The sequence below is a fragment of the Brienomyrus brachyistius genome, chromosome 6, assembly GCF_023856365.1.
Source record: "Brienomyrus brachyistius isolate T26 chromosome 6, BBRACH_0.4, whole genome shotgun sequence".
NCBI classification, from domain to species: domain Eukaryota; kingdom Metazoa; phylum Chordata; class Actinopteri; order Osteoglossiformes; family Mormyridae; genus Brienomyrus; species Brienomyrus brachyistius.
The window spans coordinates 10031969-10146514 of record NC_064538.1 but is presented as its reverse complement, the minus strand read 5'-3'; the positions used below and the strand labels follow the sequence as shown (position 1 = coordinate 10146514).

Here is a 114546-nt window from a genome sequence, read left to right as displayed (position 1 = left end):
CCTTGCCAGAAGTTACAGCAAAAACCAGGCAGAGAAGAGCGAGATGACCTGAAACTTTCGGGGAGTGTTTCACATGCTGGGCCATCAACCAAACTTGCCTGAGGGCACAAGGGAATAAACCTGATGTAGTTCACAGGCAGCAGAGACAGATGCTTACGTCGAGATGTATAAAAACGAAACTTGACGTACCGCTACGCACATTCTCACTGCAGCTCCGGCGTACGCACGTTTCTGTTCGGTTTTGTAGAGAGATGGTACCCAGTGGCAAATCATTGCTACTGTGGTTTCCCTTTTTAAATTCACAATCATGACGCTGAATTTATCCAATACACCGATATTAATTGTATGTTGTTTACAAATGTACGGCACCTGATTTTTAATCAATTTGTAAAAATAAAACGGTGCAGAAAATGACCGAACTATTACAACTACCATGGCAGCTCTTGCGTTATTGGAAGACATAGCTTATGGAAGAATTAGAAGAGAGCGCGTATTCAGTGATCATAGTGATTTCTTAGCCCATGATGATGACTGGCTTTTAAGTCGATTCAGATTTCCAAGAGCAATCCTTTTGGAGCTGTGTGCTGAACTGGGGCCAGCATTACAAAAGCAGATGATGAAGAATTGCGCTATACCTGTTCCTTTACAAGTTCTGTCCACTCTCGGGTTCTTAGCCACACGTGCTTTTCAGAGAGAACTTGCGGATCGATCGGGTATTTCTTAGTCAACAATAAGTCGCGCCATGCCAGCTGTATGGGACGGCATAATCCGCTTGTCACCCAGATATTTAAAATGTTCTTACACTGTGGTTGAACAGGCAAACGTAAAAGCGCAATTTGCAGCGATGTCCGGTTTTCCCAACGTAATCGTAGCCGTCGACTGCACGCACATTGCTATAAAGGCACTTTCAGAGAACGAATTTGCTTATGTACATAGAAAGCACTTTCACTCTATTAATGTGCAAATTATGTGTGATTCAAACGTGTCCCATTAATACATAGGCGTCGCCGCCATTAAATCTAAAATGCCAGCTAAATGAAAAACTATGTGAATAAAATTAGCAATATATTATCTACAAGAACATATATCGAAATGCCAGTGATGGACAAAAATACATCAAAATGTATTCTGATACATTTGCAATTGTATCAGAATACACTGCAAAACACAGCTATCAACAAAGTATCAAAATAAACTGCAGTATTTTGTATTTTATATACAAATACAAAAATACATTTCACATACTTCTATATCAACCAGTTCATTCACAAGCACACTCAGTACGTTTACATGCACACTAATAAAATCGAATTATTGTGTTAGTCCGTACTTTTAAAGTACATGTAAACTTGTTAGTGTGACCAAAATCATACAAAATCAAAATTCTCAAAGTCGGACCAAGAAACCCAGAGTCGATTTATTCCTGCAAGTTCAATCAACTTGAACTGGCCTAGGCGCTCTGCGCATGCACCACAGTTCCAACCCCGCCCCCCAGGCTTTGACCCGGAAGTAACAGAAGAACTGTGGTTTAACCACAGTTACACAGAATAGTTTTATCGTTGCTGTGACAATCATAATCATTTTCATCCTTTTATGTTTCATAAATACCCCAATATTTATTACAACAAAATCATATTGCAATAGAGATGCTCTACTTTTGAACTTACAAACTTTCAGACATTTGAACGAAGAGGACTGTAAGTCCAAATTGTGTTCATTGGGGTCCTGTTTCCTGTCCGCAACATCAAATTTTTTTCTATGCACTAATACCGCTAATCCCGCCGTGCAGCAGCGTAGCGTGTGTACTCCCAGCATCCTAGTCCATTGTATTTGCGTATACCCTTAAAATGATGTTGAATAATGACTTACGAACATTTCAAGTTCTAACTTTGCTTGGTGGTTGATGGGTGCCCACGAGGTGACACTCCTCTGGTCATGGATGACTTGTGATGACAATGTGACCGCTGGCCCTGACAAACCTGGCTATAAGGATTGTGTCAGTCCCCATGGGTCTGGAGACCAGGGTGAGAGTGGCGCCATGTTCCTTGATTTTGCAAAAGGTCAGGGGCTGCAGGTCACTGGACCTTGGGTCCAATTCCCTGAGCCGCATCGTTGGACTTGGTACTCCAGTACTTGTGGTGTGGCAAAGGCGATCGGTCACGTCCTCATGGGCAGACGCTGGAGGCTCCTGCAGAACTGCAGGGTCTACAGAAGTGCCCAGTATGTGAATTATGACCACAGACTTATTGTTGCTACTCTGAAGATTCAGCTTAGATCCAGTAGGCTACCATCATACCAGAACGAGGCTGGAGTTGGCCAGACTCCAAGATCAAGCTGTTTCTGATGAGTTTGATGCAGTTTGTTTGAGGAATTTGCAGACTTGGGTGTGACTGCCGACTCTAATGTGATGTGAGAGACCTTCCATGATAAGACCCTGAAGGTTGCTGAGGGTTGTGTTGGTGTTGCCAGTGTTCCCAGAAGGAGGTGTTTCATTTTGCATTGCACACTGAATATTATTGAAAGGAGTCGCAGTGCATGACTTGGTGGCACCTCCAGTCTGTACCGGGAACTGAGGAGAGTGGCTGCGAGGGCACTGAGGACAGATGAGGAGGCGTTTGTTAGATGAATCTGTGAGCAGGTGACACATCATCTGTGGTCTAGCGACCCACATCCTGCTTACAAAGGAATTGAAGCATTGCAACCATATGAATCTGTTCCTTGGAGACTTGCGGTCAAGGCAGGTATTGGAACGGTCCTTACGGATGACACTGCAGTTGTGACCCGCTGGGCCGGCTACTTTGAACAGTTGTTTAAAGCTGACCCTCCAGCTAGGACGTTGGACATCTCTGGGTCCATGGTTCTTGAGGCTGATCCTCACTGAGATTGCATGGGTGGTGAATGAGTTGGGGGTTGGGATATCCGGGTCAATAAATTGATTCCCCTCTCGTGCATGTATACTGAGCAAAGGACAATAGTCCTATTAAACGGCATAGTCGAGCTGTAACCACAGCTCATCTTAGCTGTGCATGTAAACATACTGACTGACTCAAATGGCCAAGCATAACAGCAACATTTTTTCCCTGCTTAACGAGAGACAACATAAATGTAAAACCAAACAAAAGATCAAATTTTCTGAAGTGTTGAATATATCCCAGCTACTTATGTGTCAATCAAATGAAAAAAATAATAAAGGCTTGAATGGAGCTTGCAAGGCTTTTGGTTTGACACAAGTCATTAAGTATCGGCTCTAATAACCATTCAATAAAATGTCAGAAATACAAATTTTATATACTTGTATCAGAAATACTGCCCATTCCTGCCGGATGCTGTATTTGCTTCTTGCCATGACCACATCATCCTTATGTACACTGATCAGCAATAACATTAAAACCGCCTGCTTAATATTGCGTATGTCCCTGTCATTCTGCCAAAACAACTCTAACCCATCGATGCTTGACTTCTGAAGGTGTCCTGTGGTATCTGGCACCAAGAAGTTAGCAGCAAATCCTTTAATCCTGTAAACTGCAAGGTGGGTCCTCCATAGGTCAGACTTGTTTGTCTAGCACATCCCACAGTTGCTCGATAGGATTGATATCTGGGGAATTTGGAGGGCAAGTGAACACTGTGAACTCTTTTTCATGTTCCTCAAACCATTCCTGAATATTTTTTGTAGTGCGGCAGAATGCATTATCCTGCTTAAAGAGGCCACTGCCATTGGGGAATACCGTTGCTGAAGGAGTATAGTTGGTCTACAGCAATGTATATTATGTAGGTGATACATGTCAAAGTAAGAACTGACTGTTCACTTGCCCAGTATATAATGACACCCTTGACAGGTGCCATTGTAACGAGATGATTGAGAAAATGCTATTCACTTCACTTCTCAGTGGTTTCAATGTATGGCTCCACCCATCTGTTCATTATCTGCCACTAATCCAAGGAAAGGTAGTGGGGTTCCACCAAGTGGAGTTGTCCAGGTAGCATCCTACATAGATACCTGAACCACTTAAACAAATATAAAAATAGGTAAGGGTAGGAATGTAGATCTACCAGTAAATCAACAGCTCAGTCTTCCAGCTCTAGTTCCTCCAATGATGACATTCCAGTGGGATTCAGGATGTCTTTGAAATACTCTTTCCACTGCTTGACTAAATCCTCATTTGAGGTCAACAGATCTCAATCCATGCTGTAATTAGCATGGGTAAAGCACTGTTTCCCCTTCTTAAATCACCTGACAGTTTGCCAGAATCTCTTCGAGGCCGAATAAAAACCCATTTTCCATGAGATTTTGCTTCAGTAACCACCAAAGCTCCATTCTGCTTGGCCTACCGGTATCTGTTAGCTGCTCCGGGAATCCCACAAGTTAATCAAGCTCAGAAGGCCTCCTTCTTCAGTCTGGCAGCTCTCTCTACTGCTTTTGTCCACCATCGGGTTTGGGGATTGCCACCGTGACAGACACCAACCACCTTATGGCCACAGCTCCACATAGCTACTTCTGCATTGGAGTCCCAGAACATGGACCCATTCTGGCTCAATGTCCCCTGACTCCCTCGGGATGCAGGATAAGTTGTGTCAGAGGTGCAAGTTGCAGATTTCCCAGACAGGGGTCTCCACCAGATGCTCCTAGTGCATACAGGCCCTGTTCAGGGCTCTAACAGTGACGTGAGGCCATCATGACTATTTCTAATAACAGATATTCACAATATATTCTAAGGCACTTTATTAAAATAATAATAATAATAATAGCTGATTTGTAAAATGATGCAAAATGCAGCACGGATCTGGACAATTTTAAGCCTGCTGGCTCACAGAAATGCTATTTAGACTCCCAGTGTTGGAGCACCATTTCTGGAAGACTGACTCCCAGCAATGAAGCAGCGAGTCCCAGTGCTGAAACTCTGAGTCTGACCTGAAGTACTAACTCGTTGCATATGCACAGGAACCTTACAGTTTGTCAATATGTTCTGACTAAGACAGTGACAGCTGGAGCAATATATACCTATACACCGCTGACCACCCACACATAAAGCAAATAATGTTTACTATCTAGTGAAATCAATGCTTGTCAAGGTCTGAGGTATATTGGACGGTAAGCTAACATTCAGTATTCGTAGTTGAAATATAGTAATATGTTCACACATTTCATTTCTGATGATGTGCCATTTTTGTGCCATTATGAAACAGTACTTTTTAACTTATAAAAAAAAAAACTGATTTTCAGTTCACTCATATTTACACTAAAGTAATTTAAATAGTTGTCAGTTGAAAGCCCTCTGGCATCCCCACTCCTGTACCGACACAGTTGCTGTTATCGACATGCTGGACACATCTGGTTTCAGTCTAGTTGTTGTTTTTAACAGTGTTGCACAATGTTCAGCTTAGGTATGGAATTTCCAAATGAACTCCCGTTTCTTCCCCACGTCCCTGGTGGCCATAAACTGCCATCAGCAATGTTACGATGTATGTGCAGACACACGCCTAGTCACACGCTAAGAACATTGCGGGTCACTTTTTGTGTTAGTGTCCTGGGATGAAGCCACTGGGGTTAGACTCTGGGTCAGCATCACCCTTTCTGCAAATGCATTTATACAGGTTTTACTTGAAATGGCTAATTTTCATGTTTTGGTCAGATTCGTTTGTAATCATATACTCAGTACTGATTGTCCTTCTCAGGACCAGCCCCTGCCCTGCCCTGTTTGTCACTCCTTTCCCATTGTTTTAGCCCTGAGTTTTTAAGTGCTAGTGGTCCTCACTTGTGTCTTCTTGTTTCCAGCCTCAGTGATTAGTTAGTTGTTATGGTCTGCACCTGCCCCACATGTAGCCCTTGTTATGAGTGTATATATGCGCTAACCCTAACCCCACTCCTTTATCGGTCATTGTGGATGTAGATGTGCTGCAGGCCTTGACCCCATTTGATGTTACTTATGTTCTGTGTCCAGCGATTGTTCGGTTTTACTTTTCCTTAGGTGTTTAGCTCTTGTTCCTTTTGTTTTATCCACCCTGCTTCTGGTTTTGAGCCCTCGTGGTCCTTCAGGTTTTCTGCTTCCCCGTGAGTCTTTGTAAAGTCCCCCTTTGAGGGTAGAAGCTACGCACACACCGTTCCTCCATCTGCTCATCGCGGTGCCTAGACGCCCCCTAGTATCACCATTTATCAGCTTTATCTGCTTTCACAGCTGCTGCTCTGACCTCACGTCTTCAAATCAGAATCGGGATCTTTTATTCGAGAGACGTACAAGGAATTTCTTTTGGTGCAGGTGGTGTCATGGCTTGAGCAAATTAAACATATGAATAAAAATCTAAGTATAAAAATATAAAAACGATAAATAAAATCAGGCAAAAAATAGGCCTTTTTCAGAACCTGGTCAATGGTATAGATAAATAAAGAAATAAATGAATGAATGAATAAATGTAATGTGTAAACAGCCTGGGCATGGTGCAAACAAGTCTGTAAGGGTATGAAACGTATACAGTGGGTAGTTAAATTATGGAACAGTTTCTTATGGGTGCTTATTTAGATGGGAAGAAGCTGTTAAGGTGACTCTTTGTGCTCAGGGCTGTTATTCTCTGACTGCTAGGATGGGAGACGCTGGAAAAGGGAGGGGCCAGGATGCAGGGGGTCAGACATTTTTTTTGGCTCTGTCCCTCATCCTAAATGAGCACAGGACTTCAAGTGGAGGGAGCTGACAGCCAACGATCTTCTCCACACATCACACAGGCAGGCAGACAGGTGTTGCAAGATGACTGGTTGTGGGGGGGGGGGGCATATTCCTTTTTTTCCTCAAATCTTGCGTAAAAGTTGTTTAGCTGGTTTGGCAGTGAAGGTTCTGCTTCAGTGATTGGCAGCTTTGGCAGCTTGAAAATTGATGGTGTGAATTCCCTTCCATGTGGAAGAAGAGTCATTAGTAGAAAAATATTCCTATAGATTGTCCATGTATTTGTGTACCACAGACTGCCTTATTGAGAGCATGCTTGGTCTTTCTGTATTCTTCTCTGTTGCCATTCCTATGGGCCTCTTCTTTGCTGAAGCGTTGTCTCCCCAACTCAGCTGTAAATCAAGGTTTGTCTTTATTGTATTTATATATGGACTTTGTTGAAATACATGCCTCTTCACAAAGCTGATGTAGGAGGTGATCGCTTCGGCTTAATCAGCCAGGTTGCTGTTGGTGGATTTAAATATTTCCCGGTCAGTGGAGTCTGAATAGGCGTTCAGAGCCTCTGTGGCTGCAGTGGACCACGTTTTCACCGGTTCCATTTTGGGTTTTGTAGCTTCGAGCTTCTGTATGTAAGAGGGGATGAGGTGGATTAGCGAGTAGCCCGAGTTGCCCACATCCGTTTCCTACAGGTAGTACATCCCATCTGGCGCGGGAGCTGCAGGCAGAGGCGGCTGCACGGGCGCTGGGTGACGTGGGTCAGGATGAGTAGCTCAGATAAGGGAACGCAGACAGCGGGATGGTTTACCATTGCTCACACTTCTGAACCTACTAACTAGCTTTTTCTTTGTTGGGCTGAAAGTGACTTTTTCAGTGGGGGCCCAGACCCAGCTGTCACGTTCCGGTGAGCGCGGGTAATGCGCACAGGCTGGAAGCGGGCAAGGCAGGCAGAAAACGGGGATTTATTTGGGTACGGGGACCCGGAAACATCAGACGTAGACTAACATCAATGACAGACCAGGAACTGAGGTAAGACGCGGACTGAAATAGACCAAACAACAGGGTAGAGCTGGGTACAATCAGGGAAGCACACGTGCATAATCAGGGGGGCGTGGCACACACCAGGACCGTACGAGCCGGGCGTGACACCAACAAAGCCACCATTGAACACACACTGCTGTAAATTTACGGACATCAGTTCACAATGATTGAGACTCTGGGAAGAAACCAACACAAACACATGAAGAAACTAGGAATGCAGAAATAGAAACTGAACCCCAACTTTGATTATGTGAAACTAAACCATGCTGCCCCTCCCTCTTTACAAAAATTATCCTCAGAAACATTACCAGATAATATCTGAATAATTTCTCAGCCCATTCCACTTTCCATCTTCCTCTGCATCACATAAATTTTTTTGTCAAAAATAACAATACAATTTGCCACTGTTAATAATCCACTTTGCTGTCACAGCCCTCAAAACCAATGAAATACAAACATATTTTCTGTCGTAACTTTGCCCCCCAGAGATGTTCTTAGTCGTACACACTGTTCCTTTTCACCATGACCCCTTCCATTAGATACGGCTCTGGGCAAGCGCAGGTCCAGGAGGTTAATAGGAAAGTGTCACTCAGTGTAGGATGTTCTGTACCCTCGCGGAGGATAAATATTTTACTACTTACACTCCCACAAATGGACATTCCTTATAGTGAAAAAGGTGTCATGCTAGATAATAAACGGACATTAATAGCGTAGTTCAAGCACTAGCTGCTTTAGCCACTATCCTAATAACAATAACCTTTGGTATTACAAAACTGCAAACACCTGCTGGTCCTGCTTTATCACTCTACAGGTATTCAAATTGCAGTAATCCTTCAGCGTGGGCCAGTGCCCTTTTGTTTCATGGTGTGGGCAGGAGGTCAGCCACAGTGGGAGAACAAAGCCATAAAGGAGCGTTTGTAGAAAGCAGATCTGTCACCAAATGATTCAGCAAAGCAGTATTCACATTAACATATTTTCCAGCATGTAAACATTTCAGACTGGGCGGGCAGACTGGGGTGGGGCAGTTTGACTGGTCCTAGTAGGTTTTGCATGAACGTTGGATATTGAAAAAGAGACAAATGAGGCACTTTCATATATTCAGGCAGTGCCCCCCCCCCACCACCCCCTAAAAAAAAAACAAAAAAAAACCTACTCAAGGATTCTCGAAACTGTTCACGAAAGTCACAGTTACATAAGTAATTAATGATGTTTTCTGTCAGCGTCTGTACCATCCTACCCTGCCCTTTTACCCCATTACCCGGACCACCGCATAGCTCAATGGGTTGAGCGTGCAGCCCTGAGACTAAAAACTCACCGGGCATGAGGTTGAGTGAGTGGATTTATGTAGGTATATATGAGTGGTTATAAACTTAGTGTTTGTTAGGTTCCCTGGTTCCTGGTCTTGTTAATTGAAAGTTATGTCACCTGTGTTTTGTTGTTCCATGGCCCAGTCGATTAGTCACCTTTGTTCATTTCCTCATCCATTCGTTGTGTGACGCTTCTATGTTATGTTGCTCCAAGACACATTGGACCTGCACAGTGTGAACTGAAGCCATTCCTGCCAGCCTGCTGGACTTGGTGATGTCATCGAGTGAGGAAGGTGGGCGCTTCTGTAGACTCTGACCGCCCTCGGCTGGGAGGAGGTGTATTGCAATTTAGAAACCCAGCTGGCCCATAAGCGCTGCCAGCTGCAGGAAGCGAAAGCTGCAGATCAGGACCATGCACAGGTGTCAGGTAACAGCAGACCTCCACAAGCACCTGTGTTGCAGTGTAGGAGCAACTGTGCGGGGCTACCTGACCCTGCAAGCAAGAGGCCCTGTGGCAGGATCAGCCTGCAACACAACATCATAATAATTGTCACTTTATTTCCTCCATGGGGAAACTGTTTTTATGCCACCCTCAGCTTGCTCTTTGTAGAGTAAGTTGTTTGTGAAAGGCAGCCACCTGTAGTGGTGCCCAGGGAACAGGGGGTTAAGGGCCTTGCTCAAGGACCTACTGATCTGCTGAGGCTGGGTTTGAACCTGCGACCTTCTGATTACAGGCACACAGGCTTAGCCCACAGAGCCACACACTGCCCCCCAAAATCAGGGCCCCACTACAAGGGGCAGAAAGAAGGTCTGGGGCCGGGAGAAGGCAGCACAGCCGGCAGTCGCTAGCTGCTCTGTGCACTGGCTGTCCCCAGAGAAGGGGGCCTGGCAGTGTATGTCAATGAGTGTGGTGTTCCTTACGTGTCCATAGCTTTGTGTAAATCTCCCACCATATGTGTACCTTGCAATTTGGCGTCTGACCTCTTTGTGTTTCTGCTATTGGGTTGGGTTCAGTGCTCATTGGGTGCCTGTTATAGAGCTTATAAGGGCTGTAATAAGAGTGCATTCTTCCTGGCAAGCAAGTCTCCTTGTCCTTTGCTGCTCTTGCAGTGTCTTCGGTCTGCCCGGTGCTACACTATTCCATGATTAAGGAATGACAGGGAATGACAAACCAAATGCACAGATGGTTGCTACTGAATTTTGTCAAAAAAAGTTAAAACAAACATAAAGTAAAACTGCATTCAAATAAAATGCTATTGTATATGTATATATATATATACACACACACACACAATTATGCTATTATATAGTGTAGATGCTTTGAGCAAATGTTTCTATATCCTCAAAACCAAAGGCATGAATGTGCCCATGCATGTTCTGCATGGAAATGTATTCTAAAATATTTTTTCCTTTCTTGTTCTCTTTGTTTTTAGCTTGACAGACAGGCACCTGGGGGAAGGGTAGAGGTTGTTTTGATGGAGTTGATGACATTTATGGGAGTATTCTTTACAAACCGCCTGTCCGAAAAATGAGAAAAAATGTAGGATATGTTATTTTTATTGATCAAGACTGCATATATCCATCAGCCTCTTAATCTCACGCAGCAAGTGATAAATGTTAAGAAGCGTTAATGTCACTCAGCACTATTACTGAAAGCAGCTCAGATACTCATGAATCCAGTTTCCCTGCATGCTTCAGAAAACCCAGTACATGAGGAAACATTTAGTGGGGGGTGGGGGAGCTCAGAAAGCTGGGACCAAATAGTCACTGTGCTCAAATGGGCACTAGTTGTAGCTCCAGGGGCACTGCACACTGGCTAGGGATCCAGGGGCCTGCAACCGGAACCATCGTTGGAACCTCCAGGGAAGCAGCTGGAACGGGCACCACACAAACATCTGAGGGCACAGCCGAAGCCGCCGGGTTTGGAGGCATGGAGGGCGATGCAGGGGCAGCCTGGTCCGGGATCACAGGAACAGGAACCATGGGGCCCTGAGCAGGAACTGGAACCACAGGGAACAAAGTATAAACTGGAGCCACTGGGGGCAAAGCAGGAACTGGAGCCACGGGGGACAGAGCAGGAATTGGAGCCACGGAGAATGAAGCAAGGACTGGAACCGCGGAGCACGAAGCTGTAGTCGCCGAAACAGGAACCCGAGGCGGTGTTGCAGGAACCATCGGGCCAGGAACCATGGAGGTTGGTGCAGGGGCTGTTGGGCCAGAAACCTTAGATGATGGCGTAGCAGGAGCCATGGGCGGCACAGGGACCACAGGGGGCACTGCAGGATTCGTCGGCACCGGCATCTCAAGGGGTGTTGCAGGAACCACTGGCACAGGAACCTCGGGGAGCGCTGCAGACACTGCCGGCACGGGATCCACGGGAGGTGCGGCTTCTCCTGCTGTCCTCAAGTGGAGCAGCTTCCTCAGAGTCTTCTCTGTCCTCAACCAGCTGCTGTAGTGGGGACACTGGAGTGATAGCAGCAAACTCTCCCGGCAGCTGTTCCAGGAACATGGCAGTCCCTGGGGAGTTTCGCACTGCTGGAACCCCCATTATCCGCCAGTACAGACCCTGGAGGGTAAAAAAAACCATCTGGCCAGGGTCTCAGGTGTAGGTGGAGGCAAAGCTGCAGGCAGAGGTAAAGCTGGCGAACAAGCAGGCAGACGGACGGGCTGCCCCTCAGCTGCCCCAAGTTAGCTCGCACCTCCTCCATGAGGTGCGAGCTACCGGGTGAGGATATCCTCTACAGGATCTCCCTCAACCTGACAGTGAAGGCTCGAGCCACGGGTTCCCTTTTCACCTCGGGCTGGGTGAGCCAGGATATTACCTCGTCAATTAATTAGAGATATTCTGCTTCGGTTAGGCGAGGCATCTTCTGTGCGAGTCCAGTCATTCTGTCGTGCATGAAGGTGCCCGGAGCGCAGATAGAAGAGCAGGACGCAAGGAATCGGGGAAGACGGGGTTTAATTAAAGCGAAGGCAAATAACATTCAGACAGACAATACAATGACCGGATTGGGGAAACAAACTGAAATGCGGGCTAAATACACAGGACAAATGGCAACAATCAAAAACAGCTGGTAAACACAGGGATTCCACACGGGGTTGGCACACGGAAGGAGTGGACAAGCGGGGCATGACAGCTATTTCTTTTCACTTCACTTCCGCGTGTCTTCAGAGTAAACACCGGTGCTTGTCAACCATTCAGCAAAGTTGATTGCCGTATGATCCACCCAGTAGTTCTTAGTCGAGCAAAAAGAACCTATTCGTACACAATACATCAGCGGGAACAGTTTACATTTTCAGCAGATTAGGATACAGTAAAGATGAAATCTAGCTTTTTTTTAGCTGTCATTAATGCATAATTTAGTTACGTTTTTGTTTTAGTTGTCATTCAAAAAACCCTTTGTCAGACCATATTTTTGTCAACATTTTTGTCAACAAAATTAACACTTGGAGGCAATAACAGGTATCACGAACAGGTGTGTGCAATGGTCTCCATGGAAACTGTACAATTTTGCTGCCGTAAAATATGTTTCAATGCAGTAAATTCCTTAATGTTTTCCCGTAACTAAGGAAACTTTTTAAGGGAATCTGCACAGCATCCTTAAATAAATCCCTCAGCTATGGAGGAATTAAAAAAAAACCTAATAAAACAGAAATCAAGGCTGGGAGGTACAACAATAAAACAACAAATAACAACAATAAACAAAAGATACAACTAACAAATACAGGGCTTTCCAGTGTCATGCATTGAGCGTCACAGTCACCCTTTTCAGTCTTTTGTCACGCACTCCCATCACACATGTTTCTGGAATGTCACTCTTGCCTGTCTTCAAAGCTTGAGAGCCCTGCAAATACATAGCAACAAAAAAAAAAAACAGACAGGGAAACTGCACGATAAACAACATCACTGACAGACCTGGAGAAACAGACTTGAACGTGGACTGAAATATGTAAGACAGGCCCGAAATAACAGGAATCAGGTGATTACAATCGGGGCAGCACACGCGGTTAATGAGGGGGTGTGGCACACACGAGGATCGGACGAGCTGGGCGTGACAGGAACACGTGTGGAACAAACCAAAAATATCAAAGTGGAACAGCAAGAAACAGGTTGAATAAATACAGTTAATGTGCACAGGAACTAGGGAACAGTGACAAAAACTGAAGGCTAAGAACACTAGAAAAAAAACTAGGAACAAGTACAAGCAGAATATAGTTAACCCAGGCATGAACAGGGAAGACCAAAAAGAGGAACACAAAGCAAAGAAAACAATACCAAACACTAAGGAAAATAAAGCTAATATGAATTAGCCAGAGGGTCAAACTCATGACTGAAGGGGATCAGCCTCAGAACCACACGCTCAAACCCTTCAGCTATGTGGTAGCCCAGGGAACGGGGAAACACAATAGGGAGTAGGGCTACAAGACAAAGGGAGAGAGAAACAAGTTGACCAGCGACGCCTGCTGGCCAACAAGGGACAAAACATGTAGGGCAGGGACGGACGGGCACGGACCCTGACAATACTTACCAATCAGGGTGAGTGGCAGGAATGCTGTCGGAAAATCTGACGGATTCGGGGGTAGGGGGGTATTGCACCAGTGGGTTGATTACCCAAATCTAAAAGGTTTAATTTAAACATGTTAGTAACTAGTCAGCTAGTTACCAGGTTTAATAGGTGTGCTTGAGAATGGAAATCCGCAAACTGTGCTGGATCCCAGCCTGGCCTATACCTTACTCTACCACGGAGGCTAAAGTTAGTCTTGAATAGTTGCGTACATCTCCTTTAATTGTGTTTTCTCCATGTCTTCACAATTTGTCTATCACTCTAACAGAGTATCAAAGACACGGGAGATGTGATACTAGTCTAGTATCCTTGCACCATTTTCTTCTTCTGTTACACTACTTTGTACTGGTTCGCTTGACAGTGAAACAATCAGTACCAGTAGATTCCAGTGTGAAAACAAAGCTTGGCAGCGTTAAGTATCAAAGTAGGAATAGACCATTATATGTCTTCATGGAGCCCTTAAAATGTTATGTAGCCACATTATGGCTACAGGTCAAGCCAAATATGGAAGGCAAAGTGAAATAATACATTTACATGGCTATAATCGCTGTAACGTCTAATATCTTCATAGTGAAAGAAGATCGATTTAATAATTATGTAGCCTTTTTTGATGGGATGCAAATCTTTTAATTGTAGAGACTGATCTAATGCAGTTCACTTTTCTTTATTCCCATTTATTATGTAATCATTGTATAGAATATGATCATTGTATAGCATCCAGCTCTGTGTTCTCTAAACCTATTCTTGGCACTGGATCATGAATAATAATATTTCGTGAAAAAGTATGCATTTAACATGTAACATGTAACATTGTAGCATAGAGTGTGGTTTCCAGGAACTAATGTTACTGTAACTATGAACATATTTGCATATAAGACTCAAGGCCAACGTCACTGGTATCTCACCTACAGTGACGCCATTTTTCTGCAGGTAAAACATGCTTAGGGGAGTAAGTAGGTGTCTTTATGGTGCATAGACAGTGTGATTTTCACATTTCATTGTTTATACTGTATAACGGACTGGAAATCTGGGACAGGGACCAAGGACAATGCCACCCTGTACTGGATAAGTAGTTCTAAAAGATGGACGGATAGTTCCATCAGAAAACACTGGGAACCAATGATCATTCCATGGAACGTTTTAAGCGTGTACCTGCACAGCTCATTTTCGACGTTATGTCGATTCCTTCTTTCTAACTGCTACCAAACGTAGCCTTTGACTGTAGCAGGGCTACAGCACCCCCTACCTACTCCATAAGGAAGATTTCTACCTTCTTTCAAGTGTATAACAATGGTTGTTGAAGCATTCAGTGTTTGAACAGAAACGGTAATGAGGTTTGAAAATCAGATATTTGTTATATTGGTCCCAATTATTGTAAACATTTTTGTAATCATTTATCATAAATATAATAACGTTTAATTTCATAGAGAATCATAACGTTCATCCATCCATCCATCCATTTTCCAAACCGCTTATCCTACTGGGTTGCGGGGGTCCGGAGCCTATCCCAGAAGCAATGGGCACGAGGCAGGGAACAACCCAGGATGGGGGGTCAGCCCGTCGCAGGGCACACTATAAACACCATATGCACACCTACGGGCAATTTAGCAACTCCAATTAGCCTCAGCATGTTTTTGGACTGTGGGGGGAAACCGGAGTACCCAGAGGAAACCCCACGACGACATGGGGAGAACATGCAAACTCCACACACATGTGACCCAGGCGGAGACTTGAACCCGATGTTTGGTGTTAATGGATTGATTTCACAAACTTAAAGTTACATAAGTTCCAAAGTCAGTATTCATTTATTATATGACCTGAGTTTGGTGTCTGCAAAACAGATGTCTGTTATAGTTGTTTTTTTTTAAATTATTCAATTTGTTTGAAGGTATAGTTCTCTGACACTCTGAGGGGGATTGCTATACAAACATATCCGATGGTATGGCAGGGACAGTGTCACATATCCGATGGTATGGCAGGGACAGTGTCACATATCCGATGGTATGGCAGGGACAGTGTCACATATCCGATGGTATGGCAGGGACAGTGTCACATATCCGATGGTATGGCAGGGACAGTGTCACGTCGGGGCAGGGGAAGATAGGCCTGAATGCAGGCTGCAAGTGAGCCCCCTCAGCGGGGTGTTTATTGGGAGAAACAGGCAGGGAAAACTCATGCAAACAGAGAACAATGACCGAGAACAGATCACAAGACTGGGAGACATTTTTATACATAATTAACAGAGGCAGCTGTGGCTGGTTATCAAGAGGGCAGGAACATGTCAAGCAAACTGGGGTAGGGGACCCAAAGGGTCGGACGAGAGGATGGACACGTGGGACCAGGACACAGGGCAGGACGAGGGACGCTGGACAGGGTCAGATACCAAATGCACAGACTCAGGACAAGAGACTTAGGGAGACAAAACGTCTATTCTAAAACAGGACTGGGTCTCTACACTGAAGAAGATGATGGCAGACAACATAGGGGACTATACAGCAGAGATGAGGGCTTGAGTTTGCGTTGGATTCTAGTCACTCTTAAACTGACTTCCGACTTGCAACCTGTTATTTTTTGAATCGGACTTGTTGATACCGACTCCGCACCAATAACAGTCTTTAAGGCTCTTTTGATATTTCCACACATGCGAAGCGATGAGGGTACAACACACCCCACATTGTAAAGGCGTTAGACACATCATGATGTGCGGCTGTGCACAGAGCATAGGAACTGGAGCCAGAGAAGCGTGACACCAGGCGGTATCAACAAACAACATGTGTTTTGTTTTGCCTCTAGTTCAAATTGCAGACCCTATATCACAAAACAAGGGATGTTCCAAGTGTTACTCTAAGTGTTATTTTACATTAGCATTGCTCTGCTTAGAAACAGACACTGCTTAACCTGTGTCGTAAACTATACTGCTAAAAAACACTTTTTAATCAGAGTATAGCTTCAGGTCAGTTAAACTTCTGGGATATTGATCTGGTCAGTTAAGTAGCAGAGGGGGCTGTTAATCAGTTTCATCTGCTTTGGTGTTAACGAAATTAACAACAGGTGAACTAGAGGGGCAACAATGAGACGACCCCCGGAACAGGAATGGTTTAACAGGTGGGGGCCACTGGCATTTTTCCCTCCTCATCATTTCTGACTGGTCTTTCACTAGTTTTGTATTTGGCGACAGTCAGTGTCACTAATAGTGGCATGAGGTGATATTTGGACCCTACAGAGGTGGCACAGGTAGTCCAACTCCTCCAGGAAGCTGCTACAGTTCCTACAATCCCTGCATCTTTGAGTTTTAGCAAAAGCCGTTTAGGGGGGACAACAACAAAGACCTTCTGGAAATCTAAGTAGATCACATCATAGGCCTTTTTTGTGATCAATTTTTCTTGTAGCTTCCTCAAAGAACTCAAGTAGATTAGTTAAACAGGATCTACCTCTCCTAAATCCATGTTGGCTATCCCTCAGAATATTATTTGAATTCAGGTAATCTACCATTTTCATTGGGATTATAGTTTACAAGTTAAATTGATTGGCCTATAGTTTGCAGGATTACTTCTATCCCCTGTTTTGAATATGGGCATTGTATTAGCATGCTGGTATTATATGGTATAAGCCTAATGAATTATGAGACAAGCAGTTTCCAAAGTGATGATTCCCATTTATTCACATGAGTTACAAATAGAAAAAAAACAAGTAGACAGTTACATTTTTGATAAATAGTAATGTCAAACGGGAACCACGTTGGAGACTTGAGATTAGACTCGGACTTGGTTGCCACTTGCTCAGTGAGGGTGAACCCAGAGGAGGATCCATTAGAGGACCTGGAATGGGACCCCTCTGGTCTGGCCCTCAGTCCTGGTCCATGGACCCTGGTTCCTGCTCCGACCTGGAACCACTAACCATTGACCCACCACATTGCCCAGTCACCTAAAATAAAATATGAATATTGCAGGATTTGGACGCATACCTAACATTTTGAAACACCAATATAATATCATTATAAACAGTTTCTAATGCAAATGAATTTACTACAGCTTGAGGTACTGATGGGCTTGGTGTAGGGTTAACCCCCCCTGGTGACTTCATGGTTAAAAACTTTGCTTAAAGTGCCCTAAAGTGGTGAAAATGACAGCACTTGCTGCCCCCACGTGGAAGAAAAATATTGAGTGCCATCTAAGGTATCCTTTTATGTGAGATACTACAATAATGTGTAGTTATAATGGTCGAAACAGTCCTATGTGGACCCTTCCAATGGAAAAAGGAGCTGTTTTGAAGTGCCCTCTGTGCTACCCCAACATGATTAAGTGTCTCTTTGTGTTGCATTGTGCTAAGTCTGCTGCATTTGATAATAAAAGACAAAGTTAAGTATTGCCAAGGATGCCACAATAAAGTTTAAAATACTTATTTCCATCTTTATTCATGCTGGTGAATAAACTTACATCTGTTACATCTTAAATCTGACAGAGGTGGTGTACGTCGTCAAACAGCCTGGCCCTTCAAACAGCCTGCATCCACCACTGCTATCGTGTTCCCCTAAAATGGTGATTTGGCAGCTCTAGTTAGAAATTCCTTCAGAAGGATTTCGTGGAAATTATGTTATTATGGTGGTGACCTGCAAAACCGGTAGCAGTCAAGTGGCGAAAGTACTGAGCACATGTTTGTGTAACAAAAGAACTAGTTAAACACGTCACTTAAGGCACTGTTCCAATGCGGTCTGCTTTGCAAGAATCCTCCTTTACATACTGCCTGGACTGTGATTGGTTGAGAGGGCTAAGATAATATCAACAGGCAGGCACTGTCAACATTAGCAGGTGGTGTCACCTGTTCTGTTCCTCGAAGGCCATGGAGGAGTACCACCAACCAGAGGTGCAGCTGCCGATGGCTGGCCAGAACAGCGGCACACATGCCCCGGTAACCGGATCCCAAGAAAGAGGCCAGTGGGGCAGCAAGATGGAGTATATCCTAGCAGTAGCAGGAAACATCATTGGCTTGAGTAACGTTTGGAGATTCCCGTACCTCTGCTACAAGAATGGGGGAGGTGAGTACAAGCTGTATAGAGAATGGGCGTGCCTCTCAGTCTTTCCAGGAACACAGTAAGCCAGCATTCAACTTCAAACTCACATAACAGGAAGTTGAAATGAATAGCATCAGTTTTTCAACCTTTCACTGCTGGGGTTGTTTTTACCCTGAATCATAAATTAATTGATTATGTTCCCAGTTTTTATGTGACAGAACTGTGTTATACAGTCCATGTGTGGGGATAACCCCCCTCCCCTGGACAGACTAGGTTAGACCGATACTCAAACTATTGTGCTATTCTTAGCAGGTGTGCCCCTCAGTGGCAGGTTATGTCCAGTAAGGGACAGAGGAATGTGACAGAACAAGCCTCCAGTTTCACCTGGCTAACAACTGCAATTACCACAATATTAAAAATGCCGCAGGTTCTGTTTCAAAATAAAAGTGACTGAAAGTAGATGAAACAAACCTTTTAGCCAAACTGAATTGACGGTTGCCTTTTAATGTTATGAATTTTTATTTCTATGAATTTAAGAGATGTAAAGTATAAGTAAATTTTAAGAAGAAATTTAAAAGTCTTACTTGGTTCTTCCAATGAAATTGCCACGTGAATCTGATAGAAACTGATAATTGTTAGAAATTAATGTAAAAAGAGGCATGGGATCCTGGAGTGGAAATAATAAAACAAAACTAAAACCATGTAACGTAAAAGTAAAATAAATAGGTAAAGCAACAACGGGAACATACTGACCATCAGTTTTGTTAATTATTTGATCATTATTTAACATAGCAGCCCCATTGTCATTAAAAAGGTCAAAGAGATCATTGTTAAATTCACACATTAAAAAATGTGGCTTTCCAGCACTGTTCTCACATTCCAGCTATTAATGTGCAGTTGTCCCCCGATCAGCATTCAATCAACATGCATTCTCATTAATGGCTGTGGCCTCAAAAATTACAACAAAAAATAAAATTCATGTCTTAACGCCAGATGTAGCAGCTGCTGTTTTATAAAACGTGCAGGCAGGCGGTAGGTAGAGAGGAGGCAGGCGGTAGGTAGAGAGGAGGCAGGCGGTAGGTAGAGAACAGGCAGGCGGTAGGTAGAGAGCAGGCAGGCGGTAGGTAGAGAGCAGACAGGCGGTAGGTAGAGAGGAGGCAGGCGGTAGATAATGCTGCCAGACTGCAAAGACACTGCACTGCACAGCACTGCCTAATTTTTCATATTGTGTTTTAATAATCCCCATCGCCTTTAAGTGTTTAAAATGTGAAATTTAAACTAAAAAGTTAGAAGAGGGTAAAGTCTTCTTTGTTATACAAAATGAAAAATTCTTTTTTCTAAAATAAATCATCTTTAAATAAAAAACTTCTTAAAATTCACATGCCACTACACATGATACATGTTTGGGGAACCAAATCCCCCAACACTTATACAAAAGCCCCTCTGCTTGCAGTACGTGTTCTCCTGGCAAAAAGGGAGTCAGCAATGTGAATGTCAGTTTTGAGGTAAACTGAAAAAAAATTATCTTCAAAAGAAATCGTTGCAATTTTTCTTAATATTATCTGTTCAGACCATCATTGTTGAACAGAAACACACATTATACTTTTGTGTTTGGGCATTAATGATTTTCATTTTATGGTTTCATATTACAAATTTCTAATTTCAAATTTACAGTGCTGCAACTATATACACGAAGAGGAAAGTCTTTGCCCGTTTTCTTGCAAGAATTTTTTGTTGCTTAGTCAAAAAAGTACAATTGCAAACAATTACAACATTAGGCTTAGCTTAAAGTCAAACATGGGCTTAAGATCAAACGCATTTCTTAAATGGGCTAATTTCTCAAAGTCGGAGACTCAGATGAGCTGGACACAGGTTGCGTCAGCAAGTAGACCTCAGGGGATAATAATCAGGAATACATGAGGAGTAGCAACAGGAGATGGCAATATTGGTGGGTTTCTGAGAGATTCAAATCAAGTAGTTGTGCCAAGTTAAATGGTCTTAAGGTAGTTAATTTAGGCAAATAAGATGAAAACAAATGGAGTGGATTTCAAACACCCTTTACTTCACAATCTTGTTGTCACTTTGGATCGAAATTCTATTATCGGTGCTATTCGTCAGGTGAGTTAGTGCAGTTACCACTTACAGTATGATTGCTACACTCTCTCAAATGTCAAAGTGCCCCGACTCACCTGGGACAGCCAAGTAGTGAGAAAATGTGCCAGTTGCACAATACCGATCCCCCGATTTGGAATAAGAAGTGTTGCCCTTTCTTCTCCCTATTAATGATTGTCATCAACATTGCAGCACAAGGAAGCAGAACACATCACCTGCCAAACTATATGATGTCACAGTGATCATAATTACGGAAGCTGTCCGTGCCGCAGGTTACTGTAAAGTCTGTTGACTAGGGTATGTTCACAGACTCTTCATCATATCTGGATGAATATGCATCAATCGTCATAGAACTGATTAACATTCACACTGCAGGCGGTATTCCCATGAATATACCCCTCACATTTTCCAACTAGTTTGTGTCGGTCACTATTGAAATCCATAGTTTCATGAAGACTCAAACTGTAGCCTATCAGCGGGGATACCGGTAACTGTACAAGAAATGTTTGTACAAATCTGAAATAATAAAATAGAACAAAGTAGAATATTTGACGACATAGTATAACCGCATTTGGAAAGCGTCAAATGTGGCAAGAATTCCCATCCTCACAGAGCACAAACCTCAATCATATTTAAAACAACTTCTCACCCCTAGAACCTAAATGCATTTCATGCTGACTTAGTTCCCCCTTGTTTACAAAAGCACTGCAACCATTACGGTTCCAAAAAATAACAAAATCGACTGTCTGAATGACCCCCTGACTCACCCTCATTCCCAGGAAGTTCTTTAAATGATTCCTGAATGTCCGGCTCCCGTTTATGGATTATAGTCATTCAGAAAGTGGGAATCAGCGCCTCCATATGCAGCTGGATTCTGGATGTTCTGAATGACAAACCCAAGACATTCAGGTGGACAACGAAAACCCCTCCACCCTGATCTTCAATACAAACACCCTGTTAGTGTAGTGAGCTCCTTGTTATAGTCCATGTTCACACATTAATGTGTGGCTATAAGTTTGCTGATATTTTCAGAGCTATGGGCCTGATCACCAACAATAATGAATCAGTCTATGCCGAGGAATGTTTACCCATAAACAAAGTACTACATTCTAGATGTGCAACACTGTGCATCTGAAAAAGTTGGAACATTTGATGCACATTTCTTAATTGTGGATTAATTTCTCACCTCATGAAATGCACTGTAGTATTTTGACTATAGTTAATGTATGATATTTGGAAATGAAGTTACCATGCTTTTCTCCCCAGGGGCATTCTTCATCCCATACGTTCTGTTCCTGTTCACCTGTGGCATCCCCCTCTTCCTGCTGGAGACCGCCCTGGGCCAGTACACCAGCCAAGGGGGCATCACCTGCTGGAGAAAGATCTGCCCTCTCTTTGAGGGTAAGTATGAAGTCATGTTACACTTGCTGCTGAGATATAGTCAGAAGATGAATCAGAAAATGAAGTCAAGCAAAATAACAAAATATGAGACAGTGATTCAATCATCCTTTTCACCTTTTCTGTCTTGCTTCTCAGGAGTGGGATACGCAGGTCAGGTTGTTGTGTTGTACACCAGTATTTACTACATCGTCATCCTGGCCTGGGCCTTGCTATACCTTGTCTTCTCCTTCAGCTCTGAGCTCCCCTGGGCCACATGTCATAACTACTGGAACACAGGTGAAGAGGCTCTCATCGGGCTTGACTGTATTTGCAGATCTTAAGAACACCACGCAGTTTGTCTTAGAACAGAACCATTGACCACAACTCTGTCTCCAAAATGTTTCAGAATCCTGTGTTCCACTGAGCCACAATATCACTGACCAGATGCTGGACAAAGCCACCTCCCCCGTGGTGGAATTCTGGGAGTAAGTATTCAGACAGAACCCCAGAGCATGATGGGAATAAATCAGAGTGTTAAGCGTTTCATGTGCCATTGTAAAGCTCAGAATGATACTTTAAGAAATTCATATAAAGCTATCCAATGCTCCATCAGGAGGAGGGTGCTAGGGTTGTCTTCAGGGATAGGAGAGATGGGCACTGTGCGGTGGGACCTATCTCTGTGTCTCCTGGTCTGCTGGATCATCTGTTATTTCTGCGTCTGGAAGGGTGTGAGGTCTACTGGAAAGGTGAGGGATCGCCCTCCCCCCCACTCTGACACTTTACCCTGAATTCCACCTGGATGGCTTACATTTACAGATGAGCTTCTGCTTCTAGGTGGTGTACTTCACAGCCACCTTCCCCTACGTCATGCTGGCAGTGCTGCTGGTTCGGGGACTCACACTTCCTGGAGCAAAGGATGGCGTTTTGTTCTATCTGTACCCTGATCCCACTCGACTCGCCGATCCTCAGGTACTGTTAACTCTCATAACGACTCTTGCATTTATTTCATTGCACCCGGTGAACAAAAAAGCATTTTGAATGCTGTAGGTGAATTCACCATCTTCACTTTAAAATATCTGGTAATGCATTATATTTCTGGTTACTGAAAAGAAGAAGACACACGAAGCATAAAAATAAGACTTGGATTCCTGGGATATGTCTGATACAGCCCATTATCTCAATCATCCTGCAAGCCAGGAAGAGCATTTTTGGTTTTTCCCTCCAAATTAAGCTTTGTTAGTGCTGACCTTATCGAAATCCCTTGTTTCAGGTATGGGTGGATGCAGGGACACAGATTTTGTACTCTTATGGCGTCTGCACAGGCTGTCTAATGGCTCTAGGCAGTTACAACAAGTATAGCAACAACTGCTACAAGTGAGTGTGAAAAAAGGATCAGCGGCTTCCAGAATTCACCCTTAGGAGCAGCTGAATGCTATATAATACGACTACACTGGATGTTGTGCACTGGATGTAGTGCACTGGATGCAGCTCTTAAAGCTGATGACTGAACAGAGTATCCTTCATTGCAGAGATTGCATGTATCTCTGCCTGCTGAACAGTGGCACCAGTTTTATTGCCGGCTTTGCCATCTTCTCGGTTCTGGGCTACATGGCCCACGAACAGGGCGTGGACATCTCTGTGGTGGCGGAGTCAGGTAAGCAGGAACCTCAATTTTGAAGACTACACATCAAAAGCCAGCATATGTTGAGCTATTTCTACCACAGGTCCTGGCTTGGCGTTCATCGCGTACCCCCGTGCAGTGGCCAAGATGCCTGTGCCCCAGCTGTGGGCCGTCTTCTTCTTCATCATGCTCATCGTGCTGGGTCTGGATACTGAGGTAAGGTCGCCACCTTCTGGTTGGGAGTCAAAACTACAGGAATGAGAATGACCAGGATGTCTGACCGATATTGCAATGCTTCTCTTCTGGAAGTTTGTATGCCACGAGTCTTTGGTCACCGCCATCTCAGACATGTACCCCAACTTCTTCCAATTTGGCCACCGGCGCAAGATTCTCCTCCTCATCCTCAGTGTGGGATCCTTCTTCATCGGCCTGGTCATGATTACGGAAGTAAGACATAGAGACGGAGCGGTTAATATATTTTGTATTAGTGCACTTTCATGCATATTATTAACATCATTAGCATTTTCCGCTTTTAAGGTATTAAGGGGAAAAATTTCAGTTTTGGGAAAAATTAGGAGTAACAATACATGTCTGGGAGTGCATATTAATTAAAAGATAAATTAGTAATGATAATAATGGTATGAATTCAAAATTCAATTTTAAAAGTGCTTTAAATCAACATTTTTTTTTATTTCAATGTTCTTGATTAACCAATTTTAACCTCCTCCCCCCCCCGCCAGGGTGGACTTTATGTGTTCCAGCTGTTTGATTACTATGCCTGCAGTGGGATGACCCTACTGGTCTTCGCTATCCTGGAGTCAGTCTGTATTGGTTGGGTGTACGGTAAGCAATGGGCCCGATGCGGCATCTCGTCAGGGGTTAACAATAACTGACTAAAACTTTAAGAACACAAGACACTTGTCTACTCATTTTCCACACCGTGATTAACCACCGCAGTCTCACAGCGAGCCTGAATCCTCTGTGCAGGCGGCTCCCGTATGCATGACAACATTGCAGACATGATTGGCTACCGGCCTTGGCCCTTTGTGCGCTACGGTTGGATCTACTTAACCCCACTGGTGTGCATGGTGAGTACGTTCATGCCTCCTGCTGGTGCTGGAGACACTAAAGTGCTGGAAGGAAAACAACAGATGTTACATGGCATAGAAATCTTTACTGCTACTGTGACCTCATCCTTGTATTACTGCTTTTTGTTTTTAATAACCGTATTGAAACAAAGCTTTATAATATACCACTGGCATAAATAACAATAGATTTCACATTTTTAGTTTTTTGTCAGTGTTACTATGTAGTGCCTGTTTGATTTAGATTACTTTAGACTCTAAAGTAATTACATGAAACTGAAGAACAGTAAATGGCACCTGGTTTTATCTAACTGCAAGAAAACCTAGTGGAAGAAGGCTGCTTGCATATTGATAGTTAATAATGTGAAGGACCCTCTGCAGTTGTCATGGTGGTGTTTGGCACCTGATGTATTCTCGTTTCCATCCCTCTCCCTCAGGGCACCTTCATCTTCTCCCTGTTTAAGTACACCCCCCTCATGCTCAACAACATCTATGAGTACCCCTGGTGGGGCTATGCTATTGGCGGCTTCTTCACCCTCTCCTCCACACTCCTGGTGCCACTCTGGATGATCTACGCCATGGCCGTCACTCCAGGGAGCATTTGGCAGGTGCGTGAGGTGGATGGTCAGTGCAAACCTTAATGATGGTGGCGAGTGGCTTGGCAAACCAGTGCTGTAACCAGTGCTCCCTGCCTGTAATCAGAAAGCCACTGGTTCAAGCCCTGACCCTTCAGCACACCTAATCCCCAGCTCCTGGGGCAGCAGAAGCTGTACTCATTCTTGTGTAAATGCAAAATAAAGGATTTAATTTCAGATTTAGTTTAATTATTAATAATGCTATTGTCACTGTGTAACGCTGAATGGCAAGCAGCTAGAAAAAATCCAGAAAAGTCATTAGATATAAACCAATACTTCAGAGTCTTCTAGATTTTGGTATAGTATAGTCGGTGAGATAAACGATGTGCCACAATTCATTGATAAACAAATATGAGATCAATATTTAACTTGTTATTCATAACTTGTTCCTTCAGTAATTCACAGAGGTTTTCAAAATGAATAGATATAGTAACAAATATAGTAATTGCGGTCAATTCATTAATGTTGAATTAACATGAGATCAGTATATAACTAAAACTTAGTTTGTGGTTAACAAGTAATAGCATACTATTATATTATTTGTGTGTTACCTAGATTTTTATTATCTAAAGGGGAAATCTTCCTACTCCTGATATTTGAACCTCATTAATGAGCCATATTAGGTGTTCAGACAGATCGCAGTGTTTTATGTCCTTAGTTTTTCCTCTATTTTATTTCTAAAGATCCATTTACAAACTGGTAATAAACCAGTCAGATGAGCCTTAGTCTGACCTGGGCTCTGCTGCCTGCTCCGTTCCTCCCGTCTTCCCTTTCTCTGCTACAGAGGGTTCGGACACTGTGCACCCCCGCAGATGACCTGCCACGTCCCGGCTCACAAAAGAATAGCTCAGCCGCGTTTGAGAGTTTCACGGAGCTGTGCACCCTCCGTCCCAGCCGGACGCCCTCTGTCCACGCTTCTGAACGGGGGCCCTTTTAACCTGAAGAGTGTGAGGCCAGTGGGCAAAGTCTACAGCTGCTGCACTGTAAAGACGCCAAACTTCGAGTTTTTGTTCATACGATATGATTGCCTCTGGTTGAACATTTATTTGATACTGCATTTTTATCTATGAATGTAAATATATTTTTCATATGAACTGCGTGTATATTTATGTATATTTGGCTGCCCCAAATGTGTCAAGACTGTAAAGCAAATTTGCATCGCGAGGCATAAGTTTATCACAAGATTAGTCTGACAGAACGTCCACTTCGCAATGCTAGCTCGGCGATCATTTAGCACTTAGCAATCGTTTAACGTGACTCCGTAAGCAGCAGTTGCTTAGCACTATGACCAAAAATGAAAATGACCATAGAGTACTGAAAAGCGATTAAAATGTAAATCTAGTGGGTATTGATAATGGACGGCTAGAGGGATGCTGCTTATCTTATTATTATTGCTTACCTTTAGCTAATAGCAGGTGACTTGTCTTGCTGTGAAGGTGCTTGACATGGGCGTCGTCTGGTCCGATCACTCGAGGCTATAGCCCTGAGTACATTAAGCCGAGCCCGGGCTATTTTAGCCCCCATGTCAATTTTCCTTCAAAAACAAAAAAAGTCAAGCCCCAGGTAAGCTTGACTTAGCCGCTGATCTTTTCAATACCTAGAAATGCACCTGGGGCTTGATTAGGCTTTCAAACATTATTCACAATTATAAGACTGAGACCCATAATTCTACATTGCTCATCGTACCATTATGTTTCCCGACAGACTGCAGATTGTTGAATTCAAAGCGAAAGGTTGAATGACATGTGCTGCCAGAATGCAGGTCAAGCTGAAAATAGGAGGCTAAGCCGTCATTCAGCAGTTAGAGTCAAAAGGAGCAAGTTTATATGCATCTACCTTCCCTATATAACATGCACATAGCAAAGACATATGGCAAAGTTTTCAAAAAAACTAAAAATGGAGAATTATGTCTGAATCGAGTGCCTGAATTGGATATGGAAGCTTTCTCTGCCTTGACTGCGTGATGCATAATCGTGTTCAAAGCCAGCAGGTAGGATCCCAGCCACCAGGACCCCCATCACCATCAGACACGTCGCCTACATCTCATGCTTCTGGGTGGAGGCATGGTCACGCGGAGACGCTGTAGCCTGCAGATGAAGAGCAAGAAGGCGGATGAAGTGTTCCGTTCCCTAATCCTTTCTCCATATCTGCCTACAAGAACCTACTTTCTTGAAAGTTACATAAATATAAGCCAACGTGCATGTAATTTATATAAAATCTAGAACAGATATTGTAACTGTAATGGGTATTTTTTTTACCAATGACCCAAAAACATGAAGCCTTGTCATGCACTAGTTTATACAAAATAAACAAAATATTTCACAATGTACACAAGTTTGCTATATGTGTCTCAGTATAGCAGTAGTTGTGCAGTGCTTACACTAATTAATATGATCAAAACTAGAAATGTTTTTAGTAAAACACAGCTGGGAAATATGCAGGTCTACAAAAAGCACAGAATGACAGTATTTATTAATAAAGTGTTAATTTTCTCATTTATCCATATAGCCATTGTCCATACCCACTTCCCAAGTGTCCTTTGTGAGGAATTCTCATTCTCTACTCAAGCTCACTTTCCTCCACTTATTCTAGTTTCCTCCCATAACCTGCTCTTCCAGTTCACTATTGAGTCAAAATCACTAATCCCTTCACTGAATACCTGCTTGCTTTATGTCCAAAACCAGCAGGTGGCGTTATAGCTTGCCGAGCAGCCAGTTCGTCTATAGAGTGATTTATATGCCAAACATTTTAAGACTCATTCATAGTGATATTCACCCAGAGGGAATTTCTTCTTCGGCAGCTCCTCTTGGGCACAAAGCTGGAATCTTCTAGTCACAAGTCTAGGTTAAATGATATCCCAGGCCACAAGGCTGGGGTGCAGCCTGGATGTCATTCATTCGCTGGCCGTGCATACGCACAAACACTGGAATTTTAAGACACTGATTAGACTCGCTGAATGTCTAGTCACTGACTGTCATGAAAGTGAGGTACGATGGCACCCAGACTTTCCGATTATTTACAATGCAGAAGAAATACTAAATTATTGGATATGGTCCTTAAGAACTGCTCACGTTTATTTTTATACTTCGGCTTTAAAACTATCATATTTTGCGAATACTGTCTACTTTTAGAAATATAACGCTTCTAATTCGAGCAATAAGAAACCGCAACCCGCGACTTTCTTTGCCCCAGCAGACACTACTGTGAACCTCATAAGCCCTTCACATCCCTTCAACTGTGCAACGTCATGAATGCATAAAATAGTTTCTTGTTCTATGTTTCGTAATCTCTGTTTTAACAACATGTTTAACCTGTTAGCAAACTGTTCTTGGCAATAGTCGACTTATTCCATTCAACGTGTTAGAATTGTATGAAAAGTATGGTCTATTCTCCATAACATATAACTTTGCGCTTTTCGAGTTTTTTTTGTTGTTCTTCCGATTTCAGGTTCGTAAGAAAATTTGTAACATTAGGTTAAAACGTCTAAGGGTAATCCCTTCTCTTTGGATAATTATCGCCCCCATTTCCAAATTGTCGTAAAAAAACATTGGTTTGTAAAAACCGATCGAGGAGTTTTTTTTTAACCTTTATTGCTAGAAAGACTAGTACAGAGCACGTACCTGTCAGGGAACTAGCTGGATCCCCCTTACTATAAAGGCAGGTACTAAAACCCCAAGCCACAGAACATTAAATTGTAACTAATTTATTAAATGACAAAAGAAATAAAGCCTGAAGACATATTCAAAATCTCGCAAACCCACAGCAACCAAACGAGCAGGCAAACTAATGCAACACACACGTTGGTGTACCTATCTAAATGGGGACCATCCATTCGTTTAAATGACCTCAGTATATACGTAGTATGCTGACATTCCGCACTAATACATACAGTACCCGCTCATTAGTTAAACTTCTCCTTCAGCCTCCCACCACACGCACGGAACTGAGGAAATCCGCTTTTTGTTCTTCAGCACCACAAGAGCGGAATATATTACAAAATATATTGAATTTCGACTCCTTGCCTTCTCTGAATGTGTTTAAAAATCTCTTAAACTCTGAGTTTAAAGTGTCATTGTTTCGTATAAATTAATTTTATTCAATATATAGTTTGAGCATTTGCATGTGTTTTAGTCTGTGTTCATATTAATAATCTCTGCATGTATGTATATGAAACATTTGTCTAATTTTTCTTATTTGCTGCCATGTATCTTGGCCAGGACTCCCTGGAAGAAGAGATACTGTATCTCAATGGAATTAACCTTCCTGGTAAAATAAAATAAATAGCCGAGTAGGTAGTGAACGATCGATCGCATTTGGTGGTATATTCATAGCTATTTGTGTCTTTCAATCTATGCAATAGATGGTATTAAGGTCTGTTCGTTTTAGTTATTATACTAAAGCTGTATATGTCTTATGGCGGGTAGTTTAATAATAAAAAAAACTGGCGAAGTATAACTTAGGTGTTTCTGTAGAGATGCCAGAGGAGAAACGAACCTGCATAAATTATCCAATAAATGTAATCTGACAATAAAGACAGATTGTCTGTGTATAACGTATTTCCGTGGTTACTGAACACGTGAAGACTCAGTACCAAATTGATTAATTGCCGGGTCTGTGCGCATACTTAGAGCGGACTGTTCGAATGTGATGGTATCGGCTTGTAATCATTTACTTTTCCTGGGCAGTGCCTGTAACTAAACTGAAAATGGATTCTGCAAAAGAAGAAATTCAGGTATGTCAGCATTTTACAGAGACCCATTATATATGGACTGAAAACAAAAATCAGCCTGGGAAATTGCATCCCCCTCAAATATACCTAACCAGTAGAACTTCAGGACCCAGGAGTGATATTGAGAGTGTATTAAAAAGATATGTCGGAAATTCCGATGTGAGCGCCACCAACGGCAAAGGAGGCGTTTCCGACGGGAAGTGACGTTTTTGTCCGACTTCCGAGGTAATCAAACGAAGGATTGGATGGAGGTTTGTGGAAGGGGGCGTGACGTTCATGGTGCATTTGTTTGCGTTCCAGAAAAGCTATTGGTATTCTCCCTATCTAGGTGTCATCGCTGTACCACGAAGGCCAACGTGGGCATTGCGTACTTGGGCGGATCTCCAGTATAGTTGGACATTACATTGGGCTTTACTTCCTTGACGGAGCTACTTTCAGCGAGCCCTGCTTCGAACTTTGATTTGATTTCTCTACAGTAGTTCAGCCACTGTTTTCCCCATGTTTACGATAAGGGTATGTGTTACCCGGTTTGCTTTTCCGTGCGATATGGCACGAGTAATTGCTGTGTTGATTTATAATGGGGTGGTGTTGGTGTGGATTAATCTAAGTTTCGATTTGTAGTGGAGTGCGTGTCAACGCTGAGGGTTGGGATATTTTTTTGTGGGCCGGATTGTGCTTCTTAATGTGTGTAAGGATATGAATCCAGCTTTTAAATATTTTTTTGTGACAATTTTGTAAATAGAGTATTGTGTACATTGCTTTTTCACCTACAACGGTTCATCTATTTGAACACTACCAGTGCAGGCTGGTCCCTTATTGTAGGGGCCAGTTAAGGGGTACTAATTTCCTGCTCAACCAAGAGTGGGTGGTGCATTTGGAAGCAGAAAATGGGGAGTATGTGGGACGGACCAGGGGGTAGTGATCCCTGTGGGTGGAGAGGGCCACATATGTATCGTTCTCTAGCAAGGATATAGAGAAACGAAAGGACAAGACAGCCTTTATGTTACGGTTTAGTTTTTGGTAATTGTTAAAACTGTGGCTTCAGTTTTATAAAGAATTAAGTACATTAGCTATGCCCACATACCTGCTACCTTCATAAGGTGCTGGATCTATAGTTTTTCCATCCATCTTCAGATTCTGAGTAAGAAACCACTTTTGGATTTTGCAAGGAAACTGGAGTACCCTGAGGCAATCTGTGTAAAAACGCCATCTTCTCCAGTTTGTGGTAATTGTATCTGACTGTATTTTTCAGCTGCTGAAACTGAGACATTGGGAAAGGCCGTATGTAATCACACCAATCCAGTACAGCCATTGTAATGGGGAGAACTTGGCAGTAAAAATTGAGAAGTAATGTCTTGGTTCAAAAGAATAGCTTTTTCTCCGGTTTTTCATGCTTGGTGTTTGATAACTGTACTGATGTCAAAGCCATGTAGCATGCAGTTCCTCCAACAGCCGGTGACCTCGCAAACAGACGCCCAGCACTCACCAGCTGTGCTGCTTTCTTCCCCACCCCTCAGGATCCACGAGGGAGGGGCCTGCATTACCAAAAGGGGGACCTGTTCTCCTGCCCTCCACAGGAGGCGCTGGCCCACTGCATTAGTGAGGACTGCCGCATGGGCGCTGGCATTGCCGTTCTCTTCAAGAAGCAGTTTGGTGGAGTGAGTGAGTTAAAGGCCCAAAGTGAGTCCATTCTTGGTTACCTTGGTCTATTTTCAGTTTCCTGTATGGCTTGTCTGCAGGTATGTAGCATGCTCTGACCACGCATATTTGTTTTGTATGGCTTCCATATCTGCTAATCCCTATCCATTCACACCAAACAGCATTTTCCAGTCTCCTAGAAAGTTGCTTTCACTGATGCATCCCTGCTAACTGAATGAATTCAAAGTCAAGCACAATGGTACCCGTACAGATCATCTCTTCAAATGATTGTCCAACACACCTAAGCACCTACAGCATCATTTGGCAGAGATTGTCACTAAATAAATGGCATCGACAAATTTGTGGAAAAATGTAGTGCAAGAATTTTTTTTCCCTTGGAAGTCATAAATGTAAAATCGCCTATTCAATCTATAAAATCTGTTACTACAGAGATACAGCTACATCATAAATAACTCACCGACACAATATGGACAAAAGCCTTGGGGCACCTGGCCATTACACCAACAGGACCTTTTGACATCCCATCAATAGGCATCAATCCATAGGCATCAATATGGAGTTGGTCTCCCAGCCATACCAGCTGCCATTCTTCCGGGAAAGCTTTCCACTAGATTCTGGAGTGTCTGTGGGAATTTTGGCTAATGTTGCTGGGAGACGGGAGCCTATCCCAGAGGCTATGGGCACAAGACAGGGAACTTCCCCGGATGGGGTGTCAGCCCATCACATGGTGCTCATTAATCCCTAAGAGAATTTTTGAGGTCAGGCGATGAAGTTGGACATGAAGACCTAACTCTCAATATCTATTCTAGTTCATCCCAAAGGTGTTCAGTAGGGTTGAGGTCTGGTCTCTGCATGGTCCAGTCAATTTCTTCCATACCAAACTCACCCAATCGTGTCTTCATAAGGACCTTGCTTTGTGTACTGATGCACAGTCATACTGGAACAGAAAAAAAGCAAAATGGCAGCCATAGTTCAAAATGTCTTGGCATGCTGAAGCATTAACTTCCTTTCACTGGAACTAAGCAGCCTAGCCCAACTCATGAAAAACAACCCCATACCATTATCCCTCCTCCACCAAACTTTACCGTTTGCACAATGTAGCCAGGCAGGTAACATTCTCCTGGTGTCTGCCATACCCAGACTTGTCCATCAGAATGCCAGACACAGAAGTGATTCGTTACTCCACAGAACATGTTTCCACTGCTACATTGTCCAGTGATGACGTGCTTCACACCACTCCATCTTATGCATGCCATTGCTCTTGGTGATGTGAGGCTTGCATGCAGCTGCTCAACCATGGAAACCCATTCCATGAAGCTCCCGGTGCACAGTTTCTGGGCTGTGGTTAATGCCAGAGGAAGTTAGGAACTCTGCATTTATTCAGTCAAGACCAGTGGGGACTGTGCACATTGGCACTTGTCAACTCCGCTCTGTTACTTTGTGGTCTGCCAGTTGATGGGTGAGTTTTTTTGTTGTTCCTAAAGGCTTCCACTTTGCAATAATACCAGTTACAGTTGACCGTGGAATATCTGGCAGGGAAGAAAGTTTATAAATTGACTTATTGCAAAGGTTGCATCATATCATAGTGCTTGAATTCACCAAGCTCTTCAGAATGACCCCCTTTTTCACAATTGTTTGTGAACCTGTTATACACCAGTGGCAATGGGTCTGAATGAAACACCGCAACTGAATGATTGAGGGGTGTGTTCCAATACTTTTGTCCATATAGTGTACATTTAAGCGAATAAGTTTTTCTGAAAGCTTATACTTCTCCGATACCTTCTGAGCTGGATGTTTGCTTGCGTCCAGGACCCTGAGGGGAAATCTTCATTCCGGTGCCTACTTTAGACAATAGCATCATTTCTGATCCATGCTTCCAAAACTAATGCGGGTTTGTAAGTGTACACAGCACATCCGAAACACGTTATCCACTAATGTCACAGAAGTTTATTAAACAGGAGTGAAATGCCATGGATGACTGACAGTATTACATCACACTTTCAGCAAACTACCATCTGCTCACATGTATCGAATCGCATGTTTAAAAGCTTGTGTTTTAATTTGATTGGTCAGTGGGAACACATGACATGCTTGTGCTACAGACTGGTTAGAACTGGTGCATAACAAACCTTGTCTCTTACAGACAAGAAGACAGGAGAGTGCGCCGTGTTGATGCGACACAATCGTTTTGTGTACTACCTGGTAAGGAGAAGACTTGAATGAGAGACCCCTGGTAGATTCTTCCAGAAATGATAGGGCCTATCATGCGAAAACCCTGCCACTGTTCAAGCTCATTCCCCCGTGACACATCGCTCAGCTGCTTGGCCGATGATGCAATGGCAAAGTGCCATAGGCTTCCTGGCTGTCCACCATGGTCCTTTGGGTGTTGTTGTGTAGCCCAAGAAAAGCTTTTAACCAGTGTGAATGACGTTTGTCAGACTACGTGTCTTCTCCAGCTGTGTGCTTTTTCGTTGATGTATTTAACGAATACATCAAGTCGGATATGAACTGAAATGACGCTCTGGTACCTGTTGAGTTGTGGGCCTTCTCCGAGGTCCATCATGCTTTCTTAATGCCTCTTGTCCATCATCTGTTCTTTCTGCATCCTGTCAAGATCACCAAGAAGAAGGCAAATCATAAACCCACCTATGAGAGTCTGAGGCAGAGTCTGGTGGCAATGAGGACACATTGTCGGGAGAACAGAGTTACCAGCCTCTCCATTCCACGGTGCGTGCTGTTTTTCCTAACCATGGTCTGTTTTCAGCAGTGGAAGGTGTGGTGTGGGTTTGTTTGTAGGTATGTCTTGCTCATGATGTACAGCTAAACTGCAAATGAGAATGAAGTGTAAGCCCTTAATCGACTTACCGTGTATATTTTCTCTGCATAACTCCAATCCAGAATTGGCTGTGGACTCGATCGCCTGAACTGGGCAAAAGTGTCAGTGATGATCGAGGAGGTGTTCCAAGACTCCAACATTCAAATCACAGTGTATACTTTGTGAGGGCTTGGCCGCCCTGCCAAAGAAAGCTTTGTTCCAGTGCTGAGATTTGCACTATGAAGACGATATGCAATATGTGGTGGATTAAAATGTTATTTGTTGTTGGTTTTTTATGTGTTCTGTAAAATACACGATAGAACAATGTATATAATAAACTGCATTTATTATCTTAAACAATTTAAGTGGAAAATGATTCCTTTCTTGCTGCAAAACTTGGTTTTCTGTTTTTGTTGAACATAAGGTAAGACAAACCTTTTATGATGGAATCCATATGGAAACTAGTTTTTTTTTTTTTTGCCTAGGGATATGCAATGACTGGGGCTACGATAGCCTGGTATGTGTGCTGTGCACATTTATACCTAAATATGAAATGCTTAATAGTCAGCAAACAGACCACCCGTTGGGAGGGAGATGTTTCTTGTAGGCACGTGTAGATACATCCAGGATCTGCAGTACACCGATTACTTTTGGCAGCTGTCGGTATATGTAGGTAATACCGTCAATGTACAGGTGCCCTTTGTGTGACTCAAAGCGTATCTAACCCCAGAGAGATGCTTAGTTTCTATGCACAAGCAAAGGTCTCCATCTCGTGTATAAAAGCCCATATGAGGAGTAAAGTAAGATTAGATGCCCAAGAAACTGAAATATAATTTTGCACGTTTGGGAAATTCAGCCAGTTCTTATGCTTCATCCTACTTACACAAGAATTGCAAACAACTGAGTGGACTGTTTGGAATGAACTGGATTCCTCCATAAATGGCTCCTAAAATGTGTTCTGGCCTGCGTAGTAATAATAACCAAAGACGTCCTTAACAAGCAACGCATAACATTGAACTTTGCTATGTCTATGAACATTTTCTCACCACTGTCTGCTTTAAATATAATGAATCGAGAACAGGCAAGTATGTCTTTAAACTGGAAGACAATTTCCCTGAATTAAAGGAAGCTGTTTGAGGTTTTTTTGCTAATATATTTACATTTGATTGTACATATGTAAATATTACCCATGTTTAAGAATAACATGTAAAAACTATAACTGGTTTGTAATGAATACATCTTTGGCTTTTCCAGAATATGATGAATCCTAGTATTGGAGACCTTAAACAATGTAAAAATAATTGAATATGGGCCGAATTTTCAGCTAAAAAAAATAAACACAGTCACAATGCTGAAAGATAAAGGTCTTCTGACAAGCAGAATGACACATTGAGGTCGTTTTCCTGAGGGTTGGTGTCTAGTTGTAGCCATCTGACCCATAGCTCCCTGTTCCAGGCTGTTTTATTTGTCACTTGTTTATTCTTTCTGTGGCAGCTTGGCAATGCAGAGATTCCGAAGGTAGTACCACTGCAGAGCCACATGGGGGAGCTCTAAAGACATGGTCTAAAATGGGCCGTCCATTATGAATATTTGCAGAGAATTCTGGGATTTGAATGGGAGTTGCCATTCTTATGTGAAAATTATTCAACTAGAAGTCTGAGACCAGGAAAGGTAGGATGATATCTGATGAGTTAGGCAGCCTAAAGGCACGCTTTCCTGAAGCTCACACCGGTCTGAGTCTGAGTTAGATCCGTTATTGACTGGGACTGATTTCCACAGCAGCCAAAAGGAATTGGGATCCTTCTTCAACAGGAGGTCATGTGGAGTCCAACAGGGCAACATGGATACTATCTTCCAAGTAGAAAAGTGTCAGGCCCTGGCTGGTGGTGTCAGCCATCCTATGTCGTGCCTTGGACCTGTAGCGTGTAAAGAAGGCAACTCGCTTGGCAGGGAGTCTACATGAGAAGACGACACCCTAATGTTTAGGCATTTGTGCATGCTTGGAAACAGTTAAAGTGGGATACATATTAGGGCGAAAGTGACGAGAGCCGGACCAGGTGTGGGAAGAGGTTACAAGCTGGACATGCTGTGCAGGTTTAATGTGGCTTGAAAGCAGAAGTAGGCTGCAAGGGGAAAGAAGCAATTCTGAAGATCAGACCTGAAAAACAAACCAAAAAAGGTTTTAGAGGAATATTCCAGAATATGATGATTTCTGTCTTAACAAAAGGAATTCTGGAGGTGTTACTACTAATAATAATTTAAGAACGGAAGTAGTATTAATTAAACAGTAGCTAAGAAAATCAGCATTATGGCCATTAAACTTGGACAGTTCTCAACAGTTTGGCCTCTCTTACAGTCACTGTAGGATGTCAGCGAGCCTCTCTTGGTAATACTCGTAATTCTCCTGGCAGTCTTCCCATGGGGTGAAGCTCTGGTCCTCATTCTCCACAAAAGTATCCCAGGCGTAGATGAAGTCTGAGGGCTTCATCATGCGCAGCTTGCAGCCGGCCGCCACCAGAGCCTTCAGTCCCGCCTGGATCTCCGGCTCCTCCCACATGAAGAGGCGCGAGGAGAAGATGGTGAGGCGCAGTGTCTTGCGAGTCTTCAGGATCTCTGCTAGCTTCGCAGCGCAGGCGGCACAAGGGCTAGACGACACATACCAGGTGACCATATAGCGCTGGGCGGGGTCATACTGCGGGAGAACCTGGTGGAAGAAGGCCTCCTCGGCGTGGGCACCTGTGTGCTCGTCCTCCAGGTAGCCCCGCAGACCTTCCCCATTGCTGTTCTGGGCATCCACCAGGAAACACAGGAAGGTCTTATTCCGGCCTGATGAGTACTCCACGTTCTTGAACTGGAACTTGAAGAAAAAGGGGTTGATCTTCTCTCTGGAAAAGAGAGGGTTTGCATTGAAAATGTATTATCATCCAGTGTCCCATTTAAAGACCTGTCAAGATATAGCAACTGAAACAGGTTACATCCAGTGGATGGGCAGGTTCCATTCACTGGGTACTGGCACAGTGGATATCATATTATATATATCGGTGGAACATTATACATAAATATGAATCCTTGTATAAACACCCATATAAAGACCAGGACAGAACATTCTGAAGCAGTCCCACCCATATAGTTACCAGGATGCAGAACTGACTGGGACATAATAATTCACATAATGCGCAGTGTGAATAAGTACGGATCTTTTTTAACATTTCAGCATAACAATGTTAGAGTTTTATTTCAACAATACTGATAGGAAAATATGATAAAATGAAACAGTTGCACATCTTCATTAATCATTTATGCCATAAAAAAATAATTTCTTATGAGGGAAAGTTAGTATATGCCTACATTTATCCCCATATTAATCGGATGCATCAAAAAATCCCAAATAATTAGGCCATTGCAATATCTTTGAGAGATGCAACTTATGTTTCTGAGCTGGTGGGTCACATGATCATTTTCAATGCGTTGTGGAGTTTGTGGTTAAAAAAATAATAAATCGAGGGAGGCTGAGAATATTGCGTCGGAATGGGCCATGTTCAGCAACTCCTTTGCTGAGGCAGCATCTCGGGGCTGTGGCTGTAAGGTTGTTGGTACTTGTCGCAGCAGCAATCCCCAAACCCGATGGTGGACACCATTGGTAAAGGGAGCTGTCGGGCTGAAAAAGTCTTCCGAGTTTGGTTAGCTCGTGGGACTTCTGAAGCAGCTGACAGGTATCAACAGGCCAAGTGCAAAGCAGCTTTGGCGGTTGCCAAAGCAAAAACTCGGGTGTGGGAGGAGTTTGGTGAGGCTATAGAGAAGGACTTTCGGTCAGTCTCAAACAGGTTCTGGAAAACTGTCAGGCGACAGGGGGAGAGCAGGGCTTTACCCATGGTGTTAACTGTATAGTCAGGTGGTAGCAAGAATATTTCAAGGGTCTCCTGAATCCCACTGATACACCTTCCTTGGTGGAAGTAGAGCTGGAAAACTTAGGGGGGGGCTTGCCCATCTCTAGGGCTGAGGCCACTGAAATAGTCAAAAAGCTCTTCGGTGGTAAGGCTCCGGGGGTGGATGAGATTCGTCCTGAGTTCTTGACAGCTCTTGATGTTGGGCTGTCTTGGCTGACACGCCTCTTCAACGTTGGATTGGCAGACTGGGGTGGTCGTCCTAATCTTTAAGAAAGGGAACTGGAGGATGTGTTCCAACTTCAGGGGGATCACACTCTTCAGCCTCACTTGGAAGATCTATGCTGGTGTACTGGAGAGGAGGGTCCTGCCATTGGTTGAACCTCGGACTCAAGAGGAACAATGCCGATTCCAACCATGGGCGGAACAATGCCAATTCCAACCATGGGTGGAACAATGCCGATTCCAACCATGGGCGGAACAATGCCGATTCCAACACTGGGTGGAACAATGCCGATTCCAACACTGGACCAGCTTTTCAGTCTCCCAAGGATACTGGAGGGTTTATGGGAGTTTGCAAAACCAGTCTACATGTGTTTTGTGGCCTTGGAAAAGGTATACGATGGTGTCCCTCGGGGGATCCTGTGGGGGGTGCTTCAGGAGTATGGGGTACGGAGTCTGTTGTTGCTGGTCATTGGGTCCCAGCACAAACGGAGGATAAGCTTGGTTCGCATCACCAGCAGTGAGTCGGACTCATTCCCGGTGGGTGTTGGACTCCGTCAGGGCTGCCCTTTGTCACCAATTCTCTTCGTAACAGTTGGTGAAATCTACAGCAAAACGGGGATCACAAGTTTCTGGCGCTGTTATTTTGGGGGTTGTGCACTGAAAAGTTTGAGGATCCATGTTCTATGTGAAAGCGGACAAGTCTACTATGATTAAGAGACTGCACAAATTTGGCCTACATGGGAGGTCAGCAGAAAAGAACGTTAAGGTAAGACTTGCCTTTAAACACCAGAATAACATCTCTGGAATGATGTGCTCTGGACTGATGAGTTAAGCTGTTAGGGCACAATACCAGGTGTCATGACTTTGAGAAAAAATGAGAAAAAGAACCTCATACCCAGCATGGTGGTGGAGTGTTTTGCATTGTGCTGCTTTGCTGCCTCACAGCTTGTCCAACTTGTCATCATAGTGTCTACAGTGTATTCATAATCATACCAGAAAGTGTCTGAGGAGAAGCTGAACCATATGTGGGTCATGATAATGACTCCAAACATACAAGAAAATATATGAAGGAGTTGCTTAATGCTGGGGGGGGGGGATAGAAGCAGGAAACTCCTCCTCCATCACAGTCAGAGGAATTCTACACAGAGGCCCTGTCCTGTGTGGGGTAACGGGTGTAGCTCCTGTTCCCCAGGGACCCTGTCCTGTGTGGGGTAACGGGTGTAGCTCCTGTTCCCCAGGGACCCTGTCCTGTGTGGGGTAACGGGTGTAGCTCCTGTTCCCCAGGGACCCTGTCCTGTGTGGGGTAACGGGTGTAGCTCCTGTTCCCCAGGGACCCTGTCCTGTGTGGGGTAACGGGTGTAGCTCCTGTTCCCCAGGGACCCTGTCCTATGTGGGGTAACGGGTGTAGCTCCTGTTCCCCAGGGACCCTGTCCTATGTGGGGTAACGGGTGTAGCTCCTGTTCCCCAGGGACCCTGTCCTGTGTGGGGTAACGGGTGTAGCTCCTGTTCCCCAGGGACCCTGTCCTGTGTGGGGTAACGGGTGTAGCTCCTGTTCCCCAGGGACCCTGTCCTGTGTGGGGTAACGGGTGTAGCTCCTGTTCCCCAGGGACCCTGTCCTGTGTGGGGTAACGGGTGTAGCTCCTGTTCCCCAGGGACCCTGTCCTGTGTGGGGTAACGGGTGTAGCTCCTGTTCCCCAGGGACCCTGTCCTATGTGGGGTAACGGGTGTAGCTCCTGTTCCCCAGGGACCCTGTCCTATGTGGGGTAACGGGTGTAGCTCCTGTTCCCCAGGGACCCTGTCCTGTGTGGGGTAACGGGTGTAGCTCCTGTTCCCCAGGGACCCTGTCCTGTGTGGGGTAACGGGTGTAGCTCCTGTTCCCCAGGGACCCGGTCCTATGTGGGGTAACGGGTGTAGCTCCTGTTCCCCAGGGACCCTGTCCTGTGTGGGGTAACGGGTGTAGCTCCTGTTCCCCAGGGACCCTGTCCTGTGTGGGGTAACGGGTGTAGCTCCTGTTCCCCAGGGACCCTGTCCTGTGTGGGGTAACGGGTGTAGCTCCTGTTCCCCAGGGACCCTGTCCTGTGTGGGGTAACGGGTGTAGCTCCTGTTCCCCAGGGACCCTGTCCTGTGTGGGGTAACGGGTGTAGCTCCTGTTCCCCAGGGACCCTGTCCTGTGTGGGGTAACGGGTGTAGCTCCTGTTCCCCAGGGACCCTGTCCTGTGTGGGGTAACGGGTGTAGCTCCTGTTCCCCAGGGACCCTGTCCTGTGTGGGGTAACGGGTGTAGCTCCTGTTCCCCAGGGACCCTGTCCTGCACCCCTCCAGTTGTTTATGCCTTCAGGTTGATGTAAAAACCTGATAGACACATACAGTTATGAGAAACACCTTCTAGAGTTTCTTTCTGCCAAAACAAGGCAGTACCTGGTGCTACATGTAAGGATGTGCGTACTGTTTCCACACAGAGAAAAGTTATATTTTTGTTGAATTTTCTTGAATAAATAATTTTGAAGTCAAAATGTTATTGTTTTTGTTAGATTACCTGACCTTTCTCAAAAGCGTTTAAATGAAGATTCCATCCATCCATCCATTCATCCATCTATCCATCCATCCATCCATCCATCCATCCATCCATCCATCCATCTATTTCCTATACCCGCTTGTCCTGTGCAGAGTTGCTGCAGTCCAGAGCCTTTCCTGGAAGCCACAGGCAGAATAACCCACAATGGGGTCCCAACCCATAGATCAAATGAAGATTAAATATTTGTTTGTCCAATTATGTTGAAAAAGACTTTTTTTAAGGGGTGCTCTTATTTTTTCACAGCAGTGTATTTATAATAATGATTATTATTATCAATAATAAAATAATTATTATTATAAATTATAACAATAATAATAGCTTTTCATTTTCTGTGGTGCATGTTTCCTTACATTTATTCTAAATATGAAAAATAGAAAAATTGTAATGAAAATAATAAAAAATAATAACATTTATTGCCAGGTGGAATTATGTGTTTACTTTAGTGTGAGTTTAAGCTGGCTGTAAAGTCTAAGGATCAGAAGATACTGTTGTACTGTGTTGCTTTTGTGTAATGTGGTAACACCAAAGCAAATGCGCATCGATACTGACAGTAAGATTGTATTTCAATGTAGCATAAACACCCTTATTAAGGACACAGATCTTGCTGGTGTGTCCCCCATGATCCTGCACTGGATACGCATTTGGAAGTCTTTAAGAATTTTAATATTACAATGCATTACTATACTATACGATATAGGCCTATAGTGTGTCAAGACTGCTTTAAAGGCACATGATGCCATCTGGGAATCTGAAGAAGCCCCTGGGAAGTATCGGGTGTTAAGAGGGCAACCCCAAGGATGCATAGGTCATTTAAATGTTTGTATTTACAAGGGAGATGCTTCCTGTGAAGTGCTACCATTGCTCACCCTGGACACTGAACCCACATTGTCCAAACTAGTGCAACGAGCAATGAGGATTCAATTGCTGATCTAAAGATTCGAGTCGACAGTTTTATTGATAGGTCACTATCGATTCCTATAGATCTAACACCGAATCAACAGAAATGTTCTCACCTTTATCACACTAATATCTTTATCATTAATCAAATGAAATGGCTGAGTAAAGCTTCTTGTGATTTTACTACACAAAAATGTTAAAGGGCTTCCATTGTAATCAGCTGATGTGTTTAATAAATTGTAACAAGTCATTTGTTAGCATAAAAATTGTTTATGGTGCTGTATTTTTTGAAGATTAACAGATATAGTGGCTTATCTGAATTTATATTTAGTCAAAGACAAAATGTATGTAGGAGTGTCCAAGTGCTAATGTAACTTTGCATGACATTGAATAATTTATCTTTTTGTTGACTATTGTACAAAATGCGTCTCCCTACAGCCATCCCTTCACCCTGGTTGGACTCTACCCCAATAAATGTGACCTGATATTTGGTCTTGGGACAACGTCATGTCCAAATAGTGTCAAAACAAATATCTGTTTTGTGTAATGGTTTTTAAGCACAGTGCGTTAAACTGATAGCAGCACAACAAGTCTGAGTAATTTAAGGAATAGAATAGCATCAAAGAAAAGCATTTTGATGTTAAATCCCTCGATGATCATTGACACTGTGACCTGCATGCCCCTCAGATGAATCCAGTGCCTATATTCAGTCTCTGACAAGCTGAATATCTGTCTTCTGGTAGCTGGGGAGCTACGCAGATCCTAGCTAGCTAACAGACACTTCTGTTCACTGCACATTTAAAAATACTCTATACTCCCATGCACAGATGACCTGTTTAGACAAGCATAGTTTTATTTATAACTGGCTTTGGAGTGCAACGCCAAATGTATTGCTTTTATTTCTGCTGTCGTGAAGGTTTTTGTACCGAGCAGATAACCCAGTACAGCTGTTCGCCGCACACAATTGTAAAAGCTACAATTTTATAATGAAATTAGTTTCATTACCATTTTCATTACCAACTTTGTCGAAGTTGATATTACAGGTAAAAGAAGTGGACAGTTTCTCTGTCCAATAGTCTATAGTAAGAAGCTGATGCCAGTCATTGGTTGTCCACTGCATGTGCAGACAGCTGTACCCCCCCGACCTCAGAAACCCAGAGACCTGAAACAGAGGTATGGAAGTACGGCTGCTGGTACCCACCCTACAATGATCTCGAAGGGAGGCAGCTCCATGGGTTCCACCACGAACTCCTCGTCACCCCCACTGGCAACCGCCCCCTCTCTGGGGGCCCCGTTCCCCACTGTCCCCTCAGAGGCTTCTGGAGTGTTTTCTGTGGCCTTCTCTGTTGGAACTTTCTCCGCAGCCTTATCTGGGTCCTTCTCCATCTTCCTCTCCACCTTCTTCTCTACCTTCTCCTTCTCTGGGGCCTTGTCTGCCTTCCTCTCCGTTTTTTTCCTCCCCGGGAGCTTGCCGGGAGCCTTACCCTCTTTTTTATCAGACATTGCTAGCACTAGAGCAGCGACTCTAGACAGAGGTTGATGTCAAGCGGGGTTCTTAGAATACAAATGGTTTGAATGCGGACTGGGGGGGGGGGGAAAGTTTGTAGGAATGTGAAATTGAGAGAGAAGGCAGGGAGGGTGAGAAAGCAGCAGGGTTAGGAGAGAGAGAGAGTTCAGAGGGCAAGGGAATGAGACAGACAGCTGCTCTTATTCCAAGTGCAGCTATTAAAAGCTGGAGGCGCGGGGGGGGGGGGGGGGGGGTGTGGTCTGCTGAAGTTGGTACAGGTCTCCAGTTTGGATATGGATAACTGATACAAAGGCTGTGTGTTAGAGGAGAGGAGGAGGGGAATCCTTTCTTTCCACTGTGCCAGTAGGCCTGTCTCCATGAGGAGCAGGTCATTTCTGGATACCACACAAGATTTCCAGAGCTCATTCAAACCGCTGAATATTAATGGTCAATGAAGGGTAGCACTAATCAGCATGCACAGTTACATACTTGGTAGGTAAAGCATGCTTGTTCAAGGCGCAGGAGGGTCTGCTGTTGAACCTTTAAGCTAGTTGCTTAACCTAAATGTCTGTGCTTAAACATGAAGCTCTATATCTGAGTAAAAACTGTAAAAGGGCGTTGGGCTAAAGCATTAATTCTGCATCTGAATAATAATAACAGTAGCAGTCATTCAAGGTGACTGTGGGTGCGTCCATTACTGCGGAGTCTCTCCTTGGGATTGAATCGACTGTCTATCCCCAGCGGCAGGATCCTGGCACAGGCTTCTGCAAATGAAGGCAGCTCTCTCTGGGTGACAGTGTCAGGTTTGTCAGTGCGACAGCAGGTTGCAGCCTATTAATACTTTCTTCCTGGCCGAGCAGGTGGGTGTTTAAATTACACCATCCCCTGCGCCCAAAATCCTCATTGGGATGTCCCGGCTAAATCCTGGCATTTGCAGGGGTGTGCAAACTGGCCAAACTGGAGATTTGGAGAGGTCCCCCATTCATGGCAACATAAGACATTCAATTTTACATGTGTGTATGCGTGTATATTTAAATTATTAGTGGTGGTACTATAGCATGTCTACATGGGGATCTTGAAAATTATATATGCAGTATGCATGTGTTGTTTAAAAAAGTGCAGATCGTAAATATTACATTTGTTTTCACAATTGTGGTTAACTAATTTCTCAATGTTGACTTTTAAAGACATACTTCCTCCTCAAACGCAAAGGTAACCAGACCCTGGATGATGAAACTATTTAAAGTCACTACTTTAATTTAAATGCTTTAAACTGGTGTTTCTCAACCTGGCCCTCGAAGCTGAGAGGCAGGGGAGGCAACCTGAGGACCGGGCTGGGAAACATTACTTTAAACACCTTTAAATGTCCTCAACTTTTATAATTATATAAAGTTGTATAATATTAGAAGTAAAGGAAAGGCTCAATGTCAAATTTTTCAGTCTATAATATAATATAGTATGTATCACCATACAGTAAATAAACAGTTGATGGTTAATAATTCAATATATTTTGTCTATAAGTCTCATTTGAATACAGCAGGCATTAAAAACAGGCAAAGGTAGTTCTGTCAGTAGTGAACGATACCATTAAGCTACACATGGGAGCTTCCATGTGCAACACATTAGTGCATTTATAAATAACAAAAGGTCCCAGGTTTCATCTATGCACAACATGATGCTGGCATCTACCAACTTCTGTGGAGTGAGGAACCACATGACATGGCCTTAAAATCTCTATAAACATCATTCATATACGGGATTTGTAGAAATAAAATCATGTGGAGCGTGTGGTATATATGGGGACCTGCCCATTGTCTGCAGAGGTATGCGTGTGCAAAAAAAACATAAGATTGACATCTGCTTCACAGTCGTGAACTCCCAGTAGGACATTGGAGGGAGTTTCCTGGATAACATGAGAGCCGCGTAGAGTCACATGCTGTGTCTGTCCTGCATTACGGCCTCCTCTTCCTTCATGCCGCCGCAGAGTGCATCGCGATCGGCAGCACTGGCGGGATGCAGCAAATGGCAACACGTCCTTTTAACCTGCCTGTGCACTGTGGAAAAGCGGAACCACACAGTGCATAGAGCACAGATACTGACGGGTGTCCTTTCTAAATTTAATAAAGGACACATTGCTTGAATACATCTGCCAGTGGATAGAGCAGCTGGAAATCAACTGCTAAGTACATTTCGAAAACAGCAGGTTTGCTTGTAGGTGCATTTCTTAAAATCCTGTATGGGTGAAACCAACTCATTGTGAGTTGCTGAACTTTTTCTAAGGGATGTTAAGTGTTAATCCCAGTCACCCCTCGCCTTCTCATTGTTAGAACCGTCCAAAGAGTTTCTGAACACGCCTTTTAACTTCTTCACCCTGGCGCTGCATTTGCATGCTCCGTCATTAGTGGGTTTGCTGGGGCCCTAGGCTTTGACGAACTGGTGGTTGCTCCCACCGCCAGCAGCACTGGGGGTCGTGGAAACACAGCTGCCACTCTGCACGTCTACCAGGCCCATCCTCTGCCGGCGCTTCCTCTGCTCCGTCATCTGCACAGCACATACCACAGGCATGTCAACACGTCGACGCTACCTTTCATATTGTAATGCTGACATCAGAGCACCATCTGTTCCCTCGCCATTGTATTGGTGCTGTTTACACGATTTGACTGGATTGTAGAGAGTTAGATTAATAGAAATCTCACCTAACTGTTCTATAACTAACGCACTTTTCTTACATCCCTACCAGAAGAAATCCTCATAGTCAGATACGGACACTGAAATACTCCAAAATTAAATCTTTATATCTTTTTGCAGAAAACCTGCCCGGTGCAATTAAATTTTTTTTTTTACCTGTTCCTTCAGCTCAGTCAACTGTCCTGTGAGATTGGAGACAAGTTTCATGGTGGAGGCCAGCCGATCCTGCAGATTTCTCATTTCGTTCTGCTCCCCTTCACCCTCAGTGACCACCAGTGACATGGCCTGCATACGCGGGAACCAGTCCAGGTTCTTATTCTGAGGGAGGAGTCACATGACTGTGAGATGGAACATTTTAATGAATGATTTGACCAATAGCTGCTAGGGGAAGTTTTTCCACACCTGAACCACACTTATGAAGTCATGTTTTCCTGAGCTTTCTCATTACCGTAAAAGTCACATGGAGATCAAACGAAGGCCAAGAACTATGAGTTTCTCACCGGATGATCTTATCTAAAGCACTACCCATCCAGTTAGGTTCATGTTCTGAAATTGATTCGGACACTGGCACTGCAGACTTTACTCTACTCAGATCCAAATGAAAGGTAGTCGTACCTTGATCATTCTGGCCACATAGCTCTCTGGTCCCGTATAATCAGTCTTGTTCTTCTCCCTCACCAGCACTATGAAGTACAAGTAGTTCCAGATGTTGTGCTCCATCTTGATGTGCTCTTCAAAGGATACTGTCTTGTTGTCAAATTTATCCCTCTCCAAGCCTGAAGAAGGGAACCAACACCAATCTCACATGCAGGTTCCAGTGACAAGCTTCTTGCCCAGGTCTTGGCTTCAGTAATAAGTAGCATGTAGTAGCTTCAAGGCAGGCATTATGTTCATAAAGTAAATGTTAGAATAATTAAAGGCTTGCGCATCTACACTATGTAACAGCTGCATAAATCAACTGTAATAATAATAAACATTATTTATAAGAATTATAATAACTGACAAGAAGTGTATTTATTTAATTATATTAATTCATACACAATATGAATGGTAGTAATGATATGTAGCTTAAATTATTTCTTTTAAATTGTAAAGAAGGTACAAGTGAGATTGTACGTTTAAAATACAAGATCCTGGATTATGACAGACCTACTATATTAACATTTGATAGGATTTCTGTGGTATATGTTATTTATATAGGTTATCTACTGTACGCATAGTGGAAACTATTTGACCAGAGGACTTTGGTTTTCTAGGTTAGGTGTTGGACACAGCTGTCATGCCATTAGTAAGCTAAGAATACGGGATTACCTAGCTGGACCATGACATGAGTCTTTAAACAGAGGAGGCTCCAGTTTGTACCGAGGATATCTGATCTCACTCCTCTATGTTGTTATTTGTACCCTGAAGAACATTATGTGAACTGTATCTATGTATGTATAAATCCTGATATTATAAAGGGATTCCTGATAAAACAAGTCATGAACTTATAAAGCTCTTGAGACAGTATTCTGTACCATATACCTCTAATGTGATTTTATGAGTAACCATAAGTCTTGATTGTTATTTATGCAACTACAGTAGTTGGAACTTGGAAGCTCTAATGCTGTCACAGATTTGTTAATACATCTTTATGTCCTGTTTCCATACTCCGTATAGATTATTGACTGTGCAATCCAACAGCCTCATGTGACATTTCTTCTCTTACCGCATATAAAGCAGGTGGTCTTCAGAATCTCCTCTTTCTTTTGCTTCTCGCTGCGCAGGTCTGCAAAGGTGTCAATGATGACCCCGAAGATCAGGTTGAGAACAATGATGATGACGATAAAGTAAAACAGCAGGTCATAGACCACCCGTGCTGGGAAGAGCGCTTCCTAAAGACCATGCAAAGACAGAAGGAAAATGTAGTTCAGGTGTGTATATTTGTACTGTTTGGAATGAGGAATCACTAAACTACATGCTTTATAAAGAGTATGAACATATTGCAATGGCCAAAAAGAAAGAAAAAATGTATGCATGAGTGTAGCTTATATATGACAGGAGGACTATGCGATGCAAAGTCACGTGCATCTTTGGACGGTCTGCGCAGCACATCTCCCACTCCTCCCCCATTCCTCAGGCCGTGGTTCATTACGGTCACAATGCACATCAGGAGTGTGTCACAGGCTCGCTCCGAACTGTCCTCCTCTTCTGAGGTTGGAGACAGAGGTGAGGCAATGTTATTTCCCACACAAGATACAGGTTACCAATGTAGGCGATGGGGCACCAGCCTGAGAAACTACTTACCCTCGATAACCACAGGAACCCTCTCTTCTGCGGAGCAGCTCACTCGGTCCCCGGGACATGATCCAAATGTCTTGTCAGTCGTGTCCTGGTGTTGAGCATCTGTATGTGCAGAATGTGGCACAGCAATGCAAACTGCTCTGGTAACATCGAACATTTGTCCTACATAACACCGTATTTGTATGAAATGTTGTAATTGTGTAGTAACAGCGTTTACACAAGTCAAACAAAATGTCTAGTTACAGTATGTGTTATACCTAAAGTAAAAAGGCTACAAGAGTAGGATTCCATCCACACCAGTGAATATTTCAGACACATTACGTTCCTGAAAATGTTTTTAGTCGGTAGGTACAGTGATTTGTTTGATGTTTCCAAAAACGTAGAGATTTCTAAAGTCCTAGATCTGAGTTTTCTTTGTGTTTCTTTTATATTTGGATCCTTAGTGTCTTTACTAATGATTGTGTTACAAATGAATTTGTGTGGAACAGAGGATTTATGCAAAAAACTATGGGTTTGCTCTCTTGATAAACTTTTATATTTTGCGTGAACATACACTGGGGGAACATTAGTCTCTGTGTAACTTGTAAATTGTAGGTTGCATAATGCACACTGTACATAATTGTACTGTCTTTCCCTCTTTTTTCACCAATGTTATGTGACACCTTATATGCCATTTGAATCTGTTGTTCATAAAGTTGCAAGCAATATGAAATTTTGATAAACTCTTGGCATAATACCTGTCTTTCTCTGGCTGGTGTGTAAGTACTTTCCGACTCAGGAATTATATATAACAAAACATCTCCCCCGCTGCGCTGAATGTCACTAACAGGCTTTGCTCCCTGCACTGGCCCCCTCTGCTGGTACCTAGTAGTGGCAGGTGGTCCACCTCCATGATGAAGTCATCCCTGAGGCAGAGAAAGCCCACGATGGAAAAGAGGTAGACAAGGATGAGGGCCAGCAGCGCGGTGAGGAGGATGGAGCGCCCATTCCGCGTGACGCTCTTGATGACGTTGAAGAGAGTCTCTTCCCGGTAGATCAAGTCAAACAGCTGCGTGCAACACCAAACCCAGAATTAATTAAGCAATATATATAGAAAAATAATTTAATTAAATAGAAGAGCTTTTCTACTAGAGGACCGTCTTCCTCTTCAGCTTGTGGGCGCTTATACTCATTCATCTTTTTGCTTTGCATTAATTTAACCCTGAGTTTGTTTGAGTTGCACAGTGCAAAAGTGGGGACTGTGTTCTGTCACAATTGGGTTGAAAAAATGGATTTTTGCGAACCATAATTCTGTAAAGCAATTAGAAATGTTTATATAATCCATCCATTTAAATACTGTTGCTCTTGACAAATTAGTTTATGGTTCACAAAGAATGTTTGAAAATTTCTGGTAAGCACTTAGAAAATATATTCTAGTCAGAGTGCTTTAAAGTCATATTAATTTCATAAGAAGCTATAAACAAGACAAAATGCCTCATTACTTGAGAGCTCACTAATATTAAATGTAAGATCAGACTATGTGCTGTAGCCTGCTAGCTTGTATCTCTAAAGCTGTTCTGCCTTTGTGTCTATAGCATGTGTGCCAGTGTTTTTTTAGCATGTTAGCATGTGATTCTTTAGCCCATTTTCTCCGTGGTGCATTATTAGCTTTATCATTAGCTTTTCTGTCACTTTTCATTGAGTCCCTGCCTTTCTAGCCCTTATCCTGCTTTTCTATAGCTTGCACGAGTTTTTTTTTTAATGGCTAAGTTTCAGGCTAAGTGTCTGTATGTAACCTTGAGGGACTTACCAGGATACTGTAGAAGAGCTCATGGACACACAGTCCCAGCAAACTGGTCAACACGTAAGCCAGGTGGTAGAGGAACTCCATGTCCATCAGGACGGCGCGGTACCCGTTGATGAAGGTGCCGTTGTTGCCCACAAAGCTGACCACGAATACGATCTTATTGATAAGCTGTGGCAGGAAGGCAGGAAAGCACAAGAACAAGAGACATGAAGAAGAGGTAACAAAGGGGTGGAAAATGCCATGTTATTGACAGTCTTCGTCCACAGCAAACACCTGAAGAAATGCTACTATAATCAGAGAGGTCTGATTTCATGTCTATTCATAATGACAAAGTACCAAAGACAAATCTGACTTTCAGTGCAGTTTTTTTGCAAAATATTGTATGTTGTATAAATACTTATGCCTAGTATTAAGCTCATCACTTTTCTGTAACTTTTAACCAGCCTAATCACACTTTACTGAGCAGCTGGTGACAAAGAACAAACTTACACTGAGCGTTCCAAATGGGTTAAGTGACTGGGGGGGAAAAGAAATCTCATACAGTCTTCCAAGCATCAGGGGACAAACTTACATTAAGCGTTCCTAGTAGGATTAATGTGGGACCAATGCCAAAGTAGTAGATTGAACGCAGAATGAGGGCAATGGTGAGAGGCCTCAGGCCATAGCGCTGGGAGAAAAGGCCCATGACAGACAGGCCAGCGAAGCCCCAGAACAGCATGCACAGCAAGGAGGAGTCAACAGCTCCTGTGGAGGCAGGACAAACAGGACTTCAGCACACCGGTGATTCTTCTTCAAGAGCATCTTTCAACATCTCAACCTACATCCTACAGGGCCCTCAAATGTGATCATACTTCAAAAGCACCGAGGGTTATTCAGGACTTCAGCACATCTCCCACACTGAGACACCCTAACCCTAACATCACCCCACTCACATTCTTCATATTGTATCTGTTGCTTGACAGCATTTGATCGGTTATCAAGAACAGAATGTTATTAGAACATTCCCTTATGTCTTGTTTAGTGGCAGAGACTAAACAGAGTGCGACCCATAGTGCAAAACGTGCAACGACAAATACAAGCATAATGCAAATCACCTTGTCCTGAATGGTAAGGGTAGAAGAAGGCAATAATGAGGTTGATGAAGACGGCCAAGTTGAAGGAGATTGTCCCCCACAAGGTCATCCGGCGAGAGAACCAGTACAGAACCGGCATGCCTGGATAACAGCAGACCAGTCAGTTAGGTGGCACAAAATAAAGTGCCTTCCCAGGACGAGATCATGATAAAATATCAACACAGCGATAAGGATACTGGAGGAACAAATGAAGGAGGCTGATGTTCTGCCACTTACTGCGGAGTTTCTTCTGCCACTTCATCTCATTATGCAGAAAGGTCGTCTGTTGAAAGAAGTCAGTGACCTTGCTGCCCTGCTCATCCTGCTCGGTGGTGTTGAAGACACGGACCTTTGATTCTTCAGTAAGGAACTGGCAGATAGGGTGGACTGTGAATATAATCTGCTCCATGCTGCGGTCATCCCTCACAATCTGGCATGAAACAAAGGAGATAGAGACAGATTGGTTTATATGCTCTGCCTTCGATTTTAGTATTAGGATTTTCCAGATTTTGAATGTCAAGCTTCATTTTAAGGCCTAGTTTGGATTTATACATTTATTCTTTAATTAGGTTTAAGTTCTGTCAAATTCACGAGTACCCCGAAAGTAATCTAGAACAAAGCTATGGATGAAATTTGGACACCGAGAGAACAGAAACAGTTGATAATGACGTGCAATAATTTTGAAAATAAGGGTGAAGAATACCACTTCCCAACAGAACTTAATATGAAAATAAAACTACATACTTATATCTGGATATTTACTGTACGGATTATGAAATTAATGATCAAATAAAGATTGCCAAAAATGGCCCTTTCTGGATTATAAAGAATTGTGAGATTGAAGAGGTGGACTGTACCTCAATCTGTGAAGTGTGTAACTCATAGTACTTCAGTGGGTCCTCCTCTTCTTGTTCCACTGGGACCGATGACTTCAACATCTTGGACAATGGACGGTTGTTCAAGTTGAGCTACGGGCCACAAAAACATTAATTGAGCTTGAGGAAGACAGGGCAGTAAATGAGTGTTGACATATACAATGTACTTGTAGCCTTGCGGTTGGGCTGAGCCTTGACATTGTAGTAGGTCTAGGTAAGATAGACTGATGCAAGATATCAACTCACCATTGAGGAAATGCCCTCCTCCCCATCTACCTTTGAACTCTTTAGGGATTTAAGCAAATTCTGAAGAATCTTGTTATGCCGGGCCAGCTGCAGAGAGACATCAGAATGCTGAGAGCGATCATGATAAAATGGGATATCAGTGCAAAATGCTAAGGGTACATTTGGCTCCTTCCTGACCAACAGATACAATTCTACTAATGGAGACTCTGCTACCTATTAATCAGTTAATACATTTAATCAAGCAGACCTGAAGCGCCAGGATGTAGATGTTGTGTCCGACCTCACGATCGGACACATCACCATCACAGTCACTCTCATCTGAGTATGCCTTCTTTATGACATCAACCTGTATAGGTGGAAAGAGACACCATCAATGAGGTGAAAGGTCTAGAAAGGTCTAGTCATTCAGGTTACATTTCAAAAAGAATTACCTTTAGTCTAGCACATTTTAACAAGTTGGCTTTTGAAATGATAATCACAGGTTTTCCCCCTCAACTCATAACTCTCATCTTCATTTGAAAAGGGTAAAGATTAGCACTGTGTTGATTAGCACTATGTTGATTAGCACTACTGTGATTTGCTCACCTCCACCCATACAGATACCGACGGTAGACACTGATGCACAGTGTTAAGAGGGAGAGAACCCAGCCATCTAACCCACCAGAAGTAATTCAAAATATTCCTCTCCACCTCCTTGCGTTAAACAACTAACGCAGCACAAAACTAATTGTAGGCATGCCTTTCTCATCTGGCGTAGCACTGTGTTACTAAAGCACTATGTTGACATTTCTGACTAAATGATTTATAGAAAAAAATGGGGGCGGAGGTATGCCCTGACCAGTTCTTGAGGACGAAGATTAAACAAAATCCTCTCTGCATTCTCACTGTCGTGTCGACTTTCCATCAAGGCCAGTAGCAGCTTGGAAGCATTGTCCTGTGAATTACAAATGCAGAGAAACAGTAAGTATGGTGCAGGACGTCAATGCAATATGACGTACTAAAAATGCATGGGAAGATTTCATGTGAACTTTTTTAGGGAGTACTGCCTACACCGTTTGTCTCCTGAACCACTTAATGGGTTGACAGTTTCTGTGTTTATCTGTTCAAGTGCTTAGCTGCACAGGAAATCAACCTTTTGACCCCATCTGCATATCGTACATATTCTGAGGACAAGGTTTTTGAACTAATAAATGGGCATATTTCATAAACTGGGCAAAGGATACAGCGTATGAGTGTATTGTGCAGTAATATTTTGTTTTCAAATCCCGTGACCGAGAAAGAGTATTCTGGATTGAGGGTATAGATTTGATGTGACGGTAACATCCCATAGTTTTAGAATGCGTGATGTAGAGGTATCAGGCACAAGAATGTAGAGATACCATGGTATTTCAAGGTAGACAGAACTGAAGCCTGTCAAAAAGCAGCCACACCTTGAGCTGTAGCACCATGTCCATACGGTCGCGACACAGTGGGCTGATGTCATTGAGGATGAGTGCTGTGATGATGTCAATGCCATTGGACTCATGGGTTACAATGCAGGTCTAAAGAGAGAGAGTGAGATTTCCTTACAATGCTAGTGCCACTTCGTCCAGGCAAAGCATGCCTTCTTTGCTGAAGTCAGAGAAGCACAATCTAAATTAGGTAAGCCTACCTGGTTCTCCTGGCATGGTCCTTGGCAGTACTCAGTGAGTGTCTCCAGGGACTGGATGATCAGGCCCACATTGCCTTCATTAATGTAGAGGCCCAGTAGGCCCAGGCCACCAGTAGTGCTACCACACATGATGTCCATAAACTGTAGTGTCTCACACACCAGATTATAGTTGGTCTTGTTGTTCTGACAGCGTAGGAAGTTCTAGCATGGGCAATAAAAGTGTACTGGTCAGGCAGACTGAAAGCTATTGGAGGAAGCTCCAAGCTGAATTTGAGTTCAACAGAAGAGATCAAGGGTGAGATGAGTATGATAGCTAACGTATGACAGGCAGTATCTACAGAAAGAGAGAAACGTTTTATTACTTACTGTGATTTACGCATTAGCTCCTGTGACGATGTTACATTTTTTCTGCAAATCTTTAATATAAATATTTCGACATGATTCCTCTTTCCTTAAGACAATCCTTGCATCTTCTCATGATCCCAGCATTACCAACCTGCAGATCCAGATTGTGGTTCTCACAAAGCAGTTGCAGGAATCGCAGGATGGGTTTCATAATGCTGATGGCTGGGCCCATCTCCATCTCCGCCTCCCGCATGTCCATGGAACCCTGTGCAGGCTCTAGCGACTGGGACTCTGCTGGAGGAGAAACACTGGGTTAGGTGTCTACATGCAAGGACCGTTGGCACTGTGATACCATGACTCGAAGTCAGCCTAACCTGTGTGGCATCTATGGATTCTTTTTTGCTATATATTTCATAAGATCAGAAAAGCAAGGTTTATTTCAGTAAAGACCAGAAATTTGCCAGTTACCCATCTTAATAAAACATAAACCAATTCAAAAAGACCTTTGACTAAAACGCGACATTCCAATTCAGCTCTCATCTGTAAGAAGTGCTGCGGGAAAATTGTTAGAACTCAGAAAATTCACACTTCTTTAAGTACCTATCCAACTAAGACAAACCCTTAATGACATTTGTCTCACCAGGGTCCAACTCCCTGTCTTTAGCTTTGTTGGTCATCTCGCCCACGTTGACAGACACAGTGGCCTTGATATCCAGCTGGGCATTTTTTATTCGGTCATGGAGAACCTTGAAAAACTTCTCTGACTTGTTGTCCCCCATCATCAGCTTGTAGAAGGAATTCTAAAAGCAAGTTGGGGTCAGGATCGAATCTCCTTAGAACCATCTCAGATGTTTACAAAGCTGAAGTTCCTAATCCACTGAGAAAACTTTTACAGCTACGAGTGTATATATATTATATTGTACAAATGTACAAAACACTTTGAAAAATATAACCTACGAAAGCAGAAAACACACTAAGGGCACATCGCCTCAAATCAATTTCTTTCTTAAGGATCTAAAAGCATTAAATATCGTATTCTTTTAAGAATTTACAGTCTCACACAATTAAACAATAACTTTTCAAGCTACGCGGAATTGTCTTTAAAGACAAAACATGCCCATGTGTGCCGTGTGTGTTTGCCACGAGGCTTCATTAGATAATATCCCTGCCTGGATCTCCGTGTTGCCTCCCTCAAGCAGGCAGATGGCTAGCTGAATGCTCTCCTGGAAGATATTCTCGTTCTTGGTGCTCATGATGAGGTCAATGAAGAGTCGCGTGCCTCCCTCCCTGTCCAAATGGCACTGGGCCGCCGCCACCGCTGCCCAGTCCCTCTCCAGCTCCAGTCCTCCATACACAGACATACAAATAAAGAAACAAATACACACAACTATGTCTGCTTACACAAACACACACATAAATGAGAAGCAAAAGAAATTTACCTCCCAGTTCCCCTAATTCCCCTTTGCTGTTGCCCTTTTTGTTGAAGAGGTAGTTCTGTAACAGCACCTTCCTCAGAGCTGTACCCTGTCGGGAAACGGCATCTCCAGTCAGCCATCGGGTGACACAACACATGCCCTTCAAGAATCAAGACTTTTACCTTGTCATCAAAGGTGTACGTGTGAATCAGCATCTCTTGCAGTGTCCTCAGGACCTTGATGCACAGCTTCTCCTCTGAGGACATGAGGGACTTGGTGTGCAGTATGAGCCTAGGTAGCCAAGGTGCACAACATGAAGAGTGACGTTAACACATGCACAAAGCAGAGTTCGAAAGCCCACCAACATGCATGCGTCGCACACATGATAAATCTGCTTTATAAACAGAGCAACATGTTATACATAGAATGACACCTACATTTCACGCAAGGCAACTTGTATGCTGCATGCATGAACATGCACAGATGTATTACATTTTAATGAATATCTCATGCCGAATACGTCATGCAGGCCCTGGCATACACCCACCCACCCACAGAAACACAGACAAAACAAACACTCACTTAGAGATGAAGCCCCCTGTCTCACAGCGTGCACGGGCCTCTGTACCTTCCAGGAAGAGCAGCTCAGGATGCTGCAGTACATCTACCAGTACCGAAAGCTCGGCGTCCACCAACGGCTTCAGGCGATTCTCCAGGGTGTTTATCACATCCTAACATATGACAGGCCATGCAGCAGACAGCACACTGTTTATGGAGGGGTAACTAACCAAAAGGCTGCTGGGGGCTTCTGTGTCAGCAAGTAATTCAACTCTACAGTGCAATGAAATAATCCAGTCATCATGATCACTTACGCTGAGCCTTGAGTCTATGGGTGTTTCTTAACATGCATATTTGACCATTCTTCTGTTCTAGATTGCTCATTTTACATTATCTTCCATTGCTGAAGACCAGTTCCAATACGAAGAACACAGGTACAAAGGGCAGTAAAAACCCCTGGATGACGTTATTACCCTGCCCCAAATATCAGTTGCATGATTGGTAAATGAGACCAGTCCCATAATTCATTGCTCCCCAAGTTTGTCCTTGGGAGGCAAGTTAGCAAGACTGGTCTTGCAAAGACCACAAGTATGATTTTTGCATTCTTGGTGTGTATCTCAGGAAGCATGGCGTAGGTGGTAAAGGGCATCATCTGTAACTGCGCTAGAGAATGAGTGGGAAGCGACAAACATGGGGAGAACATGCAAACTCCATACACGCAGACATGTGTGAGCCAAGAATGAAACCTTAAGGCCTCAGGACTTCACTGTGTTTATCGGAAATTCCAACAAAAAATGGGTTTTCTGGTAAAGGCTTCTACTAGGTCACAGTGGCATATATCTCAGTTAGGACCAGAAGTTCCTTTGTGATGTTCTTGATGTCCCAGCTCTTGAGATATTTCTTAGGGAGGGACTGAGCTTACCTGCAGCTTTTCTATTATGTTCTTGTAGTCCCAGGGGCTGCTGGGGATGGGGGGACGGTTTGCCCTTGAGGGGTTCTTGTAGTTGGGATTAGTGCGAGACAGAGTACCGGGGTTGTTCAGTATATTTTTCACCTGGGCGCTCAGCTCCACAGTCACCCCTGCAGACTTGACTGCTCAGTGAGGGTAGGGGTGTCAGGGGAAGGGATGAGGAGGTGGAAAGAGCAGAGAGCTATGATGGGTAACTGGTACCGTACCAAGCCTTACAAACGTTGACGGTCGTAATGCATTACACGCACACGTGCGCTATTGCCCCTTACCAGTCATGACCAGTGTCCGGATGCAGGACTCCACAAGGCCACGGTGCTGTGCCTGCAGCCAGGGGCAATCGAGAAGCCGTGTGGCGGACTGCAACAGCTGGATCACTATGGTATGGTGGGTCTAACAAGCGACAAAAGACACATTTACTGTGCTATTTCAAGCACAGCGAATGCATCCATCCATCCGTTTTTTGTAACCACTTGTCCTACTCAGGGTCGTGGAGGGTCCGGAGCCTGTCCCGGCAGGGAACAACCCAGGATGAGGCGCCAACCCATTACAGAGCACGCTCACACACCATTCACTCACACAGGCACACCTATGGACAATTAGCTAACTTCAATTAACCTCAGCATGTTTTTGGACCATGGGGGGAAAACTGGAGCACCCAGAAGAAACCCTACAATGACACGAGGAGAGCATGCAAACTTCACACACATGGAGACATGGCAGATACTCAGACTCTGGTCCCAGATGTGTGAGGCAACAGTGCTAACCAGTGCACTACAGTGCTAACCACTGCACCACCATCCTATCCACAGTGAAGGTAAGATAATACAATACAATACAGGGAAAAGACATTAAAGCATAATTTAGAAAATGGGAATCAAGACATGACATAGCATTCCTATCTCGGAAACTATTGCAATGCATCGCGTAAATCAATTTTGCTGATATTCCAGGAAGTATGAATATTGTCTGAAGCTACATACCTGTACATGCATATACAGGCACATACCAAATGAATGCATATACAGGTACTGTAGGCACATATTTGCACATAGTGGAGCCTGCATAGGTCACCTGCCATTTACCTGCAGGGAAGTGCTGTTTTCAGAAAACGGGGAGCTGAAGAATGCATTGATGGTGTCCAGCACCACATTGATGACGTACTTCTCTAGCACCGGGTCGGAGAAGCGCTTCTCTCGGTTGCTGCACACCTGCGAGCAGGAGATGAGGGACGGCTTTCATTCACATATCCAACTGAGGTGGCTGATAAGCTTTACATGAGACACCCTGTCTGACTACTTACTCTAGCCATGTCCACTGTGAAGTTCTCAAACAGGTTCCAGATGTGATTACTGGTGTAAATCTCCTTCATTTCCACTTCTGTGTCCACATAGCAGTGGTTCACAAAGTTCACATAGGCAATCTTCACCTGTAGACAATGAGCACAATCAGTCACCCAGAACAGCGCAATAGTTTAAAATGTGTAAGGTTTACCAGAGATGCACAGTTCACTCTTGTAATGAAGATTGTAAAAGTTTATACATAAGAAACAGGTAGGGTGAAGGGAGACCTCTGTGATGCAGTCCTCGTGGGTGACCACATTGACAATGTCCTCTAGGGGGAGCAGTGACGTGCACTTGATCTCAGTGTACACATTCTTGCCCTCAGCACAGGCAGCCAGCAGGTCCACCAGGGCAATGTGGTAGCGCAGTGGGCTGCCTTCCTTTATGCCCTCTCGTGATAACGCCATCAGTTCCAGCATGGTGGCAAAGGACGTCTTGTCGTTGTAGAAAACCAGCACGTCCTCACCAGCATTGCTCAGCTAGAGCAGCCCATAACGACAGCCGTTAGATGCCAGTGTGTGCAACAAAATCAAATGGTGTTAATAATCAAAATGACTTTTTGTCGTCTCAAGCTAATATTAATGATATAGCTGCACTTTCTGTTCAGGAATTTGGGGAATCAACAGACTGAATATGTGTTTTCAGTGAAAGGTTAGAAAGTACTGTTCTGCAATACTGGTCACCACAATCCAAGACATTGAGACACCAGGAATAATACTTTACTTGAGGGGGCACAAATAACTTACTTACTCAGTCACTACCCAAAAACAAATCATGAACTAATTCAGCTTCTGTATAAAATAAACTGTCATGATTGATTAATGATGAACGAACATGGAATCATTATGTAACTAACACTTAGTTACTGCTTAATTAATGTCCTAAGTAAGAATGTACTGGTACACCCTCAAGTGTTGGCGAGGAATGCAGTACTGATAACTTAGTTTGTATCCAAAGCCAAGGCAACAAAGGTGTGTAGTACTGACACTCTGATATATTTTATACACTAAGGGACAGACCACTGCAGTACTGACACTGATATATTTCATAGCTTTGGGGACAGACCACTGCAGTACTGACATTCTGATATATTTCATACACTAAAGATCAGACCACTGCAGTACAGACACTGATATATTTCAGAACCTGGGCGACAGACCACTGCAGTACTGACACTGTGATATATTTCATAGCCTGGGGGACATACCACTGCAGTATTGACAGGCAACAGCACACAGCCTGTTAATTTCCAGGCTCAGCCTCACCTCGGTCATGATCATGTCCTGACACTTCTTGACATATTTCCCCTCAGCCTTGATGATGGTGTGCAGGAAGTTGATGTACTGCACATGGCGCCCCCGTGTGGCTAGACAGTGAATGAAGTGCTGCAGGACTGGCTCACTGATTTCCGTGCACAGCTGGTAGTTGTTGCTGAAGATCTGCTGAACAGTTTCTGCCTCCAACAACTGAGAAGGGAAGAGGACACAAAGGAAAAATCATGTAAAGCTGTTGCTAAATCCAAGGAGAAACTCCCACTTCCAAACCATGGAATTCTCACCATCTTCTGGCAACTACTAACCCCAGGATTAAGGAAAAGATTCAAGTGCTTGTGCAGGAGAGCCTGGTTCTCTGCATTCCCCATACAAAACTTCTGCAAGAACTGGTGGGTGTACTTTATGATCTCCTGCATCTTAGTGTCATTCTGTAAAAAAATCAATGACTCAACATGATGCACGAATAACACAATAAAATACATGATTCCACCATTTTGACAATCTGCAGACCAAAGGAGCACAGCAGGGCTCACCTTGTCATAGGACACCTGCAGAAGGTCCAGCATTACTTTGTGGGCCCCCATGTTCTTTAGTAGACGTTGTTGCTTCTTCCACACACCAGAGCTACACATCTTATTCAATCCCTCCAAGATCTGCAGGTTACAGATATTTGAATGACTAGGTGTTAAAGATCATGCACCCCAAATGCACAGGGACAGGTTACAACGAACAGAGACAGCGGATTCTAAGTCTGATCCAGAGGGTCTTTCATTCATTTCCAGGTGAACTGCAGAATCATCCCGCACCTCCTTGACAGCTTGGTAGTTCTCGCTGTTCTTCTCCATCTTCTCTTTCTTGGTAGCAGCATCCTCAGGACCTGACTGGGGAAACATGACACAGACTGAACACCCTGATCACAACACTGCCATTTCAGCATCATCCCCACATCTCAACATCTCCTTTCCTCCACCCTTATCTCAGCATTGTCCTTCATTGTTACTCCGATTTTATTCATGACTAATATCAGTCAAAAATTCTGGAATGGAGAAACAGACATTAACCTGCAGAAATACATGCTGATTCTGGCCTTGATGGCCTGAATAAAGCAGGCATTCTGTAAAACCTAATCTTAAGTTTTTGTTGGTGATTGTTGTGGCCAAAAATGTTTGATTTTGCAGTTTTTTTTAATCTGTGGTGCAATTCTACAAACTTTTTTGTGGAAAATTTGCAGAAATTGGCAATATTGTGCAAAGAAATACTGTCTTTTGTAGTCAGTCAGTTAATAATATAGGCACAGAGCTGAGGCTCAGGAAAAAATAAAACCTTACACATTTTAAGCTATTACGCTGTTCTGGGTGACTGATTGTGCTTATCCTTCCTGCAGCAGAACCCAGCAAAAAACACACATGGATGTGCACCGCGATGATGTCACAGGGTGTGGCACCGCGATGATGTCACAGGGTGTGGCACAGCGAAATACAGTCAAACTGTCAAGACGCCTTCCCCAGCCTCAGAAAACAGTCAGACAAATTACAAAAGGAGTAAAAGAACATGGTTTTTACTTTGACTGGTTCCTTGTCCTTGTCCTTGCTCTTTTCGCTGTCCTTTTTGCTGTCTCCCCCACCGGAACTGCCCTTCTTCTCCACCCAGAGCTCGGACTTTTCCACAATGGTGCGCAGGCGGTCCAGGTCACGTTTTATGAGCTTGAAGTTCTCCACATCTTGACTGGAAATTAGCAGCTGAACCTACCCACCAGCCGGGACAGAGACAGATTGGGAAACAGCACTGGTACGTACCCTAGGGCAGCATTTCTGGTCAGGGTTACTTCATATTTGTTGAAGAGTGATACTGTATATAAATTTAAAGTGTATTTTCGATTGATTGGTGTCATATATGGGGTGTGCAGACTGCATGCTGAACAGTGTTGTCACCAGTGAGATATTCATCATATTATAAATTATATACACTGTTAGGTTCGTGCTACGGCTACCTCACAGGTCATGGACAGTGCTGCCTAGCAGGTATACCTGTTTGAATGTGTGCAGGACCTCCTGCCTCTGGCTGAAGTGTTTGAAGAGGAGCTGCAGGGCACCAGAGATTAGTGGTGGATAGTCATGCATGATGAGGTGGACAAGCACTCGCAGGAACATGCGTCCGCCCTCATCGTCCACCTCCAGGATGCTGTTCTCTTTCCTGTGTTACATCAATAAAATCTCAAATCCTCCCATACTTGCTTCTTCGCCCTGGATTCTCCAGAAAATTGTTCCAATGCCACCTACCCAACTCCAAACATAGCTTCTGCCTGCTCCCCTATACGCTGCAGGTTTATAGTTGCTGCCAAGAGACAGAATACAGATCGGATCAAAAGCTGAATACATAATATACGGTCAATAGTATTAGGACACCTGGGAACTTACAGGAACATACAGGAACTTTTATGACATCCCATGGGCACCAATATGGAGTTTTTCCCCCTTTGCAGCCATAACTGCTACTACTCTTCTTCACCCAGAAGAGCATTTCTGAGGACAGGCAATGATGTTCTGATGGATGTGATGTGAGGTCAGGCACATCAAGGTCTGGCTTTGTAATCTCTGTTCTAGTCCATCTAAAGGTATTCAGTGGTCTTCTGAATGAAAGGGCAAAAAAATCTATCCTGTGGAAAGCCTTCCCAGAAGAGTGGTAGCTGTTGTAGCTACAAAGGGGGTGACTAACTCCATATTAATGCATATACATTTAGAATGGGATGTCATACAAGTTTTCGTTGGTGTAATGGCCAGGTATCCCAATACAATTGTCCTTCAAGTATATTATAAAACCTTCTTCAGAAATGCATATGGAAACATGTTACATTTTCCCCTGAAACCTAAATGTATTACACTTGTAAAATGCCCTAAAAATACCCAAAAAATGCCATATTCTGCTGAGAGGATTATCATCCTACTTACAACCATGAATGATTAGCTTGTAGGGTTTTTAAGAGCTTTCCACACACTGTTTTATGATCATGATATTCAAATATAATTTTGAATACTTATGGCCCTTGTTTTATAATAAAAGTGTATGGCGTAAGTTACAAATTTCCTTGCATCCAGTCTGTGACGTGGTTGATCAAAATAACAGTTCAAATCAATGTTTCCCAATAAGCTCCTCAGGTACCCACAGCCAGTCCATGTTTTTGCTCCCTCCCAACTCCCTGCCAGACAGTCCACATTTTTGCTCCCTCTCAGGGTAAAAATGTGGACCGTCTGCAGGTCCCCGAGGACCGGATTGGGAAACATTGGTTTAAGGGTATGTGGTGAGTTACTGGTGACACTCTTGCAATCAGACCAATATGACAGGTTCTCCATGGAGCTGCCCAGAAGAATACTAGCTGGGTTACCTGATAGTTCCATGGCTGTGGTGGCATCTGCATCCTCCATGGGGAACACCTCCACAAACTCCTTCTTGAAGACGGAGAGCAGGAAGGACAGCCGGTAGTCCAGCCTGACATTGAGGATGAACTGGAAAAGAGGTGAATGGAATGCAGGGAAGGAGGAGGAAACTCATCACTTCTCATTCAGAATCAGAATCAGCTTTGTTTTGGCCAAGTATGTTCACACATACAGAGAATTTGTCTCCAGTTGTAAGTGGCTCACATACATAGAGTATGTATAGACACAGTTAAAACAAGACAAGACAATGATCACATATAATTTGCTTAATATATAAAATGTGGACGAGTTGTTGAGATGTTATATAAAAAGTGCAAGTCAGTGCAAGGACTGTTGGAATTAGGTTTGCTGGCTGAAATACACAACCACCAAATTTCTCAGCTTATCTATAGCTGGACTTGAAAGCCTGTCACTACACATAGCATTCTGTTCTGGCTCTGAAAGTATGCTTCCATCGGCTGCCCACCTGCAGGATCTCCAGGATCTTCAGTTTAGTGTCCATGACGGTGACATCCTGCTGGTCGATGCTGTCCTTGGTGCGGCCCAGCGCCTCTGCCCCCAGGCTGGACCTACTTCCGCCACTGAACAGTGACTGCTTACGACTCAGCACCATTGTGGTCATCATCTGCCCCATGTGGTGGATGGAGCGCTTCATATTCTTCCCTAGAGTGATTTTGGGTATTCTTACTTTCTACTCTTCTCTTATACTCTTTACACCAGGGGTCTCCAACTCCGGTCCTGGAGGGCTACCGTCCAGTAGGTTTTCTATCCTACCAGCTTCTGATGAGCCACACCTGCTCTCAGGTAGATACCAGGAACAGGTTTGGCTCATCAGAAGCCAAGTGGGACAGAAAACCTACTGGATAGTAGCTCTTCAGGCCCGGAGTTGGAGACCCCTACTTTAAACTTACCTTCATACTTTCCTAGTTTCACTAAAATGCTCTTCTATCTTACCTGACATAAACATTACAAGATACACTATAGCAAGGGTAGGCAACCCTGATCCTGGAGTGTTGGCATCCAGTAGGTTTTCCATCCTACCTGCTCTCTGATGAACCACACCTGATCTCAGGCAGATAGTAACTCATCAGGTAGGATAGAAAACCTGCTGGATATCAGCACTCCAGGATCCTGGTAGCCTACCCTGCACTCTACTATAATTTGTTAAATGTATAATGGTAGCAAATATATTTAATGGTGTGAGATAAAAATGCAGACTAAATAAATATTAGTCTAATCTGTACTCAAGGTTCGTGCTTTGCGTACAACCTCTACCCAACACTAAAGTTACTCATTTCCATGATTATGAGACCATGGTGCATGTTACGACTTTGAGTCTTAGACAAAGGACACATACTGCATCGATTTATATTCTCGGCTTGGAGAATAACAGCCCTTCTCATCCAGTATCCGCTTTAGCACCTTACCACTGCCATCATCGTTGAACATGGGATTCATCAGCATCTGGCTGGGGGTGCAGTCGATGATACCAAGCAGCGTGCGGGTCAGTCTCAGTAGCTCAAAGAAGCTGTAGAACCCAAAATAAATAAGGTGTCTGGCCAGACTCACCACCTGGGGAAGCAAAAAAAAGTGAAAGAGGTTGTGCAGTCGTCATATGAAGGCAGGACAGGGCAACCGTGAGTGTAAGTGGATTGTTATTCCAGATGGGAAAAGGAAGGTAAGAGGGGTTCACCTCATAGGTGAGCTTGTTTTTCTCTTTGATGGCGAAGGGGAGGTCATCGTTGAGTACTTGGTTGAGGTACTCCTCCATAAAAGAGATGGTGTTGGCAAATTTGTTTTTCTTGTTGTCACGAGTGTCATCCATGTTGGAGTCATAGCTAAGAAAGGAGGCACAGACAGAGAGAGACATTTCAACAGTTCATGACAACTAATGAAATCTCCCAGCATATTCAAATGCATATTCACTGATTATCCTTTTATACTCCTAAAATAGAATAGAATAGAATAGAATAGAATAGAATAGAATAGAATAGAATAGAATAGAGATACATTGATCTCTTTGGGGAAATTTCGCCTACCCCATCTGCAGTCCATGAGACATATGCACACAAATACAGGTGAGAGAAAGCTAGGGTCAGTCAGTGTGCAGCACCCTTAGAGCTGGGGGCCCTGCTGAGGGGCCCAGTGGTTTTCTGATACAAAATACACGCATGTTCTACATCTGTACCCTCTAGAGAACACAGCAACACGGGAAGGGGACTCACTCTTTTATGGTGATTGAGGTAGGAATTTCAGTCCAGAGGCGAGCAAACTTGACAGGAGTCACCAGCTCTTGTGGGTCACGGTCAACGTGTGCATGTAGCATGAGCCGGCAGAAGGAGGCACGCAGATCATAGGGCAAACGCTCATCCATCATGCACAGAAAGATCAGCTCCACATCCAGCTGCTTAGAAATCTCGTCAATGGCCAAATATTGCCGGTCTAGGCACATCTGGGCAAAGAGCTTCAGTTGGTACCTGGGAAGAGATATAGATCCCCATTCATGAATGAAGCTTTTATTTACAAAGAAAACACTGCCTATTGCTAGCTATTGAATGTACTTATATTTGGTAATGGGTGTTTTGTGTATAAATGATAAATATAGTCTTTTTTTGTCAGATTGTGAGCGTATTCTTTCTGTGGGATACCCTCAATGGGAGAGAGTAATGCATTTTTTTTTTGGGGGGGGGGTGTCGGTAATGGTATCTCTGGGGGTGTACCTGTAGTAAGTCAGCACATTCTCATCATGAGCATTGCCCTGTCCAGCTCCCTGTGCCAGTTGGTGGATGCTGTTCTCCTGCTTTTCGTTGGCTTTGTCCATCCAGAGCAGCCACACCTCGTCCAGATCTCCAAAATCCTCTTCGCTTGAGTACCTTGAGGAATGGGGCCCCTCCTTGGCAGGACGTCGTCTGCACAGACGCACGAATACACGCGGCCACAGGCCGAAGAAGAAAAGTGAAAACACAGCAAGGGGCCTCCTCGAATTTCTTATGTTGTCAGTGTCATCTTATCACGCAAAGCTGGAATTACAGACTTACTGCTAGCCTCTCGTTCAGCTTTAAGTAAAATTCCAGTTGCTCATTCTGATAAAACAAACACAATTTGCAGAAAAGTACTCTGATATTGGCTATTATTTACTCACTCAGTCTTGATAAGGATGTCTGAGTTCTTCGGATCCAAAACACACTTACAGATGAGCTCCTGAGTCACAGGTATGGCCACATTGTTGGAGACACACAGGTCTGACAGATAATCCAGGAACCTTTAGGTAAAAGTTACCAATCACCAACTCGGGTTTCTCCCTTCACACTACTCACACGCACCTGTCTCTCAGTCTTTCTCGGTGGATCAACAATGTACTATCAACACATTCACAGCAGCCGCCCAAGTTAAAATACACTATATTACTAATATCAACAACACACAGTGGGTCCACAGAAAATGATTTTTTTATCATTAGCTCCATGCCCAACCAGCCTCACCTGGGCTCCCGATTACGCCGCACCAGGTTGACAAACGTCTCCACTTCTGTCTTGGTGATGTGCTTCTCAAGCAGTTTGCGATTGTTGTGCAGCAGTGCTGTGATGGTGTCCTCAGCCAGTATGTCATAGCCAATCTGACCCTGCATCACCCCAAACTGTTTGGCTATGTGCTCCTGTTGGAGACACCAGTTATGGATGTGCTTAAACTTCATTAGCTCACTGGAGTCATTACAGAAGTGTTATTGTCATGCAATATCGATATCCTCAGAATCTGGCCATCAAATCCACAAATAACCCAATCACTGGTCTTGTGAGGCATGGAGGATCCTGTCATTAACGGGGGACGCAAATACAGCTACAGTATTCCACTGTCAGCCAGACTCAATCACTTCTATTGGTTTCAGAAACACAGAGAGCTCTGACACTGGCTGGCATATTAATACTGACCACACCCCTGGCTGTAGTCACACCTGGTTCTTGCGATAGTCCTCTTGCGAGTGGCGCAACACCCGGTAGCAGAGGCGGAGCATGTACTGGTAAGGGGCGTTCTTCTGGTCTGATAGCTCCTCTAGGCGTAGTATGCCTTTGAATGGGGCTTTCAGAAGGCCAAACACCTACAGAGCAGTTGGAGGAAATATACATACAGGGGAGATAACAATACTAGGGTCAATATTACATGGGTTTTAATGTTAATTCAGAGTAATGATTAGTATTGGTAAAATATGTATGACTCATATGACTTTGGAAAGAAGCACCTGCTGAACAACTTAAGTGGGAACCAAAGCAGTGATTATATCCTCTCCCTCTTTGCAAGTCAAGACAGGGAGGTTTAGTATCAGGAATAGCAGCCAGAAAGAAAATGGCTAGAGAAAATGCTTCCAAGACCAAAGAGAGAGAGCAGAGTGGACAAGCTGATGGCACTTCTGGCTCCCTAAGCTCACGTCAGTAAAAAGCAAAGCTTCATTTGTCCCAGCAGCATTTCCCAGGAGAGCAGCCTTCATGCAGGAAGCTGTAACCTGGTTGTCCACACTTTGCAGTTAGCATAGGATCCATAAGATTCCCAGAATGACTCCATCAATAATCCTGATTGTTTAAACGATTTATTCAATAAAGAAACTGCAGTGTGTGTTTGTTGTCTGAGACTTTCCTTAGCAAGTTTCCTTCAATTCCGATGAAATTCGGATCACATTCTAGGACCCTTTCAAGCAGAGATCCAAATAACTCCAAGGGGTTCACAAACTTTTTTTCTTTGCAAAACCTTTTGGGTCACGTGATTCAAACCATAGGTCTTGATCTCACCTGTTTAAGGATATTCTGCTCACGCATGAGCTTTTGCCTTTCGCGGTTGGGCTTGGTCATGGTCACATCCAGCACGGGCTGACCAGTGTTGGTCATGTCCACCACAAAAAACACCAGGTCCTCTAGCAGTTTGATGGCAAACCTGTCACCAGTGGAGAGAAAGACCAGTGTGACTGAACGGACACTCTTGGTGATGTTTTACTGTTAGAATTTGTTAGAAAATAAATTTGTCGTTAAATCTCAGGCAGTATTTTTTGGAATTTCTGTAAATAAATAACATACCTGTTAGCGGTAATGATTCTAGTCATAAGGCACCTAAATTTGCGAATGGACTAAAATCTGAAGACCCACTTTTGTATTGATGCCTTAATATTCCTTGCTAAAATAATTGCTATATCAGTATCTTTAACTGTCATATTTTTCCTGTGTATTAACTCTATCCACTTGACCCTTTTCCTACTTCTCTGCTTAGAGTATGGTGTAAAAGGAATCTACACTATGTCTGAATCAAGACAGAATATGGAATGCAATTGCTCTCTGACCACTGTTTTTAATAGCTAGCTGTCTGTTTGTAGTATTGTGATTATGTCTGGTGTTAAACACTCATCCAAGCTGGGAAGACGGATATGTAGAAATATCGATCCAATAACCTTCTGTCATTCTGACTGATGAAACCACTGCTGAACTGATCCACCATTTTGCTCAACATTATGCTAGCATCATTTGCGAAGTCCAGGTCACGGATCTCCATCACCGGTACAGAGACGATGGCAAATGCCTCTTTGTCCTCTTTTGTGGGGCAGGTACCCACCTGGTTAGGAGCGAGAAGACAGAAATTCAATGGTGAAAACCGCAGCGTTTCTACGGAATGTAATTTTCACAAAAATACAATGCAGCTATTTCATTTTGGCTTAACCCAGTGGTTCTTCGGCCCCACTGCAGGGGTAGCTGGAAAACAAGCAGGGCAGTGGGGCCTGAGGACCGACTTTGAGAACCACTGGCTTAACCTAGGTGTGTTCCAAGTGATTTTTGGCAGAGTGAAATTAAATGCCTGGTCTTCAGGTGAAGGCAACAGTGAGAAAAGAAACATATTTGTAGATTTGTTGTGGAAGACAGCAGTGAAATCAAATGTATAAAGGTGGAGTCAGACAGCAATAGTGAGGAAGATAATAACGTCAGAGTAAGAAGAGGCAGGTCCCACCATGAGTCGGATAGGTCTTTCTTCTGTGTAGTCGATGGGTACGTTGGTGCTCTGTATCCAGGTGTTGGTGCAGAGGTGACGCAGACGCACATATGAGTTCCTATCGAATGTGACAGCGGACAGAGTAGCAGTCAGCATCCTGACAGTCTGTGCGTCCCTCAGTTTTCACTTTGCCTTAGCAGCAGTGCAACCCTCAGCTTCATTGTGCCGAGCGTATATGAAATATACAGTAACCCCTTTACATTTCCGCATTTGACATTGACGGTTTATTTTTCACGGGCGTGAACACGAACAATCAAATGGCAATATTTTTGGATCTCGCCGAAAGGTCACAGAAACTAAGACCATGCATTAGCCAAAAACAGTATTGAAAATGATTAGGGTCACATCAAATCGCATGATATATAAATATTAGTAAAACCTAAGGATTAATATTAAAAGACTTGGCTTGAGTACATGCATCTCGGAAACCAGTCTCACTCATGTGTTAGATGCTTTTGTGACCATGGAATCTCGAGTTTCTTGCAATAACTTTTTCAATTTTCAGTGCCGTTAATTTAGCATTATTAATAATGTGTCCAAATCGTGGTGCTCCCAATGCACACAGCAGTAACTTTGTACACACAGGAGACTAATTTAGATGGTTTGTATATTATATGAAAAGGTCTAGATAGGAAATAGCAAAGCAATTTGACATGCAAAGTGTCCAGTACAGTATTGTTTGTTTAGAAATTGGTCATAAATAGATACTCTATACTACCATTCAGGCTAGCAAACTGTTATGGGTTGAGGTCAATGACCAAGCATTATTCATGAATAAATACATGCACGGGATCTACTGCCCCTAACCCTTACGAATTTGAAGGGGTTAGAATACATTATTATTATCAACCTTATTATGAACATTTACTTGTCATTTCCACAAGTAGGAGTATAGGTAGTCTGGAATACCTGCACATCTCTTCGCCTGCCCCATCTTGCTCTCCATGAGACACACAGACACATATATAGGTGAGAGCAAGCTTGGGGGTCACAGCACAGGGTCAGCTAGTGCGTAGAACCCCTGGAGCTGGGGGCTAAGGGCTTTGCTCAAGGGCCCACAGACATGTGACTATTCTGTCAAGACCTAAACTGGTGGTCTTCCGATCCAAGGTGCAGAGGTGCAGGCCACTGAGCCCTCGTACTTATTGCCAAGATTTCTCTCGCAACATCTACCTGGGGACGAAGGAGTCCGTTTTCTGTAGGGTAGTAGGGTCCAGCTCAAAGAGTGATGCAATGTCATTCCCATGGGACACTGCCACTAGCTTGTACTTCACCTTCTCCCCAAGGTTCCTCTTGCTGCTGCGCCCAGTGTCCATCTGAAAAGGCAGGGATAGCATGAGCACATCTTCACATCCTTCTCAAAGTATGCCTTCTCATTATGCAAAACACACCTTCCCATCATGCCACACTCACTCCCCTTCCCATCATGCCACACTCACTCCCCTTCCCACAATGCCACACTCACACTTAAAACTGAGAATCTTACCTTTACCTTCTGGTATCATGTCATTTAGATTAACTTTCCGTCATGCAACCCACATAATTTCCAATCACTTTTCATCCAAATAATCTCCTGTCATGCCTTTATCCAAACTATACTGCCATGCCACAAAAAGGCAATTCATACCGCCAGGTTTAGGTGAGATAAAGTTTGACCATTTTATGTTGAATGGAATGACATCACAAAATGGAAACAAAAGCAGAACATGATCATTTAAATTTGAATCTGTTAAGCAAACCATTGACCAATAATAATACCATTGATGAAATGGGCCTAGGTTAACACACAGTGTTAAATCTAAAAAAGATGTAGCATTGATAGCTGTCCATTAATCTTTTAGCCTATATTTACTTTGAGTGGTGTAACTTTTAAACCTATTTATATATTTGTCCTCTACCTATTGCACCCCCATCTGGGAATCTAACATTTATGATTTTTCCACTGCAGACCAAAGCAACATGGTGCATCACATCACAATGAGGCTGAACTAAGAAGCATTTATTTGTTTTTTGCTTTACAAAAAAAATGACCCAGCACAAGTCAAAAGACAAAATAATAATATTAGGTATTTACCCCAAAGCTAGCATGGGTGGGAGATTAAGTTCTTTAGACCCCCATCTCGATGTGGTGATGTCAAAACAATGTCAAAGTCAGACACCAATAAACCAAAGATATATTTAGCTGTTTTAACCAAATTAAATGCAGTCTTTCAAATCCATTCCTTGGGCTTCTCACTGAGAAGTGCTAGGCATTGAAGTGGCCCAGCTGAAGGTAGTCTCTGGCCCCGGTGGTTTCTATTGCAAAGCAGTGCTGTAAATGTCACAAACCACCATGGACTGTAAAGGGATTTAAAACAAAGAGGATGCTAGGAAGACAAAGCTCAGCTGCTCAAAAACCAATAATGAGCCTGGAATTGCTGTCACAAGCTCCACTACAGAAGCTCATTCAAGGGCTGCTAACCGCTCTGATGCCTGCTCAGGACTTCCAGCAACAGGTGGCAATGGATACAACAAAAAAGCTCAGTCAATTTACTCACAACAGTCTGGCCCTCAGTGTTGTCTCCTTTATAACCTGGATTTTCCTAGAAAAATAACACACATCTTCTCATTGTTACTGTATATGACGTATATCCTGTAGCCATGCCTCTGTAGGCCCAGAATAATGTTAAACATGTTACACGAGTGATCATGAAGGTTAAAGAACTGAAAATGTCTTTAATGTGTTAGAGCGTAATGGGATTTGCACAGCAACATAAATGAACTGAAATTAATCTTTGGTTGCATGACCACTTTGAAATCATCTCTCCACCACTGAAACCAGCACAGAGAAAAGCACCGTATATATTTGGTGTCTCTGACCAGTTCAAACATGGGGGAGCTATTTTTAACCTTTAAGTCCCTGTTGCATTGGCTGGCCATACCTCAGCAGCCAAGTAGCTTCCTGTGGCCAGATGCTTGAAGCGGTACAAGCTATTCCAGTGACCAGCCCCCCCTCGACATGGGTCATGGTGCACGACCTGAAAGACAAAGGAAACCAGCTGATCGATATCATGGACAACTAAAAGGTAATGAAACAGTTCATGTTGAAAACACATAAAAAACAGAGGTGGAAATTTCATGTCCAGAAAGTAAAAAAAATCCAGACCAGGATTTTGTTTCAACCAACCAGTTGAGTATTCTGTGACTCTGATTCTTTATGCTCAACTGGTTGGTTGAAATGAAATCCTGGTCTGAATTTCTGGACCTGAAATTGCCACCTCTGCACATTACATATGAAGTGCTCATGCAGACCTCCACTTCCCACAATGCATTGGAGCTGGTAGCAGAGGTTGCAGATTGCCGCAGTGTTGTCCGAAGAAAGACGTGCAGCTTGGACTTGTACTCATCGCATGTCAGAAACTTCTCCTGCTCTGCGTGAAACAGTCGCACCACGTCGCCCTGATGGCAGACAATAGGCTTTAACCGCTTTTGCTCTCACACACAAAGATACACAGAAAACAGTGATGATGATGATGATGATGAAGATGATGATCATGAAGAAAGCCCACCCCTTTTAGGACGTCATCCTTATGATCACTGAACATCATAAACAAGTTGATCTTCCAGCTAGTGTTGCTGTTCACAGAGTTGACCTGCAGAGGGAGACACAAATGCACGCTGATTATGCAGCTCGAAAAGCGACCACTTTGTTAACTAACAGGTCCTTTAATGGCATGATATGTGGCATTTAGGAAAAGTCCATTAATACCTCTAAATTTGTTTTCATGAACTTCATTTCCCTGGCATAAAGATTTGACCTAATTCCCATTTTAAGTACATGCTTGATGGATATACTTAAATACAGTATAGCGATTTTTTTTTTTACATTAATATATACAATATGCTATTTCCTCTCGAATGACACCGAATGTGCACATATCAAGTCTATCATTTCTGCAGCTCATCAAAGCAGTATAGGACCAAAACATTTATGTAAATTAATTAAAAGACAGCAGTACTGCTGGCACTGGTGTCTCTCAATCATGATGGACTGGCAACCCATCTCTGGTATACCTTGCCTTGTGCCCTGCACTTCCTGGAACAAAATCCAGGCTCATAATGGCCCTGTCCCACATGCATGGTTTTGGATGAAGAATACACTGAAGCTTCAGCAGATGTATACAAGTATAACCAAGTGCATAATTCTAGAAATCATAATTAGTAGTCCTAAGTCAGGAAGAAATCCGTGGTTCTAAATAAAGAAAATACTACATGACTCAATGTATAGTTGGCTTGAAGGTAGAAGTAGCTGTGATGATGAAGCAGAGGCTGCATTGATGGAAGCTCAAGGGGAGAGATCACCCGTCACTGAGTACCCTCACCTCCCTGCAGCCCACATGGTCAGGCAGCTCGTAGTTGCTGGCATGGAGTGGCTGTCCTGCATTCACTGGGTTTAGAACGACCTTGTCTCCGACCACCACCTGCAGGGGGCAGCAAAGATATAATCACCCATAGCCACACACCATCAAGCATGTTTCAATCATACATGCGCACGTATGAGAAATCCTTCCTACAAGAATAAAAAATTCCTACAAAAAAGGGTGTTGTATGAATCAGGGACGGATTATGGGTTGTGTGGGCTCCTGGGCAAAACGTTCGCGAGGGCCCCCACCACCACCACCAGCACCAGCACCACAACCACCACAATTCAAGGGCCCTTGGCAGCCAAACGCCCTCCCTATAGGGTCAGGGGCCCTTGTAGGCAGAGGATCAAAGAATGTAGGCCCTCTAAAATAGACAAACGAAAATACATTGTTGATAAGCGTTGCAAATTGTTTTGGGCTAGGGGCCCCACGGACCCCCTGCACCCCAAGGGCCCCTGGGCAGCGGCCCTGCTGGCCCGGTCCGTAATCCATCCCTGGTATGAATGTATGAATGTCTTCACAAAACAAAATTATTTCATTCTATCCTGAAAACATTTAATTAGTTACAGATCATATTTTGGGTGGAAGAAGTCTTGACATTGATACAAATGATAACAGTTGTGCATTAATGTATGTGCTCCTTCACTTACATTGTCCCCATTGGCCCGCAACTTCCAGAAGGGTTGTATGAAGAGCCAGGAGCCCTCATTACCGGTGCTGTCTAGTGTAACCCGCATAGCATTCTTCTCCAGCAGGGCTGGAAGCCGCTTGTTCACAGTGAGGTACTTGTTGCTCTTCATGTGCAAGAGCTGCCATCAAGGTGAAAACAACAGAGAACATAATTTCCACAACAACTCCTGGAATGGTACATACATGTAACTGCATTGTTACCTATGAGTGCCAGGTGAGCTGCACCTTTACCTCACATGTAGGCATCTATGTTACTGTATGACCTACCAGATGTTACAGGAGTAGGGGCAATGTCAGGTGATATGTGAAAGGTGTGCAAATGTACCAAACTCCCAGGCAAATGATCAGCCCTCAGTCTCTGGTTTGAGTTGTGTCTTTGACTGCCACCTTACATATTGTGCTATTGGACCTTTGATTAATCAGTGAACAACAGCAGTGAGCACTTCACAGGGTCTTAAAAGCAACTGGACTCCAGCAGTGATGGATGATTCATTCCTTTACATCGTGTCAACTGTCTTCGGGTGGGGACAGTTTATCAGAACAGGCACCAACTGTTCATGAAACCACGCAGTTCAACAATAAAGTTTATCTAATCTAATCTAATCTATCAAATTTTTGTCAAACAGTCCAAAGAAGGTTCAACAGCTGAAATCACGTCTTCCTCCTATAGAAGACCTTAGACCAGCATCCATAGACTTTACTTTCTGGACAGCAATCAAACTTCCTTCATTCCTCGGACCGTAACCCTTACAGGCACAAGTCAAGTACTATGTTCACCACAGTCAAGGAACAACTGCCTAATACCATCTCTCTGGAGCTCCACCCATCTCCAGGAAGCCTGCTGTTTGTCTTTAGATAAGACGACAGGACAAATATTGAAAAGTAACGTCTTCTAAGGCAAGGATCACACAGTTGCAACCTTAAACCAGGCTCGCAGATTATTGCCCTAGTTTACAGCAAAAGTGCAACAACAAGGTATTAAGCGTGCTTATCCCTCATCTCCTGGGGCCTGAAGAACTGGCTGGTCTCAGGTGTTAAGAAGACCCACAGCCTTACAGCAGATGCAAAAAGAACCAACGCTTCAATTACAGTCATACAAATTTTAACCACCCTATTTACATGTACAAAGAAACACAACTGCTCAAGCCTTCACAGAAGTGCAGTATTAATTAGAATCTCAAAAAGACGCTGACAGAAACTCACAGGCACTCACGATCTTAGTTACTATCACAGTTTCAATTATGTTTCCTCTGCACCAAAGCCCTGACTTAATTGTTCGCACACAGAGAATCTTGAGTGCACCAGTGTTAATTAGGCACACATAAAGAACAGAGGCAGAAGTATTGTAAGGGCACAGGAACTCCCTCTCACCATCCCATTCAGGCTTGACAGGCTAATCTCAGTACTATCTGACCCTGATATGTTTGTCTTACACATTTATAGCAAAAATGGTGAAACATATCCTGGTTTGCATAACTTCCTTCATAGTTCATCTATCATCCTTCACCATCTTTCCAGTGCAATGTCACAGAGAGCCAGGAGCCTGTCACAGGAAACATAGGGGACAAGGCTGGGTACTGTAAATGTTCATTGTCTGGGCATTCTGCGTCGATCTATGTGTTCATCGATATGGACCTGAGTGAGCACTTTAGAACTAAAATGTGTGATTATATCAGTTCTATAACCTCCCCAGCTTGGCCCTCTCAACTATATACTGGTTCATACTAGTTGGCACGTCTGTGGGCCCTTGAGCAAAGCCCTTAACCCCCAGCTCCCTGGGTGCCGCAACAGGAGGCTGCCCTTCATCGCAACAAGTTGGGCAAGTTGGGGGAGGCATAACATAAAGATCCATGAGGATCAACTAAAGTGTCTAGTATTGTTAACCTTGCTGATTTCATATTAGCTAGCGAGGCACTCATCTGTGGTTGCTGTCACTCTAACAATGGAGTGAAAAGTCTCTGCGATGCTTCATACTCACTTTCATTCTCAATTCCTATCCCATTCACTGACCCATCTCGTTTTATCCTGAACCACATTCAGTATCTCTCAAACTAATTACCCACTATACCGACCAAAATGCTCAGATTCTATCGTAGATCAGAAAATTAATCGTATTTCTTTTCCAAATTCCAATACCCAAACAGTAAATTTCGGCATCTGTGAGTTTCCTATACCAAAGCTGCCAAATCAACTGGGGTATGTTTTTGGTACTTTGGAGTGGGACTTGAAACGTTTTCTTTTTTGATTGGTTATGCAAATATCTTGCCTGTTATGCAAAAGGTGTGAACTCAGAAGACAACGATAAAGTAAAAAAAGATAAAAGTAATAGTAATATATGAAGAAATTAACAGATCCGAGCTTTAATTGCAATCTGGTCAGAAGAACAGATACAAGATCAGGATGGTAAGATAAGAAATAAAAAAAATATTTTGTATAAAATACTAGGGCTGCATATAAAACGTTCAAGCATCACAATGTGATTTTGTTTTAATAAAAGAGGGTATTTATAAAGCAAAAAAAATGATTACGATTGTCTTGGAGAAACTCAGTTTCATAAAAATCTGTGACTGTAATAAGAAAAAAAAAATAAAAATGTAAATAGTCATATTTTGTTTGGTTATTTATGTTTAAGGTGCCCAGCGATGGGTTGACACCCCGTCCTGGGTTGTTCCCTGCCTTGTGCCCGTAGCTTCTGGATAGGCTCTGGACCCCCCTACCCTGAACAGGACAAGTAGCTACAGAAAGTGGGCGATATATATATAGTTTTAAAGATATATCAACATATTTTCATACAAGATATAGGATGAGACAATATTGTTTATATCAATATAGACATTTTTTCATGCACATGTTAATAAAAGTGCCTGTGTGACATTGGGGTCATTTGGCTCTGACTTGATACTGTCTGTACTGACTGTATATCGCCGGTCAGCTAAAAACTATCGGGATATGATTTTTGGTCCAAATCGCCAAACCCCAGTTATGCCAATAGAAACTAATGGACAGTCCCCATAAAGATATGAATACAAGCATGTGACTTGCATCTCTGCCTGCCTGTGGAAAGAGATACCCCATGGTAGAGGAATGCAGGCAGACAGGGCCACGACTCAGGCAAATTCCAGGGTCGATGCCATGGAAACTGAACTCCGCCTGCTCTCCCCTCACTTAGCTCTGTGCATGGGGCCTGATGGCTTCGGGTTTCAGCCAGAAACATGTCACTGCCTTCAACATGTGAGCACCGAGTTAACAACTTAGCAAAGGTGGGCATCTCAGTGGTGCAGACACCAATCACACGGGCTCCACCTGCAGAAGTAAGGCATTGCGGGTGGGGTCTACCTGGATGACGCTGCCGTACTTCACCACATCCCCATGCACCTTCTTGTTCTCTGTCTCGTTCTGCTTCTGTTCCAGGTTTGCCGCATGCTGTGTGACACAAATGCATCAGCGCTGCTAACACAAGGCAGCCGCAGGTGGGCAAGCCAACCACACAAGCCTGATCAGACAAATGCTCAGCTGGGATTTTACTGACAACTTACATCACAGTACTGCAGTCTCACAGAGCATTCTAAAGACTACAAGTCAGAGCTGGCTATTGGCACAGATGCCCCAATTTGATTCGATTCCAATTTGCAAGCTAATGATTCTCAGTTCAATTATAATTTGACATTAATCCAATAGGAATAAGGGATAATATGTAATACTATGTAGCAGCTTTCCATATTTGGAGAGATGTTTAAAAAGCTCTGAATAGAATGCAAATTTACAAATGCATAGTCACTGAAAGCAAATTGTGAAAACCCCTAAAGAAAGGCCAAAGGCTTCGTAATGCAAAACCACTTTATTTGAGGAACTTACCTATGCAGGTATTGTTTAGGGCAAATCTTGGGGTTTTGTGAATCAGTATCAAATCGTCAAAAGCAGGATCACAATTAATCATAAAATCGATATTTTTTCCCACCACTAGTACAAGTATTATTTTTGGTTTATAGAACAACCAAGTCATGTGAATGAAACTCTTAAAGATAGGAGATCTCTAAAATACTATTCAAGGCATGCATTTCATATTTTAGACACGATAACTAGGTTCCTCACTCATCCATATAATCTGATTTAGATTTTATTGTTTTGAAAGTTGTTGAACTTCATACCTTTCAAGCTTCTGTGGTATAAGAACCTCATTTGAAAACAGACTGGATGGAAATACAACACAATCATGTGACCACCAAGAAGCATGTGCCTCTCACCTGTAGTTTCTGGAGCAGCACGACATCAGCGATTTTATCTTTCTCGTGTTTTGCCTGCTTGGCTTTCCAGAACTGCTTCTGAGCAGAGTACCGGTTCATGGGGAAGACCTTAAAGAGGCAATCTGAGGAGAAGCACAGAGGTGGAGCCTGAGTCAAACCATCTGCAATAATCAAGGCACAACTAGAAGGGATTCAGATGTGCTACCTGGTGTAGCAAGCGAGTCTGAAGGGAAGCGACGGCAGCTTGCAAAGGACAATAGCTTTCGAGGAGAAGTGGTAGAAGTGAGTCATAGGAAGGGGCAGAGTCATGGGAATCTTGGACAAAGGGAGGGAAGTTTGATAATCAGGGGCCATAGCAAGGAGAAGATAAATAGTGCACAAGGCGAAGGGTCAGTGGAATGAGTGAAGCCATAGATCACTGTAACAAAGCAGTAGTAGACAGCTGCTCTTGTCTGGCATTTATACGCATATACAGTAAGTGTGTATAATACAATGTGTTGGAATAGGGTTTTTGAGACCAGACTCTCAAAAAAAGGGAAGAAGCTAAGGACCACTAACCAACATTTCACGTTCACTTTCCCCTGGTCGAGAAACACATGCTGATCCAAAAGTGTCACACACTCACATACACACACGTACTGTACAGCGGGTTCCCGGGCTTTTCACTGTAACTAAAGATATGAACAATTCCAAATCAAACACTGTACTCTGTCATATAAATTTTCTTTTAAGGGAAATACAAAAATTGTCTAATGAATGAATGCTCCAAAAGTTATGATTCTCATTAAAAGGGTTTTACTGTATTTTCATTACCACACAGTACAGTGACCCCCCGCCTATCGTGAAAGTTACGTTCCAGACCCATCAGCGATAGGTGAAAATCCGCAACATAGAAAGACCACATAAATAAAATGTTTTTTTATAGTTTAAGCCTTAAAATACCTCTCTCGCATGCTTTAAACACATGTAAACTTATTAAAACACACTTTGTAAACACATATGATATGTGGATGTCAGGCTAAGGATATGAGTAACATAATAATCCATCCATTTTCCAAACCGCTTATCCTACTGGGTCGCGGGGGGTCCGGAGCCTATCCTGGAAGCAATGGGCACAAGGCAGGGAACAACCCTAGATGGGGGGCCAGCCCATCGCATAACATAATAATAATAATAATAATAATAAATATTATATGTATATATATTATATATATATATACACACACACACACACACACACACACACACATCTCTCTCTCTCTCTGTATACGTAATGGAAAATGTAAAAATAACAACATTCTAAGCTCAGTATGGGTTCACAAAAACAATCGGACAATAAGCAAGGTGCGCGATATGCAAAGAACTGTGAGGTGTCAGGGAAAAATCCGCGATATAGTGGGGGCGCGATGGCTGAACCGCGAAATAGCGGGGGATCACTGTATTCCTCACCAACACGAAACCAGTTTGTCAGGCATAAAGCACAATAAAACACTGATATTTGGTATGATGATGGAGTCAAACAATAGTCGAAGCAAGAATAATTCTACAGCTCAGCAAAAATAACAAGTGACACAATATGAGCTTCCTGCATATCGCTTGAGAAACATGGATACTAGTCATTTGGCTAATGTGACCGAAAATAAGGATGCAGCAGCCTACTGACCGGTAGCAGTCCCAGTCTCAGTCCCAGTCTCAGTCCCAGTCCCACCCTTAACTTCATTTGTTTGGCAACATAACTTGACACAATTATAAAACTATATCTATACAACAAACCCTGTTAAGCTGTACCAGCCTGACACAATATTCAATATTGACTCTTCCTATGCTTGTCTCTGCTGTCACATTCAAGTACCTCTGCACCCCCCCTTCCCCCAACTGACACGCATACTAACCACGTGCAGTTTATGAGTCCTGGAGAACAAACAGTCATACATTCCGATAGATTTTAGTCCATGATAAATATTGAATGTACCAAAAATTAGCTGGAACTGCAGGTTCCCTGAATTTGATGACAGACAAGCAGAACATGTTTGTGCTGTAAAGCCAAGATTCCGCTTGGCTATTGAGCTAAGGACTGTCCTGTCACATGAGCTGAAATGTATGTTTTATATAAGCCCAAAGGCACAACAGGATAGTGGTTACTCTCCAGTAAGCAACTGTATATTAAAGCAGTGTTTGCAGTGTTATTATATATTGAATAAGGACAAATTCCCCATTAAAAAAATTGTAAGATTCTCAAAAATGGTTCTCGACTAGTTGACCTCTGAACTTCTTTGGAGGGTTTTCCAGGTCTCCAGCAGCAGGTTCCACCACACAGCGGTCGTCCACCAACCTATGGAACAGACATATTAGTGGTTAGAGTGAGGGTAGGGGTCTAGGGGATTACATCATAGCACCAGCAGTGTTGTTAGGTCAGTGGTGGCCTAGACTAAGTCTAGAAACATTACAGAGAACAGCAGAGATAATCACTCCCCTCTAATCAGCCTCAAGAAAAGACAGATGGAACTGGTAGTGATAGAAATTGATTCCAGGCATTTCCTATGCTAAGGCAGGCATCCAGCCAATTTCTTGACTATCTAGAAAGAGATCAGAAGGCAACTTCTGTTGTTCAAATAGAGGACTTCACTAATTTTTCAATCCCCTCATGTTTTACTCAGAATAACATTTTTACATAAGAAAACAGATTAGGAGTTCAGTAAATGACTTCTTCATTTGTACAATCACAGATTTTTCCATCCATCCATCCATCCAATCAACCATCCATTCATTTTCTTTACCTGCTTGTCCTATCCAGGGTTACACACACATATATGTTTATATTCATGTCTTTGTGGGGACAATCCTTTCATTTCTATGGGTAAAACTCTAATCCCAGCAATGACGACCTTAACCCCTACCCAGCCCTAACTAACCTTAACCATCAGTAACCAAACAAAATACAAGACATTTGACGTTTTTAGTTTCTTTAATGCATTCATTGATTTTTATAAAATTGATTTAAGAACACCTTAACATTTGTTTCAAATGGAAAACCTGGAAGAAACCCCCTACTGACACGGGGAGAACATGCAAACTCCATGCATCTAGGAAACAGGAGGCAGAGGTGGCAGGCAACAGTGATAACAACTATGCCAGTTTAATAGGTTGCTAATGCAAATGCGCCTGATAGGTATGAATATGGCTGAGATTTTCACACACTACAGTGTGTAGAATTTACAGAGAATCGTGTGCTGAACAAAAACAGGTTGTCAACTGCATTTCAGTGACTGTAAATACATGTATAAGCGCCTAGTCACTGAAGGTCACTGTACAAAACTATCTTCTGGTAATGCATAATTTATTTGCAAGTGATTTAACAGACTATGGAAGTCAGTAGGGTATATGGGCAAGTGAAGTGAATGTGGATGTATTAAAACGGTGAAGTCCTGCATTTTTATCATTTACACTCCAAAGTTATTATCTGCAGGTGCTGACCGATTAAGATCAGAAAAATACCTATTTAATAACCCATTCACTCCTTTGTCTCACCAAACACAGGATGTCATTTTTCATCAAACTACAGGTGAGAAAAACACAGTGCGTTTCATAGACAGTGATAAGACTTGCTTAGAGACTGCTAGCTCTTGTCAATAGGTAATGCATTATCTTAGGTAAGCATCTCAAAAATAGTGGAGTAAATATGCACGTACATAAATGGTTCACACATACCGTAAATTACAGCCACCATTATAAGAATAACTTTAATTAACAAAAAAAGATAAATGCTGTTTCTTTCCGTTTCAAATCCTTTGATCGGGCCATAATACAACATTTGTTACTAAGGTATGTAACATATATATACACCGTTAGCTGATTTTAAATCAAAGAAAAGACTTTTGGAGTCAGTAACTCGTTTTGCTACATGTTCGAAGCTGGGTTGTAGTACAAAAATAGGTCATGGCTCAAAGTGGGCCTTAACTGAAAGTAGGTCTTGGCCAGTGTTTGGCACTCCATCATACATCAGTTTCCTGCATCATTAAGGAAGACGGGAGCTAGTGAAAAGATGATAGATGCATGATGGTAAACCTTTGAGCAGTCGAGGGCCGAGGGTGCCGAGCCATGGCGGGTTACTTTTAGGCTCCCCATCTGCGCTGCGGTTTGATTACAGGCCAGATCACTACACCATCCCAGGAGAACCAGCTCACACATTTTTTTACGTCAGTCTTGCTGGAACAAATCCACAAGTAAGTCTGTCATTGTTACAGTCAATGGCACAGATCGTTTGAGTGAGATATGGCAGTAGCAGTGTGTGTGTGTGGGCCACAGATCCAAGCCTTTCTTCCTAAGTGTTATTAGAGGAATCATCCCGTCTTAACTGGCTTGTCAGGTGAAAGCAGCTAAATTCAGGCATCTAGTTCAGTTGGCCTCCAGCAACAGAGTTTTGGTCACTGTACGGCGAACAAAATGTGTGATTTTTAATTAAGTTTTCTACAGACATTTTCTTACGACGTTGTGTCTGTGGGCATTTCCAAAGTAAACCTTAATCCTAGGGGGCTATATCTGAACTCTTTTGGAATTTCAAAGATGGCATTCAGTAAAGACAAAAACAGTTTAACCTCAAGTTTTAAAATAAGGAAAATGCAAATGTTTTGTCATCTTGATCATTCAAATTACTTTATGGGGTGGTTCAATGATATGGGCTGACTTCCAAGTGATATTAATAATAGATATAAATTTAGATATTTCTAAATTAGTACAAAATAGATGGATTAGTATTGCCTGTTTCAGGGTGAGGCTGAACCACACGTAAAATGCTCCTGCAGAGCAGTTTACACTCATCACCAAAAGCATAGTATTTGAATGGAGTGTGGTCCCATGCAAACCAGCAGGCAGAACAATCCCACGCCCAAAAACAGGTGAAGGACATCTCCATGGCTTTGGTTTAGCTCTGTCCTTTTCCCCCAGCATGCCACAGTACCTACTTAAAAGAAGCAACGATGACTGTGATCGGCTACAAATCATTAATGGCTCAGTATTGCAAAAGTGTTTCAGAAACTGCTCCAGTCACAGGCAATACCTTTCAGTACAATGTAGAGCCAATGAATTCAATCACAGCCCAGCACCAAGGACACAATTAAAGTGTGCCAGGTAAACAGGAAGAAAATTACTATGCAAATAGTTCATTTATCAAAACCATTCTACAGTAACCCTGAGCACTCAACCAGAAGAATGCAATAGAAACAGAAGTAACGTATCCTGACTGCTACTCCGTCCAGTACTGCTGTAGAATACCACCACACCATCATTGTTCTGTCTCCTACTGTCTCTACTCCTACAAAACATCACTACTTTTTTGCCATGCTCCCACAATACTCCATCACTACTCCACTCCATACTCTTACAGAGGAGAAGTTCTTCAGAGAACTTCTACTCCAGTATACTACAGAACAATTTCCTGTAGCTTGTGCTGGTAGATAACAACAGCACCCTATTCCGACACAAAGCTATTGCATGAAAGGAGGCTCATACGTCATATCATAGGGAGACCAGGAAAAATTGCACAACGGGGTCACCTGTTCTAAACAAACAGTACTCTCTCTGTATAACTTAAGCGTCCCCCAAGCACTACTGATATTTCATAACTTTACTTCGAAAGGAAAAATTGTTTTGTGTCTTTTTTCTACATTTGATAAAAGTGAAGGGGAGGGTGTCAGATTTCCCACATTTTTCCTGGTAGTGGCAATTACTGTGCACTTATCCAATCTGACATTCAAGTGAATGACGCAAGTTGGATGAACTTTCTAAGAAAGTACCTGGAGGGACACAGCCGCTGCAGGGGTCTTTACTGTGGTTTGTTATTTCAGTAGCCCAACTGACAATACCTCATAGCTATCCAGTAAGTTACTGACACACACACACACACTTCCCTAAAAAAAAAACACAGGAAGTTACTGAGCAGTCCTGCACTGGACACTGGATGGCAATCTCCACTGCACATGCCTAGATCGCATCCGGCACCAGGCACATTTATGTTCATAGGGGAAGCCTAAGAGCGAGGCACAATGGACTGCACTGTGTTCCCCTGAGACAGGCACTTAATAACAAAAAAGGGCTAATTCCATCATTCTCAATACAAAAAAACGCAATACTGTCCACCCAGGGCACAATGCTGTCATCTCACCTCAAGGGAGGACCAGAATCAATACTTAGATGGTTGTTACATTGTTGAAATCACCCTGCCTACAAAATTTTGTAGTATTAGTGAATAATAAAATTCTATATGTAGCAGTGTTTAACATCTATGGGACAGAGAAAAAATTAAATACTCGCGCCATGGGGAAAAATAAATTATGCACCTGAATGTTTATAACGTAAAACGCCGATAATGATGTAGTGCTCTCTGTTTCTTGTACAAGCAATCTATACATTAAGAAACATATATAATTTCATCCCAGCAGTGTTCTCTGGCAGTTCACAAACTTCTCCACTTGTATACGTAGTCAGTACACACACTGCATTTGTTCTGTCGCACCACTGGTCCATCGAATAAACTACAGATTGTGCCCGACGATGTTGTGGCTGGAGAACAGAAAATGTATTTCCTTTAATTATATCAAGATCAAAATTTCAGATTTAAAGGTGAAAAACATATTTAACTTCAACTAACACGTTATTTTCCATTGAACATCATACCCAGAAAGCACACATATGTTGAAATGACATTGGTTCCATATCAGACAAAAAGGGTGAAACAATGTCGATCTTCAGTATTTCACTTTATATCAACATTGCATCAAGGTTTTGCCACTATCTGTTTTTCGATATAAAAAATCTGACCAAAAACCGATTCAGTATCAACGCTGATAATTTAACACTGCCCATAATTCAACGCATTCAACTATAATTCAACGTTGAAACAATAACGTGGTGATATCTGGGTATGCGTCCTACTACTGGAGTATACCGCCTTCTACCAGGTCAATTGTGCAGATCAAACCGATCCAAATAAAGTGTCTTATCAAACAAACTTTTGGAAAAGTTAGATATGTAACGTGATACTGGAAACAAGAACGATCGTCCGAGTTAAAGTGTGGAAACCCTACTACACATCTTAAGGAGACGTTACATCGACATGAACCCAGGAAGTAGCGTCTTAACCACGCGAGCTGCTTCCTAATGTTGTTTCATTAAAGACAAGCTACGTTATACAGAGTCCACTGGATGCAGCAAATTGTAATTATTTAGGAGAATTGCATCGTGTCACATAGCGAAAGTAACACGAGCGCAAATCATTACAAATTCCATCCACCTTAGTGCCCAAATATGAATCAATGTCAAAACAGTTGAAAAGTTTTTGTAGACATCTAGCAATTACATAAGCTTGCATATAACTCAAAAGTCTACTGTTGCCTATATACTTAACTGAATGCTATACACTATTTAGTACTTACCCAAGCGTACTTATAAAGCCATTGACAGATCCCTCGGCATATAGGGACACAATATCCCCTATGTGCAAAAAGCTAGACACAGAATCAGACATCATTGTTTTCTTCAAGGAACAAAGTATGGTGCGGGAGAACGGAGTAAAAAATGAAGATCTTCGAGAAATTCACCGATGGTTTACTTTTACATATCGGCGTGTGGGACCGCCACCTCTCTAAACGCCGCGCTCTTCCTGGCGACCCGTTCCTGTTGTGTGCCAACTCATACACAAAGTTTCAGCCTTCCTTTTTATCTAAGGTGGAAACAAAAATCAAACCTAAAGGCGACTATTCTGAAACTGCAAACGGATACTTGGAGAGCAGCTTTGAAAACGTAAAAAAACTTCTAGTTAGTCCTAACAGGTTTGCTGTGTACTTGGGCCAAATAGTATTCAAACCAGGAAGTGTACACAATGCAAATAGGTGGGATACTCAAAAGATTGACTACAGACAGGTAATTGCCGTACAGACCACAAATGCAGATGAAGGGCATCCAAAAACCATGATCAGCCGGCTTAAGTACTGAAAACGCACCAGTAACAATCGGGCATTTGCCAATGAGCTGTCACCGAAAGGGAAACTAAAACTTCCAAGTTACCAGAGACATTCCATTATTCATGCTTAAGTTGCTCTTGCAATTTGTCGTAACCCGCCACAGATGAATTTTTCAGAATCTTGATTGTGTGCAGGATTGGTTGAGTAATGCATTTAAACGAAAATAAAATCCATTACAGTTGCACTTAAAGAAAGGTATAAGTAAATATAAGAATGGATATATACTATTTTTTCATGTTTCACGATTAGATGGTATTAATTATCATATTGTAAAGGATGAACATGTCACATAAGCAGCATACAAAACCTTTAATTGTTGAAGTGTTTTTCTTCTGTAGATTCCCTTTGTGGTTTAAATATACAGTACTTACATGCTCTGACCGGCATAAGACGTTTTGCAGAAAAGCGTTTGCTGAATAAATATTTGTAGATGTACACAGAACGACCAAACAATAATTCGTAGTAGTAATAGTAAGAAATGCAGTTGTGATTAAGCACAAAGTAGCTTATCCTTCGAGGAAGTTTAAATAATAAGTGACGGTGATGTAGTTACTGTAATTAATCAGTTCCGTGCAATTCTATGTGTTGTCGATGTCACCATGCGTGCTTTAGGCGAACACATTACCCAGAATAGTGTATGCATTTAACAACTGTTTATAGACGGCCGGCAAACATCGGATTTAAGTGCGATTTCCCTTTTACGACTTGTACAAACTGACTGTCTTTCAATAGTCGACATTTCCTACGGAAGAAAGAACCAGAAATTGTTATAGATATATGTGCAGGCTTGGAGGTGTGATGCGTGTCATGCATATACAAGGGTTGGACAATGAAACTGAAACACTGGCCAAAAGGTTTCACGCCTATATATGTGCGATCAGTATTTACTGATCACACATTCCATGAAAAGGAGCAGCTTGTGATGGTTGAATCAGTAGAGCAACAGGTACATAAAACAGGACCTATTGCAATCCACACAACATAATGGGAGACATGTCAGGGCTCAAAAGAGGACAAATTGTGAGCATCTCGTTGGTGCATCTATGAACAGGACAGCAAGTCTTTGTGAGATTTCACGAGGCACAGCATCCAGGGTAATGATGGCATTCCAACACACAGGACTGACCACATCCAATAGGAGTAACCGTGAACGCCAGAGGTCGCTGTCTGAATGGGAGGACCCTGCACTATCCTGGATTGCATCCAAAAAAACATAAAACCACAGCTGCCCAACACACTGCAGAATTAAACGTGCACCTCGACTCTCCTGTTTCCAATACTGTTTTTCCGCAGCTCCTCAGGGTCAGTATTCATGGTCTGGCTGCTATAGCCAAACATTTAGTCACTCATGCCAATGTCAACCGCAAAGCTTGGGCTGTGGACTATGTGAAATGTATTGATCACTGATGTCTCCACCTTCACCATCTTTCCCACATCTGGGAGAGTCACGGTGTGACGAAGTCCCAAAGAGGCTTAGCGCCTGGACTGCTGTGGATCAGTGATGGTTTGGGCTGCATTATCATGGCTTTCCCCAGACCCACTACTACTTCTAGATGGGTGCTTCAGTGGCAAGGACAACTCTAGTGCCAGAATTAAACCTTGACTGTTAATATATTATATTGTCTGATATTTTTTCAATATGATGATGGAAAATGATGTAACGCACTTTTACAAAACATACAATTAAACTACAAACAGTGAATATTCATTTGAATCCACAAACAGTGAACAGAGGACTTTGAATACATATGGTTAACAACATGACTGACCACATACTGGGGAAATCTTTGTTTGGGCTCACCTCAAAAAACAAGATAAGGCAGGTGCAATTGGCAGTAAAGACAGTCAGTTTCAACAGAGCTCTGGCAGTAATGCACCATCAATAAAAAAAATCATAAGCAGATTTGTTTGGAAAGGGACCAAAAAAATGGAAAAAATTTGTAAACTAACAACCCTTTAAATGAAATTATTGAATAAACAATGTAAATTCAATCTTGTCACACAAGCATGTGTCTCAGTGCTTTATGAGTTCCATATGTTTATGACATTGTATCACAATATAATTTTAAGAGATTGGGATAGTCTGTCCTGGATGGTTCATATGCAAATTGGCTTTTGGACTGAACTCCTCATCAGGCTTCAGATCAGTGTTTCAGTCAAGCGTTAGAGCTCTATCAAGCTAAAATGCTTTGCATTAGCATTCTAGTAAGCTACACTGATGTGTGCCCTGTTGGATTTTGCACACAAAGTGCCAGGTACATCTTCTCAGGCAAATCTGTGTGCACTTCTGCAATAGATGCAGTCTGTACAGGCAGCAAGCCTGTTTTTCATATTTGGCATATAAATATGTAAATCATTCACTTGTCAAGAGTGGCACGAACGTGAGGGGTGCATGGGGATGTGTGAAGTCAGCTCTTTTGCTCTATAAATATGGTTTTGAGAACACACGTGATCAAAATAGGCTTCCATGCGAAACCTCAAAGAGAGTGAAAGTTGTACTATCAGCATATTTTAGCAGATTGAAAGAAGCACCCTGAACTGTCATATTACTGGTTTATGTTAAAAACAGAACTACGAATGATAACCCTTCAGTGCCTGTCATCCTCACGCATTGCAGTGCATTGAACTGTCCATCTTCCATAATTGTTTATCCAGTACAAGGTTCTGGCATGAAATAACTTATTGTGTATATGAAGCTAACTTTCTTTCTTTACAAGCAGTTTGCAGTAAATGCAGCTTTTAGCCTTCTACACATATGTCCTTGTCAAAATTTTCAGCAGAAGACTAGACATTAATGGCTTTATTACAGAGCTGCACAAACCACACCGCACTGTCATGTTACGTAAAGCTCCTGTTTGGTGTTTCAGGAGGAATGTCACATCAGCTTGGGAAGGGACAGCTCCCCATCCTTAACCTCAGAGGGCAAGTCTAACATTTCTCACATTTTTCCATTAAAACGTTTTTTGTCAGTTCACAACTCCTGCTTCCCTCCCTCAACTAAAGTAGCGACCACCCTTGCAAATTAACACTGCAGTGTTTTGTTAAGTGAAAATATTGCACATCAAGAAAACAGAGTGCCTTCAGTTTATATCAATTCATTTTTCTATAATGCCCACAAAGTGTTAGTAAACAATGTTATAGATAGATTCCAAATCAATTAATGTTACGCAATTTTAAAAGTCATAGTGATAGAAGTTGTGTAAACTCTGTAGTAACACGAAAATTACCGCATATGTCAGTTCAACACATGCTGTAAGTGTTTCGACATGCGCTGCGTAGCTGGTGCTGAATTAACATGGTCAGAGGCCCGTGGGCTGTCTGAGTCTATTTTCTACAGTGGTGTAGTGATCAATGCCGAGGGGTGGGGGGAGTTGCTGAGGGGGGTGGTGGAATGGTAAAAGTTCTTGCTGAAGGGGGGGGGCCTTAAAACTTTATTTAACAGCATTGATTATTGGAATTTTATTGGCAGCATTGCACTGTGTATCATAATTGTAAGGGACCCACATTCTGATCTGTAGGGTCACATTCTATCACAGATCAAAATAGTCTCCCATAATAAAGACCCCCAAACGGTACGCTAATCAAAAATGGCCTGTAACTGGATTCACACATATAAATAATGCTAGTTGTCACTTCTGTCAAGCCATACTGGCTAAATGTCACATTATTCATCCAAGATCTTGTTCATTTTACTTCTTCAAAAGCTTGTAAGTACATTTACACTTATTTACTGTAAGCGTGAGCTACTTTTCTTATATATTTTTTTCTGCTCCTGATTTTCTCCCAGGTATCCAAAAACGGCAATGTATCACTTTGTAAATATTATATATTTTTAATTGAAAGAATGCAAATTGCTGCACAGATAGTGACTGGGATGTTTCCATATCTTTGCTGAAACACAGTAGTGTGGAATTAATGGCTCCTAAACAGATTTATGCCTATTTTATTATGTTTACAGTAGCTGATAGACATGGATAATAGGCAATAATGTACAGCAACAGTAACTGGAACATCAGGGAATTATTAGTGCTGCTTGAGGCTATTTCTCTGTACAGCTGTCCTGACCGAACAGATGTTTGGTTCTGGCTTCATTTGACCCCAGCTGTCAGACAGTTCCATAACTCAGCCATTTATATTGGTTAAGATTGACTTACAGTAACTGAAAGCACAACAAAACCTTCTTGCGATTTATAAGCACATGGATGTGATTCAGTTGCTCGCCTTCACCGAGCTTCATTGGCCAAGCAGGGTGTATCCATGGTGACATTGTGAAGCTTTGTCTCCATGGACACAAAGGGATAAGGATAGAGCGCGTTGCAGGGAACTTTGTAAACAAACTAGATATTCATCCCACAGTTAACCAATGGTTTTGAGAAGGCTGAAAGAAAATTTTCATTTAATTTTAAGATTAAAAGTTATAGAGATAATATACAGTATATGTTAATATATATGGAGAGTACAGGACATAAAGAGCAGTACATCTGTACAACATACAATTGTTTCCAAATGGACTGTTCTATTAATAATGTTTAACTGTCTGTCAAATCTATCTATCTATCTATCTATCTATCTATCTATCTATCTATCTATCTATCTGTCAACCTTTTATCAACTTTTCTGTCACTGTCAACACTATCAGTATCAGCAATTCCATCTCAAGTAATTAAATGACATCGACAACAGTAGAAAACTATTTCCCTTAAATAAAACCGTTACTTTGTTTTTGAAGGCTTAGAATGCAGAGCATAAAGTTGTTATATTTAAGATCAATGACTTTAGGGTGTCCAGATAACACATGTCAGGGAGGACACTGAGCTAGGATAAGATTCGTAAACCACCATTTCATTTTGAAGGACTTTAATTTAAGCATCGAGTTCTTGCTGTGTGCTTATTGGTCAGTCACCTGCCAGCCTACATTTGTATTCTACTGTATGTTACCTCATGCAGACCTGAGCCAGGTAACCAAAATGACTAACAGAAACAGATGTGATGCTCAAAAGTAGGGCTCACTTGGAGGAATCCATTTTCTTGGCCCTATCGCCCAGCACCATGAGATGATATGTTCAGTCATTCCAATGTTTCTGTCTGTCTGCCTCTTTCCTGCTCATTCCATTTTGATATTTTGTTTTGCGTTATGTCATAAAGGATTTAAATAGAAAATATTCTATCAATCTTTCAACATGTTATTCCATACATCAATACATTGCATCGCACAAAGTCTTCCAAATGAGGTTTGTCAATTAAGTTAGGTTATCCTGTCAAACAACTAACACTTAACACTAATATCAGGTTCAAACACCTTCCCTTTGGCATCTGGACTGAGGTGCACAGATGTAATTTTTTCCTTCATCTTAGCACCACACACCCCTTTCCAGCAACCTCATGACTGCCCATGATCTCCCAACCCGTCTGCTGACTTCATAGAAAGAGTCACCAAAGTCATGAATATCACTGCTGAGGTATATGAATCCCTCAACGAGGTCAACATTCTCCCCCATCCCCGTCATGATGCGTGCAGTCTTCCTGCGGGCAGCTGTAGCAGAGCTATTCCCACGGAGAGCAGAATGGGTGCATGCTTGCTTTGACGGAGCTGTTGTGAGTTGTTTTACAGTGGCCGGAGTGCCAGTCCCACCGCCAACCCCTCCAGAGTTGGAGGGCCACTTGCAGGGCCAGATGCAGTTTAATATCATACCTCCATCGCCTGTCTCCATCTTAAAAATTTCACCCTTTGAATGTTAACCCATTGTCCTGACAGTCCTAGGTTTCCTTGAGGTGCAGAGCTTGCATTGCAATAACACTGCAATTTCCAGAATGGACCTGGCTTTTGTAAGTTAGGTGCTTCATCTGAAGTCCTTTAAGTTGAAAAGCTACATAACTTGGCAGCACTGTAACCAAAGTTTAGGAGGAATAAAAAAGAGGTAATGTCAATCAGTACTTTAATGTGTGAGTTTTTAAAATAATATAAAGCAAATAATCATTACGGAGAGGCCAAATAGTCAGGGCGCAAATTGTAAGTGCCCATTGCAACAAAAACGTATTTATTAAATGTCTAAAGGCGAATAACGTAGAAAACTATGATTGAACATGCCAATCATTGACAAGCTGAACCAGCAAGAAGATACTGTGGTCAACAAGCTCACATTTTTTCCATACATACTGCTACACACATTTAAGAGGGGTTTCATGAAGACCAGGATAAAGTCCAATGCCTTCCATTATCTTCATCATCAGATCAAGATTTTAATTTCATTTTCAAGATTTCACTGAGATATTTGTTCTTGAAACGTGGCCTGATATCCCTCTACACACAACTCAGGACAGTATTTCAAGAAGGACTGAAACTTTTCTGAAGGCCAAACACTGCAGAATGTTGCTTATGAGTATGTATTGTAACGTTACACATTGATACTGTAATTCTACAGAGTACTGCTGAATGAGTGAACACTATTATTCTATATAGTTTGTTGCTAAAAAAAAAAAAGTAAACATTGTGCTAGATGATATCCTTAAATAGGTAAACACAGTAATGTAACAGACTGCTGCTGAGTAAATAAACAATAATGCTGCAGAGTGCTGCTGGATCAGTAAACACAGTAATGGTACAGTGTAATATTGAGTGAGTAATATTACACAAAACTCCTGAATGAATAACTACTGTAACAAGGGACAATATTACTACATAAAGAAATGCTGAACATGTAATCTTAAGGTTCTCATTATGTAATTATAAGGTGCACAGAAAAACGTAAATGACAATGAACTCGGCACATGTCATCTGGCCAACATCATTGGTGGGCGATATGGCCAAGAAAAAACATCTTCTTGGTGAAGGACTGGAGTTTGTGAGCTGCATTTCTGGGGCTGTACAGGAATTTAAACTGGTTGGTGGCACAGGCGGGACACAGCACTCCAATATCTGGGGCTTCCTATTGATAGGGGAAAAGAAGCTATAGGAGTAGGAGCTGCAATTGGACAAGCAGATCAACCTCTATCCCCAAGCACCCAACCTTATTTTGAAGCTGTTGTAAAGCATTGTGTTTCCAGAGAAGAGGACAGAGTTCACTATCACTGTTACTAACGGCTCCCACTGAGACGATGAGAGGTGACCTGTGATGCCAGTCACAGGATTACACTGAGATGTGTAAAAAGAAGGTTATAGTTAGCGATTTGGTGGTTGTGATGGTGTGTGTTCTGAGTTGATGGCTGGCAGCCTAATCGTATAAAGGTTTCTGAGTGTTCAACGTGGTCAAGCTGGAGAAGGCAGCCTGGTGGGCAGAACAACTTGGTTTGCTACTTGAACCTTATGACCCTGCATCTCTCCTGATATCAGAAACCGGCTGGTGCCTCGGCCTGTTTGCCAACTGGTCTCTACTCCTCCCACTCTGCAAACAAGGATCGCTCAGGTGTTGCACCTTGGCCAGATGCAGGTGCCGGATGCTGGACAAACAGACCCTCCTTGCTGTCACGGATTCCAATGCTGTGCGGGTTCAACAGAAAGCCACACAACTGCTCCCCGCATCCTGTTTACAGGTTTGAGGGTTATATCTCAGCAGCAATGTTAGGGAGTATAGACAAAGTTATGAGTAAAACTCATGAGCACCTGAGCAGATTCCTTACGTGGATTTGATCAGCATCTGCCGGTTCTTGAGTCTCTTCCACAATTCATTGCTTAGCACTTAAGTCCTCAGTGGGCCAGCCAGTTATGGACTGTAGCCCCTCCCAGTAGAAGCCTACTGTGAATAGATAGTATTGTTCAGTTATGTCAAAGGTCAGTCCAGTACATTGGGAAATACTGCCATTTTGGCTTAATTACAGTTTGGACTTAGCTATCTTTACAAGGCAGCCCAACTGCCTATGGTCTTTTTTTCCTAGAAAACAACAAAAAAATACATAGTTTTGTAGACAAACCGCTCTGCATTTTCTGTTTTTCTTCAGATCAGATGAACTAGTTTTCCCTTTGTTTACCTTTAGCATTAATTTGAGGATTTATATACATTCTATATACAAGCATGGTGACATTTATACACAAAGTTGACTCATCTGGGGATTTACATAAAAAATAGTTGTAAACTTTTTAAGTTTGGTGTTTAACATTTAGAAGTGTATGCAGGGACGGATTATGGACCGGGCCAGCGGGGCCGCTGCCCAGGGGCCCTTGGGGTGCAGGGGGCCCGTGGGGCCCCTAGCCCAAAAGAATTTGCAACACTTATGAACAATGTATTTTCGTTTGTCTATTTTAGAGGGCCTACATTCTTTGATCCTCTGCCTACAAGGGCCCCTGACCCTATAGGGAGGGCGTTTGGCTGCCAAGGGCCCTTGAATTGTGGTGGTGGTGGTGGTGGTGGGGGGGGGGGCCCTTGCAAACGTTTTGCCCAGGGGCCCACACAACCCATAATCCGTCCCTGAGTGTATGAGTGTACGCGATACACAAAGTATAAGAGAATGTAGGCCGCATGATAATGTAGTAAAGAAACTATACGTTTGAAGGAGGGCCCACCATTTGTAAATTAAATGGGCTTATTGATCTTAAACTAATTTAGGCTTTTTAATGCCTTTTAGGCTTCTAATTGGTTCTATTTCACCTCCATAAACTGACCAAGTAACATACAGTAAATAGAGTTTTTTTTTCACTGTTTGAAAGCTGACAGAACAACACCGCCCTCTACAGGCAGAACACATAACTAACGGATAGACTTTTAAAGCTTCGCTAATGCTTCCTAATTCAGACTAAAGCTTGGATGGAGGATTTAATCCATTTCAGAGATTCAATTTGAATTGGCAGTTCCACACCAAGCCACAGCCTATGGCTTTTAGTGAAGAACCCAACAAACTATCTGCCACAGAAATGACAAATCCAACCAACCAGTTGATTGTGACTCTTTATAGTCAACTGTTTGGCTGAAACAAAATGTTGGTCTGGATTTGTACTCTCTGGACCCAAAATCTCCACCTCTGCAAATTATTCATTAAATGTTCTGCCTTGCAAAAAAATGTATGGAATGGTGGGGGTGGGGGCATAGGAACCAGGTGGGATGAGCCAGACATCTCTCAATATTTAAATTGGATTCATTCGGCCGCCCCAAAAAGCAGACCTTTGTGTTAAGTTGTATCCCCCCCCCCAATTATCTTACTATTGTTGCTAATCCATGAGACTTGTAGCAGTTGTTAGCAACAATCTCTTGCTACTCTAGAAATCACATTGCTAACCTGGTTAGCACCTGCTAGGTTTTTTGCTGGTAACACAGCAGGTATAAAATTATACATAGCATCAAGAGTTTTTTAGTTAGGAAGTACCTGTCAAACAGCCGTGGAAAGAATTAAGATCCCACTCTATATTTTAAAACAAATCTGCATTTTTAAATCCTGCTTTAATCCTGGTTCTACTGGCAGGAGGCTACGCTGAGCAGCAGGTTGCATCCAGGTTCAAGATTTCTAAGACAGCAGTACAGAAGAATAAGGTGAAGCAGGAGACACTGGGAACGACCAGAAACCAACCAGGTAGAGAGCAGAAGTGACTTTCTAATGTCAGAGATGGCCATTAGTTTATTTGATAGTTTCTTGTGAATTAGAGGGGCACAGGGGGACATATTAGCCAGGACATTGGTGTCACCACCAATGAGATGCCCAGGGATCTTTTATGACCTCAGAGAGGCAGGATTTCAGCTTTTCATCTCATCCAAAGGATGATGCCATTTTTACAGCACAGAGTCCATGTCACTGCGCTAGGATCTACACAGAACACTGGACGGGCAGCAACCCAGCTTCCATCCAAGCTCATCTGCCATCCAAGCACTGGCCAGGCCTAAACCTGATTAGCATCTGGTGGATTCTCCAGTCTGAATTGTAGGCGGTATAGCAGCTAATGAAATATCCTTGAACAATCAGCCCCAGATGATCAGTCTTCTTAAATTGCAATAGCAGCATTTTACTAGAGGATCCTGTAGGGGGTGCTGCAGTATAACATTGGAATCTGCAAATTCATAACATAAATCTGAAAAATTTAGTGATAAGGTCATAAACAAATCATATGTTGTGATAGCTGACACAGATCACTTAAGGGATGAAAATTGTGTCATTTAGCATTATCTAACATGGTAAGAACAAGTGCGTAGAGGGCTGTTGACCCTGAGAGTCCCTACTGGCGGTACACTATGGACTATTCACCACCTGGCGGTCTTCCAGGACCCCCATCAAAGATTTTCCCTATGAGTGTTGGGTCTTTCCTCGATCAATGATTGACAACTCTGCTTTTGTAATGGTTGACCAAAGATTCACCTCTGTAGCTCAAGGCTTGTATTTCTATGACGGTTTAAAAATTAACAGGGATTTTTATAATTAAAAAAAAAAAAGCTTTGAATCAACTGAGAATTCAGGAGGCCAGGTGATTACCATACAGCCCCTGCTGAACATTCGGAAGGTAGACTATCGACAGGCAGGTGATTAGTCGGGGGGATGAGTACAGCACTGACAATGGGGCCGAATCATATTTCAGGTTCACTCCCTATATACCCGTTTAATGGCAGGGGTTTGGGATGGAAATGCAGGAAGGTTAAACCAAGTTAAGCTTCATGCATGCAGGACCTTATAAAACACTACAAAGAGAAGAAATGAAACTGCGTGATACCAAAATAAATGGCGCACGGCATGTTAGAAACACGAATATCACGCCGGAGGTTGTTGTCAGGTTATTCTTGGTGCTGCTGCGGTTATGGTCAAATAATTCAGCTCCACACCTGCTCTATGTAGTCTAACATAAACACCAGAGAATGAAGTAGTCTGTTAGTTTTATGTATGGAAAGCACGGCTTGAAGTTTTATTTAAAAAGAAATTGCAAATAAATAACAAACAAGCTGCAAAATATATCCATCCATCCATACATTTTCTGAGCCTGCTTGCGCTATTCAGGGTGGTGGCAGGCCCAGTGCTGACACAAAGTTCAATACTGGGGAAAAAGGAGGGAAATGACCTAATACCTAATGGACAATTAAAACCTTAAACCATCATCTAACAAAAGGTAGGAGGAAAAATACATGTGAATGATTTAAGGTTTTGGCATCTGTTAATAATCTCTTCCTCTTCCATTCCCTTGTTCAGTACAGGGCTGTGGGGTCCATTAATAATAATATGAATGACAATAAACAATAATCAATTAATATATGTTTTTTAATCGTCATCACACCCTGAGGATTTATGCAAGGCGAATCCCCTAGGATCCCCACAGAGTGACCACTAGGGGTTTCCATATGAAACAGCGCATTTCCACAAAGAACCACTAGAGGCCTCCATATCACGGGGGACATTTACACATCACAGCAGATGTAAGGCTCCAGGTCACACAACAGCCTGATTACGTTTGTGCAGCGTAACAGAAGTTCCCTTCCTGTTATACAAACCTTCTATCTGAAGAAGGGATTTCAGAACAGTGATGTAATTTGAGCAACCTGTGGGTTCCTATAATTGGCATGTGAAGGGGATACAGAAGCATCACTGAATTTACATTTATTTATTTTGTGGCGACATCACAAGAGTATAGCTTCATGGAGTCAACTTAGTGTTACTTGGCTAAGTCTCCAATGACTGGCCAGCAACATGTGCAAAATAGCAATGAGGGCTATACTAAAAACCTTTAGAAGCTCATCCAGAAAAGCTATTCAAATAACTCCAAGAGAATCTAGTTAGAATTTAGTCTAAGTGCAGAATACAAGAACAGAACATCCAGTCGTGGCCTTACAATGGAAGTGTCAATGAAGACAGTGGGCCGGGGAATGTCAGTGGTAGCCTGGGGGCCGTGATCTACGCTTTCAGACTAGCAAGTGGTGCATTGTTTGGAAGCTGATTTGCAGCTCTGCTTCTGTAAGATGTGGTTCCACAGATTGAGAAACGCCACCAGCAGAAGCAGATCATGCTGAACTCGACTGCCCTGTTAGTGGGGCTTTTTACTGTGGTGGTATGTGGTTAAGCCAGTCTTGCCAGTAGCACCTGCTAAATTAATTGTTTGTAAGGATATTCACGATTTTCTCTCAAGAATGAATTTTTTTTTTTATTTCAATCTAACTATGACCATTAAGTTGCGATGATGTGTGAGAGTCTCACAGTGACAACAGCTCATCACCCAACCAATGAGTGATTCTCATCACGGTTGACTGGAAAAACCTGTTGCCTGTCCAAGGTAAACAATAGACCCCCTTTGTGTGGCCAAGGGTCTTTGTGGGGAGTTTCGACTGAGAATTTCCTGCCTTTGTGTCACCAAAACCGGGTGACGGCTGGTTATAGTTACCACCCAGGCTGAATAGGTAAAGCAATCGAATGTAATTTGATGAATGAAATACTACTATATATGTGGAATTGTGCTGAGTGCATCAATGTCTGCCTAAGGTAGCATAAAAACAAATATTTGCCCCTTTCAATAATGTTATCAAGTTTTCAAGCAAATCTGAATGTCGAATGAAAGGGGACATGGGTGAAGAAATTTTGTAACATTTGAAGCGTCATTTATTATTTAGAAAACACCCAAATTAGCTATATGGAAAAATCATCACCTACTTGTGCTCTGTGCACACCTGTTGACAGAAATGAATGCAATTTGACATAGTAGTCATTCATTGGGGTGAATTTAGTTCATCTCTTCCATTCTTATGTGTTTCTGTACTAATATCTGGGGGCTGGTCATTTCAGGTTCTGCCACCACATCTTATTGGGTTTTAGGCTTTTGGACTTTATTTGGCTGGCTATCTTTAATTAGAACAGTCCAAAATATAGCCTTGCTGTCTGACTCACTTGCATTTCAGCTCAGAAAGAGATGTCCTGATATACAGTACCAATATTGAACTTTCTGGAAGAGATTAAGATTCCTTTAGTGATATCCAGTATCCTCACAGCATGACGCAACCACTATTGATGTGGGGTGTTCACTGTAGAACACAGTGTTTTTACCGTGCATGTCTGACCCTAAGATGGCCATAAAGATCCACTTTTCACTTATCTCTCAATTGAGCTGAAACTCCCAAAAGCTTGAGAATCATTAAGGGGAATTCTTGAGGTTTTTCTAAGTTGAAACAAGTTCTGCCTTGCTACTCCATGGATGCACATGATCATTACAAAACAGATGTTTTAACATAAAAACCCATAGACAGAATGGATTTCCAACATTCCCTTGTAAATTACCAGGATATTGTAAAACCACTTTCTTTTTCAATTATGCCTAAAACATAAAAACAGGCATGGAAATGTTGAATGGTTAGCCTTGTAGAAAAACTCAACCATAGATGGTGAGCTTCTTACACTTTGTACACTTCTTATACACTAAACTATCATGATCCACCTTAGTACTGCTAACTGTAATCTGCTTGTGACTGTAATCTCTACATTTAAGCAGTCTACCCATGGCACCATAGCATCAGTACTTATCAAAAAAACGTGTCAACATCCTTTTTGCCTGAATGGCCTCAACATGTTTTTAATATTAAATTGCCCGTAGCGTTCACTCAAAAGGGTAATTTAAATTTATGTTAATGCATCACTCATTGGTTGCGAGTTCTGCAGATGTTTGCCATTTCTTCTTCCCACTCTTAAGAAATGCACAGGCTGACTCATGGCCGTACTTGTACAATTTGTGGAATAACAGGGACATCCAGCCAGGAGACCTTCAAACAGCAGCAAATATTTCCACAGATGACTTCATCATAAACCAGTAAAGAGCGGCTGAAAGTGTGCGTTGTTGTGGGAGTGTAAGGAAGGGAAACGAGTAAAAGAGACTGAAGGTAGCAGTAAGTCAAGGGCAATGTAGTATAATGATTAAGCACGACAGCTTCAAAACAGACGTCCCTGCTGTCATGGAGAATTTGGGCCTAGTCAGAGCAGGAGCAAGGAGATAAGCCTGTTCCTGGGAAAAGGGGGTGGGGTATAGCTGCGGGTTATGCAAATTACTTCTGTGGAATTCCCCCTTGCTGCCGTAACAACACTCACCTGGGCCCAGCCCCTTGGGCAACACTGTATATATAATGGCTCCAAGAGGTACAGCCCAGGACAGCTAAAAGAGACACCAGAGCTGGACAAAGCGCAGAGCCTGGACTAAGTACCAAAGTTAACCCATCAGTGGAAGCATAAGGACTACTAGCGCTCATATTTTTTTGGATATTGCCTGTCTTTGGATTGTCGTGTGCAGGTTGGTTCGTTTTCTGCCTAAGTTTCATTTTCATGTTTTTGGATTAAACATCTATGTTCCTGCAAGTAACTAAACAAAAAAAAAACATAAAAAAACTACATTGGCTATTAAGAAACTGAATTTTGATTTTTGGATTAAATGAGCTGAATGAATGTGTTTGGGATGATCTCTCATTACGTGGGAGTAACTGAATAATATTTCATGATTTAACAGTGGTAGAGGTGTTGGCTTGTTGTGGTTATACAATGAATTTGTACTGTGATGCTTAGCAAGTTTTCTCTTGCTAAATTCATTAAAAATGATCTTCAGGTGCTGGAGGTGTACATGTTGAGGATGGTCATGATTTGTTGCAATAGGAAGAAAATATGCAGCTTAGAAGGAATTGACAAGTTAGGTAGCACAACCACTTGTAAGTAATAAAGGGGTGTCATTGTACGAACAGATTGTCAAAATAAGTCCCCCATTCTACCTCCCAACATGCTGCGGTTGCTTCTGGAGATGCTCACCATGAGGCTTTTCCTGAGCAGGTCACCGATAGACAGAGTAATGGTGGCTTGACTGTGTCTTTCAAACCGCAGATCCCATGGCTTCCTGCGACCTCAGTAGCGTCCTTACAGATGCCAACTGGGCGATGTACCAGACCGCAGATATTGACCCCCTGCAACCCCCATCGCTGAATGAGCCACTGCAACCTCTCACGACCTCACATTTCACTTTGATGCCAAGTGCACACGGTAAGACCCCTAAGCACACAGGCACTCTGACTGGTTCTACACAGAGACATGGCCTCCAACCGCAGAGACCACTTTACTCCTTCGAAGACCATACTGGAACCTTCTACCATCATGTTTTGTGCAAAATACGAAAAATGCCAGCTATGCCGGCTGACTGTGACCCTTAAAAAACAAAGTTCACAGTAATAAAGTTTGGCAAGGATTAGGGAAGGTATAAAATAATCCAGATATTTTTTTACTAAGAAATCTTGATCATTATTTTTTTAACATGCGATTCTGGGTATAACCGGTTTAGCCTTGTTCACCCTTACGGTAAGCTGGAGGGAGCTTTGCTAGATAGTCAGGTTTAAAAAGCATAAGCGGGTTAACAGATTCTGGGTGTGATTGGCGATGAGCACATGGAGGGAGCTGCTTCTGCTCCAAACCATAAACCTCAGAGGGCACCTGAAACCCAGATGAATGATCACATGGGCAGCTTCTGGTCTGCACACATCCAGTGCATATTGTGTGTATGTGTGTTTCTGTCTGCTGAAGACTCAACTCCTCAGCTCCTAATGATGAGGAGCCCGGATGTTGATGGGTCACTGTGTCTCTCCAGAGCAGCCAGGTTGGCGTCTTCTGCCACCACAGTACTGGACAAAACAGAACACCATGGAGTGGATCAGCCACCATGTGGAAGACGCCCATTTCGATGCCTGCACTCTCAACATGTCCAGTTGCTCCATCGACGGCGCCACACTCTGCCAGATGTCCCACCAGGCCCTCGTGTCTGCTTTCGGCTCCCTAGGGGAACGACTTTTTCACAGTTTGCTGGAGCTAAAAGCTAAATATGGTGAGGAGAAACACAGAAACCAGCTTAATGGAGATACTTACCCGGAAAAGCTTAGACTAACATATTAATGATTATTAAAGAGCCAAAAAGTCATATTCCATGAAAGTGCCATTTAAGTCATAATTAATTATGTAATTGAACTGACACTCATTTCGAAGGACATGGTTTGCTGAATAGCAGGCATTCTGAAACTTGACCCTGTCCTGTTTGGACTGAGATATATTCAGTTATGGGTGGGGGGGGCATTCAGCTGGGAGGGAACCAGCGTCATTTACACACCAGTAAATATCATGTGGGCAGAAAAATGCAAAGGCTGAATACAAACCTCGGAACAATGCTCTCCCCCCCCCCATCCCGATGTGGGGATTCAGATTTCATGTTGTTTTAGCGTGCTATACAGTGTGCATCTCTACGCCTACCACAGGCCATGACGTCAAACAGAAAAAAAATACATAAAAACATGTTTAGTCCCATATTAAGTACTGAAACATGTTAGTCCCATATTAAGTACTGAAACACTCCAAATCAGAGTGCCATGCCTGATGTAGTAACTTGCCTTCGTACACTATGATTCATTCTTTCTTATGGTGAGCTGAGAGATGCTTTAGTTTCTGAAAAGTGTCCCCCAATTCCAGGTGCCAATGATATAACCATGACCTGTGACTTCCTCAACAATCTGCTGGATGAGTACCCGGAAATCCTTAACGTGAGTGGAGGTGAAAGTATCTACGATCTAAGCATTGTGAATGAACACCAAGGTGAGCACAGGTACCATACTGCTGACATACTGCTCCTGCACTTCCCTCCTGAACATCTCACACAGCCCTCACCCTGATAGTTGTTAATGTCGCCTATAATCTCAAGCCCCACAAGCTACATGACTGGTTGCTCCTTGACCTTGCTTTGTTGTGTGCCCTTTGCAGAGAGCGCTTACGACATTGACGGTCCTGTCCAAGACAGGCCCAAGACAATGGGAGACATGACACCTGTGAGTGACAATGGATATGAATCAGGGTCCACCTTGCCAGATAGCCTGGACTCTTCCAATGCAAGTAAGTTCTCCTGGTCTCTCACTCTACAGGAGTTCCAGGTTTGCTCTGGTTACATGCCTAACTAGGTGTATTCTGAGCACCAACCTGCGGTCTAACAGCTCATTTCCATTCTTGTTTTCACTAGGAATATGCCTCAAGATCACCCCCGTTTACTCAGACTCTGGGAGTGACTCTGACCCGGACACTCCCGACACTCCCTGTCCTCGTACTGCATGTGAGCATGGCCTCCCATCCTCTGTGCCAATTTTGTTTTATAAGATAATAAAGTTGTGCAAGATCATAAGGGCTAGCCACTGTAGAATAAATTGGTCATGTCACACCAAGGTACACTGTACGCTTCTCATGCTCAAGTGCACCTACAATATGTCGCTATGTTGTTGTTACCAGCTGGAACCTTCAGGGCAGAAAGAGGGGAGCTGAAGCCCAGCAAGCGAGGCCGGGGAAGGCCGAGGAAGCAGAGCCATTGTTCAGAAGATTACGGGCAGATCAGGAGGAGAAAACATGGTGAATTTCCATCAAACTTCAATACAACCAGGATTCATGTGTAAAATTACATCAAAAAAACGAACATCTCAAAAAACATATTTGACTGCCACTCATACATCCACAGTATTTTTAGGGTTTCTCACCATTGCTTATGTCTCCCTCATTATCTATATAAATCGCTCTATCGGGAATAGTTTAGGCCAATACTTTGCATTCTCCCCGGCAGCACCAAGAGGGACACACCTCTGGGAGTTTATCCGAGACATCCTGATCCACCCAGAGCAGAATCCAGGCCTGATGAAATGGGAGGACCATCAGCAAGGTGTCTTTAAATTCCTCAAGTCAGAGGCTGTAGCCCAGCTCTGGGGCCAGAAGAAGCGAAACAGCAGCATGACGTATGAGAAGCTCAGCCGCGCCATGAGGTAAGACTGTGAATGCAGGGCGTCCTTCAGAGAAACCTACAACCACTGTACGGCCTTTACAGTATTTATAACCTATTTAAGGAAGTTTTCCTGGACATCATTAAATTTATTGTGTGTATCACACTGGAGAGAAATATAAATATTGCACAACTTATCAAACAAAGAAACAAAGGAATGGCTGATATGTGCGGTCAAACTCCATAAAGGTGTTAGGGGAAGGTATGTGGAACTGTAGTCATTAACAGTGTAGATTCTGGAATGCCACATTCCAGGACAGAACCTCTTATATTGCCCTTGACCATGTTAGTACAAGCTTATAACTGAGTACAATTTTTGAATTCTAGTATCTCAAGCAACTACATAAAATTTTTTAACTATGCTAAAGGCGGTTGGGTATTTTCTCAGAAAATCCATTCGTGTGTCCTAACATTATGTGGGTGCAATAGGGTAGTACAGCACAATGGGTACTGTTATATTAACCCTCCATCCATGGGCATAAATTATGGGGGGATGGGAGGTTGTAGCCCCCCCCAATAAATCAAAATCAGCTAATACAACCCCTCCCCCCAATAAGCATGTTTCCCCCGTAATGGGTGGAGACCTCAACCCCTCCCCCCCCAATGTTCAAGCCAAAGTTATGCCCTTGGCTCCTTCCATCCATCCATCCATCCATCCATTCATCTAACATTCATCCAGTACCATGTCAAAATGAGTACGGAGATATACTGTTATTTCAATAGATCTGAAATTCATTCTTTTCTAGATATTTGGTGGTAAAAAAGAAGCTGTGATGGGCTCTCTGTTTGTTACACAGGTACTACTACAAAAGGGAGATTCTGGAGCGGGTGGATGGACGACGTTTAGTGTACAAGTTTGGGAAGAACTCCAGCGGGTGGCGACATGGGGAAGCTGGACTATAAGAGCAGAGTCTCAGTGGTCAAGAGCAGTAATTTGGATGGTCCAATGGCAGCCAAAAGCAAAGAGGATTTTGTCTTTTGCTTTAGTGTTCTCATACCGGGGAAGATGCTGCAGAAATATGTAAGCTAATATTTTGGCTGATGTAGGTTGTATGAACCAACTTTTTAAATTCCTATTCTATGCTTGCTTGTGACTTTTGTCTGTTTCATTTAATTTAATGTTACCCTCCACCCCAAGGCCACAAAGCTATTTTTACGAAGATCTTTTTTCTGAACCTACAGATGGTGATAATTTAGCCGTGTGACCACAAAACTGTAACACTGTGGCACAAGAGTTAAACCTTAGAAAAATGTAGCAGTCCAACAATGCAGGCGTTTAGTCATGAAACTGCAGCACTGTAATGCAGTTTAAGGTTTGACAGTGTAACATTGTAGCAGTGTGTAAATGAAACCTTATGACAGAGTAGTGCCATACATTAAGACATGTTTTAACTACCTGGGAATCAATATTTTGAAATGATTATGAATTGTGAATTTTTTAATTACCCTGATTTAAATGGATTTTGTTTTATAATTGCTGTGTAAAAAGTAAATCTAATGTGCATTTTTATATTATAATACTTTTGTACAGTCAAAGTTTTTAATAAAGAATATCTGTGCTCACTATATTAATTTTTTTCTCAGTAACTAAGTTACAATGCATCATTTCATCCATTGCCTCTTCGTCTGTATCCTGAATTTTGAAGTCCAACTTCTTGACGGAGAAAATCACAAGCCGGCAAATGAGCCATGAAACCCGCAGAGTTTTCAGTGCTGTTATTATGGGGCTGTGGCGGTTCATTAGCTTCATACCTCCAAAGGACTATTTAGGAAGCCATCTTTCCTCAGAGTTTTCTGTTGCGTTTGGAGTCAGGTGGCATTTTACTGTATGGATTATTCATTCCTTCATCTTTAATAGAGGTTCTTCTTTTTCATGTATCCCGACTAGGTAGTGCTAAAATACCGATGCAACATTTTTTTCCACCTTGATTGGTAGAAATATGGCTGCAGTTGTAGGTCTGTGCTGCTTATTCCTAAAAGAACTTTGAAGTGTGAAGCAACACTGCTCCAAATGATTTCAGAGTAGTTGGAAAAAATGGCTGTTCAAATTTAAGATAAACTGTTTCTGTTTGGAGACAGGGTGGGCTAAAACTAGCAAAATTACCTGCCAGTTCAGTAAGAAAAATGTACTTGGTAAGGTTTCCTGAAATAAAACAATATGCCTAAATGCAAGCAAATTAATCTTATTGATAAGATGTGTTGTTAGTTATTAATGAAATTAGAATTTTGTATAAATATAAGAAAATTATACTTGCTTAGATTTTCATGTTTTCTTTTTGCAGTGTATAAACATGATTCCACATCAAAACATAAACACAGGGATGGAAGGTCATCAGAAAATTATTCAGCTCAGCTCACCTTTGCTGGGCAGCTCCACACAATGGTGTGACTATGATCACTTTGGCACCACCCGTATCTAACTGACAGATCGCGCCCGACGCAGCACTCGACTTACCAGATAGGTGGCAAATACTGTATAGCCACCTGCATATACAGTATAAGGATGTGTAGGATGTGTTCAGAATTTTAGAAAGCACACACAATAGGGGCATTTCTGCCATGTGATTATATTATTATCTATTGTGTCATTTCCACAGCAAATATGCCTGCTAATGGACTGGGACCCTTCACTTTGAGGAGCTCATTTTCAGGTGAGCAAGCAGGGGGCGATGTCAAATGTTTACCTGCCCCATGTCTTCACACATATAGCCATGCTTAGAGTTTCAGTTGCATTTTACAGGTCGGGAAATTCTCCAATAACCATGCATTTGTTGTTTTTTCCAGAAATTGTACAACTAATAGGGTCCTGGTATACAGCACATGTAAACTGAATTTGTCTCTCTCACACACATGCACACAGGTATAGTACCTGTCAAACAGGTACAATCTACAGACAACTGGAATGCGAGGCGATCACGTACTTTACAGGAAACTCTCATCTGGCTGCCAGTAAATCCAGGAAATTGTGGGTGTGGCAGAATGCAAGAGGTATGACCTCATGTTGCAAACATATAAAGGGGCAAGGGTAGAGAAAGGGGGAGGAGCTTCACAGAAGCAGAGCTCAGGTTACCAAACCGAAACTCATTAAAATAGGTTTCCATGTGTCTCCCCTTTGCCCTTGTTATCTTCCAAACACACACAAACTCAGTTGCACCTCCAGCACACACACACATGCATTCAACTGTAAAAGAATATACTTTAGGTTCACAACAGATTCAAATCCTAGTTGAGATCCTAGTGCTATGGCATTAGGGTACAACTTAATGTTTCGGTACATTGAAATTTCCAATTGACGTAACTGCAAGTGGATAAATACCAGACAATTCACATAACCGGGTTTACCACTACGCTTAATTATATAAAACTGTAGGCTTAAAATTTCTGCCCACAAATACATTGAAAATAAATAAACGATGACTTGTGTTACAAAAGCACAGCTTTTTAAAAATTTAGTACTGGTAGTTCCAGAGAGAATATCAGTTATAGATTAAAAAAAAATTATGTAAAATTTTTCGGGTCCATTTTGGGCGGAAGTGCCAAAGATGTATTTTCAGGTTACATGAAAGTTGAGAAATATATGTTAATATAGGCAGCATTTTTGTTACTGACACACTTGGGCTATCATATATCTGTCCCCTTATAAATAAGAAACAATTTACACAGCAACCGGCACAATCAAAGCGTCGCTCTTTGTTTTGGCGTCGCAGTCTTCAAACAATATACAGTTACGTATAATAAACTCTTAACAATAAGTTTGACTGTTGAGTAAAGGTTGTTGGCAGAGGTTGTCTGTGGCTTTAAGCAATGCTAGAGAAGCTGCGTGTAAATATTTTTGGGTACCCCTTGCCTCTCCGTTTCAGAGGACCGGGGCGATTCTCGATCTGTTTCTGTGGTAAAACAAGGCCAAATGGGGGTACGCTTACAAGTGCGATTAGGGAAGATCTGTCGGCATGTGGGTAATTTACATAAATACGGTCACAGAGAGGTGAAGATGGATTTTTTATGTTTTCCAACAGTGAGCCGAAGTCAAATGAGAAACCAAAGCGCAGTGAGAAGTGTTACAGGCGGTATTGCCGTTCATCTCAGTTCACAACTTCTGTAGTAATGACGTGGTTGATCAGCAGCCTCAGTTCAGCAATGGGGAAAAGGCAGAGGGATCCATACAGTCTTCATAAGCAGGGTAGGGACTGAGTAGAAACTTAACATGAAAGATTTACAGTACATTTTAATATATTAACGATTTTATTCAAGGTACAGTTTGTATGGTTTAAAACTGATGTCAGTGTTACATCAAAAACGTTTGCATGTCAAAGTCCCACTAACCTGTTTTAAATTTCATGGAACTGTCCCAGAAAAGAGTACAAAGACTATACAAGAATATACAATTTGTCACTGGAAAAAATAATGTATTTAATACAGAAAGAGCATTTAGCGGATTTGTGTTGCTTACATGCCAAACAGTGAACAGAAAGTTGCTAGTCATGCTGTGACGCCCTTATGATTGTGAAAAAAATGCACGTCAGGTAAACAACTGACTCTTTGTACGTGACAGTGTGAGAGAATGTACCTTTGTAGTTATGGGTCAGCGTAGGCCTACGTCTTACTCTAGAATTCTTTCAAGGTTGCACATGAATAAAAAGACATCACTGGAAAGTTTGTGGAAGAAGCATTGTGTCGAAGTTTCATTGTGCGACTAAGCACTGCATTTTCTTGCATATGTACCTAAATTGTACATTAATTTATTTCATATAAAGAAATATTTATACACTACATTGTAGTGTATAGGGACATAGAAACAGATCACCATCCCAGCCCAGGCTGTCAGTTGGTTTACAGAATATAATAATCCATGTTATAATGCATTTTAAGATGTTTTTTTTACTTATGACGATTATAAGAGTTGATTGGAAAATATCTTAAAAGTTTTAGAAGACTCTGAAAATAACGTGATACGAAATCTAAAAACTTTTCATACAGATATTCATCGATATGTCTGTTGTCTATAACGTGGACAATATTGTGCTTTATTTAATACATTGTTAAAAAGGTTAAAATAATTCAATATGAGAGCTCTTAATACCATACTGCCGGGTCAAATGTTATGTCTGATTGAGATGGCGTTTATGTGTTCTTAGATTTTATGGTCAGGATGCTTCAGACCACAAGTTAATGAAAACATATAATAAAATTTTGAAAAAGCCAACATTAGGAAAAGAAGAGAGTAAAATTGGCAGTACATTTTGGGAAATGGTTGTCTTCAACATAAAATAAATTTCAGATAAACGCACAATGACTTTGCTTGTGTAAGTCAATACTTTCATTTGGTCTTTATATCACTGTCAGTTTTGAATAAGTAAAAAAATGACCCTTTTTAGTGCAGAAGAGCTTATCTCTGTTTGGTAAATAAACACAGAATATGTAGCCACTCAGATAAGGTGACATACAGGCTGCTATCAACCCAGCCTTTATGCTTGCTTAAGCACAGATGCCAGCTTCTCTTAAACCTTAATTACTGTGGTGTTTACAGAGCTCTGGAAGCAGAAGTTGGTCATCTGCACAAGTTAAACCAATCTGGCACTGATATGGTTTCCTTTCTCCTTTATTTGTGTACAGAATGCTCTGATGTCAAAAAACTTATAGTGCAGTTTTAGAGATCTGGTTGTAGGCCAAAAGCACAGGGGATGCGTTTGAATCGTACCAGAATGTGAGCAGTCTGAACCGCAGGCGCTCTATGCTTATCGATCCATCCATTTCCCATAACCACTTACCCTATCACAGGAAGCATAATGTAGACCACATACTGGAATGGGATGCCAGTTGGTCACTGGGTATGATCTCACATACAGTACTGTGCAAAAGTCATAGGTAGCTAAAGAAAATTATGCTTACATTTACATTTATGGAATTTGGCCTTTAGCCTGTGCGACGTACATAAGTGCTTGAATATATTCTGATACGGGGTTCAGTAGAACTCGGCTAAGAATAATATCACCATAAAAGACATTTTTGGTTTTGTAGGCGAGCATCAGAGTTTTGAATCTGATGCAGGGAGCTACAGGAAGCCAGTGGAGGGAACGTAACAATGGTACAGTATGGGAGAACTTGGGAAGGTTGAGAGCAAGTTGGGCATCTGCATTCTGGGTCAGCTGCAGAGGACGAATGGCGCTCAAAGGCAGATGTGCTAGGAGTGAGTTACAGTAGTCTCGAGATGAAAAGAGATTCAACATGTACCTGAGTGGCCTGTGTAGAAAAAAAGGCTTAAATGATATTTGTGTTGGTGTAAGACTTAGGGCTTGGGTTCACCAGCCACTGCTTCCCAGCAGCCTCCTAACCAATGGCCAATCTTGGGAAAACAAGCTGAACAATATCAAGACGAGGAGAAAATACCAACAGGACACTAGATATCGCGACATTGTCCATCTCACTGAGACATGGCTCACTCCATCGGTACTGGACGATGCAATTTGCCTGGCAGATTCCCTGTCTGTTTCCTCTAAATACTCCACTCTCCCCCCCAAAACACATTCTGAGGCTAACTGGAATGACCAAATTGCCCATAGGTGTGCATGTGTGTGTAACTGGTGTGTGAGTGTGCCCTGCGATGGGTTGGCTCCCCACCCTACCTTGCACCCATAGTCTCCAGCATAGGCTCCAGCACTTTAGAGAAACCAGTTCACCCCACCAGAAGAATGTGGAAGGGAATTTGCAGACTCCAAATACCTGAGAGCATGAAGCTACAGTGTTACTCAATGAAGCCCTACGCCGCTCTGTTATGTTTCTAAATACCCTGGAAAAAGCCGCTTAACCAGTGACATAGTAAACTGCACAGCCAAAGCAGACACTGGAGGTTTTGCTGTCTGGCTCATTTAAATGGCTTCCTGTTGAATAACAATCCATAAATCCAGCTTCTAAATATGGGGACATGTTAAACCTTTAATAGTAAATAGATGACAGGTAAAGAGTAATATGCATCATGACTCTATGAAGTTTTATAACATGTTGTTCATAAATAGTGTTTTGCCTTTTTTGGCATAAACACAGTAACGTAAAATAACTTTTAATTATGCTTGTTAAGAAGCTTAAAGTAAATCTTGATACCATGATATCAAAGGCAGACTTTTCCTGGCTTCTGTCTGCCATTCTTTCATACCAGCCTTGAGCTCGCTGCTGTTTCTTCAGCTTTTAAAAATCAGTGAGTTTCTTTGGGGCGGCATGGTGGTGCAGTGGTTAGCACTGTTGCCTCACACCTCTTGGACCCGGGTTCGAGTCTTTGCCTGGGTCACATGTGTGTGGAGTTTGCATGTTCTCCCCATGTCCTCGTGGGGTTTCCTCCGGGTACTCCGGTTTCCCCTCACAGTCCAAAAACATGCTGAGGCTAATTGGACTTGCTAAATTGCCCATAGAAGTGCATGTGTGAGTGACTGGTGTGTGAGTGTGCCCTGCGATGGGCTAGCCCCCCATCCTGGGTTGTTCCCTGCCTTGTGCCCATTGCTTCCGGGATAGGCTCCAGACCCCCCGTGACCCAGTAGGATAAGCAGTTTGGAAAATGGATGGATGGATGGATAGTAACAACAGTTCTAGTAAACTGATTAAAACAAAATTATTGAATGAAACTGCCCTTGCGGAAACAAACATTGTCTTAGGTAATAATCGAAATATTGTTAATAAATGGAACAAGATCATTTAACAACATTCCAATCTTAAATCTACATTGTGGCAACGTACAGCATGTGTGCTGTCTGACTCTTCTCATACTTCCCATGTAAATGCTGGGAACTGCAACTGATGGACATTCAGTTTGCATTATCACTGCTACAACTGAGATATCCTGTCTGATGTTCAGGAAAACCTTTGAAGGCAAAGATATGTTATGCTGAAGTAGACTGCCTTAAGTAATCAGGTTTTCAATCTAAATATGTTTTCCCAGTAGATTGTGTGACTCACACCTGGAGATCAAGTGACTTCCATTTAACAAATAGAGTTAAGCTCTAGAAAGAGGCAGAGCTTGCTGGACAAGATCCTCAAGTTTCATTTGACCAAACCAAATGACTCATGCAACCGCTGACATTTAGTAACAGCAAATCTTATCATTATCATAACCTGTTTTATGTGTAGCGTTGTGTTTGGTATATCTACCTGTAAATTATTTCAGTTTTCCAATTCTCCGTGTAGTTGTCATGCACTGAAATTTAGTCTTTAGGAATGAGTCACTCATATGATTCTGATTCCCAATAAGGGGAATTCAGTACTAATGCTATGAATTGTGTCTTTTTAATAGGCACGGTATTTTAAATGGTCTGTCAGGTCAATAACGTGGTACAATGTTATGTACTGCTGGTGTTCCATTTTTAAGTAACATACAAAATTCGTAGCTATCATCTCATTGCACAATTGATTGGGCAATATGATATGCGCACTGAATCATTCTGGACCCTTTGAAGGCAGGAATTCTGTGATGTCCAATCTCCCTTCTGGCATTTAAAAAATAAAGCAGGCAGGATGTTCTGCAGCAGAAAGAGTGAATTTGCAAAATTCACTAAATTCATTTGTGTTGTTTTCAAGAATCAGAATCACTTTATTAACCAGGTACGACTACATGCACTAGGAACTTGTTGTGCTTACACTCACAGATAACAGAAAAACAAAGAACAAAATTTATGAAAGATAGAAATAAAATGATAGAATAATGGAATAATAGTACAGAGAAGTGCAAGGTGTGCAGTATACTATCAAAAATTACTGGAATATAAAAGTATGAAAATACATGAGGCCCAGTAGATGAAAAAGATGTGTGCAGAGTGAGTGGGGGGGACAGAGGCAGGGACTGTGTCAGCGGGGGTCTGGGGGATTGTTGTTGAGTTTAATCGATGAAGGAAAGAAGCTGTTTTTGTGGAGTGTGGTTCTGGTCTTGATAGACCTGAATCTCTTGCCAGAGGGTCCTTTTTTGAACTGTCCATGTCCAGGATGGGAGGGATCAGCCACAGCATTTCCTGCCCGCATCAGGGTATCAGGGATCTGGCGATGTATGGGGGGTGGAAGCTACTGTTAAACGGTATCTTTTCAAGCTACAAGGTACTTATGATTAAAAGTAGCTAAGCTACAGCCAAGCTACAGCTTTAATATAGTAGTCAGCTACACTGCAAGCTACAGAGAAAAAGTAGCTACAACGTAGCTATTTCATCCAATAATACTTAACATTTGGGCTGTAGGAAACTCTCAAATTGATAAAAAAAAATAAAATGTGTGATATTAACGGTTGAATGAAAATCTATATTTTTAACAATGTAATGTCAAATCGCAATAAGGTTTCCAAAGAATTTCCGTATTTGGTGTAAACCAGGAGTACTTCACAATCGCTATGGGAAATGTAGAAAGTTTATGCTCATGCTGCTGAGAGTTTGGGCGGAAACTATCATATGCTCACATGGGGCAGCATTCGCACTGCGAGCTGCAGTGTTGCCGTGGCCACATATTTGCAAAAGAAAACCAAATCTGTCTGTTCCTCAAGTGTATGGACTAATGCATGTAAGGGAGCCTGTTTTTCAGTCTGTCTGCCAAGCAAACACTGACCTGTTTGCCTCTATCAAGTGTTGACAGGATCCTGGGGAAGAACAGGGAAAACCCCTTTGCTTTGGCATCTTGTCAGTGTAACTGCAGGTTATTACACTGGATGGGAATCTAGAAAAGGCTTCTGTTCAATGAACCAGCTCAACCATCTATTGAAAATGTTTGTGCAGTGACAGAACAAAGGGAAGTGGACGGGAATAAAAACCAAACACGGCCAGCC

General features: G+C 42.7%; 5 protein-coding genes and 2 long non-coding RNA genes across 11 annotated transcripts; 4 read left to right on the top strand and 3 right to left on the bottom strand.

Annotated features, from left to right (window-relative positions):
• Positions 1-17232: 17232 nt before the first annotated feature.
• On the bottom strand, positions 17233-23979 carry LOC125744548 (uncharacterized). 3 transcript variants are annotated; one of them, XR_007398434.1, is made up of 7 exons: positions 23817-23979; positions 22202-22349; positions 21936-22079; positions 21454-21569; positions 18382-18522; positions 18000-18093; positions 17233-17487 (listed from the first exon to the last, which is right to left on the bottom strand). It is a non-coding gene; the product is annotated as an uncharacterized LOC125744548 (long non-coding RNA). The 3 variants fall into 3 exon arrangements; XR_007398433.1 differs by lacking the exon at positions 23817-23979 and having other exon boundaries at positions 22202-22905; XR_007398435.1 differs by lacking the exons at positions 21454-21569; positions 21936-22079; positions 22202-22349; positions 23817-23979 and adding an exon at positions 20764-21447.
• On the top strand, positions 18403-26501 carry LOC125744543 (sodium- and chloride-dependent GABA transporter 2-like). Its single transcript, XM_049016512.1, has 14 exons — positions 18403-18598; positions 21953-22087; positions 22223-22363; positions 22473-22551; positions 22680-22812; positions 22901-23035; positions 23337-23440; positions 23596-23720; positions 23791-23903; positions 23997-24134; positions 24428-24530; positions 24675-24775; positions 25210-25380; positions 26192-26501. The coding sequence occupies exons 1-14, from the start codon at positions 18403-18405 to the stop codon at positions 26342-26344; spliced, it is 1827 nt and encodes a 608-aa protein (XP_048872469.1). The 3' UTR covers positions 26345-26501.
• A 3507-nt stretch (positions 26502-30008) lies between these two features.
• On the top strand, positions 30009-34814 carry oard1 (O-acyl-ADP-ribose deacylase 1). Of its 2 annotated transcripts, none has more exons than XM_049016331.1 (5): positions 30009-30139; positions 31654-31816; positions 33939-33997; positions 34410-34522; positions 34694-34814. In XM_049016331.1, exons 1-5 carry the CDS (start codon positions 30113-30115, stop codon positions 34794-34796), a joined length of 465 nt encoding a protein of 154 aa, XP_048872288.1. In that variant the 5' UTR covers positions 30009-30112; the 3' UTR covers positions 34797-34814. The 2 variants fall into 2 exon arrangements, with proteins under 2 accessions (XP_048872288.1, XP_048872289.1); XM_049016332.1 differs by lacking the exon at positions 30009-30139 and adding an exon at positions 30423-30649.
• Positions 34815-34937: 123 nt separating this feature from the next.
• LOC125744479 (C->U-editing enzyme APOBEC-2-like) lies at positions 34938-43915 on the bottom strand. Of its 2 annotated transcripts, XR_007398397.1 has the most exons (4): positions 43391-43915; positions 36965-37495; positions 36665-36768; positions 34938-36526 (listed from the first exon to the last, which is right to left on the bottom strand). XR_007398397.1 is itself a non-coding variant. In XM_049016329.1 (3 exons), the coding sequence occupies exons 1-2, from the start codon at positions 43690-43692 to the stop codon at positions 36967-36969; spliced, it is 831 nt and encodes a 276-aa protein (XP_048872286.1). In that variant the 5' UTR covers positions 43693-43914; the 3' UTR covers positions 34938-36768; positions 36965-36966. The 2 variants fall into 2 exon arrangements, 1 of the variants encoding a protein (XP_048872286.1); XM_049016329.1 differs by having other exon boundaries at positions 34938-36768; positions 43391-43914.
• On the top strand, positions 37490-42720 carry LOC125744480 (uncharacterized). Its single transcript, XR_007398398.1, has 2 exons — positions 37490-39485; positions 41249-42720. It is a non-coding gene; the product is annotated as an uncharacterized LOC125744480 (long non-coding RNA).
• Positions 43916-45123: 1208 nt separating the features above from the next.
• On the bottom strand, positions 45124-87047 carry itpr3 (inositol 1,4,5-trisphosphate receptor, type 3). The gene is made up of 58 exons (XM_049016328.1): positions 86465-87047; positions 81296-81366; positions 79035-79156; positions 78127-78213; positions 74751-74909; positions 74059-74157; positions 73246-73329; positions 72989-73135; positions 72619-72714; positions 72235-72279; positions 70871-71013; positions 69656-69755; positions 69105-69265; positions 68455-68596; positions 67626-67769; positions 67156-67328; positions 66816-66935; positions 66394-66582; positions 65899-66150; positions 65367-65511; positions 65101-65245; positions 64140-64336; positions 63622-63742; positions 62519-62573; positions 62267-62432; positions 61802-61984; positions 61046-61120; positions 60773-60892; positions 60545-60667; positions 60231-60431; positions 59193-59444; positions 58926-59051; positions 58708-58833; positions 57895-58015; positions 57578-57747; positions 56680-56828; positions 56280-56388; positions 56122-56206; positions 55852-56027; positions 55323-55482; positions 54834-54976; positions 54338-54538; positions 54117-54227; positions 53525-53620; positions 52934-53032; positions 52687-52773; positions 52423-52533; positions 51803-51995; positions 51548-51667; positions 51025-51197; positions 50457-50621; positions 49532-49715; positions 48671-48769; positions 48449-48574; positions 48093-48254; positions 47000-47160; positions 46541-46702; positions 45124-46237 (listed from the first exon to the last, which is right to left on the bottom strand). Exons 1-58 carry the CDS (start codon positions 86557-86559, stop codon positions 46115-46117), a joined length of 7950 nt encoding a protein of 2649 aa, XP_048872285.1. The 5' UTR covers positions 86560-87047; the 3' UTR covers positions 45124-46114.
• A 14010-nt stretch (positions 87048-101057) lies between these two features.
• Positions 101058-106325, top strand: LOC125745114 (ETS-related transcription factor Elf-3-like). Its single transcript, XM_049017615.1, has 9 exons — positions 101058-101216; positions 101795-101950; positions 102549-102782; positions 103418-103540; positions 103706-103834; positions 103959-104048; positions 104222-104338; positions 104547-104742; positions 105557-106325. The coding sequence occupies exons 2-9, from the start codon at positions 101800-101802 to the stop codon at positions 105660-105662; spliced, it is 1146 nt and encodes a 381-aa protein (XP_048873572.1). The 5' UTR covers positions 101058-101216; positions 101795-101799; the 3' UTR covers positions 105663-106325.
• Positions 106326-114546: the final 8221 nt, after the last annotated feature.

Excerpts from the sequence above, each read along its gene's own strand:
- itpr3 (XM_049016328.1), bottom strand. The coding sequence starts at position 86,559 with ATGATGTCTGATTCTGTGTCTAGCTTTTTGCACATAGGGGATATTGTG. Across the intron at positions 65,246-65,366 it reads AAAACAAGCTCACCTATGAG|GTGGTGAGTCTGGCCAGACA; the intron begins GTGAACCCCTCT and ends TTGCTTCCCCAG. Across the intron at positions 59,052-59,192 it reads ACGAGGACTGCATCACAGAG|GTGAAGATTGCCTATGTGAA; the intron begins GTCTCCCTTCAC and ends CATTGTCTACAG.
- LOC125744479 (XM_049016329.1), bottom strand. The coding sequence starts at position 43,692 with ATGTCTGATAAAAAAGAGGGTAAGGCTCCCGGCAAGCTCCCGGGGAGG. Across the intron at positions 37,496-43,390 it reads CCCTTCGAGATCATTGTAGG|AGAGAAGATCAACCCCTTTT; the intron begins GTGGGTACCAGC and ends TCTCTTTTCCAG.
- oard1 (XM_049016331.1), top strand. The coding sequence starts at position 30,113 with ATGGATTCTGCAAAAGAAGAAATTCAG. Across the intron at positions 30,140-31,653 it reads CTGCAAAAGAAGAAATTCAG|GATCCACGAGGGAGGGGCCT; the intron begins GTATGTCAGCAT and ends CCCACCCCTCAG. Across the intron at positions 34,523-34,693 it reads ACCAGCCTCTCCATTCCACG|AATTGGCTGTGGACTCGATC; the intron begins GTGCGTGCTGTT and ends ACTCCAATCCAG.
- LOC125744543 (XM_049016512.1), top strand. The coding sequence starts at position 18,403 with ATGGAGGAGTACCACCAACCAGAGGTGCAGCTGCCGATGGCTGGCCAG. Across the intron at positions 18,599-21,952 it reads CTGCTACAAGAATGGGGGAG|GGGCATTCTTCATCCCATAC; the intron begins GTGAGTACAAGC and ends TTTTCTCCCCAG. Across the intron at positions 23,721-23,790 it reads CTCTGTGGTGGCGGAGTCAG|GTCCTGGCTTGGCGTTCATC; the intron begins GTAAGCAGGAAC and ends TTTCTACCACAG.
- LOC125745114 (XM_049017615.1), top strand. The coding sequence starts at position 101,800 with ATGGCTTCCTGCGACCTCAGTAGCGTCCTTACAGATGCCAACTGGGCG. Across the intron at positions 101,951-102,548 it reads TTTGATGCCAAGTGCACACG|AGCAGCCAGGTTGGCGTCTT; the intron begins GTAAGACCCCTA and ends GTGTCTCTCCAG. Across the intron at positions 104,049-104,221 it reads TCCCTGTCCTCGTACTGCAT|CTGGAACCTTCAGGGCAGAA; the intron begins GTGAGCATGGCC and ends TGTTGTTACCAG.